Below are 139,569 nucleotides of genomic sequence, written 5' to 3'. Positions count from 1 at the left end.
TATTCATGAAATAAGACACACCAATTCCTCTCTTCTCTTGTCTTCTCTTATTTATTCAAAACAAAAATAAATTAACGAAAATCTTTTAACGTAACTAACAATTAGTGAATACATTTTATTTATCTTACACCTAAATTAGCGGAGAAATTCAATTACATAACATAAATGGCAAAATGTTATAGATATTTAAATAATAACAAAAACGGCATCATTATTTTACCAGTATGCTGGTCGTAAATCAAACATGAATCAAACATGCCTTTAATTGATTGGAGCATCCCTTTAAGATTGGAATAGTAAATATGTAGAATATGTAATATTTTATTTTCTGATTATCTATACTATTATTTATGAAGTGATTTAACTTATTTGTCATGATTTTCATGATTTTAGGTAATTTTGATTATTTGTCATGTTTTAATTAGATGTAACCTGAGTCATTAATTTATAAATAGTTTTATTAATATTTTTTAGCTGAGTCAATAATTTATTAATTTAAATAATACAACTATAAAATATGTAATTAGATATATAATTATTTTGATTTTGCTTATTTGTCATGTTTTTATTAGGTTTTAGCTTAATCATTAATTTATTATTAGTTTTTAGCAGAGTTCATTAATTTATTAATTTAAATGATATAACTATACACTTTGTAACTAGATATAAAATTATTTTAATTTTTTTATTTGTTATGTTCTCCATGATTTAAGTTAATTTTGCTAATTTATCATCTTTTATTAGTTTTTAACTGAGTCATTAATTTATTAATTTGAATAATACAACTATTTCAAGATTTGTAATTAGATACATTTTTTATAAAAATTGTAACTTTGACAAGTTATGATCAATTCTTATTATTCTATTTTAAAATCATATTTGTTACTGGATCATTTTAAATCATATTCGTTACTAGATGTGGAACATAATCTATCTTTTAATATAGTTTATAGCTTAATGATAGTATAGATAATGTGTAAGGGATATTTATCTTAGTCTAGGTCGTAATATAGTTATAGTAGTATGTAAATGCTAATACATAGAATTATGATGTCGACTTTATCTTATTATCCATTTTAATAATCTATTATTATAATTTGCTGACTCTATGCTACGATTGTATATATTCTCATTATACGTTTGATGAGAAATACACACAAAATTTACAATATTTTATTTTTAAATAATATGAAACACTTCAAACGTTCTCTTTTGGAAAAAGAAACATGTTTCACTTTTCTTATTGGAGACACTGAGTCGGCTAAATATTGTTATAAGATTAGAATAAAAGTGTTGATACTTTAGAATCATGAAAAAAAACAAAATTTGTTTCAACTGAATTGGTGTTGGTTGACATCGTAATTATTAATTTATTTCATTATTGATTCACATTAATTATACGGTTTGGTATTAGTCAATTATTTTTAAATTTATTTTTTTAGGGAACTAGAGACTCATGCTTCTATTGATAAATGTTCTTTTGGCGACTTGTCTTTTGGTAATTTCCGATCTATGTTATTTTATTCTGCATAATTTCACTTTCGATGATTAGACCATAAAATATAAAACGCCTCATCTCCTTTTTAAGATAAATTTCTATAGAACAACCAAAATCATACCTTGTGATTTTCAAAAGAGTAAAAAAAATAATTATTTCATGGAATTTAAAGAAATATTGGGACGTCAATATGAAAAAGAATGTTTAGTCGGTGAATTTTCTATATTTTGTTTTTATTGATGTATTCAATTTATGATATGTTTGTTCACAAGTTCTTCTTTCTAATATTTTGTGTTTTAGATATTATTGGCGAAGTTGTGAATATTGAACCTTTAAAATATATTATTGCAACAAAAAAATGTTTAACTAAGTTAGAATTAATTACTATTCGTGACACAATGTAAATTTTATTCAGAGTTTAATTTAATATTTTCTTGTTTTAATGACATGACGTTTATTTAAATTTTTAATATTTAGTGATACATTATGCACATTTTTGGTATGCAAACTAAGTATCATACTTCTTTAAACCAATCCTAAAAATTATAGTGATATGTATTATTGAGTTTTATTCAAATTCTCTGCATAGTTTTACATGGCCAAAAACTGTACTACTAAATCAAAGATTTGTTCCTTCATATTGAGTACGTTTACACTTAAGCAAAAAAATTTAAAACTAGACACTTTAATATTTTTTAAAAAAATTTGGGATTCAATTTTTAGATAAAAGAATCACGTATAAACAATAAGAAAAATATTTTCACACAGTAAGCAATTGAGTTTTGGTTAATAAAGACCAAAAACACACAAAAAAATATTTATATCTAATTAAATACACACAAAAAAATATTTATATCTAATTAAATACATTAGCATAAAATAAATATAATAGTAAAAAAATATTAAAAATATATATTAGAACGCACACCTAGTATAAGTGAAAACTGTAGAGATCCTAAGAAAACTAGAGGTTTAGTTGTTGCACCTATCTAAAATCTGAATAACTTTTAATATTAGGAATGAAAATACAAAGACTATACTCACTATTTTGGTATAAGTTTGTGATCAGGCAGTTAGTTCTCGCTGTAATCACCGAAACCTAATTAGGTTAAGTTCAAAATCATAAAAAATCATCTTGTCTCACAAATACCTTTTATATATATTCTCTTTACTTTTTTAAGAGAATATGGTGGCTACAGCTGTAATATAAAATGTCTTAACAATGAATCAATGATATATAAAAACTAAATATGTTATAGTTATAATACAAGTAATTAGAAGATGTCAAATGTCTGAACTTACAAGCCAAGTTGTAGTCCCACGCCACACTCTTATCTTTGAAATGTCTTTGACGTTTAATATTTTCTTTTATTCATAATTTTCTCAATTCCATCCTACATTTTAAATAACTAATCACTTAGTAGTATCATATAGTTATCACCGCAAATTCCCTATTTTATTTTTGTTAATTCCTGCGAGTCCGACTATCGAGAAGTGAGAACTGTTGCATGCAGTGACCACATGTTCTGTCTTTGACCAAATCTTAATTCTCTCTACTGATCTGTTGTATTTGTATGATTCACTAAAAAAATTTTAAAAACATCTTACTTAACCAAGATCGACTACGCAGATCTTCTGCCACTTTAAAATATTAAGATCTCACATAACTAATCAAGTGCGTCCCCACTTTTGTGGTTTCACCACTTACTGCGACGATTGCGGGATTGGTCCGTCCGACCCTTTTTTACCGAACAACCAAAACAGTTTTTTTTTCCTGGTTAAAGCCCCCAACTATGCCATCGATCGCCTAAATATCACATATCTTTTGTGGTTGCGACAATAATAATCACGCGCTTAAAGAATGCATATCCAATCTCGGATTCGTCTGGATAAACGTAATAGTACGTATAATTGATAAAATATCAAAAATACGTGTGACTCCATAAAAGGACGAAAACAACACGTATCGTTGCTACCTGCTACACCTAGAAGCACTCAAGCAGACACGAATCATGTTTTCCCATTTAATAAGTCTCGAACCTTCATTATATTTCACATGACACTTTCAACCTCTCAAACCATTTGTTTAGATATTTGTTTATTGCCTAAATAAATCTTCCGTTACTACATTTTTCATATGAATAGTAACAAGAATTTAATGGTAACAGAACAACCGTTACGATTTACTCCCTCTATTTTATTATAAGTGTCGTTTTAGGTTTCGGTACACGGATTAAAGAAACAATTAATTTTGTACATTTCCTATAAAAAAACACTATTACTTATAAAACTAACCATATTTCAACCAATAGAAAAATAAATTTTGCATAAAATTAATAAATTTTGCATTGAAAATCGAAAACGACACTTATTTTGTAACGAAATTTTTTTTCTAAAACGACACTTAATATGAAACGGAGGGAGTATTATTTATGGCTAGATTTGAGACGGTGAAATTTTATGATCATATTCATATGTTGTGCATCATTTTTCATATGCATAGTAACAAGATATTTGTTTATTGCCTAATTATGTTTTTATTTAAGAAAAAAATTATTGACCCCATTAAAATATAAAATTTAACCCCACAAAAAATACAATTCCACCAAAATAATCACAAAAAATTAAAAATTAAAGTTATAATTAGTAATTTTAATGGTTTATAAATTATGTTTTTGAAAAAAATAATTATAACCTCTATACAAAAATATTCTGGCTCTGCCACTGTAAACCAGCCACGCCGACCAAGGTCGTTCGCATGTTGAAAGAGACACAGGGACCCAACTCATGCTTTGACCCGCCTTGGACTTGTCTTAAAGCCAGCCGTTTCTTCTTACCGTGAATACATGATTCTTCTATCATCCACCCTTTCTCTTCAGCTGTTTTTTATTTATCTTTCACCACGTTCAAATTCTTTTTATCAAATAACAAATTAATGTTCTTTTGTTTTCTCTTCTAATTTCAGAAATTCATATATTGATTATATTATTTACAAACGAAAAAAAATACAGAATTGGTTTGTGAACAGAATTACAAAATTTTATAACACTAAAGGTTTAAAACGTTTGATTCTCTCTATATTTTTATACCTAAAAGAAAATGTAAAAAGTAATATATGTACATATGAAATACATTTTATTTCCCCTTTAAATTACAATATTTTGTTTCTAACACAAGTCACGAGTGTAGTTGAGAATGAAAAAAGCTTACAAGCTGAAATTAAACATCTTTTGTCAACAAGTGAAATTATCTCTTTCAAGAAAAAGGTAAAATTAAAATCTTTATAACCTAAAACTATCTGCATGTGAACGTGGTGAGATTTGGCGGCAAGACAACTGACTTTCCGCGAGAACCGGAATCATCAACGGCTGTTTGTTGTGTTACGTGATTCCCGAGTCCTATTGGCCTTACTTAATTGCCATATGTTTACATTTACCGTTGACAAATGGAAGTAAAAAATCTACAACCCTCACATGCCACGTAGGTTCCCGACATACCAACTAGCTCAAAGTGTTCCCTCTCTCAAGGTCTAGCGATTGTATTTTTTTCTCATTTGCTAATTCTGTGAAAAAAAAAATTAAAAGTCAAAAGTAAAAAAGAAAAAGAAGGAATGGTGGATAAGAACATCTTTATTCTAGGTCTCTTAGGTTTGATCTCTTAACGTAATATAAGATACGGTCTCTTAGCTTTTAACTAAAAATGTTAAGAGACGTCTCTTAAATAAGAGATATAAGAGCAACATTATCGCCGGAATAAAATTTTGCTCTCTTAGCATTTATTATTATTATTTTTAGACTAAGACAATGTTAAGATACAATCGAAAATGTGTAGATTATTAGTAGATACTTTTACTTTGTCTCTTAGTAAATAGATTATTTATTTTAATAAGTAATAACATATAAAATATCACTACAAAAAACATAAGTTTAACGACGTCGGTATTCCTCGTGAGTTCGTCGTAAAAGAGGCTTTACGAGGAATTAGCGAGCAAACACGTTTCGTTACTCGTTCGTCGTAACGCATATTTTCTCGCCAATTCGTCGTAACTTAGCGAGAAAAAGATTTCGTTGTAAAGACGAAGTACAACATTTCGTCGTAAAGACCACGTAAATATTCTACGTAAGGAGGTTGCTATATTTTCTCGTAAATACCTCGAAAGGTGTTCCTCGTAAACTACACGTAAATATCTCGAAAGTGTTTCCTCGTAAAGTACAGGTAAGTACCACGAAAGTATTTCCTCGTAAAATACTCGTTTATCTTTCCTCGTCATTTCTTCGTAAATGTTTCCTCGTAAAATACTCGTTTATTCTTCCTCGTCATTTCCTCGTAAATAGGTCGTAAATTAACTACGAATTTACTTTTTTTATTTTACAGAATTTAAAAATATAACTAAAAAAATAACTAAAATTATTTAATTTATTAATAAAATTAAATTTTTTAAAAAAAATCAATACCAAAATATTTTATATATATATAAGTTTTGAATTTATAATTCAATAAACCGAAAAAAGAACTAAGAGTCGTTCATCGCCCGGTAGAATTCATCACTCCTCCTCTCTACATCTGCCTCGGGATGTGTGTCGGATGCTGATTCTACTGGAATGGGATTTTGTCGTCGCCTGTTCCTCAACAAGGACTCCCATTCCGGATTTGTGGACGCTACAACGTCCAAGAAGCCCTCGAGTCCACCCACATGAGCTGTGAACGCAGATCGCGTCGAGTCCATCTTATTACGCAGCTGAACGGACTCTCTACGCAGCTGCTCGGACTCTCTACGCAGCGCAGTGACTTCATCTTCCCATGTCTGAGCATAAGACAATGTCGCACTCGGAACATCGTTGACGGAACCAATCCCCAACGTTCGTCTCTTTTTCTTAGGGACAATCTTAAAAGCAAAAAAAATAAATATTGTTAGTAAAAATTAAAAGTTAAATTAAATGAATAATAAAAAAAATTAAAATTTTAAAATATTTACCTCCTCGTAAATCTTATCCACTTCAAGTGTGGATAAGGTGCCGGGTAATCCGTCGGTGGACTGATGGGTCAGCTGGGTCTGGCGGTCGTCAACCTGAGCAACCAAGTCGTTGAAGATTTGCTCAGACTTGCAATCTAGAAATTGGCCCGCCTTATTCTTGTGGGTCCTCTCGTAAAGTTGCATACGAGACGGGAGTTGTCCCGTCTCTTTGGCCTAAAAATATTTAAGAAAGTTATAATATACATATATATATTAAAAATTGAATTAAATAAAATATTTAATTACCATTTCCAAACGGACACCGGCGTGGGGTTTTTGACCCGTAGAGTGAAGCATCGTCCCGTGGCCGTGCTCATCTACCGTGTTACGGGATGCAGAGCAAGACTGGGCGATTCTGATGGACTCAGGATCCCGCCAATAACGGATGAGGCCATCCCACACATTCGTGGTGAGCTCAGCTGGTTTGCCACTCTCATATCCCTTCACGATCCAGTCACCCTTCCAGTTGGAGACCGCGTCCAACAAGCGAACTTTCGCCTTTGCGTAAAACTGTTTCCTCACCCTCTCAGTGACCCCCATGGACCAATGATATTTTTGCTGTAAAAAAATTAAATTAATAATAAGTTTAAAAAATATATATATATAAGTCATGAAAAAATAAAAGTATATATAAATAATTAAAAATAACTTACAGCGTAAATTTTGAACCACGTCTTTCTAACGTAGATCAGCGTCTTTTTCCAGTTCGGATGTGGCATGGAGAAGTAACCTTTGATCGTGTCGGTTACATCTGATGCAAGACAATTGTCAACCCCAAACCTGAAAAAAAAAATTTAAAGTATAAATTATTTATTAATGTTATATAAAAATTGAAAAAGAATTGGAAAAAAAATTAATGTAACATACCACAAAGTTCCGTCCGGTCGGTCGGGGTCTATGAGTGGTAAACCTTTTCGGCCAAGCTGACGGAGAAGGTCCTCGACAATGTACTGCGAGTAAGGAGCACTCGGAGGCACCATCAAATTGGAATGAATCTCGGCGGGCATCGGAGGAGCCATCGGAGGAGGCACAGGAGGAGGTATCGTCGGAAGAGCCATCGGAGGAGGCACATGAGGTGCACTAGAAGAAGGCGACAGAGAGACTCTCTGAGAAGACTGAGTCTCGGGGACAGTCTCCGGACCCGAAGAACCGTGAGCTGAAGAATAACCGGGAGCTGAAGAAGATGGGTCTAAACGACTACCAGGCTCACCGAACATCTCTTTGTAATGGGGAGTAAGTCTGTTCTTTCGAACCGTCTGGAAATTTTTTTAAAAATTTTAAAATTAACATCATTAGTAATTAACAAATTCTATAAACCTACCTAAATTCCTACACAAACCACCTAATCAACACTAATTAACATAAAATCCGTAAACCTATCTAAATTCCTACACAAACCACCTAATCAACACTAATCAACACTAATTAGAGAGACTTACCATTGCTACGAAATAGAGAGGAAGTGGAGAGGAATTTGAGACGAAATAAAGAGTGAGCACTCGGGAGTATATATAAGAGATTACATGTCCTCGTAATTTCCTCGTAAAGTTACGAGGAATTACAAAGGCCCTCGTTTTACTATACGAGGAAATAGCGAGGCCCGCGTTTTACTATACGAGGAAATAGCGAGGCCCGCGTTTTCCGGTTACGAGGTCTTTACGACGATTTTGCCTTACGTGGAATTAACGAGTCCTTCCTTTACGAGGAATTAGCGAGGCCCGCTTTTCTATAAATTCCCACAAGTTTCCTTCTCAAATCACACACAAAATGACAAATCACACACTATCTCAAATCACACACTAATTACACACCAGTTTGCTTTTCAAATTAGAAAGATTTGAAAAAAAGAGAGGAGAAGAAGATATTGGAACACATGTGGGCTAGACTTACGTAGGTCTCGCCACATGTAATTCCCGTATCTTTCTTCTCTTATTTTTTTCTAGTTTTTATTGTACGAGGAATTAGCAAGGCCCGTATTTTCCGATTACGAGGTATTTACGACGATTTCTTCTTACGTGGAATTAACGAGCCCCACGTTCTTTATTTTCTATTTCGTCGTTATTTCCTCGTTAGCTTACGACGATTTCTGCTTACGTGGAATTAACGAGTCCCGCGTTCTTTATTTTTAGGATTCGTCATAAGTTTCTCGTTAGTTTACGAGGAAATAACGAGGATTATGTTTAAATCCCTAAAATTCGAAACCCCAAACCCCATCTTCCTTATCTTCTACTTCATATATTCCAAACCCCAAACCCATCTTCCCTTTAACCTCAATCTATTCTTTCCATTCCAAACCCCAAATTCTAAAACCACAATTCCTTAACTTATAATCTCAATATATCTTATTTCTAAAACAAACTCCCATTACCTTACAGATAATCAAATACATCAATCGGATACATCGACATTCTCGTCATCACCAGAAACATCATCATTTTCATTAAACTCGTCTTCAACAGCTTTGTCCGTGGCATCGTCGGTAATATCTTTGTACTCGTGATTATGCGGATCAATGAGAAGGATGTCATCAATTTCTTGTTCAGGTTCCTCGACTTCATTTATCTATTCTTCTTGCAATGGTGGTTATTCTCCACTGATGATTCGTCCTCGAGGAGTAACTTTGATCACGATTAACCAATTTATACCTGAATCTCTCATCCGAGGGTATGGAAGAAAGCTAACTTGGTCTGCTTGTGAAGCTAAGATGAAAGACTCGAATTTGTTGTACCTTCGTCCACCGTTGACATCAACTACACCGAATTTGTTAAACCGAACACCTCTGTTGACGACGGGGTCAAACCATTCACATTTGAAGAGGACGCATTTCAGCTTCAATATCCCAGAGAATTCGACTTCAATAATCTCCGTCAAGTTCCCGTAAAATCTGTTTTCCCTTTCACACATATTCCATAGTTACTGGTCGCCCGCTGTCTAACATACTCATATGTGTGAAAAGTATAGCCTCGTGTGAAATACATCTGTGATGTGGTGACCTTTACAAGTGGAGATTGAATTACTTTGTGTAACCACTTAGGATAATCTGCATCGTCGTCATAATTAACCTGCAAAAATAAAGAGAACGTTGAAATACAGATCATGTATGAAAAAGAGTTTGAGTTAATACATGATTCTTCAACCACTTAATAAAGTGTTAATCTTTCCTTTTGTCTACGTCACTTGTGGATATACCTGCAAATGTTTCTTCGACTTGAGAAACAAATAGGCTGTAAAATCACATTTTATATTAATTAATCTTTCGTAATTATATAATTTATACTTATATGTGTTTAGAAGTGTCCATATATGTTACCCTTCAAAATAACGCATCAATGAATCCTCACAATTGAGTAGAATATATGTGTGTGCACTATGAGCGTCTTGTTCACTCGACCACAAAACCTCTTTTGATTTCCCACTGAGTCGCCCAATCTGGGTAAAGATGTCTGGAACACCAGCAACTGCATATGTTGGCGCAACACCACTATTATCATATCTTCTTGGAGCTCTTCTCCGGGTACGTACTTTTGACGCAATGTAGTACGATGTGAAGTGAGAAACTTCTTTCGTCAAACTTCCAGCAATCATAGAACCTTCAACTTTGGCGAGGTTCTTTGCTTTTCCCTTCAAATATTTCATGGCTCGCTCATACTGATACATCCATCCGTAATGTACAGGTCCACGAAGCAATGCCTCATATGGGAGGTGGACAGCTAGATGCTCCATGACGTCAAAAATTCCCAGGGAAAATATTTTCTCCAAGTTGCACAATAAGATGGAAATGTTCTCCTGAAGTTGTTCCACAACTTCTTCTTTAAGAGTGCGTGTGATCAGATCCCTGAAAAAATTTATATTCCAAAAACAATTAAACACATTATTAGTCATATATTATTGCAAACTAAACCATTATAAAATTACTGCGCTATAATATACTACATGCAAGTGCTTCATGTACGTTTGTTGGAAGTAGCTCCGCAAATGCAAAGAGCAGTAGTCGTTGCATAAAGACATGACAATCATGACTCTTTATCCCGGAGAACTTTTGACCATTTTCAATACATCTAGAGAGATTTTAAACATACCCATCAGGGAATTTCACTTCTGATGCCACCCAGTTGAATAACACCGACTTTTTTTCTGAAGACAATCTGAATATCGGAACGGGAACTTGTCCATTGCTTTTTATATGTAACTCACTTCTTGAGAAAATATCCGGCGAGTCCAACCTTGATTTTATGTTGTCTTTTGTCTTTCCTAGGACATTCAATATTGTATTCATGATGTTCTCAAAGAAATTCTTCTCTATATGCATCACATCGAGGTTGTGGCGCAGAAGAAGATCCTTCCAATATGGCAACTCCCAAAATACACTCTTCTTGTGCCAGTTGTGATGAACACCTTAAGAATCAAACATATTACGAGGGACATGCCAATTACCACCACAACGAACTGTTTTGTTAGCTCCGTAGCAGTCGATTTGCGCTTCAATTTGTTCTTCAGTTAGATATGGAGGAGGAGTGTCTCTCACAACCCTTTTGTGCCTAAACAAATTCTTGTTTCTTCGGTACGGATGACCAATGGGAAGAAATCGACGGTGACAATCGAACCAACTTGTCTTCCTACCATTCTTCAGTTGAAACGCATATGTCGTTCCATTACAATATGGACAAGCTAATCTCCCATGCGTAGTCCATCCAGAAAACATCCTATAGGAAGGAAATTCACTTATGGTCCACAAAAGCATCGCTCGCATCTTAAAATTCGTCTTCGTTGAGCTGTCATACGTCCTCACCCCTGTTAACCACAAATCCTTCAACTCTTTTATCAGTGGTTGTAGGAAAACATCCAGAGACCTTTTTGGATGGTTCGGACCATGTATTAATATGGTCAAGAATAGCAACTCCCGTTGCATGCACATCTCCGGTGGCAGGTTGTATGGCGTAAGAAAGACTGGCCACAATGAATATTGTCTCCCTGACATTCCGAATGGATTAAATCCATCTGTGCATAATCCGAGATACACATTCTGGCTATTGCTAGTGAAATCCGGATGTACTTTGTTAAAATATTTTCAGGCTCTTGCATCTGATGGATGAGTCATCTCACCATCCGTCTGAGTATGCTCGGCATGCCATCTCATCTTTCCAGCAGTCTGCTCTGATTGGTACAATCTTTTCAATCCGTCTGTAATTGTCAGGTACCACATCTTTTGGTACGGTACCCTATTACGTCCCCGTTCTTGCGGCTTGAATCGTGGCTTCTTTCAGAATTGACATTCTTCTAACTTCTCATCATCTCCCCAGTAGATCATGCAATTGTCGATGCAAACATCTATCATCTCCGAAGGCAACCCAAGACTATAAACTAGTTCTGAATCTCATAATAAGAATCAGCAGACACATTATCTTCCAACAAATACTCTTTAAACAAGTCTACCCATTCATTCATGCAACTTTCAGGTAGATTGTGATCAGTTTTAATATTCATCATTCTAGCAGCCAAAGACAATTTAGAGAGACCTTCTCTACAACCATTGTAAAGTGGCTGATTCGCTGCGTTTAACATTTCATAAAACTTTTTTGCATCTATATTAGGTTATTCATCTTCATCATGAGCTACGAATGCATCAGCAACCATATCATGAACCCTATCATAATCTACCATCTCCTCCGGATGGTAACTATGTTCATTATGCAAATGATGATCAACCGGTTCTTCCTGGAAATTGTTATTACTACTACTAGCATCATTCTGATCATAATTATAACCTTCTCCATGTTGAAACCAAATATAGTAATTTGGCGTGAAACCTCTATTTATTAAATTCTTCCAAACATTTTCACGGTTTGCCAATTTCAAATTGTTGCATTTCCGACAAGGACATAACATCTTACCACTTTCTTGGGCGAGTGGTGTCGAATCTGCTTGATGCATAAATGTCTCCAGCCCCGCAAGGTATTCTTTCGTCACTATCCCGTTAGCATCTCTATGCATATACATCCACTTCCGCAACTCGAAAATATTCCCGGAGCCCGCCATTTTTTTTTCTTTCACGTTTTTTTTTGTGTGTTTAAAATGATGTTCAAACGTCCATATTTATAGGAAACTTTCGAATCTGGTAGTTGTAATTTTCCTAGGAATTTATGACGAGAATTAGTTAGGTGGCCGAAAAAAAAGTGTTACAACAACAAAGTTGATGGATTCAAAATTTTCTCGCTAAGTAGACGTAAATTATTTCCTCGTAAAGGACAAGCTAATTTTACGTGGAATTTACGAGGAAAGCGTATTTCCTTGAAAAGCCACGTCACTTTACACCGACTTTACGATAAAACGGTTTCGTCGTTACTTTACGAGGAAATAATATTGGTTTTATTTTTCCACGTATTTTCCTCGTAAACTCGACGTAATTTTATGAGGACTACTTTTCCTTAATTTTCCTCGCTAAGCTTGTGTTTTCTTGTAGTGGATGTGTTTAAAATAAAACATAGAACATTAAAATTGAAAACATAAGAAAATTACAAAGTTGCCAAAAAAAAAACTTACAATTAAAACTTTAAATTTTCTAAAAGAAAACATTCAAGACATAAATTAAAAACATGAAACATACAAACATCATAAATAAAAGCAAACAAACATTTTATTCAATTCATAAAAACTTAAACATTATATGTTATTTGGAAGATGTCTAAATTTAGTCCATATATTTTCAATCAAATCATTTTTTAATTGTTGATGGGCTTGTCTATCCCGAACTCTTGTTCGGCAATCAATTGTATAGCCGAGATTTGTAGCCATATCGACGGAATATGTAAGATCCACACCTTCTCCTTGTTAAAATTCTAAAACGTCATACTGAGTGTATGATTCTCGTTCATCTTCGACAATCATATTATGGAGTATGACACATGCTCTCATAATATTTGCTATTTTGTTGTTATCCCATAAATTAGATGGATTTTTAACAACGGCGAATCTAGCTTGCAGGACTCCAAAGGCACGCTCAACATCTTTTCGCACAGCTTCTTGGGTTTTAGCAAATAATGAATTTTTCGGACCATGTGGTAGTCGGATAAATTGAATATAAGTCGCCTATTTTGGATAAATACCATCCGTGAGATAGTAAGCCAAATGGTACTCCCTTCCATTGATATAAAAGTTGACTTGCGGAGCTATTCCGTTAATAATGTCATCAAAAACAGGTGATCGATCAAGAATATTAAGATCGTTCATAGTACCTGGAGCTCCAAAAAACGCATGTCATATCCAAAGGTCATATGAAGCTACCGCCTCTAGGGCTGGGTGGCGGGTCAAACCCGCCCCGCTGACCCGCCAACCCGCGGGTTACAAAGTTTTTTTTTGTCAAAAAATCCGACCCGCACAACCCGCGAACAAATAAATTTGTACCCGCACCCACCCCGCTTAATTTTACGGATAACCCGCGGGACCCGCGGGTTATATTTTTATTTTAAAAAATATTTATTTAATTTAAATTTTGTAAAATATAATATAAATAATATATTTATAATTAAAATTTTAAATATTTTAAAATATTTTGATTATTATTTTTTAAAATTCCCATATTTTCTTTACAAAATATACATTTTTACAAAAAAAAAGTATATATTTTTTTAAAAAATGTAAAGAGAAAAAAAATTGCGGGTTGGCGGGTACCTGCGTTTCAAAATCCACTAACCCGCACCCGCCCCGCATAAAATGCTCATAACCCGCACCCGCACCCGCGAATCGATTTTTCTAATTTGTTCGACCCGCACCCGCCCCGCGGCGGGTCAAACGGGCCAGGCCCCGCGGGTAAAAACTCATATTCCCAGGCCTAACCGCCTCCAACACAATTGATGGTTTTTCGGTTCCTCGTGAATATATTCCTTTCCAAGAGGTGGGGCAATTCTTCCAACCCCAATGCATACAGTCGATGCTTCCAACCATCCCTGGAAATCCACGTTGTTCTCTAATATGGAGTAGTCTTTCAAGATCCTCCGGTGTGGGACGTCTTAGGTATTCATCGCCAAACAAGTGGATTATTCCGGCGGTAAAATGGTGCAAACATTTTCGAGCTATTGTTTCACCAAGTCGTACATATTCGTCAATTGTATCAGCCCCACCACCATATGCCAATTGACAAATTGTTGCAGTACATTTTTGGAGCGGTGATAGACTAGACCGTCCGACTGCATCTTGTGTTGGTTGAAAATACTCAACTTCTATAGAGAGACGATGCACAATACGCATGAACAATGGCTTGTTCATTCGAAACCGTCGCCGGAATAAATTGTGAGGGTATGTTGGAGTTTCACTAAAATAATCATTCCAGAGTTTATTGTGGCCTTCTTCCCAGTTTCTCTCGATAAAAATACGTTTTTTTCGTTCTTTCGGTTCTGGAATAAGATCAGGGTTTTCAAAAAAATTCTTTAAATAGGGTTTCAAAATTAGCATCATCATCATCTTTGTGGTAATGATAATGGGAAGAAGATGCCATATAAAATGAAAAAAAAAGGAGAAAATGTTTTGGAAGTGAGTAGAAGAGGGATGATTTGTATATGTGTAATGAGAGAAGATGTGTCATACTTATAGGTTAAAGAAGTGTAGCTTGTAATATTTGTTGTATGAATCTCCCGTGATGCTTATTGTTTTAGAAGTATACATCTTGTGATACTAGCTTGTTTTCTTGTGGAAGATACAAACAATACCATGTGACCCTTGAGTACAAATCATATATGGACATCTGACAATGTGACGTGGTTTTAAATAGAAACATACCTAAGCTACATTGACCATTTTGAAATCATAGTTAGCCAGTATCCACTGGGTGGAATATATCGTATAAACAACCCGAAAATATATGAGCAAAAGATGATGCTGAACTTAGCTCTTGAATAACCCCTCGACGCTCATCATCGCTGCCTTTCAAGCGAGAAATATCGGTAAACTCCTCTCCTGTGCATAATTACTCATTTTGAATGTACTTGAACTCTCACATTTCTCATTCTCCATTGTTGAGTTTTGAATTCAATGTTGGGAAATGGTTTGATAATATGATATGGAAAGCTATAAATGAAAGTTCGAGTGACTCCTCTATATATATATGGTTTTGTAGCCGATAACATTACAAATCCCATTCATTACAACAGCCTTGATCAGCCACTAGATCATTACAGTCATTACACATTACAAATCCGATTCATTACAAAACAACAAGCTGATTTAGTTAAACATGAGCACCATACCTATTAAAACTAATACAATAACCATTACATCAACAACCAATTCAAAGCCATTTGTAAATCTTGATTTCTTCTTAGCTAACTCACACACTATCTTCTCTAGCTTAACCAGCTTCTGCTCAGTGTCATTTTGGAGATCCTTAACCTGGTTAAGTTGTGTCTCCTAGTCATTCAAAAAGGTTAGATAATCTACCTTTTCAGCCAACTAGAGATAGCATGTATCCATGGCTCTCATCTCCTCCATAACAGCCACATCCCACCATTTCCAAACATGGCACTCTCTATCATCAACATTCTCACATGTGTAGTATCTTCTGCCTGGATCATTTCTAGTGTAAGATGTTGCTAAAAGAGGTTGACCACCACAGTAGCATGTCTTCGGGATTCCAAACTCAACTTCAGGTTGAGGAGGGTATTGAACCAGCTCTGCATTATTGTAGATTATCTCAGCTTGGTCCTGACGAATAAGATCTTCTGTTTCGTTGTAGCCACTGTCCCATGTGTTCCAACCATACTCCTCTGATTCAGAAGGCTGGATAGCTATAATCTTGTCCCATGTGTTCCTTAACCTGAAAATAATTTACAAGGTGAATATTAGATAATTGATTCATTCATTATTATAAAGTAAATGCAGCATTAACATAAGTGATTCATTTATAAAGATAGTCATAGAACCAACTAGGAAGTACATTCATCATAAAGAAGATAATACATATGTCCTTAAAAAAGAAATTACAAACATAGTTATTATAAAGTAGAACATAGTTATAACATCATTCTCAGAAATACTCGGTCAGGAGCTTATTCTTGACAACTTCTTCAGCCTCACTTAGTGGTTCTTTTTTAGGAAGGAGAGTGTCTAGTATGGCCAGCTTTGACAGTTTCTCCTTCATCGCCAAATCCTCCTTCTTGATTTCCCAAATGCTCTTATACTCAGCAAGAGCCTTCCCTTGAGCATTATTCCTTCTTGATTTTGCAGCCTTGTTACCTTTAGGCTGGATCTCATGATCATCAACATTGGTGCTTGAAGATTGGGAACCTGTCTCACCAGTTTTTCTCTTTGAACTGTCAGTAGCTTTTGGAGTGTTAAGGTTAAGCCATTTCTGTTCATACCTCAACACACACCATGCATGCTCAAGGGTAAACTTCATGTTGTAATCAGAGTAGAAGATTTCATGAGCCACCTTTAGAACATCATTCTCATTCTGACCACTACTATTTTGTCTCTCTGCAGCTGCAAATGCGCCACATAACTTGTTAGTGAGATCATTGATTTTGTGCCACCTCTGCTTACAATGGATATGCTCTCTCATTTCACCACCCTCTGTAGCATGAGGACTTGCTGCATAATATTCTCCTACTCATTTCCAGAAGGTCCCTGACTTTTGTTCAGTTCCAACAATAGCATCCTTAGATGTGTTTAGCCAGACACCTCGTCATCAGCTGGGATCCATTTCCTTCTCTCCCTACGCTCCACTGGTGTGTCTTCAGGTAGAGTTGGAGCGTCAGATTGTTGTGAACTGAAAGGAGGGATATTTGATGCTCCAATGTTAACACTAGAAGGAAAACTCTCATAAGGAAAGTTTTCATGGAGAACACTTTCTTGTTGACTGTTAAGAAGGCCTACATAACTAGAAGACTGACTATATGGATTCAAGGAATCCATAGCAATAAGAACAGAGAAGGGATTATAGAAGAGAAAGCAGAATGGTTACTGGTTTTAGCAAAGAAGAGAGAAAGAAGATGATGGAGATTATATGATAGAATGAAGGATGGTTGGGGTTTAATAGGTCAAACTGTAACAAGTAATAAGTAACTATCATAATGACCTAACAACCATAAACTACCAAAGTCTAATCAGAAGTTATTACACATTGCACAACTAAAAAGCTATCAAGTATCGTTTACAAATTCATTAAATTAAAAGGGGATTTCGTTTCAAACAAACTTCTCAATCAGACTTGGCGATTAATTTTAGTAACTTTCCATTAAATTAAAAGAGGATTTGGTTACAAACAGACTACACTTCAATCAGACTTATCAATTCATTTTAGCAACTATCTAGCACAAATGCGTGAAAACGTATCTAACTAAGCATTAACCACTACAGTCAAATCAGAAGCAAGTAACCACTACCTATAATTGGAGCTAACATTAAAAACTATTGGAGCTCTATTGAATGTTAATGACCTTGTACTTTGGAGGAAATGGTTGTTCTTGTTGATTAAAGAGTTAAAGAGTTATCTCTAACAATGTCACGATAAACCATTAACTTGATTACAATGTATGCAGATAGCAAACCATTAGCCATCAGTTTCATCGAAGAAGGGACATTATTTTCATGGCAACTTCACCAGTTATGATCACAGACGACAAAGACGAGACAAGATTCTGAAAACCCTAAATCTACACTAATTTTCAATTTAATTTACTCAAACACCAAGCGTATAATCACAAACGGCAATCATATCATCACAACAAAAAGAAACCAAACCCAGATACGAAGGAGGTAGATCGACAATGACAACAAAATCCTCTAAATCTCAAAACGGAGGAGGAACACAAACCTTGTTTAGATTGAAATCGGCGGACAAGATTTGGATGAGACAACAGATCGGTGTGGAGTGAGCGCAATAAACAGACAACAGATTGGTGGGGATGAAATCGGCGGACAAGCTATGGCGAAAGGTTCCGCCGTCAATAGAGAAAAGGGAAAAGATGAAAGTGAAATCGAGACCACAACCACGACTTTCCCCTACACAATTTTTTCTGTCAATCGCATGCTGCCATGTGGCACTTAAGGACGATTGCGAAAACCTCTTAATTAAGCTTCGTCTCCATTGTTTTTCAGTGTTTTTGATTTAATTTTGGACTCATAATTACTAAGAAATGACCCTAAGACCCGCCGATAATCTTGCTTTAAGAGACGTCTCTTAGCTTTTTTTAGTTAAAAGCTAAGAGACTGTATCTTATATTACGCTAAGAGACCCAACCTAAGAGAACTGCAATAAACATGCTCTTAGTCGGGGTTCTTAACTCATGATTTGACACTTTTTTTTTTTTTACAATTTTTGGTTAAGAAAAGTCTCTTAGAGCATGATTATTGGGAGGTTCTTAGGGTGGGTTCTTAGCGGAATATAAGAACCCGTCTCTTAATTTTTAACTAAAAAGCTAATAACCGTCTCTTAAAACTCTTATTTAAGAGTCGGTTCTTAGCTTTTTTAGTTAAAAGTTAAGAGTCAGATTCTTATATTCCGCTAAGAACCCCACTTTAAGAACCTTCCAATAATAGCATGATTAACCCGGGTTCTTAATTTGGAGTTCTTAATTCATGATTTGACACTTTTTTGTTTTTTTTTTTTTTTTTTTTACATTTTTCGGCTAAGAACCGGTTCTTATATCTCTTATTTAAGAGACGGTTCTTAGTTTTTCTTAGCTAAGAACCGGTTCTTAGCCGAAGCTAAATACCCCATCCTAAGAGCTCAGATTAATCATGGTCTTATATCTCTTATTTAAGAGACGGTTTTTAGCTTTTCTTAGTTTTGTAAGAACCGTTCGGCTAAGAAATCCGAGTTTAGAGATTGGAGTTAATGATGGTCTAAGAATCCAGATGGGAGGACAGGAGACACAAAGGAGCTAATAGTAAGAGTGAAAATTCTAATGGTTTAGATTTTATTTCTCTATGGGAGCCTCTACGCACGAGAGGATTCCAATACAGAAGAACAGGTCAGCGTGTGTTTTATTTTTTCTTTAAGAGGCGGTCCTTACGCCTCGTTGATATTTTATTAATATTACCATTAATTTCTTATCCTAATAAATTCTAAAGACAGACTTGGAAGTAAACTCTGCCCCATCAGAGGAGAGAGGAAAAGAGACAGAGTGGTTTTAGAGAGAAAGAGCGACTCTGTAGAAACAAATGAATTGTTTTCGTCGCGCTTTGTTGTTATGATAGCTGTCTCTTAGCATCTGAAGAAGACGAATAAAGATTAAAAGGGTGTTTCTTGAAATATAGTTTTAAGGATTTATTCTCTGAAACAGGAAGCAACAAGAAGAAGAATCGAAGAACAAAAGATGGAGTTATCTGATTGCTCTAATGAATATGAGAAGCTTGTTGTACGGATGAACATGCCCAGGTCTTTATTTCTTACTACTTTTTTTCTTTTTTCTTATAAAAATCACTTTTTCTTCTTGATGTAAAAATATTATTATCTTCTATGAAGGAAAATCAAAGATCTTACTGTCAGATATTTAACTCTTTTTTTTGTAATCAAATCATTCGAAACTTTACTTCTCTTTTAAAGAGATTTTCTATTCCCTCTTTTACGTTCCTTTCTTCTGTAAATCAATTCAACAATTTCACTAAGCAAAAATTAATTAACGTATAATGTGTTTTCTGAAACAAATAAGGTTTTCATGAATTGATGGAAGAACAAAACAATCCAACTTGTATGGAAGTCCTTGTCATTTCATGGCTTTGCCGTATCCATTAGTATAATATACAGTAAAATAAAATCACAATTCACAAGTCAATGGCATTTTCAGTTTTATTTTTGTATTTTATTTTTATGTGTTTGGTTGTTTGATTCATACAAAAGAGTGAGGTTAAAGGGTCACTGTGTTTTTGGTCACTTGCAGGGTCGTGATTGACAATGGAGTTTGCCCTAATTCAACTGTCGTCAAGGTTTTTACTCTCACGCAACCTTCCTCTGTTTCTTCCTCTTCTCTTCCTAGCCATTAACTTAAAAAATTATTTATATTAATATTACTTGTTTTTTTTTCATTTTTTAAAAGATCGATAGTGCAAGAAGCCCAGGGATATTGCTAGAATCTGTACAGCTTCTCACCGATATGAATCTTTGGATAAGGAAAGCTTACATTTCCTCTGACGGAAAATGGAATATGGATGGTAATTTTCCCTAATCTTACGCGAATTATACTAATTAAGGTAGTAAATAAATTATTTGATTCGTTTTTTCTTCAGTTTTTCATGTGAGCGATCTGAACGGCAACAAATTAACCGACGAGAACCTATTCCGTTACATAGAAAAGGTAAATATAATTTACCATTAACTACCTCATTAATTTATTTTTAAATATTAAAAACTGAAGACATTCTTTTTAACATATTTTACAGTCGATCGAGACGTCTCATTACACTAAAAGCGAAAGTTACACCGGTTTAACCGCTCTAGAGCTAACCGGAACAGACAGAGTTGGTTTACTCTCAGAGGTTTTCGCGGTTTTAGCTGATCTTTCATGTGATGTTGTTGAGGCTAAGGCATGGACGCATAACGGGAGGATCGCGTTGATGATCTATGTTAAAGATCGTAACTCCGGTACTCCTCTAGACGGAGACCGTGTCCAACGTATAGAAGGGCAACTACGTAACTTACTAAGAGCAGACGATGGTTCCCAAAACGACACGTGGACATGCGTATCATATGGTGGAAATACCCATATGGAGAGGAGGTTGCATCAGAGGATGTTTATGGACCGTGACTACGAGAAGAAGTTTGACTACGAGACATCTCCGATCGTTTCGGTACAAAATCTTCCGAAACGTAGTTACTCTGTCGTGAATTTGCAGTGCAAAGATCGCATGAAGCTTTTGTTCGACGTTGTTTGCACGTTGACGGATATGGCCTACATTGTGTTCCATGCGGCGATTAGAACGGTTGGAGAAACAGCGTTTCTGGAATTTTATGTAAGACATAGTGATGGCAATCCGGTTAATTCGGAACCGGAGAGACAACGTTTGATCCAATGTTTACAAGCCGCAATTGAAAGAAGGACGGTTAAGGTATGACGTATGATATAGTATTGAACATTTTTTCATCCGGTTAAATGAATATAAAACCCATTTTTTGCTGATTTTTGTTTTTTAAAAAAAAATTTATGCAGGGTGTAAGATTGGAGTTATGCACGGCGGATAGACCAGGATTGTTAGCGGAAGTAACACGAATATTGAGGGAGAATGGATCAAACATTGCTAGAGCCGAGATATCGACTAAAGACGGTATAGCCAAGAATGTGTTCTATGTCACAGATGCAAATGGCAACCTTATTGATCCCGAGATAATCGAATCCATTAGAGAGAAGATTGGAATCAATGATCTAAGTGTTAAAGAAAAATTCCCGATTAGTTGCCGAGAGGAAGTTGAGAAGGAACAACAACAAGAACCGCAAAACCACCAAGGACAAAATGGAGGAGGGACGGTGTTGGTTTCACTTGGGAGCCTGGTGATGAGAAATCTATACCAATTGGGTTTGATCAAATCATATTTTTAGGAAAACTAAACCGGGTTACTAACCTGTCCATATATACCAATTCAATAGTGTTTGTTATTTACCCACGCGGTTGAATTGGTGTATTTGGAGCAGATAGTGAAACGGTATTGTATTTAGTTTGGGGTGGGTGGCAAGGCAAGTTTGGTATTGTTGTTGTACGTAATGAAGGTGGGAAGTTAGTTAAAAGTTTGGTGGTCGGTCTTCATGTTGGACCAATAGGTAGTAGAAGGATATTAGATTGTTAGGTCTTCGTACATTTATTCTTTTTATATGTACATATAATATATATAACCTATGGTTGTTAGATCATTAGCTTGTCAATATTAGTAAGTCAGTGTGTCATGTAAATAATAATTTAGTTATGGGGTTTGTTTTACGCAAGGAGACATACTGGTCCTACATGTGTGAATCTATCTGATTAATTTGTTTTGTTTTATGAATCTCGGTTTCATGTGATCTTAGCATGTTTGTAAAAGACTAATTATATTTCTTCAAGATGAAGATAAGCATTTGACCTATAAAACATTTACAAAAAATAACAATAATTATGGTTTAAGACCTATTGCCATCGTGCGTCTCCATGACGTAACGTATGTTTATGACAACTATGATGTTTACTCAGTATAAATTTCATTTTGTTGAAAAATAAATAACACACAACATACGGAAGTGGCATAATTTTGAACATATATATAAATATGTTTTTATTTCGTTTAGTTGAGTCATTTACTAAAGAACAAAAGCTTTTCTTTTGTTTTACAGAAAAGACATTATGCCACATACTGAGTAAGAAAAGTGTAAAGTTTAAACATTGTGTTTTCTTACTTACGCTGTTGATTATATACTAAAACAAGAATTAGTTTCAAAAATGGCACTAGAAATATTCTCTATAAAAATCAAGACAGAAAATATAGAAAATACATAAAAATAATATAATGAATCAAGAGAAATCATAAAAATAAAATAAATACGAGGATGTTTAAGGCATGAATGAAACTAAATTTTAATATGGGAATTAGTAATTTAAAAAAAAATGGTATTGATATTACTACTGAAAAAGAAGGCATCATATTCATATCTGAAAACTGAAGGAAGTTAAAATAAAGATTTGAAAACTGAAGAATCGCACTCATCCTCTGGATACCATATGAACTAGTTCATTAAAAGAACAAACAGTCGAATAAGAAGTTACGAGGGCTTCTCGTTATAAAACAATATAGGGCTTCTCCGGATCAAAATGATGAACTCGTGAAAGTAACTACATAGGACTTCTCAGTGATTAGAAATGCTAACACTTTATGTTGTTTTGTAGATGGTTCTTGGATATCTCCAAAGGAGAAAGCTGGAATTGGCTGGGCCATGTATAATGGTGAAGCAAAAATTATATATTGGAAGGCAAGGCAGCAATAGAACCAATCAACTCTCCATTAGAATCAGGGGCTGAGGCATTGAGACTGACAATGATCCAGATGAGGAAACTAGGATACCACTCAGTAACTTTCTATGGAGACTCATCTGAATTGTAGGATACTCTTTCGAGGAATCTAAGCCAAGGACGCAACAACATCTTAAAAGGATCTCAGTGCCCAACTTATATGGAAGGCATTGCAATTCTAGCAATAGGAGAGGAGTACAACTTCTATTTCCAAAAGAATAAAAGCTCTTGTAATGATAGCTGACAAATTAGCTAAAGAAGGTAAGATTAAAAACTCAACTTATGTAGTAACCCGGAAAACAATATGTAACTAGATCTCGATCCGCGCAACCGCGCGAGTTTTTATTTTATTTATTTTTATTTATTTTTATATAAACAATTTGTTTTTAATTCTAAATTGGTATATATTATAATATATAGGTGTCTATCAATTTTTAAAACATAATAAGTTTACGGTATATTTTTTTCATTGAATAGATTGTTTCAAACTTTCACATGTATTTGTATCTTCTTCTATATATTTTTTTTTGGATTATTATTTCATTATTAAAATCGTAACTATATATATAAAGTTTAGTAACATACTGTTTTATTGTCATATTCAAAGATAATGTAACATTTCACAAATTTAGAAAGTTTTTTAAAAATTAAATTTTTCCCTTCATAGATTTATATTATCGAGTAAATAATTAAATATTTAGTTTTTGTTTAATGTTTAAAATAAACTATATAGTTTAAAATTTGTTTTCATTGGTTTAAGGTAGTAAAGATTAATCATTGTTAGATCATATGATTTTTGTTATTTAAAAAAAAAACTTTATAATTTTAAAAGTTAACATCGACAAATATTTAAATAATTAACATATGGAGATATAGTATTACAAAATTAAATTATATCTATTTAATTTATACTATCTATAAATCCAATGGATCATCTATTGTTTAAATTCAATTATTAATCGCCCAATAAAAATTTCTGGTAGGCCCAAAATTTAAATGATAAGATTAGAGATTAAATGTAACATAACTTTTTATAAATAGGTCCATTAGGTCCATTTTTTTAAAATCACACATGAATTAAGGTCGTGACTTCTGTTTTAATATATAAGATGTATTTGTATCTTCTTCTATATATATATTTTCGGATTATTATTTCATTATTAAAATCGTAACTATATGTATAAAGATTAGTAAAATACTGTTTTATTGTCATATTCAAAGATATTGTAACATTTCACAAATTTAGAAAGTTTATAAAAAATTAAACTTTTTCCTTCATAGATTTATATTATCGAGTAAATAATTAAACATTTATTTTTTGATTAATGTTTAAAATAAACTATAAAGTTTAAAATTTGTTTTCATTGGTTTAAGGTAGTACATATTAATCATTGTTAGATAATCTGATTTTTGTTATTTAAAAAAAATCTTTATAATTTTAAAACTTAACATCAACAAATATTTAAATAATTAACATATGGAGGTATAATATTACAACATTAAATTGTATCGATTTAATTTATATTATCTATAAATCCAATGGATCATGAATCATCTATTGTTTAAATCCAAATATTGATAGCCCAATAAAAATTTCTGGTATGCCCAAAATTTAAATGATATTGATAAGATTAGAGATTTAGTGTAACATGACTTTTTAGAAATAGGTCCATTAGGTCCATTTTTTTAAAAAAAATCACACATGAATCAAAGTCGTGACTTCTGTTTTAATATATAAGATAGTTCTTCTATTTAATATATAAAAATTGACGATAAAAAACCACATAGGACTTCTCATTCTAAAAAGAAAACTATATAGGGCTCTCTGGATCAAACTAATTACATTAGGTCGTTTGCAATTGTTCATTGTTTTAAACTTTGAGTTATTAACACTTTAGGACAGTTTCTAACTTTTTATTACAAGATAGAACACTTCTCGCTACTAGGGTAGTTTTATCTACTTTTGCTAATGTACAAATTTTGATAATCCCATTATACCCTCAGTTTAATCGAACAGAAAATGACTTATTCTTTTGAGTCTCTGGCTCGACGATAAAACCAAAAGTAGTGACTGTAAATTTTTTTGGCCGCCGACGAGGTTCACCAATGTGGACATCTATATCATCTTTGGGTATAATCTCAGCCAAAGTCTCTTATGCCTAGTTTAAGCCCCATTAATTTTGCATGACAAGAGAACCACAGTCTCTTTAATCGCATCTTCCGCTTCTTCACCGATGTTGAATTCACTTTCTCCGGCGGTCCACAAGCTTTATCTTTCCGTTGGTTCACCATCCTCCGCTAGGCTAGAAAAGGCGACACTCACCACCTCGTTTCCCTCGCATCTACCTCACACGGCTCTCTCCTCATTGATCTCGAAGCATCCAAAAACCCATCTGATCAATAGACGCTTCCTCTTATCTCATTCTCGAGGAAGAACACGCCAGATCTGGGGCCAAGCGAGAAGCGACTCGTTCTCGCGACTCAGTCATCACACATGGGAGCTTATGAATAGCGTGGATGACGAATTCGAAAGCCCTAAACTTCGTAAGCTTATTATCTCCAGTCTAAATTCAAATCTTTGGGCTAAACCTGACCTGAATCGGATTGTGGATCGTCTAAGTGGGTCTGCATTGAAATTGGAAGAAGATTACGAATTCGTAAGAGTCGAACAAGAAGAAGAAGGTTGGGCCCCGTTCTCTTATAAAGCAAAGCAACCTCTTTGGAAGCATTTGTTTAAAGAATCTCTATTGTCTAGTTTAGATCCTAGGATTGTTTCATCTTACAAGAAAGCTTTGTCTTCTTAACAGTTAAGAAATCATGGCTTTCTTTGAGGAGTGTAAGGGAGGGAAAGAGGAGAGGAAGCTGGAAAGATTAACTCCAATGTTTAATTATGAAGAAGCAGACAAGTGTGTTTCAAAATAAAAGAAGAACCAGACAAGTAAAATGAAACATGGTGTTAGCAATGGAGTTTACGGTTCTACCTTAAGTCCTTGAAGATTTATGGTTTATTTTTCTATAGCCATGTAATGCATGCACCAAGGGATATAATGTAGCGACCATTTTATATTTTTGTGTTACATGACTTGCTCGCAATTTGGATATATCAAAACATGTACATCCGAAAAAAAATCAGCATGGATACCACTTTCCCTTGTCCACATGGACAACATTTACACTAACTTTTTAAGTAATACCAAGGTGTAAATAATTTTTTTTTCTTTTCACGGTAAGGCCAAACTGTAATTCATATGTGTACATTTGCAACAATGTTCATATGTACATCGTCCACGTGTACACATGAACATGGTATCCACTTGTACATCAACGCATTGTGTCCACATGTACACTAACCATTTTTCAGTTTACGCACTTATTTACATATCTATATTTACATACAATTTCGCACTTGTCATAAACGAAAAACAATATCATCATTACAATGCCCACACCTACATATGCTGCAAAATATCAATATGAAAACTAATATGATGTACAATAAAGTTATTATCCACGTGTACATCAGTTTTTCTCTCTGTACACATAGTTTCACAATATCCACATGTACATCCATTAATATGTACACATGTTCATTCTTTTCAGAATGTGTTCTTCTTTCTCACAAACCAGCTGGTGAAGAACATGCAAATTGTAGTATATCCTCAATAAGCTTCATGTTTAAATGTTAGAGATTACAATCTATCAATTTATATGGTGAAAGATAGATTTGCAAAAAAATATAAGTAACATTATCGCACAAAGACATATCCCACCTTCATGAACACAAACATTTTAGAAGGCATACATGACTAGAAAATAAGGAAAGAAGAAGGATCAAGTGTACAAGAGCTAAATGAAATTAAAAAAATAGAACATGTTCCACCAAAGAATATGCTCGACACCATCGCGAATCGAGTTACAGAGATTGAGGAGTGATTGAATCAGTTTCTGCCGAGTCAACTCGTTTCCAACACCGGCCACTGTCGGTGATTAAAAACATAACATTGAAAATATTCATTGTAAGGAACCACAGCTCATATCATTTTTAAGAAAAAAGCAGAACCATAGAAATCACCAGTAAATCATGTCACTCACTCTTACGACGTTTACTTCCCACAGGCGTAGGTCAACCTACTCAGGGAATCTGTTTCTGTTGTCATGTTGCTCAAATCTCAGATAGAGGATTCGAGTAAAGAGACGTCAAGATTAGCAGAGGAGGAGAACAAGCGATTACGGCAAGAAATTGAAGAGCGATTACGGCAAGAAATTGAAGAGTTAAGGAGAGAGAGAAAGAGGAAAGAAAAAGAGATGGAAACAGAGATGGAAACAGAGATGGTACGGCTTGACGAAAGGAAAGAGGAGGTAACAATTACTTTGATTAGGTTCTAAGGTTATTCTCGTCTTTTGCATAGAAAAAATGTGTTGGTAGCAATAAGTGTCTTAGACAGTTATTTTAAAGTAAGAAAGTGACCTACAATGTAATTGTTTCCCGACATATAGCTGATATCTATCAACAAAACAAAAATTAAATTAGTATCCTAAGATCGTGAAATAGTTGATATCACAATAAAAAATTATGAAATAGTTTAAAATTTTATATCTTTGTATCTAGCATATGATAATTATAAAATAAATAATTTGTGTTATCATATTTTTTTTACATCAAACTATTATTCTAATATTCAAATTTAAGATGGTTTAGAAAGCCGAACCAGAATAGAATAATCAACGTAATAAAGTTCCCTAGGGAATGATCGAGCAGTTATAACTAGAAAATCAAAAATTGTATTTTTTTTTTTGGTATAATCAAAAATTGTATTTTGCATCCCCAGAACATATAAAATCTCGAATGCTTAGAATCACTTTAAAGAATTTTTATTTTTCAGCTCTGTTGAGAAATTTAGCCATTGTGATCAGGTTTTTGTGATCAGGTTTTTTGAAAAAAAGTCAAATGTTGCAGCATATTCTCTTCTCGGCGTAGAAGGTTCCCTGTCCTTGATAGTTGATTTTCTCCGGATGCATCTGCGAAACTAATGTTCTCCGTACATATAGTTTGTGAATCAGTGTTATTTAATGGCCATAATGTTGTAGGAACAATTACATCCGATGAGAATCAAACTTGACATTTTTTTTCCGCGCGTCTGATTAGATCTTAAGAATTTCTGTACAACTTTTTTAAATAGTTTATCGTTTTTATCTTTCTAGAGATAATAGTTTATTGTGCACTTGCCTGCCACGCTTGTATTCACATGCCATATATATTGACATTTGCGTATCGTTAGGAAAACATTTTTTAACATGTGGTATAAAAATATCTTAACATTAACTTGTTCTTTTAATGATTTCAGAGTGCCTTAATATATATGGCTTCAACAATCAAATTAGAACACAGTCGAGACCAAACATTCACCTCTAAACTTTATAACATTACTACTACTGCTTATACTAAATTCATGGATGGTTCTTAATTCTTGAGTTTGTGGTGATCACACGTGTCACAGTCACTAATTCGGAATTTGTGGTGATGACACGTGTCACGGTCAATCAAAAGTCAATGTTTCATTAATTCTTGAGTTTAATGAATTTTATGTGTTTACTACTGTAATACCCCATCTTAAAAAAACAAAAAAAACAAAAAAAAAAACCGAATTTCGGTTTTATGGAATTTCTCGGGAAAACCGAAAGCTCGGAAAATTTTTATCCTCAAGGTTAAGGTTAGTCTGGATTCTATTAAAAATATTTAGCTCATCAGATCGGGTGCGGAAAAATATTCGGGATTGATCGTGGGACGAAAATTCACCAGAAGGGCCGAAATCGCCCAAATCGACCGAGAAGCTCAAGGTGGCTTGATCTAAGAGATCAGGACGTGGTGTCAACCATTTAACCTGCTCAGTATCAACACAAGAAGGAGGTGTAGACGTGCATGAAGCAATTCCATGCAGCTTGACACATAGAAGCACGAGGTGTCGCAATACCTGCGATCTGCGCATGCGAACCGACATGCAGAGGTCCGTGTGTCGCGATGCATGAACACCAGACATGCTGAAGGGCAAGTGGACGTGGAGGTCTCTTCTGGCATGGCTAGAGAGCATGCAACAGGGCATGTGGACTCCCATGTGTCGCCACGCATGCGACCGGAAGCATACAGGACGACACACAGGCGATCGGGTGGCTCATTCTTATTGGCCGGCAACTTCTATATATACCGGCATGGGACGGATTGGATATCCGGGCAATTTTAAGGTATCCGAATCCGGATCCTTATCCGGCGGATCCATAATTTTACTATCCTTATCCGGATCTGGGGTTCTCAGATATCCGAGTGTCGGATATCCTTGTAAAAATTGTAATATCCGGCGGATATCCGGATCTGGATTTGTATCCTTAATATAAATAAAAAATAATATTAATATATATAAAATATTAACAATAATTTAAAAATAAAAATATATATAATGTTTTTAATTATTTCTATGTATAATATTAAAAAATTACATAAAATTTATATATACTATTATAAAAATGAAAATATATTAAATAAAATTAATTTTTATATATAAGTATTACTATTTTTGAAATATTTATTAATAAAACTTACGGACCTCGGATAAAAGTCCCAGGCCTATACCCAGCTACCCTGGTTCATTTTTACTCATTCAGACACACCAAGGACACTCCAAAACGTGGCTTAGAGAGAGAGAGAGAGAGAAAGAAGTGAGGTGCTTTAGAAGTATAGACATTTTTCGAAGACCGATAAACTGCCGGAAAGTTCTGAAAGACTGTCCAGAAGAGAAAGAAGGTTCTTTCTGAGTTCTGATCAGTCCAGACCAATTCATTCAAGACATTGAGGTTGGGTTTTGGGATTTAACATCACGGTACCAAGACGAAGATTTGGAGGGGATAAAAGGGGTTTGGTCAACATCTGGAATCAAAGAGTCGAGCCACATCGCTTAATCACTGTGAGTCACGGTTAATTGTTTGTTAACGAATTTTTAATGCAGGTTCCTGACATCGGAGACGGCTTCCGAGCTAGGATAGCTGGACCGGTCTAGGTGTCAGTTTGTGGATCCGAGGCTTGAGACGATGTCTGGGCTAAGTGGATAGCAAGACTAGTCTAAGCACCCGGGTTATTGTGTGATTATTATATGTTGTTATGGTATGTACCTCGTGTTGGTACTGTTGTGTGAGAACCTCGTGGTGGTTCTAGTAGTAGTTTGCAGGTCATTGCTTCCTCAAATGGTACCACTAAACCGGTCGTGGTCCGGAAAGTGGTGGGCTCGGTTTAACTTGGCTTGATCACCAAGGCCGAGTGTCATACGTGGATGTGACAGCCCCCGGCGAGTCCGATAGAGGACTGGGGCATGGCGATTCCGATTGAGGACAATGACCGGGCGATTCCCGAGCCTCTACGCCTGTGTAGTGTAATAGTGAAGAGATTGCCGGTTTCCCTTATATGGAGGAAGAATGATTATGTTGGGCCCTAGGTGTGGTTGATTGATATGACACTCATAAAGAGTGTTTGATTTATTACGGTTTAATGATTTATTGCTTAAATCGGTCATGCTTTATGATCTTGAATATTGATTGTTGAACTACTCGTCTTGCTTGTGTTTGGGGTGGGATTTAGAATGACGGGTAGTTGTATATGCTAGATAGGGAACCCTGACTCACTGAGTGAAACTAGTTCACTCACCCCTCGCATCGTTTTGCAGGTGACCAGTAGAAAGGACCATAGCGCTCGCGGAACTGTAGGAGCTGGTGTAGATTGGACATCTTTTGCTAAATACTCGTTTTCAAGATATATGAATGTATGTTTTACTTTCGGCTGCGTTCATGGATCCTATGTATAATATTTTGGGCTTGTGAACTTCGTGTTTTATATATATGAAATAAAGTCTGTTTATAATCGTGACGTGTTGAATCTGATATTAGGTTAGTCCAACCTAACACAAATCTATGATTCGGTACGGGTTGCAAAGCCTCAGGCCGAAGATTAGAGGAAACGAGTTTTGAATGAATATTCTGGGTTACAGAATTATGTTTTGTGACTTGGAAAGTCTATTCTCAACCCATCGTAACACTTCCGGACTTGGCAGAGGAAGGTCGTTCGGGCATGTTCTTGTTTGATTGTTGCCCGACTGACTGGCCGATGTCTACAACGGTCCGGGGGTGTTACAGAGGTGGTATCAGAGCATGGTTTAGATCATGCGGTCAATCACGTACTTTTCGTGTTTTATCGAGTCAAATGTGTCACAAAAGATGTGTTAGGAAACCAGCAGAGTTCCGTTTTAATTAGTATTCTTAATAGAAAATTCCCTGTTCGTGGATTGCTGATGGCAAGAAGGGGAAGGAGTGAAGGAGGACAGGATTGGATGATGGGTACAGAAAGAGTCTCAAGAAGAAGAGGACTGGGATATGAATCCGAGGGAAGGGTGCAAACACTGGTGCACACCAACCAAGGATCCAGTGAAGAAAATGTAGGAAGAAAAAACAATCTGTTTGGACATGATCAAGAGATACCACCAGAAGAAAACTTTCCACCAAACCGTACTGTAAGGGGAAGACCAGAAACAGGTGATAGCGAGTCAAGTGTCCAAGGACCTATACCAGTGAGTCGGAACAACCCGATTGAACCAAAAGTTCATGATCAACCACAACAAGGAGTAGGAATGGAGCACACTCTGAAGATGCTTCATGACGTGATAGCGAGGTCACTGCAACAACCTCAGGTGCAACCTCAGCCACTTATGCCACCACAACCTACAGTGGCTACACCAATGTTACCGTTGATAACTGCCATGAAGAATATGAAGACACCACATTTTGAAGGCGGGACAGATTCATTTCAAGCCGACCAGTGGCTTCGAACTATGGAGAAAAACTTTGAGACCCTGACGTGTTCTGAAGAGTGTAAAAAGAAAATAGCAGTATATTACTTAGACAAAGACGCAGCAGAATGGTGGGAGAGTAGGGATCGCCAAGTGGGACATCTGGTCACCACTTGGGCAGCATTCAAACAAGAATTTGAACGCAAGTACTTCACTCCTGAATCCAAGCGAAGGCTTCAACGCCAGTTTGCAAACTTGGTACAAGAAGATAAGACGGTTAGAGAATATAAATCTGAATTTATGCGACTGCGATGACACGTGCTGCGAGGACAAGATTATGAGGAGACCATGATATCCAACTTTCTGTTTGGTCTAAAACCAGAGTTGGAAAATAAACTGGCAGTCGGGAACTACGAGAGTCTCACCGAGCTAGTAGAAAAGGCTGTGAATGTGGAGATCGGATTGGAAGCTGAGGAGGCGGCAAATAATAAATTCAAGCAGCATCAAGAAGGAAAATATGGTGGAAACCAAAGATCATTTAAGGGTAAAGATAAGGAAAAGGAATCGGGAGGGCCAAGTCGACGATCTCTGTTCACAGGAAAATGCTTTAACTGTGGCAAGACAGGCCATAAGTCAAGTGAATGCTTCGGGAAGAAACCTGGATCCTTTCAGTCAATCTCATACAATCCTACATGTTACACGTGTGGAAAAAAAGGACATATCTCTGCCCAGTGCAGTGTCAATCGTTCTATCCCAGCTACGCCAATCACTGTCCATCCTCCTCCAGCTCCACCTGCAATCGCACCTGCGCCAAAAAGGCAAGCTATAGGAGGTAGAGTTTACGCTTTAGAACTAGAGGATACTAAACCTCCAGGCCCATCTAAGGGTCCCATCACAGGTATTTGAGTTCTTTAACCTTACTATATTGATTTTGTGTTGTGTGATTTCTTGTGATGGATTGGTTAATTTCTATTGAATAAATTTTATGTTGTTGATATATATTGATGTTGTGGCAGGAACTTTACATGTTGCGGGGAGTCCCACACATGTATTGTTCCACTCGGGGGAACCACATAGCATTGTGGCCCCTGAGGTAGCTGTCGAGTTTGTGGGTTCATTTTTAATTGATAGGATGGATGTGGCTGTGATGACTCCCGGAGACCAAACCCTCCAAGCAAAAGAATGCCTCAGAAGAGTTCTGTTAGTCATTTGCGAGAAGATGTTTGTGGCAGATTTGTTGGTGTTGCCCTTAAAAGGATATGAAGTTATCTTGGGCATGGATTGGTTATCAGGCTATCGGGCACAATTAGATTGTGGAAAAGGTCGTATTTTGTTCAAGGAGAACGGGCAATGACAAATAGTGTTTTACGGGATCAGTCCAAGCAAGTCTGTGTCTTTAGTAGCTTCCTTGAGAGTGGAAGATTTGCTTAAGGATGGAGAAGCGTATCTGGTAACAATAACTGCTAGTGAAGGGCCCGCTAGCAATAGAGTTGAAATTACAGATATTGCGGTAGTACAAGAGTTCAAGGATGTGTTTGCAGCGTTGAAAGAGTTACCTCCATCTCGGAGTAACCCTTTCACAATTAACTTGGAACCTGAAGCGAAGCCGATAGCAAAGGCTCCCTACCGCATGGCACCTGCGGAGTTAGCAGAGTTGAAGAAACAGCTTCAAGATTTAATGGAGAAAGGTTTCATAAGACCTAGCTCTTCACCATGGGGAGCTCCAGTCTTATTTGTCAAGAAGAAGGATGGTAGCATGCGACTTTGCATTAATTATCGAGGAATCAACAATATCATCAAAGATAAGTATCATCTTCCGAGGATAGACGAGTTGTTGGATCAGCTGAGGGGAGAAAGTTGGTTTTCAAAGATCGACTTGGCGTCGGGTTACCATCAGATTCCAATTTCAGAAGGTGATGTCATGAAGACTTCATTTAGAACTCGTTATGAAGAATACGAGTTCGTAGTAATGCCTTTTGGCCTTACTAACGCACCGGCGGCCTTCATGAGATTGATGAATGAAGTCTTCCATGATTATCTCGACAAGTTCGTGATAATCTTCATCGATGACATTTTAATGTATTCCAAGACAGAGGTCGAGCACAAGGCACACTTGAAGCTAGTGTTGGAACAACTAAGAAAGCAGAAGCTGTATGCCAAGTTCAGCAAGTGTTCTTTCTGGAAAAGAGAGATCGGGTTCTTGGGGCACCGTGTGTCTGGAGAAGGAGTTTCCGTAGATTCAGAAAAGGTGAAAGCCATCGAGGAATGGCAAAGGCCATCAACGGTAACCGAGGTAAGAAGTTTCCTCGGGTTAGCCGGGTATTATCGAAAGTTCGTCAAGAACTTTTCTTCGATCGCTAAGCCCCTGACAAAGTTGATTGGAAAAGGAGTTTCGTTCATCTGGAAAAAAAAAACGGAGAAAGCATTTCAGAGACTGAAGAAAGCTTTGACCAAAACACCGGTATTGGCATTACCTGAAAAAGGTAAACCTTACATTGTGTACGCAGATGCTTCTAGGGTTGGGTTGGCTTGTGTGTTGATGCAGGAAGGCAAAGTAATTACTTATGCATCAAGGCAACTCAGAAAACATGAAGAGAACTACCCAACACACGATTTAGAAATGGCGGTAGTGGTGTTTGCGTTAAGGATTTGGCGATCTTACTTATATGGAGAAGTCGTGGAAGTATTCACAGATCATAAGAGTCTGAAGTACTTGTTCACACAGCCTGATTTGAACCTCTGACAAAGGCGATGGATGGAGTTTGTGGCGGTTTACGACCTGAAGATTCAATATCATCCAGGCAAAGCTAATGTAGTCGCAGATGCACTAAGTCGTAGAAAGTTGGCGTCCGATGTTGGAAAGGAATTGGAAGCGTTATCGAATGAACTTAAGTTGATGACTTTATGGGCAATTGAAGGAGAGCCAAGTGAGCCATTAGGCATGCATAGAGTACACTAGGCGGGTTTACTCGCACAGATTAGACATGAGCAACAACAGAGAATTATTGAGGAAGTCAAGAGTCATGAAGGTCCAAACCCAAGTGGCTATCATATGGCGCCAGATGGTACACTATTACTTAATGGGAGTATTTCAGTACCACAAGGAGAAGGGCTACGAGATGAGATTTTGAAGTCGGCGCATCATTCGTTACTCAGTATCCACCCCGGGAGTACAAAAATGTATCGAGATATCCGAAGGTATTATCATTGGCCAGGAATGAAGAAATCAGTGGCGCGATGGGTGGCTCAATGTCAAACTTGTCAACAAGTCAAAGTCGAGCATCAGATTCCAGGAAGGTTGTTACAAAGCTTACCAGTACCTCAGTGGAAATGGGATTCCATATCCTTGGATTTCATCACTGGGTTACCCCTGGCTTGAGGTAGATCAAATAACGCAATATGGGTGATTGTCGACAGACTGACGAAGGTGGCACACTAGTTACCTATGAAGGATACCGATAAGGTAGAAGTATTGGCAGAGATGTATGTGGACCAAATTGTGAGGTTGCATGGTGTGCCAACAGATATAGTCTCCGATCGAGATCCTAGATTTACCTCAAATTTTTGGAAAGCGTTACAAGAAGCAGTGGGAACTAAGTTATTTATAAGCACCGCGTATCATCCCGAGACGAATGGCCAAACCGAAAGAACCATTCGCACCATAGAGAATATGATGCGGATGTGTATATTGGATTGGACGGGAAGCTGGGAAAAGCATTTACCATTAGTCGAATTCTCCTACAACAACAGCTTTCATTCTAGCATAGGTATGGCACCATATGAGGCGCTTTATGGGAGGCCATGCAAAACACTTTTATGCTGGACCGAAGTTGGAGAAAGAAGAGAGTTTGGACCCGAAATTGTAGAAGAGACGATGAAAAAGTTAGAAATCATTCAAACCAATACGAAGAAAGCGCATGATAGACAAAAGAAGTACGCCGATCAATCAAGGCGAGAAGTGGTGTTTAGTATTGGTGATTGGGTTTATCTGAAAGTGTCAGCTCAGAAAGGAAAGGAGAGATTCGGGAAGGTCGAGAAGCTAGTTGTTAGATTCATTGGGCCTTACCAGATTGAAGAACGAATCGGAGATGTTGCTTACCGCCTCAACCTACCTGAAGAGATGCAAATACATCTGGTATTTGACGTATCAATGTTGCGGAAACATGTTCATGATCCCAACGCTATTGAGACAGAGCAAATCGAAAACCTGCAAACAAACTTCACTTATCCAGAGGGACCAATCCGAATAGGTGAACGTCGGATACGAAGATTGAAGAATCGAGAAATTTCTCAAGTCCAAGTATTCTGGGGTAAACGGAACCGTGTAGTTGTGACCTGGGAGGATGAATCAAGATTTAAAGCGTTGCATCCAGAGTTCTTCCACGAAGAAGTAGTGATGGAAGAAAGGGGATCACCGGATCCTTAGAGAATTCGGGGACGAATTCTAATAAGGGGAGGAGGATGTAATACCTCATCTTTAAAAAAAAAAAAAAAAAAACTAATTTCGGTTTTATGGAATTTCTCGGGGAAGCCGAAGGCTCGGAAAATTTTTATCCTCAAGGTTAAGGTTAGTCTGGAGTCTATTAAAAATATTAAGCTCATCAGAACGGCAGCGGAAAAATATTTGGGATTGATCGCGGGACGAAAATTCACCAGAAGGGCCGAAATCGCGCAAATCGACCGAGAAGCTCGAGGTGGCTTGATCTAAGGGATCAGGACGTGGTGTCAACCATTTAACCTGCTCAGTGTCAACACAAGAAGTAGGTTTAGACGTGCATGAGGCAGTTCCATGCAGCTTGACACATAGAAGCATGAGGTGTCGCAATACCTGCGTTCTGCGCATGCGAATCGACATGAAGAGGCCCGTGTGTCGCGATGCATGAACACCAGACATGCTGAAGGGCAAGTGGACGTGGAGGTGTCTTCTGGCATGGCTAGAGAGCATGAAACAGGGCTTGTGGACGCCCATGTGTCGCCACGCATGCGACCGGAAGCATGCAGGACAACACACGGGCGATCAGGTGGCTCATTCTTATTGGCCAGCAACTTCTATATATACCCAGCTACCCTAGTTCATTTTTACTCATTCAGACACACCAAGGACACTCCAAAAGGTGGCTTAGAGAGAGAGAGAGAGAGAGAGAGAGAGAGAGAGAGAGAGAGAGAGAGAGAGAGAGAGAGAAAAAAAAAGAAGTGAGGTGCTTTAGAAGTATAGACATTTTTCGAAGACCGATAAACTGACGAGAAGTTCCAAAAGACTGTCCAGAAGAGAAAGAAGGTTCTTTTTGAGTTCTGATCAGTCCAGACCAATTCATTCAAGACATTGAGGTTGGGTTTTGGGATTTAACATCATGGTACCAAGATTAAGATTTGGAGGGGATAAAAGGGGTTTGGTCAACATCCGGAATCAAAGAGTCGAGCCACATCGCTTAATCACTGTGAGTCACGGTTAATTGTTTGTTAACGAATTTTTAATGCAGGTTCCTGACATCGGAGACGGCTTCCGAGCTAGGATAGCTGGACCGGTCTAGGTGTCAGTTTGTGGATTTGAGACTTGAGACGATGTCTGGGCTAAGTGGATAGCAAGACTAGTCTAAGCACCCGGGTTATTGTGAATGTGTGATTATTATATGTTGTTATGGTATGTACCTCGTGTTGGTACTGTTGTGTGAGAACTTTGTGGTGGTTGTAGTAGTAGTTTGCATGTCATTGCTTCCTCAAATGGTACCACTAAACCGGTCGTGGTCCGGAAAGTGGTGGGCTCGGTTTAACTTGGCTTGATCACCAAGGCCGAGTGTCATACGTGGATGTGACAGCCCCCGGCGAGTCAGATAGAGGACCGGGGCACGGCGATTCCGATTGAGGATCGTGACCGGACGATTCCCGAGCGTCTACGCCTGTGTGGTGTAATAGTGAAGGGATTGCTGGTGTCCCTTATGTGGAGGAAGAATGATTATGTTGGGCCCTAGGAGTATATATATATATGGTTGATTGATATGGCACTCATAAAGAGTGTTTGATTTATTACGGTTTAATGATTTATTGCTTAAATCGGTCATGCTTTATGAACTTGAATATTGATTGTTGAACTACCCGTCTTGCTTGTGTTTGGGGTGGGGTTTAGAATGACGGGTAGTTGTATATGCTAGATAGGGAACTCTGGCTCACTGAGTGAAACTAGTTCACTCACTCCTCACATCCTTTTGCAGGTGGCCAGTAGAAATGACCATAGCGCTCGCGGAACTGTAGGAGCTGGTGTAGATTGGACATCTTTTGCTAAAGACTCGTTTTTAATCTGGCGCCGTTACGAAAATTAACTTGGTTCATCCATCTTCATTAACATTCACATTAATACCTACTCTCTAGTTCTCACATGATCTCATATTCAATGAATCCATTCACTCATTCATTTGTGTAAATCCTCCATTATAAATATGAAGGTTTTCTTCCAACAAAATCATCAGTTCATTTCTCTTGATAAGCAACACAAAAAGGTGATGAAAAAAGATTTGTTAAGCCCATGGTTGTACTTAAAGGATTATGACAGAAAAGCGTTAAGAAACAGAAAAAATGAGATGAGAAACAGGATAAACAGAGAATAAAAGAAAAAGGGGGAAACGATAGAAGAGGGGAGATAACTTTTTTTAGTGAACCTTTTTTTCAAAGATCTATTTATCTTTAGCTCATAATAATTTTCAACATCTTGGTGTTGATTTTTCATTATTGTGGCTCCCTAAAAGGTTGTTGGCCTTGATCTCAAGGATACAAAACTTAGTGCAGACACTTATGGATATAGAATCTTGTGTGAGTATGCATGATTATGATTTGTGAGTATATTTCAATTAAATCTTTTCCATACCGACTACTGGACTATGAATTCTATTTAACTTGGCTGCTTCTGTGTCTCCAAAATTGGCTGAGTTTTGATATATACATAGAATGCATTTTTCTTATTATATTTCTAAGATTAAGTCTGCATATATCACAATAAAATGAGGACGGTGGACGAATGAGCTGAGTGTGGAATACTAAACATGTTCTTACATGAAATTAAAGCGTTGTAGTTTTGTCCAAACACTAACTTATGCCTTATTTAGAACACTCACTTCCCATAACATATATACTCTGTTCTCGACAAATGACACCAGCTAGCCTAAAAAAAAAAATCACAGCGTTGACACATTTGAAAGAAAATTCGTCCAACCGCACCTTCTATTTCGGATAAAAACAACTATAACTAATACGATATGAAAAAAATAGTTTCAAATATATATATATATATATATATATATATATACATATATATATTTGAAAATAATGTTTCATTTGACATCAACCTAAAATAATATTTTAGCACATAATTAATAATATAATATCAAAGACATAAATTTTAAAAATATATAAATTTTAAAAATATTCCTAAGAAAAAATATAATCTAAGATTTTTGTATTAAAAATTAATTTACTTATTATCAAAATTATCATAATTACAGTAGAATAAACAAAGAAAATATGTAAAACTATTATGTATTCATGAACATTTTAATATTAAGATGATCGTGATCTATAAAAAGAATAACAAAACATACACAATAAAAGTTAATATCACCTTAAATTTTAAGTAAGCTAAACGCTTTGAAATACTCTTTGATATATTTATGTATTTTTGGTTACTAACACCCCCAGAGAGAGAGAGAGAGAGAGAGAGAGAGAGAGAGAGAGAGAGAGAGAGAGAGAGAGAGAGAGAGAGAGAGAGAGAGAGAGAGAGAGAGAGAGAGAGAGAGAGAGAGAGAGAGAGAGAGAGAGAGAGAGAGAGAGAGAGAGAGAGAGAGAGAGAGAGAGAGAGAGTAAAATTAGGCTAATAGTAAAGTAAAAATTAGTTTTTTGGTTAATTTTAAATTAAGAAAATAGTATATCTCATATACATCTCTTGTAAATGTAAACATAAAACACAAACCACAAATCATATAAACAATAATAATCTTGATTACAAGTAAAGTATATCCCACCCGTAGTCTTTATATATAAAAGAGAGTTATCTCTCTCCTGGTGAAGCCACCAGGTCACAAATTCGGTTCTTGTGAGCGTGACACGTGTCCGGCTTCTCAAAACGCAGAGCTTCATTTATTCTGAATGGATTATTTGGGCTTCTATAGTTTATAGTTGGGTTTCGTCTTTTTGTTTGGGCTTATAACTAAACAACCCAGCTGATTGTCTTTTACCTTTTCTTCACGAACGGCGAAACCAGGGTTCATCGTGTTATTCATTTGTTACTAGCTAAAGCTACAATGGTGTCCATTTGGGGATCCTTCAGAAACTTTCTTATTCGCGACAGACGGTGGTGAAAATTAGGGTTAGCCGTTATCTTCACAATGAGTGAGCTTGAGCAACAATGGCGATCTAGTTGAGTCAGACGCATCGTCGTTTCGTATTTGGTCCTTAACCCCAGACGTTACGACTCTCTTCTTTCATCAGCTTTAAGAGATGTCTTAACTCCACCGATGCAATCAAACACGACGTCTCATTCAATCATACTCATTCAGCTCCAAGGTCGTTTTCTTTACTTATATAAAAGGTAAGCCTTCTACCCTTGAACATCATCCTTACATTTTGTGATTCTCCAGAAAACAAAGAAAATCTCCAATTATAGCTAAATCACATGTTCTTCTTGGTTATTTGATGGCTGGTGATTGCTCTTCCATCGTCCAGGTGTGGATGCTCCAATTCTGGGAGGCCGGAAAAGCACAACGCGGTGACGAGTTAATGGGAGTTGATATGCTCCTCTTCGATGTGAAGGTTTGAACGTTTTTTATCTCATGCTCATAGTTTTATTTTTATTTTTCCGGCAACCACCATCATAAGAATTAAACTTTTATATATATATATTTAATCTTCATTGAACCTATTTTTGTTTTTTCATAACGTTTTTTTTTTTTTGATACAGATCTCTTTTCACATTCGTCAGTCAACCCTCATGCCAGCCACCGTGAACGTTCACCGGCTAGCCAATTTCAGGGATCGTCTCCAGGCTGCGGATTTGATATCACTCGGTGCAACCAGAACTTCAGGCTTTCAGACTCACTTATGACAATACTGTTCAGTGATTCAACCAATCTAGATGTGCTAACCGAACCATATTCACCCATTCCTGTAAAACGTTTCAGGTTCCGTGATTAGCCAACACCAACACCTCTTCCATGTACAACTTCTTAAAGACTGTTTATGACAGACTTATTATTGAAACAGATAATAAATTAAGATGTTCTTAATCTTTTAGGAACGTTATTGGTGAGCTCACTGCTGTGAAAAGTACAGTGAGTGACATTTCGTCTAGCGAGTTATGGGACTATTAAGATCGACAAGTAACTCTCTTCTACATATGAATCTATTCAATACTTTCATAAATTTTCTTACTTTTCTTTTGATACATTGACCGTTTTATGTTCTATCTTCCTTTTCATAGTAATATCTCTCACTTTGAGTCTGATTGACTCACAAGATGTCTCTTTTCACAAGAAACTTGAAGGATTCCTGGGGGATCCAAGGGTTGTTGTTACAAGTAGCATAAACCCAAAGATGGTCGGAAGTATATTTCTGTCTGGAATTAAATACACATAATGCATAGGATCAGTTATACTAATTTTAAACTTTAGTGCTTACATGTGAGGAGGCCTAATATTCTTGAAACACAGATTGAATATTTTTCTGCAGGACGTTTGTTCTTGAATGCCACCTCGGGAACAGATTTATTTTCCGACAAGGCAACTGATGCAGGGGAAATTCAATTTTAGGAGTAAGTGTTTGATGATTCATAAATTATTACATCCATAACAAACTCTCACGGAATGCTCTGTAACAGCACATGCTGGTTTCCAAAGCCATTGGGATCACCCCTGTTCCATCATTGCTGAGAGTCTATGCAAAGGTTGAACCTCTTACTATAGCTGAGCTCAATGAGTTCGTCATCATTTCGGAGCCTCAGGTTGTACAGTCAGTTTTTACTGTTTAAAGTTTATCTTCTGTATGTGGTTCTGAAAGGTTCAAAATATAAGATTGAATTTGTCTGCACTGGAATGGTGACTGATATCAAACTGGAGAAAGGCTGGTGTTACGTCTCTTGCTCAAGGTGCACAAAGAAGCTCCAACGAACGGTGTCATCCTTGCGTGACCTGCAGTAACACCACGCATCAAACCATTGCAGGAACATCTCTAAGTGGTCGCCATCAAGAAACCTTAGGCATCAAAGTCTTCAAAGGTGGTCAAGAAGCCACGTAAGGAATAAGTGAAGATAAAGGGTTGTGATGCGGAAGGAGTACTTGCTGTTTCAATAATGATTGTGTTAACGTGGGTTTTCTTTTAAACTATGTACCTCTTATGGAGTTTGGTATGTTTTAAAAAAAATCTAAAACTATAATAAAAATGCCTTTTTGGACTTTATCATCATTTTCTCACGACTTATTATATTTAACCGTTTATGATTACCTGCTTAGCACATATTATCTTACTCCTTTTTTGAAACAGGTTTTTTAAAACACTCACATATTGTCTTTACTCAAATTAAAAGTTTTCCAGCTGAATTATAATAACAGTTAGACTTGATGCGAATGTCATTACTACATACATGTAGATTACAGTTATGATAAGATATAAGCGTTTGCAAATTTAACCTTTCTCCATCAACAGATGTACATATGTGTACGACTACAACTATATAGTTTGTTATTCTTTCATAGTGGTCTCGACCAAATACTATTCGTTCTCTGAGTATACACGAGCTACTTCTTTTGTCCCCAAACGAATGTTCGAACCTCCAATGTGTTAAATATAGTATTAGACCATGATTATCGGCGGTGGAAGGAAGGTTCTTGCGCGTGGACCCTATCACCTTTTTGCAAAAACTGTGCTTCAATGTCGCCAAATAAGAAACGTTTCGTAGGAGTTTGTTATACTGTTTGCGGGTCTTACAGACACGTGGCCGTCCGCGATCGGTTCATTTAAAAAAAAATTTTTAAAAGATCAGAAAACAAAAAAAAAGAAAAAAAAATTAAGAACCCCAAAAACGTTTTTACCGATAATCATGCTGTTAGAGCTTCGTCCATTAAGGATCAAATAGAAACCCAGTAACGGTTACAGTGGATAGTCCCAGTACATAATCCAATAGCCTCCATAGATTTTTTCCTTTTAAAATATTCTAACACAATAATATGCATAGTTTATTAATTACAATAGGAAAAAATATTTGATTACTACGTATTGGCATCAATAGTTAATTAACATGAACACCCAACAACATCCAAAATAATAATAACCTAATCACACTAAGATTCAGCACAACGTCGATCACACATGACTTCCCTTGCGTAGATCTCAAGTTTGTGACACTTAACTACTTCTTGCGGTTATTTAGGGTAAAATATCAAATAATTAAGATGATTTAGATAAAAATTTAGATATTTAAGATTATTTTAGGAATTTCGGAAAATACCATCCGTATACTTTTGGATACTTTCGGATAGTTTGGATACTTTATAATAATTTAGTTATCTTCAGATATTTTCGGATACTTTTAATAGATTTTAAATTAAAAATATATATTTAGTTATGCTATATCTATATAATAATTAATATTATTTATATATTGGGGTACCCATTCGGTTCTCGGTTTGGTTCCGGTTCGGTTCGGTTATTTCGGATATAGAAATATAGGAACAGTTCGGGTATAAAAGAGTTTCGGCACGGTTCTGGTTTTGGATATTTCGGTTCGGTTATTCGGTTCCAGTTTTTTTTGCTCAGACCTAACTAAAACGATTAACTATCTCATTAAAACCAATCCATTACAGACATAGCGGTCCATGTTTTTCACTTACCCTATTGCTTCCCTATATTTTTAAACGACATCTATAAAACTCATAGGACATTTTAACATAGAAACAATAACATAGAAGAGTGGATTCACGGAGTTCTTGATTTTTTTTATTCCTCGGTTTGAAAATGTATCGTTTGGTTCATTAGTTAAGATAGCAATATCATTTCATAGGAACATGTATTACATTGGTTGTTATGTTTCCGGTCTGGTTTCCCAGACAAGCTCAAGTTTAAATAATACATAGTTGTTTGATGAAAAAGAAAGAATGAATATACTCTAAGATATGATTAAGAAAACAACCAAAAGCAGAGCTAAATCTGGTAAGGGCGAGCCGAGCAATAGAAACCATAGTTGTCGTGCCATAAACGCTGACTCAGACTATGATCTCGACGTGGATGATGACAACATGTCAGGTACCAACAGCTTCTCGACGAATGCAATATTTTTTTAAGAAAACAACAAAAACACCGGTTATTTATGACTTCTAGCAAAATTGTTCCACATAATACCGAATATTTTTTTAAAAAAAAGTTCAATTAGCTAATCATATGAACCAAAGACAGTAATTGATATCTTAAGAAGTAAAAAATTACATCACATGGCACACATAGCTCTGGATCGTATTATAAGACATCATATTAATACTAAGTAACAAAACACTAATATCATATGCATAAACAACTGTATTTTTTTTGGTCAAACCATAAACATCCGTATATTTAAAATTACAAATTCTGTAAAATAAAATACAAATGTTCATAGCACAAATATAAGACATCTCGCGCGTAGCGCGGACTGACCCTAGTTATCATATACATGTGTGTTTAGATCAGCACATAAACTGATAAACTATAATTTTTTTTGGTAAGATGTTAAATAATAACCTATAATTTTTTACAAAGAAAATGATACACTATGTATATAAATTATTCATTGTTCTGAAAACAAATTGCTTATAATTGAAGATATCATTAGTTAGTTTGGTTGATATCGCTGTGAGGTGTGAGCTAAACCTGTGAAAAAAAATTAAAACGAAAGACACATAAAGCAAACTATTATTGTTGACCAAGAAAACGATACGGTATACATATGCATTTTTATAAGAAAGATGTTCATAATTCAAGGTGCATTAATTAGTTTGGTAGATATCATATCGAGCTAAACCTGTGAAAAACTTTTACGAGAATAAAAAGGGATATAACCAGACACTATTGATATATAACATCCATTGCGCCTAAACACAAGAAAACATACAAAATACTGGTTAACTAGATCAAGATCCGCGTCTTGCGCGGAATAAACATTATAAATATAAATTATTTTATGTATTATATGTTCTTACATTTATAAAATAATAAATATATATTGAATAATTAAAAGTCAGTAACTATTAGATATATAATTAAATTGGTGCGAAAGTATAAATCAATTTTATTAATCCAAACAATTTTTTAAAAAAATTTGATAGGATATATAATTAAATTTAAATGATATTAACATAAATAGTATATCTATTAAACGATGTTTTCTACTCATATGTTTTTTTTGATCATGTGTATCTTTAATAGCAAAAATTTTAAATTACTGATAACAAAAAATTTATTGTGGGATTAATAATTTTAGTAATTGATAATTTAAAAAACATTATCAATGTTAGTTCAAAATTTTTATCAAAAAAAAATTATTCAAAGTAAATTTTGAAACTAAAATATTTATTTATTCAATATGGTTTATAGTTTAATTTAGAATGATATATATACATAGATATTTTAAATATTAAAGATTAGTTAAATTAGACTTTTACTTATATGATTTTGTAATCATTTGTATTTTGTCATAACAAAAATTTTAAACCATGGATTGCAAAATTTGAATGTGAGACTTTTAACAGTTTTAGTAATTTATAGTCATTTTTTAAAATTCAAAATATAACATATACAGAAAAATCTAAATTTTTATAATATGGTTATTGTGTTTTTTTAAATTATTTTAATAGTTTAAAATTAAACAAATTTGATAGAAGATACATTATTTTTTTATCAGATCTTTATTATTCAAAATCATTAATTATCATATATACTTTATCCACATTAGGCAATTCCGTAATCTTTATTTAAGGAAATAATAAATGACATTAATAATGAATTTATGGTTAGTTTAATAAAAATCTTATTATATAATTAGATGAACCATCCTATTTCTCTAATAATTCTAAAAATCATCCTAGTGATGACACGTGGTTACAAAAAAAGTTGTAATGTTTCACGAATAATATATAGGGGATACGAACACGTTTTTGGTTTTCTGATTAATTAGCACCGTTGTCACAGCCGAGGGAGATGAGCAAGTTCTTCGCTACCAAAGTCGGTTATTTATTTGCTCGTACTTAGGGACGGATCTAGAACTGTATTTAATTGGGGACATAAAAATTTTCACTATATTTTATAATTAGACGGGGTACTGTCATTTGATTAATCTTAATTGCTTAAGAAAAAAAAAGAATGAGACGGGGGCACGTGACCCCGTACGTCTCTTACTACGTCCCCCGGCTGTCGTACCCACCTGATGTCATAACATGCGGCTTATTCTTTTGTTAACTAAACGAAGATTAGACTACGGTGGACAGAAAAAAAAAAAGACTACGGTGGTAAGCGGCTTTTTATATATAAAAGTGGTGATTAGAAAATTTTCCGGAAGATGTTAACCACACCTTTTTATAGTTATAAACTTCATCTTGTAATATAAAGTTATCCCATGGGTTAATCCGGGACTTGATTTTACTTATTAGTTACATTTTATAAACAAATATTCTATCCATTTCATTTTAATTGTCGTTTTAGATTTATACACATAAATTAAAATATATATTTAATTTTGTATATTTTCAAAATAAAAACATCATTACTTATACACTTAACAATATTTTAAATCAATAGAAAAATAAATTGAAGAATACTATTAATAAATTTTGCATTAAAATTAAAAAAACAGTTATTTTGAAACGAAAATTTTACTCTACAACAACAATTAAACTGAAACGAAAGAAATAATACAAATACATATATATCGAAATTGATCAAATATTTCTGGAAAAATATTTTAATGCTTGTTACTAAAATAAAATATTATATCTTATATATTGCTATGATTTATTGTATTTTTTAATAATAAATGTTTAATTAAAAAAATATTTTATGAAAGAAACATAAAATGGTTAGGGTTAATTGTTAATTTTCTTAAGTTAGCATAGAATTAAACGACAGTATTTATGTAACTTTTGTCTTACACTATTTATGAGAAAGAAAAACAACAACACTTATCTGCAGCCCACCTTTGTCTTTTTATAATAACTAGATTTTTTAACCGCGCTACGCGCGGATAAGATATTATATGTATTTCTCAATTCTAAAAAAATATAATGTATAATACTGTATTACATTATTTAAAGAATATAAAATAAGACTACATAACATAAATATATTTTTAAAATTTTCTTTGTGGAAATTATTATGGTGTTTGATTGTTGTACTTGATTCACATATTTGCATAGTTATTTGTGATAGATGAATAACTATATTTTTATTATCAGTAAATAATATATATTTATTATATAATATAAGAAAAATAAAATTATATTCTTTTAAAACAAACTTGTCTGATGTAGGGACTCGGTTATAGACATATCATATTCAAATGAGACATTTTACAGTTATCAATCTTCTTAACAGTCAAGAAACAAATCTGAATATCAAAACAATATCTCATACGATCTCTTTGTGGAATAACTGCTCTGAAGAAATTGAATTTAGGCATCAAAAAGAACTGAAAATGGATGTGCATATGTGTTATCTAAGTCAGTTTTACAAAGTACTATTCATAATTCATATATCATTTATGTCCATCCTATTTTTTGTCCATATTTTCTTAAACATCTTGAAATAACTAATGCTAATTAATAATAAACTTTTGGCTGGCAAAAAAAGAGTCAAAATTGTCTAATTATTGCTTAATTTGTCTAACTGATATATATGTATTTCTCAATTCTAAAAAAATAATGTATAATATTGTATTACATTATTTAAAGAATATAAAATAAGACTACATAACATAAATATATTTTTTAAATTTTCTTTGTGGAAATCATTCTGTTGTTTGATTGTAGTACTTGATTCACATATTTGCATTGATATTTGTGATAGATGAATAATTATATTTTTATTATCAGTAAATAATATATATTTATTATATAATATAAGAAAAATAAAATTATTTACTTTTTAAACAAAGTTGTCTCATGTTGAAGATTCGGTTATAGACATATAATATTCGAAGGAGACATTTTTACAGTTATCAATCTTCTTAACATTCAAGAAACAAATATGAATATCAAAACAATATCTCATACGATCTCTTTGTGGAATAACTGCTCTGAAGAAATTGAATTTAGGCATCAAAAAGGATTGGAAATGATGTGCAGATATGTTATCTAAGTCAGCTTTACAAAGTACTACTATTCATAGTTCATATATCATTTAAGTCCATCATTTCTTAAACATCTTGAAATAACTGATGCTAATTAATAATACATTTTTGGCTGGCAAAAAAAATTAAATTTGTCTAATTATCGTTTAAATATTTTATTAATATTGTCTAAGAAGCTTTCAATTGATATCATAGTTTAATTTTTATTAGTTTTTTTTGTTAATTTTAGGATTTTTTGTATTTAAGATTTTTTTCCATATTAAGCTTATATTTCTTTCACATAATATATATATATATATATATATATATATATATATATATATATATATATATATATATATATATATATATATGTCATAAAAATTACCATCAAATCAGTTTTACTTTTTTATTATTTTATTTTTAATGAAAATACACTTTTAAATAATTTAATTTAAAATAAAATTATATATTAATTTGTTGTATTCTAACAATTTGATTGATTTAATTAATTTGCTTTGGTGGATAACTTAAAAAGTTTTCATATGAATCGGGGAAAGCAAGCTTATGTTGTTATATTATATTTATTTGTGTATATAGAATCTTGTGTATATAGAATCGGGGAAAGCAAGCTTATGTAAAAGTCTTAACTTTGTCACGAAAACAAAAATCTATGCTTTTTCATATTTTTCAATGTTCTCACACTTTCAAAGAATATATTAGCTTAGTCACTTTCTTATTTTTTTTACAAAACAAAATATCGAAGTCTTGAAAGTTGAATCCATATTATTGTAAATGTACATAAGAGTTTGTGATGACATATTTAGTGATTCTTGTATATGTGTTCAAGAAAGTTTCAATGGCTTAGCGGTATGTGCTCTATATTTATGTCATACTAACCCGGGTTCGATCCTGTCCTTTGCATGTTTTTTTCATTTTTTACGAAAAATAAATGAGATGACGTGGCAACTTCGAGCTCTCTGATTGGATGATTATATATGCTGATGTGGACACTCTAAGAGGGGTTTATATCTCCCTTTTAGTATAGTATAGATTTTAAATATGCGAAATTCAAATAATTAAACATCACCCACTTTCAGTTTTTCTACTTATTCTATTTATTGTTTATGAGTTCCTTTTGGTTTATTAATATTTCTCCCATTGGATTCCAGCTAAAAACACGAATCTCTGTATGTGCCACAAAATATTGCTTTCTCCAAGTTAAAAATATAAATTTATTGTGAGGTGTACAATAACGCTCTATTACATACATTTCCTTTTCACGATTTTTTTTAATTTTCCTGATTATTTAATTTATTCAGTATTAAAATTATAAACAGACAAAGAAAAAGTTAGGAAGGAATGAACTCAAAACCCCCTGTTCAAAAATACGGGCATTTAACCGATTGCCGCTTAGATGCTCATCGTTAGAGTTCCAAGGCAAATAAGCTAGAATCAGATTACTTAATCGGATCCCATTTACTCGACCTCATAAATATTTTCATTTTAAATCTTGATATTTCCAAATTCATAATCAAATATTTTCATTTTTTTTCTTTCTAAACCACACAACATAAATAAATCTAATTTTCTCCACTTTCCTCTCAAACACTTCCTAATTTAATTCTTATAATTTTCAGTCTTTATTTTTTTATAAATAACAGGAAAATATTTTTCTGGATGAATTTCTTCATCTTTGAATTTTTATCTTCCTTTTAAAAAATAAAATTCTTGTTTTTTTTTTGAAAATAAAATATATTCTTGTCCTTACTTGGGTATTTGCTTATTTAATTTGTCGAAGGATGCTTTGGATTTAGAAAATTAATCTTCTTATATCCCAAAATTTATATAAAGTTTGTCAATTACAAGAAAGAAAAAAAAATAGTATTCGTTCTTATGGTAGTGAGATCCAACGCGCCGTCGGACTTCCATATAGCTCCAAAGTCAGAAACTTCAAATCCACCTCCAACCTCCGTCGCTTCTTCACTTCAACCGCCTCAAAACTCCTTTGCTCCGACCGGGCCGCCGCCGGCAACAGAAGGTTTTTGCACCGGACAAATGAAGAAGAAACGTGGACGCCCTAGGAAGTACGGACACGACGGAGCGGCGGTGACGTTATCGCCGAATCCAATATCTTCAGCCGCACCAACGAGTTCTCACGTCATCGACTTCTCGGCAGCTGGGAAACGTGGCAGAGTGAAACCAGCAACTGAAAGCTCCTTTGTCAGGACAAAGTACCAAGTCGAGAACTTAGGTAACACAAAACTCAAGATTAATCTTCTTTTTTTTTGTCTTAAATTGTATTGCTGGATCTGAGTTCTCGTGACTTCAAAGTTCAAAAGATAATTTTTTGGGATCTTTCTAGTTTAAGCTAAAACATGCAAAGAAAAGCTTCTATCTTAAGTGGGACCGCTTTAACTTAGCACAACCTTTCTGTCCGTACACACATGGCCATCTACGTATACACATACATACCAATCACCACATATTACATCATGTATTTGTTGTGGTTTTGAAGGTGAATGGGCTCCTTCCTCTGCCGGCGCTAATTTCACGCCGCATATAATTACGGTCAACACAGGCGAGGTCAGGAGAATATGTTTATATTTTTTATATATAAGTTTGTATTTTATGAAATTGACTAAGTGATGATGGTTAACTTAGGACGTAACGAAGAGGATAATATCGTTTTCTCAACAAGGGTCTCTCGCTATTTGCGTTCTCTGTGCTAACGGTGTCGTTTCAAGTGTTACAATTCGTCAGCCTGATTCATGTGGTGGTACATTGACATACGAGGTACGGTTTCAGCCTCAGAGAATGGGTGAACTAGACCAAACCGAAGAGACGACCAACACAAGTTTATGTAATAAACCGATTAGTTTTATCATATTAACACCACATAAATGAAAACGAAACCAAACGTGTCTAAACCGTAATCAGATTGCGTATATATAGTGGTCTCTTTTCGTTAATCTTTTGTGTGTTTTTCATTCAAGGGTCGATATGAGATACTATCACTGATTCACTGTCGGGATCATTCATGCCAATCGACTCGGACAGGACACGGAGCAGAACAGGTGGAATGACAGTGTCATTAGCTAGTCCTGATGGACGTGTAGTAGGAGGTGGAGTCGCTGGCTCGCTGGTTGCAGCCACTCCTATCCAGCTGGTCGTAGGAAGTTTCACAGCTGAAACTAACCAGCAACATCAGAATCCAAGGAATCAAAACCACAGCTTCACGCCGTCTCCAATACCAACCATTCGTCCCACGTCATCTTCTCTTCAGATGGACACCACCTCTAGCTTCTAATCCACAACACAAGCCCTCTCATGACTTTAACTTGACCTCTTCCTTACGAAGCAGTCATGGATCCTCTCTGTATTTCGGTTTAGGCTTTATGTTGGTTTTGTAACTTAGGATTGTTTTTCCAACTTTTTTTATTCGGTTTCTTGAATGTAGTAATAGAAGTTGAATCAATGATTTGAACCTTCAACCCAGCTACACCCAAGTGTCTTACGCAGTTTCTTCTCTTCCATCTTCGCTCTTACGTTTCTCGCATCGTCCCATCTACCAACAGAAGTATAGATATTAGCAAGATGCGAAAGATAACCAGAAGGATCACTCTCCAGCTCAACGCAGTATCTACACGCTATCTCCCCAAACTCAACGCTCTTGTGTAACCCGCTAGCTAAAAGCAAGGCTCCCCAAACTCCAGCGTTTGGCTTCATCGGCATCCCGTTGATCACCTCATAAGCCTCCTCTAGCCTCCCTGCTCGTCCCAACATATCCACCATTATCCCATAATGATCAGCAGAAGGCTCCACGTTGTATTTTTTCATTAAGTCGAAGCATTGGTAGCCGTCTTGAACAAGACCTGAATGGCTACACGCTGATAATAGTCCCGTGAATGTAACTTGATTTGGAAGTATATTCTTTTCGATCATCTCTTGAAACAAACGGTTTGCTTCTGCGGCTAAACCGTTTATCCCGCACCCCGTGATCATTGCTGAGTAAGAAACTGTATCCTTTTTGTTTAGACCGTTGAAGAGTTTGAACGCCTTGTCAAACTCTCCACCTTTCATGTAAAGATCAATCAGAGAGGTGCTCAAAAGATCATCCATTTGGATTCCGTGTTCGGTTATATACGACTCAACCCGTGTACCAAAGCTTGTATCACCCAGCTGCGAGCTAGCCGAGACGACGCTCGAGAGCGTGATCTCATCTGGCTGAAGACCAACACCAGAGTTAGCTTCAAGCATCTGAGAGAACAGCTTCAGAGCGTCGTTCGGGTTACCGTTCTGAGCATAACAAGCTATCATCGCATCGTAAACTAGTTTGTCCTTCTTGAACATCTGTCTGAAAAGCTCCTCAGCAGACTCAACGTCGCCGGATTTTGTGTACCCTGAGATCATTGTGATCCAAGAGACGCTACTCTTATCCGGCATTGCGTCGAAGCTGGTTCTCGCTAGCTTCGTTTCACCGCAGTTCACGTAACCGCCGATCAAAATATTCCAAGAAGCAGAGCTTTTCAAAGGCATTGCAAGAAACAAAGAGCGCGCGTCGCTCATGTCGCCTCTTTTAGCATAGCTGGAGATGATAAGATTCCATGAGACAACGTCCTTCTCTGGAATATCGTCGAACACTCTGCGAGCTTCCTCTAGATCCCCGCTCTCTAGATACCCGTGTAAAAGCGAGTTCCAAGAAACCGTGTTCTTCTCGCCAATCTCATCAAAAGCCTTCTTTGCCATGTCGATGTAACCCAGTCTTGAATACAAACCCACCAGACCTGTCTGAACATACACGCATCCGCATAACCCGCTCTTGACAGCCTGAGCATGAACAGAGTTACCATCAACCACGCTCTCTATCTTCCCGCAAGCTCTCAGCACTGAGGTTATGGCGTGTGAGCTTGGAGGAACCCCGGAGTTGTTCATCTCGATGTACGAGGTTACAGCTTCTTTGAACTTCCTGTGCTGGCTCAAGAACCTAACGAGGCAACCCCAGGAGAAAGTAGAAACCTTTGAGCTCTGAAACCCCTTGAGGATGATTCGTTTGACATAGTTTACGATGGTCCGAGAGAAGTCGTTTGTGAAGTGTAGCGTTTGGTGGATTAAGATGGGTTCGAGATGGTTGTGGCGGTTCAAGACTAACTGAGCATGGACTTGCTTGGTCTGTTCGAGGACTAAGCTTTTGTGAAGGAGGAATCTCAGCTTAGAATCCATTAACAGAGAAACCGCTCTACCAAAGACCTTACAGCTTCAGCTACCTAAAGATCGAATCGAATTTTTAAAAAATTTAGATTCCAAGTCTAAACCTTTTGCGATCGCATCTCGGTTTATCGTACCTCATTGGACACAAAACGTTCGAAAATGAATAGACGAAAGCTTACGATTTGGAAATGAAACCACACAAGGAAGATCGAAGAAGCTTTACTTGAGAGAGCTATGCTGCTGATCGGAGACTTAGGGTGGATGCGTCGGCGATTTCTCTGTTGTATAAACCTGTTTGGGTTTTTTGCTGTAATTTGCACAAGAAGGTGCTTTCTTTTTTTCTTTTTTTGAGCAAACAAGATGCTTTCTAATACTCTGACTTAGACAGAGAGGCTTCTGTTCTCTTTTTTATTTTTTTTCTGTTTGCAACTCCAGTGGCTAATTTTCTTTGGCTTTCAAGAAAACATTTCAAAACATTCCATCCATAGAAGAAATTTTTAAATTATTTTCTCATAGCATAGAGAAAAAACTAAAACATTAAGATTACATAAATGAAACGCTCATCAAAACCTTTTGCTTCATATGTTTTCTGTGTGTTTGTGTCTCTTGTTTGGACTTAGTTTCCAGAGATTTCTCGTCTTTATATTAGTTTTATTTACCAACCATAGTCATAATGTTCACTGGTTCCATCCGATAATGTAACCAATCTTCTTAATAAAATCAGATGAAAGAAAGAAAGAAAATCTCCTTCGTATGATAATATTTCATCAAAGAGCGGCAGCAAAAGCATAGTCTAGTAATACATCAGCTCGCTCACTGGTTGTAGCCACAACGTCAAAGAGTAGCAGTTGCACTATGTACTGCTTATTTTATTGTTCTCTAGATAGTATAGAGTTTGAGTTACAAACCAATACCGGTTAGTTACAAATACATATGTAACAATCTATAAAAATATAGTACAGCCTTTTTATAAGCAATAAACTGCCCTTATTCTTTGAGATTGGAGCAACACAAACTAAATATTATGTGCCACGCTCAGAAGTAAGTTTAGTATGGTTAAATCTCACTGCGTACATACCAATATGTTCCATAACTTTCTCGTTCTCCTCAAGATTTTCCCAATAAACTGAGCTATACAGGATTCAATCAAGTTAGACGACGGAATAAGACTCGTTCTCACCGGTGAGATCCCGGCGAAAGAAACTCCGGTTTCATGATCTCTCTTTCTAAGGTAGAAGCTTCTACTTCCTATTTCTCCGATTATTTCTCTTTTATCCAAACCTGAAAATTTACATCAAACTATGTATATTTTATTATTTTTAGAAAACTATGTATATTTTATTATTTTCAGAAAAATGGAAACTAAAGTTTTGGATAGTGTTGTGTAATTGTGTTCCACAAGTTGTGTTTAGCTTACACTGGATACTGAAATGAGACTGATGCAATTCAAAGGCAGCACCTTGATTGAGTTTTGGAGTCCTTCCTTCTTTGCGATAATTCTCCAAGACGAGTTTGATGGTTTCTTCGACGTTGCAACTCAATTTAACCATTGTTCTTACAGGTCCAGGACTTCCTTCTACCGCTACGTTGATTACTACTTTTCTTGTTTCTCTTTTATTACCCTAAATTATGGCCAAAAGAGTACATTCAAGTGTTACAAAAAAGAAAAGAGTACATTCAAGGGTTAAATCGTAATATTTGAAACTATCATGCTGAAATCACAAAATCTTAAACCTTGTGGACTATATATAGAATTGTTTTACATAAATGACATCATGAGTTTGACTTGAAAATTAGTAAAACAGAAATAAAATTACAGCACGCGAAACAGAGTCTCTGACCTCTTGATTGGTCGGAAATGGAGACGACGGCGAAGAGAAGCCCAATAACGACGGAGAAGAAGCCATAACCTCAGAGCGAATCCTTGGCAAGTAGACGATCGGGTCTGATTCTCCCGTCGGTAAACCGCTCATCACTGGCGATGGTTGCCGCATGCAGTTACCGTCTCCGTCACGGCGACGATTGAGATTCGACTCTGAGAAACTTCGCTCGAAAACCTGATTAGTATATTTCGAACCATGCTGGTCAGAAACGTATCTGGACGCCGTCCGTTTCGTCCGGAGGCTTCGACCTCCGTTGCCGACCGGAGTTGGAACTCTTCTCCGGTGAATAGAATTTGACATTGTGATGAACTGAGATGAGTTTGCTTGAGGAGAAGGAAGAATAATGAAACTGAGAGGCTTTGGTAGGTTGCTTGGCAAAGAAGCGAAGTGAGGGATGATTCTCTCTGCTTTACTCTTCTTTTATTTATTTGTCGTCTATAATGTTTTCCTCCAATAGATAGTTTTACATAGAAGTAAGTGACTTTTAGCATTTTAAATTCCAGCCGACCAAAAAAATTGCGATTAAAGGGGTTTAGTGTAATTCGGACGTGGTTCATTTACTATGATATTTCTTGTTACACTTTATAAAAATGATACTCTATCCGTTCTCCAAAAAAAAAATTTCTAGAGTATTTACTCGGCATATTAAGAATATAACCAATATTTACAATTGAATTTATTATTTATTTTACTATACATTTTCTAATAAATATCAACCAATAGTATTCAACCAATTCAAATATTTTCAATTAATGTTTCTTAAAAGTATACAGTTTTTCAACATTAACTACTAAAATTATCTTAAAATTTTAGAAAATCTATCATTTTGGAACAAAAAAAATAAATCTAGAAAATCTTACTTTCAGAAACAGAAGAAGTATATTTTTCAGAATAGTTATTTATTATTTTTTCTATCGACATTATAATATTATATGATAGCTTATCATGATTCTTACGTATTATTTTATTAAATTAATGTGGAAATGCTTATATAATGGTTGTATTGTATTCAAGAAAAATGTAGCAAAACTATGACTAAAAGATAATAGTAGAATTTATGAAGCCCAAAACATTTAAATTATCTCTTGGCTCAGTACCTTTCCAGGGTTTGAGGGTTTGTTAGGGGCAAAGAATGTAACGGCAAGTCTCTTACTTCTTCATGCGGAGATGGAGGCATTAATTTGGGCAATGGAATGTATGAAAAACTTAAGACAGTTCCGAGTCACGTTTGCAACGGATTGTTCTCAACTGGTGAAGATGGTTTGGAACCAGAGGAATGTCCAGTATTTGGAAGTTACCTGGAGGACATTAAGCTTTTGAAAAGAAGCTTCACCAACTCAAAAATCGTTCATGTTCATAGGACGGAAAATATAATGGCGGATCGCTTGGCACGCAGTGCTCGGATACAACCGTCGTTCGTCGTACACATGAATGCAGAGTTACTACTTCGGTTTACAGAGTCTACATAAGTCCGTAAATGCTTTTGCCGTAAAAAAAAAAATCTTTAATAAAAGGCGTTAAAAAGTAGTACTACAGTTTTGTCACTGCGTCGTTTTGAAGATTACTTCGGAGTTCGGAGTCTCTTACCTTTTCACAATCCCAAAGTGTTTATACAGGAAACAAAACTCTTGAATTTGTAAATATGACACGTTAGTCAATAAAACGAGAAACCGAAACAAATTTCGTGAAACTAAACCCTAAAAACCAAAGGTGATAAATATATTTTTTTTTGCAGTGAAGTGATAAATATGCATATACAGAGAGACTCAATTCTCATGTATTTTTATGAAAGTACTACTGATTAACGGATATAATACTAAACTCATACACTAAAATTAATAAGAATGTTTTTATTCAAAAAAAAAAAAAATTAATAAGATTGTTTAGACCAAAAAAAAATAAAATGAAATAGATTTGATTAATGTCAAGAATAACATTAGTCTTGTATGGCTAATATTTGTCCGAGGTTTGCTTTCAACTTTCTCATTGTTTTAAAAACTTTTACGCGTGTTATCAATGGTGTCGTCGACTCTTAAGCCTGATAAAGAGGCGCGTTTGGGTCACATCTCTTACTCCAAACGCACTCACGTTCACGCGTAGCGCACTTGTTTTTTTTTTTTCAGTTTCCACCTTGTTACAAATCACAGCAACGTTTCTGTTACATTTAAATATACGTTAATTTCATGGCTTTGTTGTGACTTTAGAATTTTAAATGTAACGTCACGTTTGGTGATGTAATACAATTTATAATTATATTAACGATTTATATCATTGAATAACTGACTCTGTTTATTTCAAAGTTTTGTTATGCACATAATATTTTACTATTGTCATAAGAAATACATAGGTCCATGTCCAGAAAAGTTAAGTAGTCGATGTCAATACCATATCCGTGAATTGGTTAAAAATAATGAATTAATGGTTTTGAGTAAGCATAAAGTAGAGTTTCTTTATAGTGTATATAGAATAAATTGTATGAAAGAATTAGAGAAAGACAATCTAACAAAAATTATACACAATAAATTTATGAAAGAATTAGAGAAAGACAATCTAACAAAAACAAGAAGTAGGTTAGCAAAAAAAAAAAAAAAAAAAAAACAAGAAGAGGCTGTTTGGTGTCCTCTACTTTTAGGCATGTCAACTTTAAACACTATTATTCTTGAATTATACGACCCCCGTGACCATAAGAAAACTTTAGACGATGAACAAAAAACACGTCCTAAGAAAAAGGGAAATTAAGTGAATAAAATATCACTATTAAGCTGCAAATGGTTGTATTATTAGATAAAAGTATCACAAAAATGGATTTATGTAAAAAATATTGAGGTCCAAGTTAGCTAGAAACAAACAAGAAGATATGTAAAAATTCTCTGTTAGATAAGAAAATGCTAAACTTAAAGCTCTTTTCCCCTCTAACTTTTTAGTTTTCACTTAATCACGTTCATATATACTTCGTTCATAGATCATATCTATACTATTAATATTAAAGCATAATCTTTCTTAAGATTATGCCCCTGAATTTTCCAATTAATTACAAAATTTTCCATTAACTTTTTCGGTGACTTTTCCAATAATAAACATGATTTTGTCGGTCTAAACAATAAACTAGATTTGTAAGGGCAGTGGACTTGCCTATTAAGGTAAAATAATATATATGTTTGCTTTGCTTTCTGGTTGAATTGGTTTTTGCTACCCAACTTGATCATTTTTGCATGTGATTTTAAAATCAAGTAATAGTGCGTCTCATTTTAATTCTTTTTAGCAAATTAAAATATTTGAAAATATAAAATATCAACATTATAATTTTTTCGTAATATAAACATTACAGATTATATTTTTAATAAAAACTATAACATTTTTTCTGAATATAGTAACTTTATGTTATTAAAATTATTTGTTATTCTTTGCTATATTATTTATACCTTAAATAAATAGATATGTAAATAAAATAATTGTCTAAATATTTCTCCCATTTTATTATATTGGTGATTCACAATATGAAGATTTTTTTTATTTTACCTCAATTATATGAAATGATTTAAAACAGAAATGTAACGAGAATCGAAAAATTCAAAATTTTTATATATCCATACCACACAAAATATCAATATATTCAATCATTTTAATCAAAACTCAACTTCATATATACCCAAAATTGTTCATATATTTCTAAATTAGTTAACAAACAGTTATATCAATAAATTTGTCAATAAATATATTTTCGCGCTTTGGGAGATCAAAATGTAGTTGTTTGGTTAAGAGTTAAACTGATGACTTCATCGTTCTTGGGCTAAATCAACGACTCACTATTACTATGTACTTAAAATAGGTCGAGTTTTAGAATGGGCTTTAGTAGGGTATCTCCTTTCATGTATATTGCATTAATTAGGCCTTTCTGTTTCGAAGTCGAGACAAATACGACAATGTCCACAGATCAAATAATCAACACTTAACTAATTTTGTTTAAACCTAATTTATAAAGCAATTATTTCGGTCATTTGGAGTTTTGGACCTTTTCCAAGAGGAAAGAATAATCTGACAGTTCTCTTCATTATATTTCTTTTAGTTAAGCTTTGCCTAAACAATATATATACACTAAAAGCTAGTGCTCTAACAGAAAAACGTTGCTGGCACAGACGACTAACCAAAAGTGTAACGGCCTTGGCCCGATGAACCTTATCAAATGCTTTACCCCAAACATTTTCGTTCAAAAACTCTTATTAAAACTCAAATTGTCTTACATAAAACCAAACTCAACAAAACTGAAATGTCGAATAAAAACTTAAGAAGAAATGGTTGAAAGAAAGGAGTCATAAATGAAAGACTCGAGAAAACACTTGCACCATACGAACATCTACTCCCGCTCCCTCTCGGCCCTACCTGTAAAAAGAGGGGTGAGTACATAATACTCAGTGAGGGTAGGTTCTAGGAACCCACGAGCTCAACTCAGGAAGAGCAAACAATCACAAGTCATGAGCTATTAAGGTCTATTACACAGAAACCCATACTACCCGACATGAACTAAAGACCCTACAATGCACATCCTTTTCATCTTTTCGTCCTTTTCATCAGTGGGTAGCCCCAACTAGGCTTCTACCCCATATTCTTGTGGATTGGCCACATCTCCTATGGGTGCTTCCATATTCTTGTGGATTGGCCACATCTCCTATGGATACCTAGCGTGGACTACTACCCCACATACTTTCCTTAGACTCTCTATATGATCCCTTATTCGTACTTATTCTTACATCTTTCACTTATCATTCACAACACGTCTCAACACCTTATCATCATATTCTTGACCACCCTAACATGCCTACGTTCTTATCACTTCAACACGTACTATCGTCTAGACAAGATCAATCACATATCACATCACACATACACACAATATCTAGAACTGATTAACAAAGGACTAAGTCCCATTGGTTACTCAACATGAGGCAAGTTCACAGCCAAGTCCTCACCTTAGCTTTTTGCAGAAGTAGATCTGGATCTAGGTTTGGGGAACAGTCACTTCTCGAGATCTGATTTGAGAATCGGATTCACACAAGAGAGAGATGGGTTTAGAATCTGTCATTTTCCAATGACTTAGAGCTAGAGATCTTAGTTTTACCTTTAGGGTTCAGATCTCAGTTGCTTGCACGAAACTGAATCAAGGAGGCGGCGGCTAGGAGCTCGGTTGCGGCGGCTAGGGCTTCGCGGGCGGCTGGCGGCTGGCTTCGCCGGAGATGGAGCGGCGGCGGCTTGAGGCGGAGGCGGCGGCAGGGTTCTGCTCAGGCAGGGCTTCGCTTGCTGTCTCTCTTGTGGCTGAACCCTAGGGAAACTTCTCTTTTATAAGCAATGGGAGGGGTTATGTCTAGGGTTTCTTCTCCTTGGGCCTCCTGCACTTGAGTTTCCTTTTGGGCCGGGCCCGGGATGTTACAATTCTCCCCCACTAGAAAAGGATTTGTCCCCGAATTCTGGACCTCCTCCTGGTCCCGTTCCGCGTTTCCAAAAATCCCGGGGTAGTTAACCTTCAAATGCGACTCATGTTCCCACACATCCTCGTGGATTCCATCCCTCTCCCAACGTACGAGAACCATCTTTTCCTTTCGTCCCCGGTTATTTACTTCCTTTTCCTCCACAATCTTTATGGGTTTGCTAACCAAGGTCAAGTTACGTTGCGCATCCGTAGGCGGGTGCGGCAAGATCAGCTCAGGCTCCCTTACAACCTTCGTAGCACGGAGATGTGAAACACGTCATGGAAATCTGATAGTTCCGGCGGTAGGACCAGCCGATACGCGACTGCACCAATCCTCTCCTTTATCACGTATGGGCCCATGTATCTGGGTCTCAACTTTTTCAACTTTCGGTTTGGGTCATTCCCTCGAGAGGTTCTCATTTTCAAGTACACCTCATCCCCTACTGCAAACTCTAGTTTCTTCCGGTGTTTGTCGGCGTAACTCTTCTGGCGATCGTGTGCTGTTTTCAATCTGTCTCTGAGGAGTTCTACTTGCTTGATCGTTTCTCCAACTAGTTCGGGGGTCATATCTCGTTCCTCCCCCACTTCGGTCCAACATAAGGGGGTCCTACAGGGTCGCCCATACAATGCTTCATACGGGGACATTTCAATGCTCGCATGGTAGCTGTTGTTATATGAGAACTCCACCAATGGTAGATATTCGCTCCATTTACCTCCCCATTCCAAAACACTCGCCCTCAACATATCTTCAAGTGTTTGGATGGTCCTCTCGGATTGTCCATCCGTCTGTGGGTGATACGCGGTGCTAAGGCGAACCTTGGTTCCCAACGCTCTTTGAAACGCCTGCCAGAAAGTTGAGGTAAACTTCGGGTCCCGGTCGGATACTATGCTTACCGGTACCCCATGCAACTTCACTATGGTGTTCAGGTACTCTCGAGCTAAGTCCTCAGTCTTATCGGTGGTTCGTATAGGTAGGAAATGAGCCGTCTTTGTCAGGCGGTCTACTATCACCCATATAGCGTCCTTGTTTCTCGTGGTCCGTGGTAGCCCCGTGACGAAATCCATTGTCACCATATCCCATTTCCATTGTGGTAAGGGTAACTCCTGCAGCAGTCCTCCTGGAACTCCGCGCTCCGCCTTAACCAGCTGACAGGTCTGACACCGGGCTATCCACAAGGCGACATCTCTCTTCATTCCTTCCCAGTGATAGTACCGCTTCAGATCTTGGTACATTTTTGTCCGTCCCGGGTGAATTGCGAACCGTGATTGATGAGCCTGTGCCAGTAATTCGTCCCTCAAGTTCCCTCCCTGTGGTACGCACACTCGGCCTTTAAACAGGATAGTACCATTCCCAGCCGTACGGTACCCGCTCACCTCCTTGTCGACCATCCCTTGGAGTGTGGAGTCCGTTTCCTGGGCCTTACTGATTCGACTCAGTAGGTCAGCTTGTTCCACAACCTCTAACCCGGCGCCCTCCTCGTTCACGGTCGTCGCACAGAGGTGTAGTTTCGTTAAGGCCGTGGCGAGTTCCTGAGTTTCCTTTGCTCCGGAGATGTCTGATTTCCTTCGGCTTAAGGCATCTGCCACCAGGTTTGCCTTCCCGGGGTGGTAATCGATGACCAGGTCGTAATCTGCTAGCAGTTCCATCCACCTGCGCTGCCGTAGGTTCAAGTCTCCTTGAGTGAACACATATTTCAAACTCTGGTGGTCCGTGAAAATTTGCACCTTTTCTCCGTATAGATACGATCTCCAGATTTTTAATGCGAATACCACTGCTGCTAACTCTAAATCATGTGTCGGGTAATTAGACTCGTGTTTCCGCAGTTGTCTGGACGCGTAGGCGATCACTCTTCCTTCCTGCATGAGTACGCACCCCACTCCGACCCCGGAGGCGTCGGTGTAGACCACAAATGGCACCCCCGGTCTAGGTAGGACTAGTACTGGGGCTCTAGTCAGCATGTCCTTTAGTTGTTTGAATCCCTCCTCGCACGCCTCTGTCCATTCGAACCTAACCTCCTTGCCCGTAAGGCGGGTGAGTGGCCTGGCTATTGTGGCGAACCCTAAAACGTACTTACGGTAGTATCCTGCCAACCCGAGGAAACTTCGTACTTCTGTTGCGTTACTTGGTGTTGGCCATTTTGTGATCGCGGTGATCTTCTCGGGGTCCACCGCTATCCCTGCTTCGGAGATCACATGTCCTAGGAACCCAATCTTACGTTGCCAGAAACTACACTTGCTAAGCTTAGCATATAACCCCTGCTCCCTTAACTTGTCCAGCACGATACTCAAATGGCGTCTGTGGTCCTCCCGGCTCTTGGAGTAAATTAAGATATCGTCGATGAAAACAATCACACACTGGTCCAGATAATCTCTGAAAATGTCATTCATTAGCCCCATGAAAGCTGCCGGCGCGTTCGTCAGCCCAAAGGGCATTACTACGAATTCGTAGTGTCCGTACCGGGTACGAAAAGCTGTCTTCCTAATATCTCCTTCGTGAATAGGGATTTGGTGATAACCTGAAGCAAGGTCGATCTTTGAGAACCAGGTGGCTCCCTCCAGCTGATCCATAAGTTCGTCTATACGGGGTAGGGGTACTTATTTTTAACGGTCACCTTGTTCAATCCCCGGTAGTCGATGCACAGTCGAAGGCTCCCATCCTTCTTCTTTACAAAGAGTACCGGCGCCCCCCAAGGCGAGCTACTCGGACGTATGAATCCCTTTTCCACTAGTTCTTCCAGTTGTTTCTTCAGTTCGGCCATCTCTGCAGGCGCCAAACGGTAGGGGGCCCTGGAAACCGGTGCGGTTCCGGGTTCTAGCTCAATCGTAAAAGCATTATTTCGTTGAGGTGGGGGTCCGCGTAATGGTTCAAACACATCTGCATACTCTGCTGCTACATGGATATTTCCCAGATCTGGCGTTTCGGTCTCACCCACCATTTCAATAGTGGCTAAAAAGGCTTCTCCTCCTTTCCGGATTGCTTCTTCAGCATGGGCCATCGACACCACAGTTATTCCGGTCCTAGTTCTCATTCCTCTGTACACGATTTGCCTCCCATCAAGCGGAATCCTAACGCATGCTTTGGCACACTCGACCACGGCTCTGTGTTGTGCTAGCCAATCCATTCCCAAGATCACCTCGTAACGCCCCAGTTCTAACTCCAGCAGGTCTCCGGGTAAATTCACTCCTGCGAGGATCACCGGTACTTCTTCATATCTTCCCCTCGTGGCCATTTTCTCTGTTCCTGCCGTCTCGACTCCCGTCACCATGGGGTTGAAGTTCCCCTTAAAGTCCCACTCACGCGTAAGTCTAGGGCTTACAAAACTGTGAGTTGCCCCGGTGTCGAAGAGAGTGAACGCTGTCACTCCTCCGACCGCGACAGACCCTACACAACACTAACGCTAAGCTACACGACTACTAACAGTTCTTTTCATATAACATAATCGTAGCGTTAAATCAAAACATACCCGCGATTGGTTCGGCTCCTTCGCGACCCTCGACGGCGTACGCTCTTGGCCCTGCGGCTTGCCCTCTCTGCTGTTGGGGTTGCGCCCCTTCCGCGTTTCCTCTTTGGAGTGTTGGGCACTCCCACGCCTGATGTCCCTCCTGGCCGCAGCGGTGACAGCGCCTGCGTTGGGCCTGTCTCTCCTTCGGGCAATCCCTCGCCATATGGCCGCGCTCGCCGCAGGCGAAGCATGCTCCTGCTCTGCACTCCCCCGCATGGAATCGTCCACACCTTTCACATGCGGGCCTTAACGGGGCAGGCTCAGCCGCGGGTAGTGCATCCCGGGGCCGTTTGGCACCCCGGTTCTGGGAGTTTTGGTTCTGTTTTCGTTCTTCCTCGAGCCCTGATTCCTGTTCTGCGGCTTTCTCAATCAGCTCATGGACATCACGATATTCCCTCACGTTGCAGCTATTCCTCAGTTCCATTCTCATGCCTTTGAGGAAACGGCGGATTAAGTCGTGATCACTCAGGTAGTGACCCGCAAATCTCCGAAGTCGGTTGAACTCGTCTCCGTAGTCTCGTACATTCCTTGACCCCTGACGGATGTCCTGAAACTTGCTTTCCATCGCGTCCATGGCTTCTAAGGGGGAGTACTTCCCATTGAATGCTTCCAGGAAATCATCCCAGGTCAGTCGTATCCCGTGTGACCTTTCGACCACTTCGTCCCACCACACTAGTGCGTCGTCCTTAAGATAGTGAGCAGCCAGGTCCCTACGGAACTCCGGTGGGCACCTTGCAGAAGCGAAGTTCCTCTCGAGTTGACGTCTCCAGTTATCCGCGACAATTGCGTCGGCCTTTCCATTGAAAAACTCCGTCTGCATACTCTTCATGTGTCTCAGCATGTCCCAGTAGTTGGGGCCTGGGGCGTGCACCACTGCAGGCGCTGCCGGGGGTGGTGGCGGTGGTGGCGGTGGTGGCGGATTCTGGGCCGCCCCAGGTGGTATGGGGTTGTCCCCCGCCTCTGCGGCGGCTTCACCATTGGGAAATTGACCCCCATAGGCGTCACGATATCTTTGCAGTTTTGCCAGGAGCGCTACATTCACCACGTTCGGCATTTCCACTGGGTTCCCATTCTCGGGTGCGCCCTCTCTTCGGCTTTCTGCCTCGCTGGAGGCTTGAGACGCAGACCTGGTGACCCGTCGTGTCGCTCTCGGGATGGCCGCAGCTGGCCTTGCAACTCTGGCATTCTTGGGAGGCATTCTGTTGACAAGTGAAGGAGTATTAGCTACGGTTCTACTCGTATTCTATTGTCCACCGAGTGAGCTAGGAGTTCCGTCCGAGTGGTGCATTTTTTTTTTTTTTTTTTTTTAAACTCCTTTTTGAAACACTTAGAAAAACGTTCGGAAGAAGTCCTTTTGAAACCCTTTTTTTTTTTTTTTTTTTTTTTTACTACTTCTACCCGACCCTGCCCTTCCCACCCGGGACAGCACCGGGTGGGTTTAACCTGGCTCTGATACCAATTGTAACAGCCTTGGCCCGATGAACCTTATCAAATGCTTTACCCCAAATTTTTTCGTTCAAAAACTCTTATTAAAACTCAAATTGTCTTACATAAAACCAAACTCAACAAAACTGAAATGTCGAATAAAAACTTAAGAAGAAATGGTTGAAAGAAAGGAGTCATAAATGAAAGACTCGAGAAAACACTTGCACCATACGAACATCTACTCCCGCTCCCTCTCGGCCCTACCTGTAAAAAGAGGGGTGAGTACATAATACTCAGTGAGGGTAGGTTCTAGGAACCCACGAGCTCAACTCAGGAAGAGCAAACAATCACAAGTCATGAGCTATTAAGGTCTATTACACAGAAACCCATACTACCCGACATGAACTAAAGACCCTACAATGCACATCCTTTTCATCTTTTCGTTCTTTTCATCAGTGGGTAGCCCCAACTAGGCTTCTACCCCATATTCTTGTGGATTGGCCACATCTCCTATGGGTGCTTCCATATTCTTGTGGATTGGCCACATCTCCTATGGATACCTAGCGTGGACTACTACCCCACATACTTTCCTTAGACTCTCTATATGATCCCTTATTCGTACTTATTCTTACATCTTTCACTTATCATTCACAACACGTCTCAACACCTTATCATCATATTCTTGACCACCCTAACATGCCTACGTTCTTATCACTTCAACACGTACTATCGTCTAGACAAGATCAATCACATATCACATCACACATACACACAATATCTAGAACTGATTAACAAAGGACTAAGTCCCATTGGTTACTCAACATGAGGCAAGTTCACAACCAAGTCCTCACCTTAGCTTTTTGCAGAAGTAGATCTGGATCTAGGTTTGGGGAACAGTCACTTCTCGAGATCTGATTTGAGAATCGGATTCACACAAGAGAGAGATGGGTTTAGAATCTGTCATTTTCCAATGACTTAGAGCTAGAGATCTTAGTTTTACCTTTAGGGTTCAGATCTCAGTTGCTTGCACGAAACTGAATCAAGGAGGCGGCGGCTAGGAGCTCGGTTGCGGCGGCTAGGGCTTCGCGGGCGGCTGGCGGCTGGCTTCGCCGGAGATGGAGCGGCGGCGGCTTGAGGCGGAGGCGGCGGCAGGGTTCTGCTCAGGCAGGGCTTCGCTTGCTGTCTCTCTTGTGGCTGAACCCTAGGGAAACTTCTCTTTTTATAAGCAATGAGAGGGGTTATGTCTAGGGTTTCTTCTCCTTGGGCCTCCTGCACTTGAGTTTCCTTTTGGGCCGGGCCCGGGATGTTACAAAAAGGCCTGGAGTTGATATTGTGGATTCAAGTCCAATTTCTAATCAATGTTCGTGATCATGCATATCATGGGATAAGATCATTTACGTTTAGTTAGACAGTAATCATGGATCATATATGTGATCAATTGCATATAAATTAATAGGCCTAATGTAAGAAGGGACACTGCACAAAAGTAAAAGAAAATCTTGATTGTAAATTGTGTGCAATATACATTTAAACTCCTCAGGGGCCAACTTAAGAACAAGTACATATAATGGATAGTGTCCATGTCAGTGCTGCAGTGCATGATGTGTACATCTTTAACAAACTACTGTTTTTGTATTATATGAAAAATTCTGAAAGTAACTTTTTGCTAGCAATAATATTGTGGAGACAAACAGTTTTTTTGGTCAGGAGAATTGATTTTGTATAGCACAAAATGCACACCTTAGTGAACATTGAACTACTGTATATTGAAAGCATATGATATATGACTAAATGAGATTGTAGAGAATGTTCTAACTTCTAACTTGTTCAACGCATGCAATAGCCTTTATTATAAAATATGGTGTCATTAGATCGATTCCTTACATCATGGTGATTTTTGCCTTGGGTCAAAAAACAAAAAAAAAGTTGGTGATTTTGGTTTAATCCGGTTCAACAGAAACATAGTAGTAGTGCATGTCACGTGACATCACACTTGGTTGGTGAACTGCTACGCCACGTCATCACCACGAATATTCGCCAAGTCAGTATATAACAAAAATATAAAAAATATAACAGACAAAATCCAGCTAACAACGACACTCTCTTTCTCATTGCTCACTACTCTCTTCTCTCTGGATCTCCCACGTCGACGACGACCATCTCTCGCCTTCTCCGTCACCGGAAACAATGATCCCTTACGCAACGATCGAAGATGCCTCTCTGGCGTTAGGCCGAAACCTCACGACCCTCGAGTCTCTCTGGTTCGATTACTCCGCCGCGAAGTCAGATTACTACCTATACTGCCACAACATCCTCTTCCTCTTCCTCATCTTCTCCCTCGTCCCCCTCCCTCTCGTCTTCGTCGAATTGGCGCGATCCGCCTCGGGATGGTTCGATCGGTACAAGATTCAGCCCAAGGTCAAGAACTCCTTCTCCGACATGTTCCGCTGCTACAGAGACGTGATGAAGATGTTCATCCTCGTCGTCGGCCCTTTGCAGCTCGTCTCTTATCCTTCAATCCAGGTAATAATAAAGTTTCGATCTTTGGCTTGTGGGTGTTGGAGATTTTGTCTGATGAATCTGTAATTGGGAACAGATGATTGAGATTCGGAGTGGGTTGCCGTTACCGTCGTTTGGGGAGATTGCGGCGCAGTTAGTGGTGTACTTCTTGGTGGAGGACTATACGAACTACTGGGTTCATAGATTCTTTCATTCCAAGTGGGGTTACGAGAAGATTCATCATATACATCATGAGTACACTGCTCCTATTGGGTACGCTGCTCCTTATGCGCACTGGGCTGAGGTTTTGCTTCTTGGGGTTCCGACGTTTCTTGGACCTGCTATTGCTCCTGGACACATGATTACCTTCTGGTTGTGGATTGCTTTGCGCCAGATTGAAGCCATTGAGACTCACAGCGGGTAAGGAAAATGGTTAATGGTAGATCCATTGTTTTTACTTTGGATTGCATCATAACAAGTTTTGAATTTTTTTTACTAAAGTTATATGCTTTCCTTTGTTAGTATGTCTATGAAAGTTTTACTTTATAATGGGCTCCGTGGGATCTTTCAATAGTGGTTTACCTTTTTTTGTGGGGATAAGGTAAAGCACTAGCCTTTTTCTGATACTTTCTAGACCCTTTTAGATTTTGAGGATTGTTTTAGCCTTTTTGGTGAGCATTTTCTATTGGTTGAGCATGAAAATATCTTTCAAATGATAAGGTGATGTCTTGGTGAGCAACTTAGAACTATCTAAAAGCAAACAAGCAGGTGTGCAATATGAGGTTGACTTGTTTTTGATTTTGTTTTGCAGATATGATTTTCCATGGACACTGACGAAATTCATTCCATTCTATGGTGGAGCTGAGTATCATGATTACCATCATTACGTTGGAGGACAAAGCCAAAGCAACTTTGCTTCAGTTTTCACTTACTGTGATTACATCTATGGAACTGACAAAGTGAGTTTTTTGAAACTTTTTAGTTCCTTTCTGGTTTAGTAGTTCTGGATGAAATCATTGACAATATGTTAATACTTTTCTTACTTTTCATCAGGGTTACCGATTCCAAAAGAAGCTTCTTCAGCAGGTAAAACAAATACTCCCACAATTAGCAGTATATCTCTTGTCAGAACCAAAGTTATAGCTATACAATTGTGAACAAAAACATCATATTGATGATATGTTTCTTGAATACTTTACTTGCATAGACTCCATTACTTAGTGGTTATATCTTTATGAGTTGTAGATCAAGCAGGAGTCCAAGAAGAGCAACATGCAGAATGGAGGAGATAAGTTAGATTAGTAAAACCTAAAGCTCCTCAGGGAGGTTTGAGTTTACTTATCATAAGATAAGTTATAAGCAATCTGCTAATCTAATCAAGTCAAGACTCACAAAAGACAGAGTAGTTTAGTTTTCTTCTCTGTCCTGTGTTACATGGACATGGTTGTGCATCTTCAAAATGTGTTCGCTTTTCTCGATCAGAATTGTTCCTTTTTTTTGTGCGAGATTCTGACTCTTTTAGTTGAAGGCATTTATGATTTTGTATGGTAAGAGTTACATATCGAAACTTAGTTTGCAAGCAAACTTGTCAATCCCCCTTTTGTTTGTTTAAAATCTAAAGATTTAAGAAATCAATGATATATAGTCATAAGTACCAAACAAGCCCGTCTAGCTCAGTTGGTAGAGCGCAAGGCTCTTAACCTTGTGGTCGTGGGTTCGAACCCCACGGTGGGCGAATACTTTTTAAATTTATTTTGGAGTAAATGTAGGATATTATTTGGGAGTAAATGTTAGGATATAAAGTCGTTTTAGATGGACATTTAAGCCAAGCTTTGTACAAACATCTAAATATGTTGAGCCCCACGGTGTGGGCGAATAATTTTTTAATTTATAAGGTCTTTGACAATCTCTCTAGATATTTTTTAATTTCCGGCGCTGCCGCGTCCTCTAGCGCGGTTGCCGGAGCCCCTCCTTTGTCTTTTCTCTCTCTTTGTCTTCTTCTCTTCCAGTTCATCTCTGTGTTCTCTGGTTCTTCTCTGTGGCGGAGGTGGAAATCTCCCTGAAGTTCTCCGGTTCAGATCTGGAGCTTCCATGGTGAAATCGGTGGGCTTGAGGACGGCTCGCTCCTCATCGTGTCGGCTCCTCGTTGTCCTCTCTATCTCCTGTAGGTACTTTTGTGGCTGTGTAGCCGAGATGGAGTTGCTTGGTTCTGGTGGCGTGGGTAAGGTTCAAGTTTGGCTTCCGGCTTTTTAGCTTGTCAAGTGGGTACTACGTCGGAGGAGGTGTGCCCAGCTGGTCCCCTTGCTCTATATGGGCTTGGCAGTTAAACGGGTGTACACGGTCTCGAGAAGATGGGTTGGAGGCAGCAATCTTCAGCTTCCTTCTCTGAACGACGGCATCGTCAGTTGTGGACCCTCCTCATGCTGCCGGTTTGGTGTTTGTTGGATGAGCTAGACGGTCCGGGTTTGATTCTTTGTGCAGGTTGCAACTTGTGAGTTTGCTTGAAGCTGTAGGAAACCGTGTGTTTCAAGGTTTGAGGGCGCCTTTCTGTCCGGTAGCTCGCGACAACTGGTTATTCACTCTGTTATGTCTGCTCCTTAGGTTCCTTCTGTTAGTTTCAATTTCAGCATTCTCTGCTACTAGTTAATCTCAGTGATATCTGTAAAAAAATTTAAAAAACTTGGTATAAAATCTTAACATTTTACCAAAAAAAAAAAAAAAATAATAATTTATCTTGGAGTAAATATGTAGGATATAAAGTCGTTTTAGATGGACATTTAAACCAGCTTTGTACAAATATCTAAGTACCAGATGATAATTCGCGCATGCAATGAATGAGTTATTATATTAGTGTATATTAAATGATTTTAATATTTTACAGCGCTACAATCTTTATCGACAGTTAGTAACAAATACAAATGTTGGTCTCTTAAATGTATCATTGTTGTCGAATAATTAACGTATTACAGTTTATTTTAATTATTTTTAAAAGTTCATATGCACAAAAGAAAATTAAGTCTTGCGACTGACACAAATCACCAAAATCAGATACACAACATCGATTATAAAATGACAAAAGAGAATTAAGTTTTCTTCTCTCGATTTGTTTACTGTTGACTCTCCATAATTAATTTCATTTTCTAAGTCCATAAAATTGTGCTTTCGTTCTCGTTTCTGTTTCGCTGATATGAGTTTTTTTTTTAACTTTTTCTATGAATTCGGTGAATTACATAAGTGTCAATTTAAAAAAATGGACATCTGTAAAATTGGTTCCACTCCATATACATAGTTAAAAATCAAAATTTTGAAAAAATTCACCGGCAAACTCTATTCGCAGGTTAGTATTCAAATCTAATATATCAAGCTGTTATAGAATGTAAGTGTAGACTCGAAATATAAATGCATGTCTAGTATATATTCATCATTTCAGTCTAAAAATCATCTAATTGTAAAACAATAAAACAAATTACTTGTTTTATTAACCTATACATTTGAGGTTTAGTTTAAGAATATACCGATAAAAATATGTATAATATTTTATCATTCTTGTATATATTACTATGTATAAACTAAGAACTGTTTGATTTATTAAATGATAAACCAGAAAATTATAATAAATAGCTCAAATCTCACATTATTACAATTATAATAGCTAGATATGATATTAAAAAGATAAAAATATTAGACGAATGATCAAATCTCTCATTCTTCGAACAAACTCAAAAAGAGGTGATTGAAATCTTGTCATGATATTTCATTAAAAGATTTTAAGAATAAAAATAAAAATAAAAACTAAAATATTTACTCTAAATGAAATAATATATATAGTGCTTCTAATATTAAAAATCACTTCAATTTGAAAAAATGTATTTATGGGATTGTCAGGATCAAATAACGTATTAGAAATCACATATTTAAAAATAATTTGTATACATAAAAGTATATACAGTAGAGTAAGCACATAAATCAAAATCAATATTTTTTGTTTATCTACAATCATGTTTTTGCTAAATAAATCAAAACAATCTTTTTTTTTTTACTTTATGTGGTATATAATTAAACTTTAGTGATATTGACATATATATATAGTATATATTTTAATGTAAATATTGGTTATTGACACTTCCTATTCATATGATTTTATTAACATTTGTATATTTGCTGTAACAAAAATTTAAACTTTTAATCACAAAACTTTTAAAATGAGATTTATCAATAAAAAGTTCAAAATTAAAATATACTAAGATCTCAATTTTCAATGCAAATTTTAAAATTAAAATATTTATATAGTATATAATTTAATTTAAACGTTATTAATATATATATATATAAATATGAATATCTTTAATGAGACTTCTTATTCATACGATTTATGATTATTTGTATTTTTTTTGAACAAAAAAAGTTAAACCATTGATCACAAAATTTTCAGTGTGGAACTTTTACAATTTTTTTTTTGTAATTTATAGTCGTTTTACAAAATTTAAAATATAACATATAAGAAACAAATTAAATTTTTTTATTAAATGGTTATATGATTGTTTAATTTATTTTAGTAATATAAATTTAAACAAAAAAGAAAGAGGATACAAAAATTGTTACCAAATATGTATTATTTATAATCATTAATTGTCATATATATGTTAATCATATTAGGATATTCCGTAGCTTTTATTTAAGAAAACAATTGAAGATATTCTTTTGTACACTACTAATCAATTTGATAATTAGTTTAGTAAAATGTATAATATATATTTAAGAATCATCCTATTGATGACATGTGGCTACGGAAATATATTGTAATGCTCCATAATTAATATATAGGGAATATGCATGTATGTTTCCAATTAACTCCATTCTAAATTATATAATTCTACAGACTGTATGTTTCAACGTTTCCTTCTTTTTTCATCATCATCATCTACATATGTTGTAACATGTCCTTAACCACTTTGTGTGCTTTACGTTGAGATTGATGATGGCATCATGGGGGTCGAAGATCTCAAGATCTTAGTTCATTGGTGGCTTAAAGAAGCACACTTTTTTGTCATCTTTTAGATTAAGATTAGATTTGCATCAGTTCTTACACAAAGCCGAAAAAGATACAACACCTTTCCGGAGCCATAAGCCGATGTGGTACAAGTTATCACCCGGAAACAAAGGAAACTAAACTTGACTCCACAACTTAATGAAAACAAGGGAGAGAAAGAAAGCCTAACAAACATACTAGAGTACAACTATATACTTCAAGAAAGACGGAGCTGAACGGAACCAAAAGCAGAATTGATCAAGAAAGCAAACAAGGCCACTTCTTTAACACAAGAAACCATGAGAGAAAAAACCTTCAACCCGACAGCCAACGCTGACACATACACGTTTGGCAATTGACTACTCCAAGACCGACACAATTGAGCAAAAACTCCAAAGCCCCTCACCAAAAATTCCGGAGAACCCATAGGTTGCAAACCAAGTGACATCACAACTTCCCCGCTTCAAAGCTTCACCAAATGAAATCAAAATAGAGCGCCAAGGTTGAATGACAAAACCTTACCAGAAACCACACACATCAAAAACCGGATGCCACAAAGAAGAATTGACAGCCCCAAGACCACATTAGATAGAATCCAAACCATGGCTCGAGACACTTCTCCATCTAAACAAATTGCCAAACCTAACAGACTCCAGAATGCCACAGACCTCTTAAGCCCCTTTTCTTCAACACATCAACCGCGGAACATAGATTGAGATAGATACGAGCTCGAAAATCATCGCTGTATCGCTTAAAAATCGCCTAACCAGAATATTCGATTGAAGAATTACACACCCACATCAGGCCGATATAGAGAAGCAATCCAAGCTAACCAAAAAGTGATTACAAAACTCAATCTCTATCAAAGATTCTCAGTTCATCAAAAAACCTCAAACAACCACACACTAATGATAAAACTTCACCAAACTCAACATCTGGAGGGAAGTTAAAAAAGGGAGATGTTCAGGAAAAAACGAGAACCCAAAAATTTTCCGCGCCGGAATCCTACCATCATTCTCCACAGCCACTGCACAGAAATATTCGGGACCTCAGCCTACTGACTCTCCAACCCAGCTCGAGCAAGCATGGAACCTAAACAAACCCAATCAGAACCTCTCACTAAAACCATATATGTACCTTTCACCAACCAAGACGTCGAGAGGAGATGGAGATATTAGAGACTAAAGATATACACAGAGCAATATGGTCCCGACGGTGGCGCAAATCGCCGAGTAAATTTTTTTTGGTGAGAGAAATAATTTTTTTTTTACTATTTGATAGCTTTCACTTCACGCTATTATTTAAACTATTTGAATAGATGATTTTTCCGTGCTCATGCACATGTATAAATCTTTATAAAATTAATATATTATAATTAATTGATATTTTACTTTTGGTTTTAAATCAATTTATAATATGTATAGTTTATATTAATAATATTATATTATTTTAATTAGACATATGATTTGGATGTGTTATATCTAGTTGGTTTGGTTTTTTGGGTCAACAATCAATCTGTTTATCACTTGGGTATATTGGATTTCATTTATTTCTCCGAATTCAACTATAATATTTTATTCTGAATATAGTTAATTTTGATTAAATTCTTATTTGCATTTAGATTGGTTATTTTCTTTGATATGTAAATATATTTTAGTAAGATTATGTATTACATCATATATATTGTGTTTAGATTTAAATAAAAATAAACTACAATGTTTGATTCAAAATTATATAAATGAATATAATGATAATATTCTGAAGTCTCATGCACATATAAAATCATATTGTAACAATTATTTAATATTTTATTTTTATTTATTAATAGGTTTTGAGTCATCCTATAATTTATATGTATAAAAATAAATAGATTTACTGTAGTTAGATCTTTGATTTTGGATATAAGTTGGATTAGTCGAGTCACTCATGTTGTACTCACGTATAATTTTATATATTGAGTTACAAATATTCTTTCAAATTCAAACTCAAGTATAATTATTTTTTATTCTAATTTAGTCAAATCAAATTAGTTTTATTTCTCGGTTAAATGTGCATGTATTTTCATAATATTTATCAAAATTATCTATTGATTTTTTTAAAAATTATTAGGAAATAAAGAGATGATCATTAGGAAATTACATACATAAGTATAACTGATAATGTTTTGTAAGATCATAAACGAATATCAATATTTACAATTATATATTTTATAAATTCTAAATAATTGTATGCCTTAGATTTATTGAAAGTTAAACTGAATTTTTTTTTTTGTCAACTGAAAATTATTTGAAATAATCTTAAAATAAGAATTCAGATTTGTTTGGGTATTTTGATTATGTGTATATTAAGTTTCACAAACATAAAAAAACATAAAATTAAAAGAAAGTAAATATTAAGAAAAATATATTTTTTCAATAATGATAAAATGGAATATATATATATATATATATATACCCTCATTAGTAATATATGCAATTTAAAAAGATTGTGTAATTATTTGATCAAAATATTCTTGTAATTAAAAATTATTTTTAGGTTCCTTTTTTAATATCTCTTAATAATCAGCACTAAAATTGTGATTGTTTTTGTGAAATCAGATTATTTATATGTGTTCTTACTGTAATTGTAAGATATAACCGTCAACTAAAGATTATGAAAAAATATTTAAATAATAATAATTATAAACTATTTTTAGTCAATTAAACATATATCGGTTTATGTTCTTTAATTATTTTATGTAATAATCTAAGAAACTAGATAGATATAAAGAATATTTTTCTATTACTTTGAAAATATATTTATTTTTGTAATATCATGATTATTTTCGTGAACTTTTTTTTCATAAGGTCACATTATATAAAATATATTCTTTTTTATCTAAGAAAAAGTTTAGATATAAAGAAATTATTTTTATCACTTTGAAAGTGTATTTTTATTATGTAAAAATATATTTTAAACGGAATATTGCTATTTTGTTAACTTTCCTTTTCAATGAAATTATATTTTTTATACATATATTTTCGTTTTCAAATTCATTTTTAAACTTTATGAATGTTTCCTTTTTATATATGTTTTGGAAAAATTAAAAAGGAAACTAAATGAAAAATTAATAATAGTATTTAAATTTAATATTTTAATTCATTAAGGATACCTTTGTAAATAACCGTCATAAGAATTTACGTGAACACCACGCATAAGAAACTGAATTTTCAAATAATATTATAGAGATTTGTATTGGAAGAGTAATTTTTGATTAACAACTTTGACGATTATTTAGGCAAGTATTTAATATGACAAAAAATTTATCCTATAAATTTTCATAACAATTATTATAGTTCTTAGCTACTTTCGTCATAAACTAATATCATACCACCATATCACAAGTTTTCAAAGTGACCACAAAAGCTAGAGCCGACTAATATAAGAACCAGAACCGTCTATTCGCAATGGAGCGATCAAACATTGTTTAAGATATTAAACAATTCATTTATATATTTAAATAATAAACATTGGCGAGTTTAGATCCGGTTTCACCACGACTCATGGTTGGCATATGACAAGATTGCGATCTCCAAAATTCAAATGGTAAAAAGGTATTTGGTTTCTGAAGCAACATCTAATACCTTGGTAACATGCGAAATAACCATGGAATAATTGTGCAGTTATAATAGTAACAAAAACCTATAGATACATGCGTATATGTAGAGATTTTCGTTACTATTAACATCGGTGCGGTGCAGTTCGTCACCATTAGGAGTCTAATCTCACATGGATTGTGGTTCATAAAAGACTATTGACAGGAGATCAGATCGTCAAGTGGAATCCACATACTGTGTCTATTTGCTAGCTTTGTAACTCTGTCACATAAACAAGTGATTATTTGTTTTTTGAGTTCTCCTACTCAGAAGAAGTATGGCGCAGGAGTATAGGAAATCTTGCTGGTACATGATGTTCAACTCAGTGGGATATATTGGTGCAACATCTAGTGACTGGTGTACTGGAGAAAACCTTTATATTCCTGGTTCGATACTGTTTTGAAGCTGTGGTGTATGTTATTTGGCATGAACAAATTGCTCGTTGAGTTGGAGAGCCTCCAAACTCCTCGTCTCGACTATCTTGACAAATTCAAATTGATTCGGAATAGGATATCTTCTATACAAAGGAAAGAAGGAAGCAAGCCAGCATGAAAAGGTCATGGCAATATGGTTTACGAATAGATGATCTCTATTTTTTAATGCTTTTTTAAACAAATTTCAGCTTCTGATTTCTTGTTCAAAGAATGGCCGCATTGATTGTACAAAGATTTTTTGAATTGAATAAATTTTTAAAAAATTCAAAAATATAAAAAAGAACATATGAAAGTTTTCCTTTTCAAAAAAAAAAAATATATGAAAGTTTTCAACTTTCTTTGGATAAGTGTCGTACTTATGATAACTAAAAAATGTTTGGTGCTTGTAATGTTTCATTTTTAGTACTGATCACCTTGTTTAGACACGAGTTTGTGTAAATGGGTTAGTTTTTGTATTGTGTACTACTCATGAGTTTCTGATCATCCTAATTACAAGTAGTAAGTTGGTTGTAGTGTCTCAGAATCTTTTGGTCACCGTACGTGTAGGCGTGTAGCAAACATGAGAACATGTGATAAAGTTTTCAACTTTTTCTAGTGGAGTATCTTGAATCTGTTTTCATTTATTGTTCGTTTATTATCTTGTGTAGCAGTGGTGGGGGCTGGTGGAAGAAATCATCTGTATTGCCCCTCGGTCTATTTTTTAAAGCTAGGAACTCCTTGTTATATTATTAATTTTGTTTTGATTTATTTTTAATTCAGAAAATAACTAAAGTACGTAAATGTTTTTAACTCTAATAATATACCAAAACAGATTCTTCCTTCTCTCTTCCTCCGACTTTTATTTTTCAGATTCTTCTTTCTCTCTTCCTCACTTTTATTTTTCTCTCTGGAAAGCAGTGTTTCACTTTCTTTCTCCGTAACTTTCCTCTCTTCTTTCTCTATTTCTCTGCCACAAACCACCGCGATTCAACCTGAAAAAAAGGTAGAGAAGACGACGGAAACTAAAATGGAAGCTTTGCTTGAGATTTTTAGATCTATGATTTTTCGAATTAGGGTTCTTAAGGCGGCAACGAAACAAAAACAATGTTTATGAAGAATCTGGGTTTTCTTTGATTTAGGGTTCTTTTTGTTTTTCTTCGATTTTGTATTTTTCTAGATATTTAAGTCTGTTTCTTATTCTATGGAAGTTATGGATCTATAATTTTTGTATTTTGTTGTGCGTTTCTTTGATTTTATCTGTGGATCTGGATTCAGTAGAACTCGTATAATTTGGTAGAATTGTATCGATACAACTAATTATAACTTATTCAGTAGAATTCAGTACAACTACGTAAGTACTACTAGTAAAACTCGGTACAACTATATAAGTATTACTAATATCACAACTAAATAAGTATTACTAGTATAACTCAGTACAACTACATAAGTGAACTCAGTACAACAACATAAGTATAACTAATAAAAATTAGTATAACTAGTAATACCAGTATAATTAGTTGGACCAGTATAACATAATTGAACCAGTTGTACGTCGAAAAACTAAAAATTTAAAATTTTGAAATTTTGAAACTTTGAAATTTTAGAATTTCGAAATTTTGAATATTTTCATTTTTTTTTTAAAAATAATTAATTTCGTAAATGAATAAGGGTAAAATCGGATTTTCATATTTTCATTAAAAAATGAAGGGTATTGAGATTAGTGAGGGATATAGTAGATTTTTTTTTGTCATATAAGGGCATATGAGATGATGGCTCGGCTGGTGGCTGTGAAATGAGGAATAAAGTGGCAATTGTTTATTGTGTATCAGGTGCAATGTTTCTTGTAATATACAATTGAATACGGTTTGACAATCATTTTATGAACATGTTTGGTTTGATCTCACATCTTGTTTGTAATGGTTCTGTGTTTGTATTTTTTGATGTAGTTAAGCATGATCTCCCCTACTCATTTGTTGGGTAGAGAATGATTAAAGACGCTTTTGTTTATATGAATTCAAGAATTGAGTTTTAGAGTATAAATAAAGATCGATGTACTTCATGTTTTTAAAATATTTAAGAATGGGAAAGCTTATCTTTGGAAAGTTTTGACTGAAGTTCTTGGTAGGATTTGTTTGACTACTGATTTTTGGAGAGCAATCGCTGCGGAGAGTTAATTTATATCAATAATTCATTGTGTTGATGCAAACTGGAATCTAAAAGTGAATATGATGTTATTTTATGATTTTTCTCCACCTCATTATGATATTACTACTGTTATGAAGGTGATGGAGCTATTGAAAAAAATGGGATTAGATAAGAAAGTGCTTATTGTAACTGTAGACAATGCTTTTTGAAATGACAATATGTAAGGTGTTTAAGAAACTTAGCAAATATTTGGTGTGTAATGGTGAGTTCTTACATGTAAGATGTTTATTACACATTATGAACGTGATTGTTAAGATGGACTGACTGTGATTAGTGATGCTTTAGAAAAAAATCAAGGACAATGCGGAATTTGTAAAGACTTCAGAGTCTAGAGAACAAATGTTTCAAGCATGTGTCAAAACTGATGGGATCCATACAAAAGCTGGTCTTGTTTGGATGTGGCAAAGAGGTGGAATTCAACCTTTTTGATGTTGTCTAGAGTTCTTCAGTTTAGATATGTATTGTGTAATCAGGGTCGGGCATGAATAGAGGCTGATCAAGCATTAGCTTTAGGTCCGTTCAAATTAAAAATAATTTAGGGGCCAATTTCAATAAAGATCAGTTGGTTCTGATGGGAAACTTGGTTGATAGTGTGTTCAAGGTGAAGAGTTCAAACCCACAATTCTGTATATTACAACACTCTTTTTTTATAAAATAGTTTATAGGGCCAAAACAATTACTTGGTTCTAACCTTATATATGTCAGGCACGACCCTGTATGTAATCTCTCTGACGTAGAACCAAGTTACAAGTGATTTCTTTCAGATTTGGAATGGTCAAGAGGATCGCTTATATGTGAGTTTCTGCGTCCATTTAATGAAATAACTAATCTGATTTCAGGCTCATCATATCATACTGCGAACTTGTATTTCATGCAAGTCTGGAAAATAAAAATCTGGTTGTCAGCTCATGCGACTTTAGATGATGACACAATATGTAAAACGGTGGAAACCATGAAGATGAAATTGGACAAGTATTGGAAACATCACAGTGATTTATTTACTATTACTGCGGTTTTAGATCCAAGGTTGAAGTTCACATTCTTATAATATTTTTATAACCATTTAGATCAGTCAACAAGCAAGTCTAAAATGGATCACATGAATAAGAAGATGGAAAAGCTGTTTGGAGTTTATAAGAAAAATTCTAAAAGCACTGCTACAAGCACTTTAGAAACCACATTGGAGAATCGTATACCAGCTGGATATAGTGTAAATACTTAATCTATAAACACTGGTTTTGGTATTTGGTATGTTCTTAATCATTGTTTTTATGCTTATAATGCATGGGTTTTATGCATTTTTTCGCATAAAATCAGATTTAGATGTATACTTGGATGAACTGGTCTTGGATATGTTGCTTTTCAAAGTTTAAATGTCTTGAAATATTGGAAAGACAACGCAACCCGATTTAAAGAACTGTCTCGTACGACGTATAATGTGATTTGTATTTCCATAACAACAATGTCTTCTGAGGCATCATTCAACTTAGGAACTTATGTACTTAGCAAGTATAGGGGCCGACTTTTTCCATCAAATGTACAATCTCTCATTTGTGTAGGAAATTGGCTGTGTGGGTATGAAGTGATGAGTAAATTTAATGATTTTTATACTGATATGTTTGCTGTGTGTTTCTTATTTGTGCAAGAAACTCGATTTGGTATAATGATTTGCTTGATGGTATGCTGCGTAGCCCATCCATTTGACATCTCTATGTATGTTTAGTATTCATTATTAATTTAGAAAGTTGATATGTTAATTTTATTATGTTTATTTTTATTAGTTATCGTTTTATTATAAATATTGAGAGAACTATACATTTTCTTCACTGATTGCTATACAAAAAAAAAATTACTTATATCTTTGTCACAACGTAAAAATAAAATAACTAATTATTTTTAGATAATAAAATTGTTTTTAATTTTGAATATAATATTTATAAAGTTTGAGATGCTCCTTATAAGAGCAAGGCCCGAAACATAGAAGAAGAAAAACTCATATAAAATATCAATTATTAGCAGTGTCGATCAAATATTTTTGAATGTGCAAGAAAATTTTAACATGTCTTTTATGTTTTTTTTATCTTATATCATAGATATATAATATAATTCATATCAGAACTTAATAAAGCTATTCAATTCCACTAATGATTGATGAAGATCATTTTTGAAGTTAATTTTATAGTAATATTATTCAATGTTATCATAAATATTCGAATATAGTAATATAATTCTACTATAATAATTTTAATGGATGATTTTACATTTAAAATCAATTTTTATTTAACAACAAATTTACTCAATATATTAATTAAATAAAAATTACAAAAAAATTTTTAGTTGTCTATACAAATATTATGCTTATAAAATTAACAAAATATGATATAAAAATAAATATCAATAATATTAAAACAATTTTTTTTTAAAAGATTTATCTTTAGTTTACAAAGAATAATACAATTTTTGCCATCAGATTTTGCCTAAAAAAACTTTAACTCAATAAAAAATTCCAAAATAATGACCAACCAATTTATTCCTTAGTCGTAAAATCTTAAACGATTTATTCACCAATTAAACAAGGGTTTTTTTTTTCAAATATGACTCAAAAAAAGTCAAACACAAAACTAACCCATGATTTTTTTGGAATTTTTATTTGTCCTGTTCACCCCAGAAGTTCAGATTATTCACGAAAATACCATTATTATTTATTTTTATTTTTTGAAAATAATTGTTTTACTCTATCATCCTCATCTTCATCAAGTATTTACAATATTGTCATTGTCATCAATACACCAACTCACCATGAACAACCAATTTGAAGCTCTTAATGCACTAAAGTTTCGATTTTTACTGTTCATATCTCATTATTTATGCACACAAACTACATCTCTTTCATTTTTTCTCTATATTTATTAAAAAAAAAAACTAAGATTTTGATTCTAAACTTTGTAAGGTTCAAACTATGATTCTTGGTCATTAACAAGTGTGTCAGTTTCCTGGTGAAGTTCTGTGTAATAGGAAAATCTAACCAAGTTATCTCACTGGTTGAAAGTACGAAATTGATTTTTTTCCAGATTTGTTCGTCGCAAGACTTTCGTGTAAATCTTCTGATCGTAGAATACTTATACGAAAGTCTTCTGGTCAATAAAGATGTTAGTTTTGCAATTGACTTTATTTGTGTATTTAGAGACGACTTCTATGGAAGTCTTCCAACTTTTCTTTGTTAACAAATTTTTTTCGAAAATACCAGAGAAGACTTCCTGGTAAGTCGTCTAGGATACACAAGTTAGTTTTGCAATTGACCGGATTGTTTCAGAAGTTTGACTTTCTCTAGATGACTTACACATAAGTCTTCTGCTGGAAGGCTTTCCTGTAACTCTTCCGAACTCTCAGTGGAAGTCTTCTCACTGTTGGTGAAAGTCGTCTCGGTTACTTTTGCAATTGAAAAATAAAACTTAAATATTTAATTTCAATTTTATGACTTCCATGTAAATCTTCTGGAAGACGACTTACACGGAAGTCTTTCAGAATTTTATTCCGAGAAACTAGTCAAACCTTGGTTATCACAGAAGACTTCTGTGTAAGTCTTTTGTCTGAAGAATTACATGGAAGTCTTTTAATTAAAATTAAATATTTAATTTTTATTTTTCAGTTGCAAAAGTAACCTGAGACGACTTACATCACAGTCGTCTAGGTAAATGTAATATTTAAATTTTATTTTTCTGGTGGAAGACTTCCATATAAGGTTTCTAGAAAAAGTCAAATTTCTAACACAATTCGGTCAATTGCAAAACTAACTTGTTTATCATAGAAGACTTATTTTCGAGATTTTTTTTAGAAACAAAAGTAAACCGATATTTACAAAGGAAGACTTCCAAAGAAGTCTACTCTTGTAAATTTTCAATTGCAAAAATGACCTAAATGGAAGACTTTCTGAATTTATACCCTAAACTTAAATAACTAACTAAATAGAAAAAGAACACTTCACTGAATTTAAAATAAACTTTGTAAGTGTTTAATATACACAAACTAAACACATAGGTCAAATTTAAATTTTCCAAAAAAAAATGTTAAAGCTTTCAAAATCTAACCTTAAAAATACAAACAATACTATAACATATGTTACCAAACCCTAATCTGTGTTGAAAACTTTTCAATTTTACTATATCTTAATTTATATCATTTTCAAATGTTTATAATTACATGATTTCAATTTTTCCTATCAAAATATTTTTAATAAAATTTATAAATTACTTTTAAAATCTACAATATGAAGTCTTCTCCCAGAAGACTTAAAAAATTCCCTGAAAACTTTCAAGGATTATATTCTTAAAAGTACATTCTACTTTTGTTTGGTCTTAAGGGGCTACTTATAATTTTACTAGTCTTTTAGATTAGTTTTGCATTTGATTCAAGTTGGAGTATATTTCTATGTTTAAAAGATCATATTTGACAATTTTCCCATTAAACAAATGGCTAACAATTCACAAACTAGAAATTAGGATTACATGTGCATATAAGACAATATTCATTGTTTAGCAAATGAAAAATGCACTCTACACTCTTGTACTTAAGAAGAACATTTGTTACTCGTATATATTTCGTACTTATGTTTTGACTAATTACATTATAAAGGCCAAATTTATATCTACTCAAATTATAGTCATTTTTTCTTATTAATATATGCTTTTTAAAAATTGAAAACATATTTAATATAATAAAAGCTTTAATCTTTCATGTCTAATAAATAGCTATAGTAGACATAGTGTATACTGACATATTATTTTTGTATATGTATTATATTAAAGTATATGTACACGGATGTTACATATTATTTTTATTTGAATCATATTTTTCTCCTATATAACTAGCTGAATTAGTAGAAATATAAGAAAAATTAATCTGCAAATTAGATAATATACTTACATATATTCATTCAGATATATTTCAATTTCTATTAAACTTGGACACAATTAATATACAAATTAAAATCATTAAAAATAAAATAATTAAAAATATACTCTTACATATTAGTTCTAAGATTTCATTTCAATAAAAGAATTTTAAAAAATATTTTTTTAAATATATAAATATATTTTATCATAAAATTTTTTTGAGTAAATTCATGATTTCGAAAAGTACAAAACGGATTGAACCAACATATTAAAATTTTTAGAAATTTGTTAAAGAGACTGTAAAAACATTATCTTATTTTTATTTAAATTATTAAAATAAAATCAATACAAATTTTTTTAAATAAACAAGTTTATAATGCGGGTTTGAATAATTCAAATTTTCTAAATTTTAGTCCACCTAAAAAATAATCATAACATATAGTACATATCATTTTATGATTATATAAAAACTTAAATATATATAAATTATAGTTTTGTATTTTTGTAACGTAATAATATTTATTATAACAGTTAATTCCGCGTTTGAAAGTGCATCTCAAAATCTAGTACACTTTTAAACCATCTCTAATGTATTCTCCTATTTTCTTTTAAAATAGAAGAACTTTAAAATATTTTTTTCTAGCCAATATATTAATATATTTTACCCTTAAAAGAATATTCTTTAATATATTCTATTTTTATATTACAACTAGTACCTTTTATTTATGAAAGTTGAAATTAACCCTATTACTTATAAGTTTTGCAATATTTTCATAAAATTATGATATAGTTTAAACTAAAGTTTCTCTGGAACACTATTAAACAAATATAAGTGTTACTTTATTTATATAGAAAACTGTATTCTTTTTAAAAAAAAATTATTTTTGGATATAATTATATATAGACTATTTTGTAAATAAAAAGTATGACTTTATATGGATAAATGTTAGTATTTTCTCTTATTGATAGATGAAAATAGCAATCTATAGTTACAAAATAAATAATAATTTATATATTTTAGAAAAAAACATCGAGATGAGTTGGAGTACATTTTCTTTTTCTATAATATTTTGATATGAAAATACAATGAGTTAAAGATTCTCTTAGATCAGTTTTTTTTATTAATCTGAGAATATTTCAGATATATGAAAAGACCGTCTAATTTCAAAAAGAGCTAAAGATCCTTTTAAATTAGATGTCTTAATCGATCAGTTGAGTTGGTGGTTCCTGTGGGCCAATCGGCCGACAATATTTTGTCAGCCAAAAAACATGTGGATTGTAAAAGGAACGATTATAGCAGAAATATGGTGTACGTCATTGATGGGCGCAACTTTGGAAGGGGAGGCTCAATCATAACGTGATAGTTGTATAATACAATAAAGTTATTAAATTTTACGGGGCACAACCACCAAGTAGCGTAGATCAACAACACCTTCCGTGTGTAGATTGGCGATGAAAGTGTATTATTCTGGAGGACGTGGTTGGTTTTCGTGTTTGTGGTGGACACTTGTTTACTTACATGAAAGTTTAACATCTGTATAAAAATAAGAAAGTTATACACATGACATGCAAATGTAGAAAAGTGAAAGTTGTGGAATAGCCTAAATCACAGTTTAGAAAAATTAAGTAAATATTTTGAACTCAAAACTCTAAACCAAACATAAACCCTACTAAAATAACCATAAACCCTACACAGTTAAGAATAAATACGGTATCTTAATAACATGTCATGACAATAAGTAAACAAGAAAGCATATCGTTGAAGTATATAACTTTATCCCCAAAATCTTAAAAATAAAATCCTTTAGTTTAAACCCTAATCCTAACGTGTAAACAGTACACAAAGATAAGATTTTATTGGTTAGGATTTGCTTGCGCGCTGGTACTTCTTCAAGATTTTCGAATACGGAAGCTCTACTTCATTTCCCCTTAAAAGGTTGAGAAAAATAGTTGAATGCACCCCTGAAATAATAATAAAAAACAAAAACAAAAGGCGACCATACTTGTTTGTGTTCTACTAAAAACAGAAAGAGGATGACCACATTTGGCGGACTTCTCAAAGCCAAAAAGTAAGATTTTAATTTTGGGAAAATGGAAACGATATAGGTCACTATCGTTTGATTCTGCTTAGATAATGAGTCCAATGAAAGAATATACTAGAATATTCTTATGATATTTTGTAAATACCCTGTAATCTAAGATCTTAATTACCTGTAACTAAATCTCATTTATATGTAAGTGTATCAACGATGAATAAGATAAGCAAATCTTACGACATCTTTTATGGTATCAGAGCTCAGCTCTTAATTTCTTTTTCTCTTTTATCGTCTTCTATCGGTCTCTTCTACAACACGTCTCTATGGCGACCGTTGAGAAAACATTCAGAGTGACGAACATAAAAACCCACATACCAATGGTACTAGACTTAGATGTTTTCAATTATGATGCTTGGAGAGAGCTCTTCCTCACTCATTGCCTCGTGTTCGATGTTCTCGGACACGTTGATGGCACTACTCTACCAACTGACGATGACGATCTCCCATGGAAGAAGCGCGACGGTTTGGTAAAGCTCTGGATCTATGGTACTCTCGCACCACTCCTGTTCAAATCGTCATTCAAAACTGGCGGGGCGGCAAAAGATGTATGGCTTCGCATAGAAAACCAGTTCCGCAACAGCAAAGAATCTCATGCCATACAGCTTGACAACGATCTCCGCACAAAGGAAATTCGTGATAAAACAATCCAGGAGTACACACAGAGTCTCAAATTCATTGCTGATCTACTGGAAAATGTCGACGCACCAGTAAGCGACAAAACTCTCGTCATGTACATGCTCAATGGCTTGGACGAGAAGTTTGATCACATCATCAACATAATCAAGCATCAAAAACCATTCCCGACGTTTGAAGAAGCTCACAACATGCTAGAGCTAGAGGAAACAAGACTAAAGAAGCCTTTAAAAGGCGGCGCAGCGAGTCACAACGACACTCCATCCTTGTCTACTGCTCTTGTCGCAACGACAAAAGAATCAAATCAACAGACAATTACCATGGACAATTGAAGAACAACCGCGGTAACAGGAGAGGCAATCGCGGAAGTGGGAGATACAACAACTTCAACCAATGTCCGCACTACGCAAACTGGAACATGCCACCCTAGTTCTAGAACGGTGGTTACAACAATTGGCAGCAAAGACCGCCCCAATGGTTCCCATATCCCACTGGAGGACCACCTTAGCGTCCTTTCAATCCGCGTGGACAACAACAGCAACAACATGAGGCGCATTACGTGGACAACAACTATCAGTCAACTCGAGACTTCGCAGAGGCGTTCAATACCCTGACCTTATCTGAGCCAAATTGGTACATGGATTCCGGAGCTACCTCGCACTTGGCTTCTTCCACAGGTAACCTCTATTCTGTTACTAAATTGAACACCGGGAACTCAGTTGTTGTTGGTAATGGATCATCAATTCCGATCCATTCATCTGGTAACTCGCTCATACCTTCTAAAACTCGTCCTCTAAAGCTTACAAATGTTCTTGTTGAACTTGACATTGTAAAGAATCTCATTTCTGTTTGTCAATTCACAAAAGACAATTGGTGTTCTGTTGAATTTGACCCATTTGGTTTCTCTGTGAAGGATCTTCAGTCTCGGAAAACCATACTCCGTAGTGACAGCTCAGACGACCTCTATTATGTGCCATTGAGTCCCAAACCACATCATTCTGTCTCGCCATGTGGTGTTCGTCAACTCCTTGTTTATTTCTTGGCTACTCCCTAAGACACAAAGGCTATCGCTGTTTGGACTTAAAGACAAACTGCATCATTCTGTCTCGCCATGTGGTGTTTGATGAGTCTACCTTCCTAGCAGCACAAACACAGTCTAGCAGTTGCTCCACCTATACTTTCTTGGAACGCTCAGACCATCCTTCGCCAATTTTTCAATCAATCCTTCTAAATCCATCTCCCGCTCCTGCCGTGGACAACACGGTTGTTCCAGACGCTCCAACTCAAACACAAACCTCATCCGCTTCAGCTACTCTGACGCCTGCTCCTCCAACTACTGTCATTCCATAACCTACACGAATGACAACAAGGGGACAAGCATGTATCGTCAAACCCAAAAAGCATTTCAATCTTTATACTTCCTCTGTTTCCATAATTCCTACTACACACCAAAAAGCTTTGCTTGATCCTAACTTGAATCCTTCAATGCTTGAGGAGTACGATGCTCAAATTAGAAATAAGACTTGGAGGTTGGTTCCTAGGCCTCATAATGTAAATGTTATTAACTCTATGTGGCTGTATAAGCACAAATATGATGCAGATGGACAACATAGAAGGCACAAGTCTCGTTTGGTGGCAAATGGGAAAACATAAGAAGAAGGCATAAACTATGACGAAACCTTCAGTCCACTTGTTAAACCAGCAACAATCAGATCAGTACTAGACATAGCACTTAATCGCGGCAGGAACATAAGGCAATTGGACGTCAAAAACGGTTTCTTGCACGACACCATCACAGAAGACATTTACATGCATCAACCACCGGGATTTGTTAGCAAAGAGTTCCCACACTATGTCTGCAATCTGAAGAAGGCTTTGTACGGCCTTAAGCAGGCCCCTCGCGCGTGGAATGCTCGCTTTAGCCAGTCCTTGTTACGTCTTGGATTTGTCACAACAAAGTCTGATGCCTCGTTATTTGTCTACAACCGCAATGGAGAACTCGTTTACCTTCTCTTGTATGTCGACAATATCATCTCGACAGGTTCAAACGCTAAGCTACTTGACCACATCACAACCAGTCTACAAAAAAAATTTCAATGTCAAACATGGGTCGACTGTGATATTTCTTGGGCATCAAGGTAGATTACAACAACCAAAGACTCTTTCTCTCCCAGAAGCAGTACGCAGCCGGCATCATAGCCCGCGCATGAATGACATCTTGTAAACCTCTTTCTACACCAGCTGATGTACATGCCAAGCTCGCCGCTGATACAAGTGATCGTATTACAGACCCAACACGATATCGCAGTCTCGCAGACGCTTTACAGTATCTCACCTTCACCAGACCAGACATAGCATATGCGGTACAACAAGTTTGTCTCTTTATGCATGATCCTCGAGAAGCTCACCTAACAGTCCTTAAGAGAATCATTCACTATGTACAAGGTACACAGGATCATGGCCTGCAGATGTACAAGTCGAAACAAAGATCCCTCACTGCTTACTCTGACGCTGACTGGGCTGGATGTCCGGACACACAAAGATCAACACCAGGGGAGAACCTCATCTCGTGGTCGTCGAAACGACAGCCTACAGTCTCACGCTCCAGCGCAGAAGCAAAGTATCGAGGCGTGGCTAATGCAGTAGCTGAATCATGCTTGCTCCGAAACCTACTTCTCGAACTTCATCATCCACTCTCGCGCGCCACTCTGATTTTCTGCGACAACATAAGCTCTGTCTACTTGTCGTCCAATCCGGTAAAACATCAACGCACCGAACACGTCGAATTGGACATTCATTTCGTTAGAGAGAATGTGGCAATCGGTGAGGTGAAAGTACTACACGTCCCTTCAGCATTCCAATACGCTGATATCTTCACTAAGGGACTTCCTTCATCGTTGTTCGTCTCATTCTGTAACAGTTTAACCGTCAAACGTTTAGACGCTTCAACTGAGGGAGGGTGAAAGAATATACTCAGATATTCTTATGATATTATGTAAATACCCTGTAATCTAGGAATATCTTAATTACCTGTAACTAACTCTCCTTTATATGTAAGTGTATCAACGATAATATAAGCAAGTACATCTTTCATCCAAAACCCTCGTTTAGTTTCATACTTACTCTACTTCGAACTCTTTTTCTGCTATCCTTATATATATACTTCGGTTATGGTCCTCTAGAAAAAAAATCCATGCTGTAATATTAAATGTATTTTTACTGTGGTGACTGATCGGATCAACGATAAATAATTTTTTTTTTTATATCTGTCTATATATATACTTCACAAAGTATATACATACAAGTGATAAAACAGACAAGTCCAGACTAACTCTCAAAGTATGATCCCTTACCCAACCGTCCAAGACGCGTCCGTAGCTTTAGGACGGAACCTGACTTTGTTCGAGACGGTTTGGTTCGATTACTCAGCTACCAAATCTGATTTCCATGTCTATTGCCACACCATTTTAGTACTCTTTCTCGTCTTTTCTCTCGCTCCTCTCCCTTTTGTGTTTGTTGAATTGACTGGCTGGTTCGAGCGGTTCAAGATTCAGCCGAAGGTGAAGTATTCGTTGTCTGATATGTTTCTGTGTTATAAAGAGGTTATGAAGCTGTTCCTTCGTGTAGTCGGCACGTTGCAATTCGTTACTTATCCTTCCATCCAGGTTACTTATTGATTTTTTTTTAATATATATTTTTTGTGAACGTGTTATTAACTTTGTAAGCGTTTAATTTGAGTCTTTTTTTTAGAAAAATTTAAAAGAGAAATCCAATATTTTATATAGAAAAAAAAATATTTTCCTATTTAAAGTGTTTGTATTGCAACATATTTTGTGTTAGAGTTATTTAAATTTGCAAATTGAACATTTAAACGCAAAAACCTTGTGATCTTGAAATGTACTAGAAACATATCTGTGTGTTAATTACAGATGGCTGGGATTCGAAGTGGATTGCCATTACCATCGTTAATGGAGATAGTAGCACAATTAGTGGTTTACTTCTTGATAGAAGATTACACTAACTACTGGATCCATAGATGGTTGCATTGCAAATGGGGTTATGAGAAGATACATCGAGTCCATCACGAGTACACATCTCCAATCGGATATGCATCGCCGTATGCACACTGGGCCGAGGTCCTGCTTCTTGGGATCCCGACGTTTCTTGGACCGGCGATTGCACCTGGCCACATTATGACCTTTTGGTTATGGATAAGCTTACGTCAAATGGAGGCCATAGAAACTCACAGCGGGTAAACTGAACATCCAAATCATAGTTCTGTTTTGCGTTTACATTACTTTCCTAATAAATCATAATAACGGTTTAATAATCGTGTTACCATTTGAAATTGTTGTATTTGTTTTCAGATATGATCTTCCATGGACTCTGACAAAAATGGTTCCATTCTACGGTGGAGCTGAGTATCATGATTATCATCACTACGTTGGAGGAAAAAGTCAGAGCAACTTTGCTTCAGTTTTTACTTATTGCGACTATATCTATGGAACTGACAAAGTGAGTACGAATCAAATTTCACGTAAAGGAAACTCTTGTTCCTTCGTTTATTCGAACTATAAATCTTTGATGACAATGACAAATTTTGTTTATTATAAATTTTTCTATCACTAGGGCTATCGAGTCCATAAGAAGCTTCTTCAGCAGGTTTAATATTCTTCTCAAACTCAGATTCTACTCTTTGTTTCTTATATAGCCTCATATATATATGGTCTTTTATCAATATTTTGTTTGTTTGATGATACATGGTAGATTAAGGAGGAAGCTGATCAGAAGGGAGGAAGGAAATATGATTAGTAATGAAGCCCTTTTGTCAAAAGAAATTGGTTAGTAATAAATCCGAAGAGGGTTGAAAGTTTCAACCTATCGATAAGTTTAAATGAATTGTATATGATCACATATATATAGCCCATATAGGTTTAAGGGGATTGTGTTGGTGTTATTTATTTTCCACAATTAATATATGTGTTGGTGTTATCTATCTATAAATAGGTCTATCCGTATGAGATTATGCGAGGCTTCACTACTTCTCATGAAGAGAGACTTGTGTCTGTCTCTATTTGGGGGTAACAAATCAGTAATATAAAACGAGTAAATTTCTTATTTTTTTTTTTTATAAAATAAAATAAAATAATTCGGATTGGTTATGGCTTTTGGGTGATTCAGGAGACCCGGTTTAGTTTAACCAATGCGTGTAATGAAATTACTTTACTTTCTTTTAGTCCCCACAAGCCTATTTGTCTGCCCATAAAAAAACCAAAGTAAAGAGAGATTAGGACTTTAGAGCATGATTATCCCTAGAAACCCATAAGTTTTTTTAAGTACACTTTAATGAATATTTAACTATTAAATTTTAGCTAAGGATCTTGGTTAAGAATCACATAATTTTTGTGCTACAATGGTAGTTTCTTAATTTGGGTTTCTTAAAAAAAAAATTAACTTTTTATGAGATCCTAGTGTTGGACCTATCAAATGAATTCAAAGCAAAACTTCTCGGTCAGCAAGAGTTTATCATGTAATTTGGTTCATATTTATGACAGCAAGAGAAACCAAAAGAACGAGGTTTTTACATGATATGATCACTTACACATGCAGTCATCATATTCATATTACATATGCTTCTGAAAGGCAGTAAAAAGAGAGGTAAGACCTGACCATACTCAGATAAAAACCGGTAAAGGTGAAACACAGAACATTTTAAACATAACAAGAACTACATTAACTCCATTAATTCCATTACAGAACATTCTTCTTAAACAACTAAAACATGACAAAGAACAACAACAACACAAACCTAAACCACTAAAACAGAACATGAAAATATGAATAAACAAACTTACTGGTTGTCCTTGATAAACTTTCTCTGCAGCCTCACTTGCAGCATTGGATTTCAAAATGGCATAAGCACTAGATTCAACCTCATAGCCTGAAGCACGCCATTTCGGTAAGCCTCCATCAAGAACCCAAACACTTTCATGCCCAAAGACTCTAAACATCCTGTTTTGATAAAAACAAGTGTTCATTGATTTGATAACACCTCAAAAAAAAGTATTTAGCAAAGGCAAAAAGCTTAGGGACATTAGATCTGTAACCCACCACCAAACACGAGCTGCGCTAAAGATGCCCTTTCCATCATACACAACCACTCCATCTTTGTTCTCGATTCCAAGAGCAGAACAAGCAGCAGCAAAAGCTTCCTCAGACGGTAGCATGTGTGGTAATTGTCACATGTGATTCAAATAATTTACAAAAAAGTATTGGGGGTTGGTTCATGGTTGTGCATTCATAAGACACATAGAAGCTCAAAACCAGAAGCAATACAAAATGGGAAAGTTCTAAAGAGAAAAAGACACTAACAATCAATTTAAGTTCACAACATTTCTTATAAGATTTCACTCGGACATAAATCATAATGGTGATGGTCAACAAGTTAGAAATAAAAGTTTCATAGCGCTCATCCAGATCAAAAGTTTATTTATCTAATTATCTACAAAATGTACATAGTCCTCACCTGATACTCTTGGATTGTATTTCTTTGCTCATGTGGCATGTACCATGAGGCATCCAACACCTGACCAGACAAAGAAGCATCTTACAATAAGAGTAAGAATCATTGGAGACGACAAAGTCTTGAAGAATTGTGAAAATTACAATCATAGTAATCCATTACAGCAAAAAAAAAAGTTGTTTACCTTTATATCAGCCTCTCTAAGATTATAGTGGAGCCAATCAACAGAAACATCCACGAGATCTCGATCAGTCGATCTCCTTCAGCGGTTACTTCGCCGCCGAAGCTCCGGGAAGAATGGCGGCGATTTACTCGGCGGCGGTTATGGCTAGGAACAGGAAGAAGCCTGGAATCACTCACGTATTCTTGCACGACGTTAACCAGAACCGGAGAGTTGAGAAGACTTTCGACGAAGAAGACGAGGAAAAACAAAAGAGAGAAAAAAAAAAGAAAAAAAAAAAGAAGAAAAAAAGAAAAAAAAATTCTTGTGCGCTTTCCCGCTGACACGTGGTGGAAAAACTCACTCAAAACCGGTCTAAAAAAACCTTAGTTAAAGATGGTAAGCGCATCTTTATTGTGTTTTGATTTAATTAAATGTGTTATTTTGTTTAAAAATCCACTAAGGACCCAGGGATAAACATGGTCTTAGTGTAAGAGAGAAAGGAATCCAGAGAAAACTATCCTCGGTTTTTCCAGCTCGATTCTCTACTCAAATTTCTCAATCTTTCGAGTTAGAAATCCCCTCGTCGAGAGCAATGGCGTGGAACGTGTTCAAGTACTGCACAGCACTTCGCGCGTTGGGCTCGATCATGATCCTAGTCGTAATCGGGATCATCGGATTCACATACTACGCCCTCGTCGTCGCGAATTACGGACCTTCTCTGTTCCTCGGTGGTTTCGATTCACTACTTGCTCTTCTCGTCTTAGCGCTCTTTCACTTTCTGGTATTATTAACTCCCATCGCTTCGAGATCAAAAATTGAATCTTTTGTAACCCTAGCTTGTTGATTTACAAATACAAATCGAAATTGAATTAGGAAACGAATAAGATAGTGAAGTTATTGATGGGTACGAGTATAAGCAATAAAGTAGTCACCTTTATTGTATCTTGTTATAGATTTATTTACATTTTAGAACTCAGAGACTTCTTAAGCGATAGAAAGAAGAAGTGAAGGAGTGCCTTTGTGATGATTATTTACTGGTTTTGTTACTGTGCAGCTTATAATGTTATTGTGGAGTTATTTCTCTGTTGTTGTGACGGACCCTGGTGGTGTTCCACCGGGATGGAGACCGGAGCTAGACATAGAGAAAAGCGACGGAAACCAAGAGTACTCATCACTTACGGTTGGAGATTCCTCCTCTCATATTGTAAGATACTGCCGGAAGTGCAATCAATATAAACCCCCTCGTTCTCACCATTGTTCTGTCTGTAAGTCTCTTTGACCTGTGACTCTCTTTTTAATTCGAATCCAGATAGTGTATTTAGTTGGTGAGCAAAAGGTTTCATCTTGTGGTTTTAGGTGGAAGATGCATTCTAAAGATGGACCATCACTGTGTTTGGGTTGTTAATTGTGTTGGGGCAAAGAACTACAAGTCTTTTCTCCTTTTCTTGGTATGTCAAAAGGAACTTACATTAACTCTTCTGCTAATGACATTGTGTGTTGGCCTAATGCTATGTCAAAAAATGCAGTTTTACACATTTCTTGAGACAACGGTGGTTGCAATATCACTGTTTCCTGTTTTCCTCGTATTCTTTACCGATGGAGACAGTGATGTCACCGTTTCACCAGGAAGCCTAGCAGCCACTTTTGTTGCATTTGGTGAGTTCAAAGACACACACACATATGTATATCTCAATATCTTTATTTTTTTGTGTGTGTTTTCTTGTCTATTTCATAATCTTACCTTTCTTGCTTTTCCAGTATTGAACATAACATTTGCGCTAAGTGTCCTAGGCTTCCTAATCATGCACATAATGTTGGTCATCCGTAACACCACAACTATTGAGGTAAAAACAAACTCTCACTTTTGGGTTTGCTGTTAACTGAACTCAAAAAGGTTAATGGCAATAAACTTACTGACTAAAGTAATGGTGTTTGATCTCAGGCGTATGAGAAACATACAGCTCCTAACTCTCCTTATAACCTTGGTCGTAAGCAAAACTTTGAACAGGTTTTTATCTTCATCTCACATGCTTTTATGGTAGATTCTTTGAAGTTAGTAGAAGAAGTTTCCCGTTACTAATCTTAGACATAAACACAATCAAAGCTTCTTTTTTTAAAAGTAAGTTTGTTTGTTTTGCTGGATCAGGTTTTTGGAAAGGATAAACTGTATTGGTTCGTGCCATTGTACACAGAAGACGATATGTAGAGGATGCCAGCACTTCGAGGGTTAGACTTCACGAGCAGGTCCGAGGAGTCTGAGCCGCTTCAGTCTCTATGACGCTAAGCTTCAAACTTTTGGAAATGGGTTTCTGCTTTGTGTATGTATCATTGATATGTCTTTGTGTATTAAAGATCAGTGCTTCTTTTATGGAATTTGATTCTTTGTGTAAAAAAAATACTCGAACTTTTTGCACTCCGTACATAATTGGGATTCATGCTCATTTTAAAACGATTTCTAGTCTATTTCATCAAATTATTTTTCTTGTTGTGCAAACAATTATTCTCAAAGTAATGATGTTTAAAGGTTTTGCGTACTGATTAAGATACCACTAATGTTTATTCTATTTATCTCCATTTACATAAGAACATCAATAACTACATAACTCAACCAATAAAAATTATATTGTTTGATACTAAATACCAAATAATATTATATATATTTTACATACAAACACCACTTAATCGAAAACAATAAATATTCTTAAATTATTTTGGATACGCATTTTGGTTTAAATTTGGATTTGGTTTGTTTGGTTCTAAATTTTTTTTTGAGTAATTGCATTCTACACACAAGGATTATAGGGAAATTAGATGAATACACATACAACATTTTCTTAGTTTAAGTCATTAATGTTTATGACCATTTTACCCCTATTCCATATATGAGTCTAACCTTTTTTTTGGCATAGATTCTAACCTTAATATTTCTACTTTTACGAAAAAAAAAAATATACGGGGTCTCCTCTCATTCTTTCTCTTCTCCCCCTTCTCTCTATCTTTCAACCTCCGATCTGTGTTTGGCAGTCCGAGAGATGTATATGTTTGAGGATGCTTTCTTTTAATCTTGTTGTCTTCTCGATGGATCTGCTGCATGTGGCTCCGAATCATATGATCATCGGTGTAGATCTACTTACCCAAGCCCTGCGACATAGAATCCGACTACTTCCGTATCCAGACGCATTAGCTACGGCTCCGTCACCAAGCTCGAGGGTATTCAGGTGAAGCGGCTTTTTATTTGGGTGGATGTCGATGAGATCAAGGTCGATCTACCTTCCACGGATTCAATCTACTTCAAGGTTGGGTTTATCAACAAGAAGCTTGGTATTGACCAGTTCAAGACTGTACATTCATGCGGTGTGTCTGGGTCGTGTGGAAGTTCTTGGAAGAGTTTTTTTCCAGGTAAAGATGATTTCTTTGACCTAATTAGATCTTGCGTTTCTGGGTTTTTGAAATTTATCTCAAAGTTGGCAACTTTATTGAGTTTTGATCGATGATCTAATTTAAATTTCCTGACTTTTTTTGGTGATAACGAATCAATTGCCGCCATGGTTGGTACAATCTAAAATACAGATAAGTTTCTTTCCGATGTATTTCTCTATTTTTGCCTCTATAAAGGAATATTCTCAAAAGATTCTATTTTAATTTTACAAAAGATACATTTTGTTTAACTTTTAAAATATTTTCATAAACTTATGAATTTTTTTTTAACTAAAGTTTTGTTAAAAGGCTATTATGTAAATAAAAAATGTTATTATACTCTTACAAAATCTGTATTTATCTATAAATATAATTATTTTGATTATAAACTATAAAACTTTGAAAGTTAAAGGACTATTTTGAAAATAAAAAAAATATGAGTCTATAATCTATAATAGAGGAATGTTAGAGGAAAAAATAGCAATCTCTCTATTTTAGAGGTGAAAATAGAGATGAGAAAAAATACTTTTACCTCTATTATAGTGTATAGAGGGGGGGGGTTGGAGATGCTCTTATGGGCATGGGCTTTGTTTAGGGTTCTAGAGGATGTCTTGTAATGTGGATTAAGAACAAAGCAAATATGCTTTCTTTACCTAAGAAAAGCTTTGCGTAGGGTGATGAACCGGTGGGAATCTGAGTGACTCGGTACCACAAACCGTGTGCACTTCAGAGAATCATAAACACTCTTGAAGTTGATGAAGTAGAGGCTCTGCGTGTGTCTCCATTTGGGAAGTTCGTCGATACTGCAGAGTTGCCAACATTTTCCAGAAGATTTGTGAGATATATCATTTCACGGCAGTTCTTTTTTTAAGGTCGCCAAAAAGCATGAAGTTTGGGAGATATATCTGTTCAAATTTATGTTTGCTCGTGTTTGCTCACTTCAGAATAGGAAGCTTGTCTTATAAGATTCCACAACTGGAGTTTGGTTCATAATTTCATTAATCATGAAATCTATGATAAGTCAAGCTATATACTTCTTTATTCACACAAATTATATTATCCCTGCTCTAAAATGAATTAATCATGTAATTTGTTACATGTAATTAAGCTTGTCTTATAAACGACTAGATCCAGCGGAGCTATTTGTTATCCATGAACTAAAAATGTATTAATATTGCTTTGAAATCTAAAGAATTTAGAGTTTATATGCCAGGTTAAAGTTGCTGCTCGGTGGTTAAAATCACCCGTGTCTTTGTAGCTACACTGCTAATCTATGCGTTTGAAATGTATGAAACGACCGGTCAACATTTTTAATTAAATTTGTTGAATGTCAGGATCAATATTTATGTACTTCCTTTCACTCACGTGCTCATTTTTGTGTAGTCGTCACTGTATCTATTCTATTAAAATAGTAGTGTGATCCATTGATAAAAGTATAGTTCAACTATTATTTCTTTTATCTTTATCGTTATTTAGAATATTATTTATTATGCTTTAAGCCATTAGACCTATATTTAAATTACCAATTGAAAATCTAAATATTTTGTAACTTCCCTTTTAAGTTTCAACATTCCGGACTCCTCTTATACGGTTATCAGATGTATTTGAACGTGTAAAAATAAATTATTAATATATGCTTCACTAACATATAATAGTAGACAGTTACAAGTTACAACTAAATTCTAATGCTAAGTTTTACGACACTCTTCGTCGTCAGAGAAGGCCACTGTAAGTTTGAGAGACCCATGGTATAATGTTTTTGTTTTGAAATTGGGACCATGGTATTTATCATCCACGGAATATTACGGCAAATTCTTCTATTTATGATATTTACTTCATTGGTTCATGTTTTTGGTTTTATAATTAACCTACCAAATATTTAATGTAACCATTATCTGTACTTTTTTTTTTAACAACAAACGACCAATATTTCAAGTTTAGATCAATATATATGATTTAATTGAATTTAAACTATTCGTTTAATTTAACATGGCCACAATTAAAATTATTATCTATTTTTAATAAAAAATATCTAAAGTTAGTTAATATTTATAATATCTCACTTTTATAGTGTACCAGATAATTATTTATGTTTTCACAATTGTAGTTTTCACGGGTTAATAGATCAAATATACAAAACATTTATTAAATATAAACCAAGTTAAACTAATAAATTAATTTTATTTTATTAAAAAATATCAAAACAAATTTCAAGTAAATAGACTAAAAATGGATTGATCCGCTTTAGTAAATATTGATAAATGTTATGTCCAATTATTTATTCCATTTATTTAATGAGCCACTTATTATTCTCTTTACATAACTGTATTTAATTTTATTTAAACAATAACAAATACATTTGGGTGGTTATCAACAAGTAAATTTTTTTTAACCCTACGTATATAACTCTATGTTTTTCAGTTAATATACATTTACCACTATGTTAGGATAACCCTACTATAAGCCCGAGGAATGCCTTTCGTTCATTCTTATTCTTACTTACCATAAATGTATATAAATTAAATTTCTTTAACATATAAGAAAAAATTACAGAAAAATGTTACATATTTACAGAAACATAAAAACCAAAAATTACAAACCAACAGTATACTCACGGGTCAAGATCTAGAATAAACAAATATGATTACAAACAACGGCTATACAGGCATATAATTACAAAGAACCGAACGTATGCCGGATCAACTTTTGAATTGATATTATTTTATAAAATAGATTTTGATTAAGATTTATACACAAATATAATTACAAAGAAAAACACAAATATAATTACAAAGAAAAACAAAAATATGAAAGTTAAATTTAAAAAATAAAAAATAAAACACAAATATAAAAATTAAATTTCTAAAAGGATGTAAAACAAAAAATATACCCAACTTTTTTAAGGGCGGATGAGGATCTAGTTCCTTCTTAAAGTTGCCATGTCCAATAAGAAGTTTAACCATACTTGTTTACATGTTGTTGATTTAATATATAAACAGTTACATAAAAGTTTAACCATCCAAAAACCTCCCACATCTTAGCCAAACTTTAAGATAACTGTTTCCAAAATACAAAGACAATGATAACATAGATCTGAAGCTGATATAATATCATAATACAAACCACACGAGCATTTGATCGAGTGAAACCAATCAACACAACCTTCGGTGTTACCCAAGTGATTACTTCTAATTGAACTATACCATGGTTATATACGACCAGCGTAGCTGGTTATACCTGGCTAATATATTCAGGTCAACAAATGTTTTGATCATATCTGCCTAAGACAAATGTTTTGATCATATCTTCCTTAGACATAGCCAACTTAGTAATTGGCCGGCTATATTTCAGTTTACATAGTCAAATAGGAAAGTATCCCATAACAAAAAATTTATTATAGTTGAACATAAATTCTATTATCGGAGTTAGCCGGGTTGTAACTATATCCGCCAGTTTTTTTGTTAACCTGAAAATAAAACAATAGAGTAATTATATTGTAACTATATTTGGCTAATATATTCATTATACATTTTCTCATATGTGTTTAACTTATATTCGGCTAATATTGTACTTATATCTAGCAGACTCTTCTATATCCGGCTAATATGTTTAGTATATAATCCAGCCGCTGCCGGAGATCCCTTTCAAGACCCACCTCTTTCAAGACCCACCGTTGTCCTCGAACGGGAGATCCTAGCAGTTCAAGCACCACCAAGCCCTCCACACCATAACGACTCACCGCCTTCCCCTTCACCATCGGTCGAAACACTCAGAACTCCAAGAGGTCGCTAGCGACTGAGCAGTCAAGAGGAAGCTTAGAACCGGATCTCGTCCTCTAAAGTTCAAGACATGCATGACCACCGCCGCAAAACTACCATCTGGACAAACTAGAAACGCCTACAGCAAGCAAGCACCGCCACATTAGGCCAGCGAAAGACCCTAAAACTCAAAGATGAAGCTCTGGCCATGAACAAGAAAGAAAGAAAACGAAGGAATCCTCACGAAACCAGTACCGGCAAGAGCACCGGCGACCGGAGGGGCCAAGATCTGATCGGAAAAAGGGGCTGCTTCTAGAGAAAGGTTGGAAAGAAAAGGGGGAGGAAGAAGAGAAGTAGGGTAAATATTTTACCAGAAAAAATGAAAAATCTTTACTTTTCTTAACAAAATCTAGACAAAATCTTAATTTCTTCGGGAATATAGTATAGGGTTACTATGGTAATCTTACCCCCCACAGAAAACAATGTTTTGTGTATTTATCTAATTTGTCAATCTTTTATGGTTTTTGAACAAATTAACTCAAACTTTTAACCAAAGTCAACCAAAATTAATTTGGTTTGGTCTATGTTCGGTCTGAATTCGGCTTAATTTGTATTTGGTTCATCTTGATTTGTATTCGGTTCGGTTTATGTTTGGTTCATTTAAATTGAACTGGATTTTAGTTTTGTTATAGTTTGATTGAAAAATATATAATTTGAAACACAAAAACAATCATCAATTAATCACTAAGTCATTAACTTTTTCATATTTAAACACAAAAAACATCAAAATAGAAGATACAATCAATAATTTAAAATTATTATCTTCAAACACCTAGTTTAACAATTATATATAGTTTTTAGATTTTGATGATAATGTAAGAAAATAATAAATTTTTATTTTATAATTAGTTGTGTTTTATATTTATTTACTAGTAAAATATATGTCAGATTGTTTACTATCTTAGATCTTAATATTATTAGTATATTTTACCTAACTAAATAAATATTTTGATTTTTGATTCTGTTAAGTTTTTAACGAACCAAACCGAACAGCTTGAATTTATGAAGACATTAACCTAATAGTTGGGACATATAATTTTGGTTGGTTTGAGTCGGCTTGAATTCGGTCGACCCCTAGTTAGTATGTAGACATGTCAATTAGGGCTGAAGTCCGCGGCCCGAGCCTGTCCGACCCTAAAAGTTACTGGGTTTGGACTTAGTTTTATAAGCCCCAAAAAAATTGGGCCTTTCGGGCTAAGTCTATTTGGGTTTTGGATATTTTGGGTCTAAGCCCGTTTGGACTAGGGCCGGCCTGAAAACCCAAAACTTTATATTTTAGTTTAAATATTATCATTCTTGCAATCAAAACCATTATTAGTATTGATATATTATTTTAATATTTTTGATTCAAACACTAATAAACAAATATGAAAGTTGTTAATGCACCTTATTGTTTGATCATTACAAATGTCACATTTTAAATTTTGCAAATGACCCTTCTTCTTTTATAACATGTTTTTTTCAGCGTACAAAGTCTGAAATGTTTGACCATGTTTATCATAAATTTTGTTCTTATATATTTAGTTTAAATTTATATTTGACTATTTAAATTTTATTAAATTTAGTTAGTTTATAATATGTTTTTAATGTATACGAAAAAATAAAACATTTTCGATCAAGAAGAAAAGTTTAAACTCACTTTATATTTTAAAATAAAAAGTTGAAACTGATTTTTTAATGAAAATTCACATGTATTAAAACGATAAAAGTGACAATAACTAATTATTTTTCAAAAAGCCCGAAAAGCCCCTACAACACTATAAGGACCGGACCAGACTTTAAATTTTAGACCTAAAATATTTTCGGATCAGACCGGGCCGGGCTCAAATATTTACGGGCTTAACAGGTTTGGACCCCTATTAGACTCTAGTAATTAAGTAGCATTTAGATGCAATATGGCAAAGTTACATTTCCTACAACTATTTTGTAATAAAAAAATATCCAAAAACTTACAATTGTCAACAAAACAATATATAGAACTCATACGTATAATAGATTGCATAATCTTATCTAATTGCGCCATTTTTAGAAGAAAATCTTAGAGAGCAAATTGTGTGCGTAACGTGTAACCATCAGCCAATCATATTGCAACTTTTGTGAAAATTATCTCAAGTAGATTCCGTCCTCTCGGTGAAAACTGCATAAAGGGTTGAATAAAGTCTCACACTTGCAACACACATCTCGAGAGGATTCTTCTCTCTCTCTTCTGCTGATCGTTTGTTGTTCAAAGGTATGAATTTATCTTTCTCCTTGAGTTAGCACCGGTACTCTGCTGTTTCGTTTGCACTACAAGAAAACAGCGATATTCTGACGGACATTCCGACGGAAAATGAAATCCTCGGAATATACCGATGAATTTCCGAGGAAATTCCGAGGAAACACAAAATTGGGGTTCCTCGGAATTTCCTCGGAATATACCGACGGAATTCCGAGGAAACCTCAGTCCGTCGGAATATTCCGAGGAAATTCCGAGGAACAATGTGTTCCTCGGAAAAAACCGATGAATTCCGAGGAAATATTATAGCCGTTGGAGAGCCGTTGGGGGATTTTACAAAATTCCGAGGAAATTCCGACGAACTAGCCTTTTCCGTCGGAATTCCGTCGGAATTCCGTCGGAATTTCCTCGGTATGTCGGCATGATTTAATCTATATAAACAAGCACTCCTCTTCCTCTTCATTCACTCCATATCTTCATCCTCCCTCTTACTCTATTTACACACGAATTTGATTCATAAAAAATATGTCTTCTTCAAATTATTTTCGTTCTTGGATCGATCGACCTCATTTGGATCCGAACACGAGATTGCTTACGGAAGAATACCAACGAGGTATAACCGAATTCATGGGGTTAGTTCACCGACAACCGGAAGCAAAAACAGGTAAGTTAAGATGTCCTTGCTCTAATTGTAAAAATAGAAAGGTTATTAAAGAGTGGGATGTTTGGACTCATCTATATTTGAGTGGGTTTACACGAAGTTACAAAATTTGGTATCATCATGGGGAAACTGATTATGAACATGGTAGTACTAGCGAACCTCAGCCAGCGGTTAGATTAGAAGAACCAATTAGAACGGATGTAGATTATGGTGTAGGTACTGAGCAGATGGTAAATGATCATTTTAGAGGGGAAGATTTACCCAATGCAGAAGCTAGGAGATTTTATGATATGTTGGATGCTGGAAAGCAACCATTGTACGAAGGTTGCAGAGATGGTCATTCAGCTTTATCATCTGCTACAAGATTGATGGGCATTAAAACAGATTATAATTTGGCTGAAGACTGTGTGGATGCGATTGCTGATTTTGTAAAAGGTATTCTACCCGAGGATAATGTAGCTCCTGGTTCATACTACGAGGTTCAGAAACTCGTAGCTGGTCTTGGTTTATCGTATCAGGTAATAGATGTATGCAGCGACAACTGCATGATTTATTGGAGGGCGGATGAACAGCGGGTTACATGCAAATTTTGTGGAAAGCCTCGTTATAAAGATACGAGTGGAAGAGTTCCAGTGCCATATAAAAGGATGTGGTATTTACCTTTGACGGAAAGGTTGCAGAGGTTGTATCTGTCTGAACGCACAGCGCAACCAATGAGATGGCATGCGGAGCACTCAACAGATGGTGAGATCAGACATCCTTCAGATGCAAAAGCGTGGAAGCATTTCCAATCAAAGTATCCCGACTTTGCGTATGAGAGAAGAAATGTCTACCTTGGATTATGTACTGATGGTTTTAGTCCGTTTGGCAAGAGTGGAAGACAATATTCTCTATGGCCCGTCATTCTTACACCATACAACCTCCCCCCAAACTTGTGCTTGCGACGAGAGTTTTTGTTTCTCTCGATTCTCGTTCCCGGACCAGAGCATCCTAAGAGATCACTTGATGTGTTTCTTCAGCCACTAATATATGAGTTGCAACAACTATGGGCTCAAGGTGCTGAAACATACGATGTTTCGTGTAAAGAAAACTTTCAAATGCGGGCAGTACTAATGTGGACAATAAGTGATTTTCCAGCATATGGTATGTTGTCTGGATGGACAACGCATGGAAGGCTATCATGTCCATATTGTCAAGATAACACTGATGCTTTCCAACTAAAACACGGAAGGAAAACGTGTTGGTTTGACTGTCACAGGAGATTCCTACCACCTGATCATCCATATCGTAGGAGTAGGAATTTGTTTACGAAGAACAAGAGGGTGTTTGACAGTCCACCTCCGGAAATTTGTGGGAAAGATTTGAAGATACAACTAAGAGATTTTGGTGCAGAAAGGACGCCAGAAGTCGGTGGACATGAGCGTTTTCCGGTAGATGCTGTTGGAGAACTACATAACTGGCACAAAAAAAGTATTTTCTGGGATCTGCCATACTGGGAGGATCATCTGCTAAGGCATAATTTAGATGTCATGCATATTGAGAAGAACTTTTTTGACAATCTCATGAACACGATCCTTAATGTTCAAGGTAAAACAAAGGATAATTTGAAGTCAAGACTGGATTTAGTCGATATATGTGCTCGTTCAGAACTTCATGTTGATGAAAATGGTAGGGCTCCTTTTCCCATATACCGACTTGATGCAGCGGGAAAAAAATGCGTTCTTTGATTGGATTTCAAACGATGTGGAATTTCCAGACGGTTACGCATCAAATTTGCGTAACTGTATCGACAGAAAGGAAGGAAAGTTTACTGGCTTGAAAAGCCACGATTGCCATGTAATGATGCAGCGCCTCCTTCCGTTCGCCTTCAAGGAACTATTACCACGAAATGTTCATGAAGCAATTGCAGGGATAAGTGGTTTCTTCCGCGATTTATGCACGAGATCAGTGACTCTTGAAGGTATTGAAAATTTGAAGACTAACATAGCCGTGATTCAGTGCAACCTTGAGAAGATATTTCCTCCCTCATTTTTTGATGTTATGGAGCATCTTGTTATTCACCTGGCAAGAGAATTGGAACTTGGTGGTCCTGTGCAGTATAGATGGATGTATCTGTATGAGCGGTATATGTTCCATTTGAAGAAGATGGTGAAAAATTTAAGTAGGGTGGAAGGTTCTATAGTCGCACAGATGATCAATGAAGAAACTTCAAACTTTGCCGAGTACTACTTTCCAGCAGAAGTTCAGACCAAAAACAGAAGACCTGCTCGGCATGATGATAGAGGCGAACGGGCAGCATATCATGTTACGGTTCCAGACATTTTCACAGATGTTGGACGACTTAGCGGAAAACCAAAGGACCGTCGACTTACTGAGCAGGAGCGCAGTCATTTGCAAACATATTTGCTCACCAACTGCGAAGACGTTCTTCAATATGAGAGGTAAATAAATGAGCTTACAAATTTTTATTTTAACAAGTTGAAATTTAAATCTTAATTAATTACATTATTGTCATCATATACAGGATTTTCATGGCAGAAAAGCGGTTCGAGTATAGATACGCCACAGAGGACGAACTAGAAGAAATGAAGCAGAGAGAATTTAGTGGATGGATGTTTACTTATGTGAGTGCTTTAAACAATTTAAAATATATTTTATCACATATTTATACTAATTCACATTTATTGATATAATATATATATATGTGCTATTAATAGGTGTCTGCTGGTTTGGCCAGAGGTGAAACATTTGACGATTGGATACGTGAGATGGTCGTTGGACCAAACTTTGTTGTGAAGTCATATCCGAGATTTTGTACTCGAGGATATGCATTCACAACTCAGAAGAGGAGACGTTCGAGTACGACTTATGATGCTGGCGTTTGTTCTGCATCAGGAGATGATGTATACTACGGACACATACATGAGATTTTGGAAATTAAGTATTTGGGCATGGTTGGATTGCGCTGTACTGTTTTCTATTGTGATTGGCACGACAACACCCCAGATCGAGGTGTGAGAACAGATGCATTTGGTGTTACATCAGTAAATTCGAGGCGAAAGCTGCAATATTATGATCCTTTCATTCTTGCTTCTCAGGCCGATCAGGTAATTAAATGTTAATTATTCAGAATGATTCATCATCATGTGTATTAATTTATAATTTTTCTAAATGTTACAGGTTTGTTATATCAAGTACCCCCGGGTAAGGAACAGAGATGATCCATGGGTTACTGTTACAAGACTCAACCCGAGAGGCCGAGTTCAGGGAAGTTCTGAGCTGGAAGACCCACTACAACCAAGCACATCCGGCAACTTAAGTGCAGCAGAAGATTTAGCTGGAGTTGGCCTTGTAGTCGATTTAACCGACTTTGGAGAGGAAGCCGTCGTTCACGTAGAGGATGAACCAGTGATTGGAGAGTTTCACGAAGATCCAGATTCAGATTCATCTGGTGATGATGACTCGGAAACAGACTACCATTGAACTTATTTATTTTTATTTTTAAAGAAATACCGAGGAAATTCCGAGGAACACTTGATATAACCTCTTTCCTCGGATAATAGTTATTTGGTTTATCTAGCAAGGCAAAGCTGAATACGAATTAAAAACTACTCAGAACACAACCAAATAAAACGAAGAAACCATGTAAAAGAAATACGAACTCATAATTAAGAAACCCAAAAAAAAACTCAGTTCAAAATTAACAGAAAATAAGACCATAAAACGTTAGAATAGAAAATAAAATAAAATAGCCGGTGATAGCTCCTACTCCTCGTCTCCTGCTCCAGATGTTCCTGCATCGTTGGGTCTCTTGGACCTCTTTCTTACCCTGTGTGTACCACTCGAACCCGAACCAGAGGTGGATGGAGAGTTGTCCCGATGAACTACATCATCCTTTTGGCAACGACACGGCCTGATACGTGAAATGGCAGCCCAGATCTTGTGTAGCATGTCGTTGTTTGTCTTTATGCTCTGATCTCTCCAATGTTGTTGCTGGCGCGAAGTGGCGTTCGGTGGAAGCTCTTGCAGCTTGTACTGGCTGGAGTCTGATGGAGTAGCTGATGGGGTTGTGAATCATCTGGAATGGCTTGTGCAGCCTCATCTTCTCCTTCTTCATCAACCACGCCCTTGCCTTTGGTCTGATATTTTGGCGTGAAGAAGGATGGCTTGTCTACTAGTGCGGTAGCAGGGGGTAGGAACTCAACTGCAGCCTCTGAAAGTAGAGAAGTGAGACCGATCTGAGGTAGGTGGCAGTAGAGTGTTTTCTTCGCTCGGTCCTGGAATACGTAGACGTAAGGACCATCCCGATGGATCCTCGAGTGGGGACCAGCTATGAACTCCTTACTTACTAGAGAAATGACATCCAGGTAGTTCCAAGCAATGTTGTTCGATCTGTCCAGTGCTACCTCCTGGTTCTTGCAGTCTACACCCACATGTCTAAGGATCCGAGTAATCACTGCACCAAATCCACATGCATTGCTCTTTTTTTTGGTTACTTTCCCCTTGTATCCTGCTAAGTTTGCGGCCAGCACCGCTCCCATGTTGAAGGCAGTAGCAGGTGGGAATGTAGAGTTTCCAAATGCCGGTAGCAAATGCCTCACACCTTGGTACAGGAGGCACAACTCCCATTGCGTGACTGATGCGGCTGTGGTTGTCCCGTATAGCAATGAGCCAATGAGGCGTGTGGCATATCTCAGTACTGGGCTCCGGATAAGTGACTCCTTTGCCTGAGAAGATCTATAAACCCCTGTGCCAATCGTTTCCCAGAAGTTCAACAGCTCTGAAGTCCAATAAAGACCAGATGTCCTCTCCCCTGCACTCAATCCAAATAGTCTGCAGAGGTCTGTGAAAGATACCTCATAGTATACTTTCTGCACTACGAATGCCAGAAAACCTTCCTGATGGCTATCATCGGGACGGGTGACGTATGCGGATGCTATGAACTGGCGTACCAACTCCGGATAAGTGGGTTCGTTGAGGTTGCATAGTTGGCCTAGACCCATGTTCTGGAACAGTCCTTCAATGTCTGCTTGGATTTCCAATATTGTCATCGTCTCAGGACATGCTAGTTGTGTAGCCGGAACGGCTACCTTCTTCATGTTGTTGTAGTGGGTGGTATCAGACTTATCCCACTTATTTGGCCTTTGCTTCTCTCGCTGAGACGAACCCTCTTCTTGTGTGTTCTTCTTTGCTGACATTTTCGTGCGCTTCATTCTCTACAAAATAGAATCATTGCTCTCAACATGGTTATAATCAATTAAGAACTCAAAGCAACATGAAAATGAAAAGCGAAATCGAGTTGTGATAAAAAAAAAACCAAATTGAAAAAAATTCTCAATCCCTAAATCATCTCAAATCCTGTTCCAAACTCGTTGATCACAGACAATTGTGTTCTATTCCATGTTTAAACATCTGTTTCATACATATTTGATCAAGGAATCAACACGGAAATAAGAAATTCACAAAACCCAAAAAATTGCTCAAGAACAGGATTTCAGAATGTGGAGATTCGCGGAGTATACCTGTCTTAGGGTGAAGACGAGTGTAGGAATCAGGTAGGGCTCGAAAAATCAAGTGGAATGGAGCCCAAAATTGTTCAAATCGGATGATTATAGAGAGAGAAAGGGGGGGCGAATTATAGGGGAAATCGGAGGGGATGAGAGTTCTAAGGTTTAGATCCAGAAAAGGTCGGGTTTTGCCTTATAATTCTGTTTTCCGAACACACATCGATCGATGCGTTTTTGTTCTATAACGCATCGATCGATCACAATCTTACGGCCCGGTCCATCTTTGTAATCGATCGATTTGTTTTTGTTCAGAAACGCATAGATCGATGCGTTTTAAAAAAAACATACAAGATTTTCCGAGGACATTCCGAGGAAAAATTGAGATTCTCGATCGATCGATGGGATACTCTCATCGATCGATCACAATCTTACGGCCCGGTCCATCTTTGTAATCGATCGATTTGTTTTTGTTCAAAAACGCATCGATCGATGCGTTTTTAAAAAAACATACAAGATTTTCCGTGGACATTCCGAGGAACAATTCAGATTCTCGATCGATCGATGGGATACTCTCATCGATCGATCACAATCTTACGGCCCGGTCCATCTTTGTAATCGATCGATTTGTTTTTGTTCAAAAACGCATCGATCGATGCGTTTTTAAAAAAACATACAAGATTTACCGAGGACATTCCGAGGAACAATTGAGATTCTCGATCGATCGATGGGATACTCTCATCGATCGATCACAATCTTACGGCCCGGTCCATCTTTGTAATCGATCGATTTGTTTTTGTTCAAAAACGCATCGATCGATGCGTTTATTTAAAAAAAATTACGTTTTGAAACCCTAAACACTAGTTCCTCGGAATTTACTCGGAATATTCCGAGGATATTCCGAGGAAGAAGAGGGTTTCCTCGGAGTTACCTCGGAATAATCCGAGGAAATTCGGAGGAAATAGGGTTTTTAAACTGAAAACAACGTTTTGCCGTTTGAATAACACCTATACTTTCAATTTACTATCCGTCGGAATTTCCTCGGAATATTTTCATTTTACCGGGCAAATATTTCGCGAAAATTGAAATTAGAATTCCGACGGAATTCCGACGGATAATATCCGTCGGACCCTAGGTTTTATAACCACGAGCCACTTCTTCTTCCCCATTTCTTTCTTTTTCCTCTGCGCGACTCCTCTCTTTTTTCTCCGGCGATTTCCCCCTGAAATCCGACGATATCTCCGGCGATCTCTCCCTTTTCTTACACAAATCATGTAAGGACCCTATCCCACTCTCTTAGGTTCTATTTGTTAGGTTTTTGTGTAGTTTTGATAGATTTTTGTTAAGGTGATTGGTTAGGATTGTGATTTGGTTGTATAATAGATTGCCTTTAGGGTCTTCGTTAATACCGATCGTTATGAACTAGATTACATTCTTGAGTTGCTCATGTGTAGGGCTCTTGAGTTACTGTTTAATAAAGGTTTTGCTCTTATGGTTGATCCTGTTGTGTTTTAGTTGGATTCTTTTTTTATTACTCTTGACGTTGCTAAGATTCTGCTAATGCTGTTTGAGAGTTATGGGTTCACTGTTGTTCTCCCTCGAATTTTGATGAGTTGCATTTTCCAGTTTTATTTGAAGATATGTGATCTTGTGTTCAAAGATGCAATTTCATTGTTTGCATCTGAGCTTTCTCATATGAATTTTATTTATTTGTGTTTAAGTGTAGTAACCAGGGGAAGATGGAGGGAGATGGCGGAGATCCTTTCAACGTTGATTCTCCTTTCGGTGGATCTGGTGGCCCGAACACTGGTCCCCCGAGTCAGATGTCTAATGTTTTTGGAGGAGACTCTTTTGATGGTTTTGGTGCCCCTAACAATGAACCTCCGAGTGAGATGTCTAATGTTTTAGGAGGAGACTCTTTTGGTGGATCTAATGGTGATCCATTTGGTGGCTCTTTTGGTGGATCTAATGGTGATCCGTTTGCTGACCCTTTGTTCACCCATCCTTTTGGTGGTAACATGTTTCAGCCCAGCCTGTTTGGTCCTCCTACCATGGACCCTTTTGCAGGAGTGCGTCCTCCTCCATTAGGGTTTATCGAGAATCATCATCACCAGACACCACAACCGAGACTACCAGGTGGACCAGTTATTGAAGAGATCAATGTTTTAGATGCTGAGGAAGAAGGAGAAGCATATCAAGAGAAGAGAGTAATCCTAGGGAAACGTGGCAGGTCAAGCAGTGAAGTGGAAACTGAAGAGGCTATAGCTGAAGGTATAACCCTTAATTTTTCCATTTTTTATCTTCTGCCGTAGTCTCCAAGGAAGGAGATTGTTTTGTTTTTTTTGTAATTTGACTTGTGTGTTTATGATTCTGTAGAGAGAAGGATCACACACATGCAAAACATGAATGCAAATGCTATGGTGGACAATGGACAATGGCAACAACAAACTCAAGGTTATAGTTCTTATTTTATTTTGAGAACTACTCAAGGTTATATAGTTTCCAAGGGATGAGGTTATTTTGTTTTCTTTGTAACTTGACTTGTGTGTTTATGTTTTTGTAGAGAGAAGGATCAGACACAGGGAAAACATGAATGAATATGCTATGGTGGACAATGAACAATGGCAGCCACAAACTCAAGGTTATTGTTTCTATGGGAGGATATTGTTTTGTTTTTATGTAACTTGAATCTTAGCAACGTCAAGAGTAATAAAAAAAGAATCCAACTAAAACACAACAGGATCAACCATAAGAGCAAAACCTTTATTAAACAGTAACTCAAGAGCCCTACACATGAGCAACTCAAGAATGTAATCTAGTTCATAACGATCGGTATTAACGAAGACCCTAAAGGCAATCTATTATACAACCAAATCACAATCCTAACCAATCACCCTAACAAAAATCTATCAAAACTACACAAAAACCTAACAAATAGAACCTAAGAGAGTAGGATAGGGTCCTTACATGATTTATGTAAGAGAAGGGGGAGATCGCCGGAGATATCGTCGGATTTCAGGGGGAAATCGCCGGAGAGAAGAGAGGAGTCGCGCAGAGGAAGAAGAGAGAAATGTGGAAGAAGAAGGGGCTCGTGGTTATAAAACCTAGGGTCCGACGGACATTATCCGTCGGAATTCTAATTTCAATTTTCGCGAAATATTTGCCCGGTAAAATGAAAATATTCCGAGGAAATACCGAGGAACTAGTGTTTGGGGTTTCAAAACATCAATTTTTTTTGTCGTATTTCATTTCTTATACAATTGTAATGCATACCATTGAGGATTCTTTGTGTAGATGAGCATAAACCATGAAATAACAAATTTCAAAACTAATTGAAAGTATTCCCTTTACCGTTCTTTAAAAGGTATAAGTGTTTCTCTTATGTTGTGGGATTTCGTTCATACAATCGGAAAAGTGTTAATTATACGGTAAGGAACAAATATTTGACTTCATAATGAACGTAAGACACTTAATAAGGGTTATATAGGTGTTATTCAAACCGTAAAACGTTGTTTTCGGTTTAAAAACCCTATTTCCTCGGAATTTCCTTGGATTATTCCGAGGGAACTCCGAGGAAACCCTCTTCTTCCTCGGAATTTCCTCGGAATATTCCGAGGAAATTCCGAGGAACTAGTGTTTGGGGTTTCAATACGTCAATTTTTTTTTTATAAACGGATCGATCGATGTATATATATCTAAAAACGCATCGATCGATCACTAAGATGGACCGGACCGTAAGAATGTGATCGATCGATGAGATTATCCCATCGATCGATCGAGAATCTCAAGTGTTCCTCGGAATGTCCTCGGAAAATCTTGTAAGTTTTTTTATAAACGGATCGATCGATGGATATATGTCCAAAAACGCATCGATCGATCACTAAGATGGACCAAAGCGTAAGAATGTGATCGATCGATGAGATTATCCCATCGATCGATCGAGAATCTCAAATGTTCCTCAGAATATCCTCGGAAAATCTTGTAAGTTTTTTTTATAAACGGATCGATCGATGGATATATGTCCAAAAACGGATCGATCGATCACTAAGATGGACCAAAGCGTAAGAATGTGATCGATCGATCCGTATTTGTTCAAAAACGCATCGATCGATGCATGTGCGGGAAACAGAATTATAAGGTAAAACCCGACCTTTTTTGGATCTAAACCTCAGAACTCTCATCCCCTCCGATTTCCCCTATAATTCGCCCCCCCTTTTTCTCTCTATAATCATCCGATTTGAACAATTTTGGGCTCTATTCCCCTTGATTTTTCGAGCTCTACCTGATTCCTACACTCGTTTTCACCCTAAGACAGGTATACTCCACGAATCTCCACATTCTGAAATCGTGTTCTTGAGCAATTTTTTGGGTTTTGTGAATTTCTTATTTCCGTGTTGATTCCTTGATCAAATATGCATGAAACAGATATTTAAACATGGAATAGAACACAATTGTCTGTGATTAACGAGTTTGGAACAGGATTTGAGATGATTTAGGGATTGAGAATTTTTTTCAATTTGGTTTTTTTTAATCACAACTCGATTTCGCCTTTCATTTTCATGTTGCTTTGAGTTCTTAATTGATTATAACCATGTTGAGAGCAATGATTCTATTTTGTAGAGAATGAAGCGCACGAAAATATCAACAAAGAAGAACACACAAGAAGAGGGTTCGTCTCAGCGAGAGAAGCAAAGGCCAAAGAAGTGGGATAAGTCTGATACCACCCACTACAACAACATGAAGAAGGTAGCCGTTCCGGCTACACAACTAGCATGTCCTGAGACGATGACAATATTGGGAATCAAAGCAGACATTGAAGGGCTGTTCCAGAACATGGGTCTAGGCCAACTATGCAACCTCAACGAACCCACTTATCCGGAGTTGGTACGCCAGTTCATAGCATCCGCATACGTCAGCCGTCCTGATGATAGCCATCAGGAAGGTTTTCTGGCATTCATAGTGCAGAAAGTATACTATGAAGTATCTTTCACAAACCTCTGCGGACTATTTGGATTGAGTGCAGGGGAGAGGACATCTGGTCTTTATTGGACTTCAGAGCTGTTGAACTTCTGGGAAACGATTGGCACAGGGGTTTATAGATCTTCTCAGGCAAAGGAGTCACTTATCCGGAGCCCAGTACTGAGATATGCCACACGCCTCATTGGCTCATTGCTATACGGGACAACCACAGCCGCATCAGTCACGCAATGGGAGTTGTGCCTCCTGTACCAAGGTGTGAGGCATTTGCTACCGGCATTTGGAAACTCTACATTCCCACCTGCTACTGCCTTCAACATGGGAGCGGTGCTGGCCGCAAACTTAGCAGGATACAAGGGGAAAGTAACCAAATACAAGAGCAATTCATGTGGATTTGGTGCAGTGATTACTCGGATCCTTGGACATGTGGGTGTAGACTGCGAGAACCAGCAGGTAGCACTGGACAGATCGAACAACATTGCTTGGAACTACCTGGATGTCATTTCTCTTGTAAGTAAGGAGTTCATAGCTGGTCCCCACTCGAGGATCGATCGGGATGGTCCTTACGTCTACGTATTCCAGGACCGAGCGAAGAAAACACTCTACTGCCACCTGCCTCAGATCGGCCTGACTGCTCTACTTTCAGAGGCTGCAGTTGAGTTCCTACCCCCTACTACCGCACTAGTAGACAAGTCATCCTTCTTCACGCCAAAATATCAGACCAAAGGCAAGGCCGTGGTTGATGAAGAAGGAGAAGTTGCACAAGCCATTCCAGATGATTCACAACCCCATCAGCTACTCCCATCAGACTCCAGCCAGTACAAGCTGCAAGAGCTTCCACCGAACGCCACTTCGCGCCAACAACAACATTGGAGAGATCAGAGCATAAAGACAAACAACGACATGCTACACAAGATCTGGGCTGCCATTTCACGTATCAGGCCGTGTCGTTGCCAAAAGGATGATGTAGTTCATCGGGACAACTCTCCATCCAGCTCTGGTTCGGGTTCGAGTGGTACACACAGGGTAAGAAAGAGGTCCAAGAGACCCAACGATGCAGGAACATCTGGAGCAGGAGACGAGGAGTAGGAGCTATCACCGGCCAGTATTGCCATTTGATTTCCGACCGCGCTATTTTATTTTCTTTTCTATTCTAACGTTTTATGGTCTTATTTTCTGTTAATTTTGAACTTAGTTTTTTTCTTTCTTAATTATGAGTTCGTATTTCTTTTACATGGTTTCTTCGTTTTATTTGGTTGTGTTTTGAGTAGTTTTTAATTCGTATTCAGCTTTGCCTTGCTAGATAAACCAAATAACTAATATCCGAGGAAAGAGGTTATATCAAGTGTTCCTCGGAATTTTCTCGGTATTTCTTAAAAAAAAAATAAAAAAAAATCCATGGTAGTCTGTTTCCGAGTCATCATCACCAGATAAATCTGAATCTGGATCTTGGTGAAACTCTCTGATCACTGGTTCATCCTCTACGTGAACGACGGCTTCCTCTCCAAAGTCGGTTAAATCGACAACAAGGCCAACTCCAGCTAAATCTTCTGCTGCACTTAAGTTGCCGGATCCAGCAATCGACAACAAGGCCAACTCCAGCTCAGAACTTCCCTGAACTCGGCCTCTCGGGTTGAGTCTTGTAACAATAACCCATGGTTCATCTCTGTTCCTTACCCGGGGGTACTTGATATAACAAACCTGTAACATTTAGAAAAATTATAAATTAATACACATTATGATGAATCATTCTGAATAATTAACATTTATTTACCTGATCGGCCTGAAAAGCAAGAATGAAAGGATCATAATATTGCAGCTTTCGCCTCGAATTTACTGATGTAACACCAAATGCATCTGTTCTCACACCTCGATCTGGAGTGTTGTCGTGCCAATCACAATAGAAAACAGTACAGCGCAATCCAACCATGCCCAAATACTTGATTTCCAAAATCTCATGTATGTGTCGTAGTATACATCATCTCCTGATGCAGAACAAACGCCAGCATCATAAGTCGTACTCGAACGTCTCCTCTTCTGAGTTGTGAATGCATATCCTCGAGTACAAAATCTCGGATATGACTTCACAACAAAGTTTGGTCCAACGACCATCTCACGTATCCAATCGTCAAATGTTTCACCTCTGGCCAAACCAGCAGACACCTATTAATAATATACATATATATTATATCAATAAATGTGAATTAGTATAAATATGTGATAAAATATATTTTAATTTGTTTAAAGCACTCACATAAGTAAACATCCATCCAGTAAATTCTCTCTGCTTCATTTCTTCTAGTTCGTCCTCTGTGGCGTATCTATACTCGAACCGCTTTTCTGCCATGAAAATCCTGTATATGATGACAATAATGTAATTAATTAAGATTTAAATTTCAACTTGTTAAAATAAAAATTTGTAAGCTCATTTATTTACCTCTCATATTGTAGAACGTCTTCGCAGTTGGTGAGCAAATATGTTTGCAAATGATTGCGCTCCTGCTCAGTAAGTCGACGGTCCTTTGGTTTTCCGCTAAGTCGTCCAACGTCTGTGAAAATGTCTGGAACCGTAACATGATATGTTGCCCGTTCGCCTCTATCATCATGCCGAGCAGGTCTTCTGTTTTTGGTCTGAACTTCTGCTGGAAAGTAGTACTCGGCAAAGTTTGAAGTTTCTTCATTGATCATCTGTGCGACTATAGAACCTTCCACCCTACTTAAATTTTTAACCATCTTCTTCAAATGGAACATATACCGCTCATACAGATATACATCCATCTATACTGCACAGGACCACCAAGTTCCAATTCTCTTCCCAGGTGAATAACAAGATGCTCCATAACATAAAAAAATGAGGGAGGAAATATCTTCTCAAGGTTGCACTGAATCACGGCTATGTTAGTCTTCAAATTTTCAATACCTTCAACAGTCACTGATCTCGTGCATAAATCGCGGAAAAAACCACTTATCCCTGCAATTGCTTCATGAACATTTCGTGGTAATAGTTCCTTGAAGACGAACGGAAGGAGGCGCTGCATCATTACATGGCAATCGTGGCTTTTCAAGCCAGTAAACTTTTCTTCCTTTCTGTCGATACAGTTACGCAAATTTGATGCGTAACCGTCTGGAAATTCCACATCGTTTTAAATCCAATCAAAGAACGCATCTTTTCCGCTGCATCAAGTCGGTATATGGGAAAAGGAGCCCTACCATTCTCATCAACATGAAGTTCTGAACGAGCACATATATCGACTAAATCCAGTCTTGACTTCAAATTATCCTTTGTTTTACCTTGAACATTAAGGATCGTGTTCATGAGATTGTCAAAAAAGTTCTTCTCAATATGCATGACATCTAAATTATGCCTTAGCAGATGATCCTCCCAGTATGGCAGATCCCAGAAAATACTTTTTTTTTGCCAGTTATGTAGTTCTCCAACAGCATCTACCGGAAAACGCTCATGTCCACCGACGTCTGGCGTCCTTTCTGCACCAAAATCTCTTAGTTGTATCTTCAAATCTTTCCCACAAATTTCCGGAGGTGGACTGTCAAACACCCTCTTGTTCTTCGTAAACAAATTCCTACTCCTACGATATGGATGATCAGGTGGTAGGAATCTCCTGTGACAGTCAAACCAACACGTTTTCCTTCCGTGTTTTAGTTGGAAAGCATCAGTGTTATCTTGACAATATGGACATGATAGCCTTCCATGCGTTGTCCATCCAGACAACATACCATATGCTGGAAAATCACTTATTGTCCACATTAGTACTGCCCGCATTTGAAAGTTTTCTTTACACGAAACATCGTATGTTTCAGCACCTTGAGCTCATAGTTGTTGCAACTCATATATTAGTGGCTGAAGAAACACATCAAGTGATCTCTTAGGATGCTCTGGTCCGGGAACGAGAATCGAGAGAAACAAAAACTCTCGTCGCAAGCACAAGTTTGGGGGTAGGTTGTATGGTGTAAGAATGACGGGCCATAGAGAATACTGTCTTCCACTCTTGCCAAACGGACTGAAACCATCAGTACATAATCCAAGATAGACATTTCTTCTCTCATACGCAAAGTCGGGATACTTTGATTGGAAATGCTTCCACGCTTTTGTATCTGAAGGATGTCTGATCTCACCATCTGTTGAGTGCTCCACATGCCATCTCATTGGTTGCGCTGTGCGTTCAGACAGATACAACCTCTGCAACCTTTCCGTCAAAGGTAAATACCACATCCTTTTATATGGCACTGGAACTCTTCCACTCGTATCTTTATAACGAGGCTTTCCACAAAATTTGCATGTAACCCGCTGTTCATCCGCCCTCCAATAAATCATGCAGTTGTCGCTGCATACATCTATTACCTGATACGATAAACCAAGACCAGCTACGAGTTTTTGAACCTCGTAGTATGAACCAGGAGCTACATTATCCTCGGGTAGAATACTTTTTACAAAATCAGCAATCGCATCCACACAGTCTTCAGCCAAATTATAATCTGTTTTAATGCCCATCAATCTTGTAGCAGATGATAAAGCTGAATGACCATCTCTGCAACCTTCGTACAATGGTTGCTTTCCAGCATCCAACATATCATAAAATCTCCTAGCTTCTGCATTGGGTAAATCTTCCTCTCTAAAATGATCATTTACCATTTGCTCAGTACCTACACCATAATCTACATCCGTTCTAATTGGTTCTTCTAATCTAACCGCTGGCTGAGGTTCGTTAGTACTACTATGTTCATAATCAGTTTCTCCATGATGATACCAAATTTTGTAACTTCGTGTAAACCCACTCAAATATAGATGAGTCCAAACATCCCACTCTTTAATAACCTTTCTATTTTTACAATTAGAGCAAGGACATCTTAACATACCTGTTTTTTCTTCCGGTTGTCGGTGAACTAACCCCATGAATTCGGTTATACCTCGTTGGTATTCTTCCGTAAGCAATCTCGTGTTCGGATCCAAATGAGGTCGATCGATCCAAGAACGAAAATAATTTGAAGAAGACATATTTTTTATGAATCAAATTCGTGTGTAAATAGAGTAAGAGGGAGGATGAAGATATGGAGTGAATGAAGAGGAAGAGGAGTGCTTGTATTTATAGTTTAAATCCTGCCGACAGACCGAGGAAATTCCGACGGAAAAGGCTAGTTCGTCGGAATTTCCTCGGAATTTTGTAAAATCCCCCAACGGTTCTCCAACGGCTATAATATTTCCTCGGAACTCATCGGTTTTTTCCGAGGAACCCATTTTTCCTCGGAATTTCCTCGGAATATTCCGACGGATTAATATTTCCTCGGAATTTCGTCGGTATATTCCGAGGAAATTCCGAGGAAACCCAATTTTGTGTTTCCTCGGAATTTTCTCGGAAATTCCTCGGGATATTCCGAGGATTTCATTTTCCGTCGGAATGTCCGTCAGAATACCGTTGTTTTCTTGTAGTGAGAGTTCCTAGGTAAACGTTCAAAACTCATTATAAACAGATTCTACCTCGTGTAGTCGTCAGAGTAATGTCTAGATTTCACCTTCCGGGTGTTGTAGAATACATAATAAAATTAGAAGCTGCATTCAGCAGAAAAATTAAATAGCTATCTATACAATTAATAGAATTCACATTCTCCCTATTAATTTTAAGTAAAAGTAGATTGTTCGTTCTAAAAAAAGTAGACGAATTTGTTTTATCTAGAATTCACTTTCTACTAACACATTTTCCGTAAAGATGAATTCAACTGTTAGTATAACATAATTTTAAAATTTAATTTATCAAAATTTTCAACCAAAAAAAATACTTCATCCGTTCCTTAAAGTTACATATTCTAGAGAAAAAAATTGTTTAAAAAATTCTATTTTTTATTTTTTCAATGCATGTTTTATTAACTAATTACAAACTTCAGAAAACTTAATTGCACTAATTGATGTTTTATTGGCTTAAAGTTATTGGAAAAAAATAAACACAAAAAATTATGCAAATTTAATGTATTTTATTAAAATGTGTGAAAAATATAGAATATGGATCTTTTAGGAACAGTGGAAGTATGAGTTTATGTATATGGGTATTTTATCAATTGTTTCATTTTTTACAATTTTTTTATTCATAAAACTATTTATTTCATTAACATTTAAAATTAGAAAAGATAAAAAGGAGAAAAAGTGGAAAAAAAAAATTATACCAAAAGGACAATCATGCTGAATTTTTGTTCTGTTTTGGTAATTTTTTTTTTATTAGACCAAAAGAAGTGATAAGATTCGTAACATTTCACTAAAAGTTATCTCATCAAAAACAAATGTTATTGAGTAGACATATCAACTTCTCATAATCGATAAAAATTGAGTACACACAATCGCTTAGCAGCAGCAACGTTCTTATCTCCACGTACCATATCTTCCTTCTCTCGCCACACCGCATGAACCTCGTCCGTGCGAAACCGCTGCGTAAAGGTAGAGTCTTCTAACGGCGTTTCAATACCGTTAACAAACTCAAGAAGACCCGTGTACGCAATCATCGCTCCGTTATCAATGCAGTAACGATCATCCGTAGCAAAAAGCCTACCGTCACGTTCAGAACACATAGTCCTCATCATGTCCTGCAAACGCTCGTTACACCCGACACCACCAACTATCAAAACGTCTTTCTTGTCGTAATGAGCCATCGCTCGTTCCGTGATCTCAACCAACATCGCAAATAACGTCTCCGGCAACACCAACAAATCATAAACCAAAGTATCTCTCATTTTATGATAAAAAATGATAAGAGAGACTTACTTGAAGGGAGTAGCACACATCTGCAGGTGTGCACTCGTTGTTCTTGAGCTTCTCCTCTGCAGTAGTTTCGATATAACTCAATATCCCACTGAATGACACATCCATTCCTTTAACAGCATACGGGAGATCAATAAAGTTATTTCCTGTTAAGGTTCTAGAAGTCTAGAACTGATATGTCCGTACGAGAGTATATTGGAGAGAATATTGTTGTTAGAATAGTTAGAAGTAAGGACTGAGGAGATTTGTATTTATCTTGTGTCCATGAGTTGTGTATATAACCTTGTAATATGTGAATAACAAGTAATCTTCTCATAGTTTCTCTTGTCTTTCATGGTATATGAGCCACACAAGGCTTGAAAAAGGATTAATTGGCACTGGTGCCTATAATCGACACTGTAATTAGAGCTTTACACCTGATATGACATTAATAATTTCTTTCCGAAAATAACCCTGTCTCTGCATTGACAATCCCATAGATTGCTGTGTCAGTTTCTTCTGTGCATGTCAGAGTAACACTTCTCGAGACAAGCTAGTGCTTAGAAATGAAGTGAGGTAATGCTGTGACTATATCTTTTTCTCTATTGTTTCGAATTTTAAAACCGTAAGTGTGGAGACAGACCTCGTGATGTGTGAAAAGGCCACCGCATAACATCCATCTTTCCATTGGAATCCCCTCCTCTTGTTCCACTTTATATAAAACCAACTTAACATCTATTAGCTTCGAAAGATCTAATTGATACATCAATTATTAATAATTTACGATAACGATTGTTACATGCTATATGTATTGTTTTACTCATTAACTTAAATTTTAGTAACTAACCTATCTGTTACATGATACATCAATTATTTTCTGTTTCAGCTAATACATATATTAACAGCTAATACATATTTTAAATGATACATCAAATTATTAACAATCTACAATAATGATTGTTACATGCTACATGTGTTGTTTTACTCGTTAACTTAAATTTTAGTAACTAACTTATCCGATACATGAAAAATTATGTATTATTAATTAATACTGAATTATAAAGACTATATCGCCTAACTTGGTTATCAAATAAATATCTTAAGATACTACAGTGTTAACTTTTATGATATGTATCATATTTTTATGAATATATGGTAGTATATCATACCAAAAATAAACACATGCGTACTAACTGTGAATCAAAGTCATATGAAAGTTCCTAGCCTTCATCATCAATAAAATTACTATCATGATATTCGCTGGTATTATCAAGTTCTGGTGTTAAATTATCTTTGAATTTCGTTGGAATATCAAAAAATTGGCATCTAAATTTTATATATCTTGATTGAAAAATGATAAATCAACAAATATATTCAAAGAAAGAGAAATAAATGAAGAGAAAGGAAAGAAAGAAATGATGAGAAAGGAACGTAGAGACTCAGAAAAGAAAGAAGATGAGATTAAGAAGAAAAAGAAGTGAGAGAGAATGTAAGGAAGAATGACAGGGAAGAGAAATTTGTCGGAATGAATTGAAGAGAGAAAGAAACTGTAAAAAGGGTGTAAAGGTCAAACCGGAACCAAATTGTAAAAAAAAATTTCTTTGTGTCAACTCATGGGCAAGTGGCTAATATGGACCTGAATTTAGGGTATTTGGCTGATTCTCCCCTTGAAAAATTTGTTTGGTTCGTAGACAAGAAGAAATATGGATGACAGTAAAGAACTAGTGGGTTGAAGATGAGAATATATACTTTCATCGCATAGAGTCGACAAATTATTAATACATTATTAAGATGGATATAAGATAAAGTCGGCATCATATTTCTTTGTACTAGCATTTACATACTATTATAACTATAATACGACATAGACCAAGATAAATATCACTTACACATTATATATACTATCATTAAACTATAAGCTATGATAAAAGATAGATTATAATTAACCTAATCATAACATGATAAATAAACAAATTAACTAAAATCATGACAAATAATCAAATTAACTAAAATCATGGAGAATGTGACAAATAAGCAAAATCAAAATAATTATATATCTAGTTACAAATTTTATAGTTACATCATTTAAATTAATAAATTATTGACTCAACTAAAAACTATCAATAAATTAATGACTCAGATTAAATCTAATTAAAACATGACAAATAATAAAAAAATACCTAAAATCATAGAAAGCAAGACAAATAAGAAAAATCACTTCCTAAATAATAATATAGATTTAGTCAATGAAAATTATATTATTTAATACTAACGGAACCACTAAATAATATTATATTTTTTACATAGAAACATCACTTAATCTAGAACACAAGTATTCTAAAAGTTAAACAGATAGAGTAGTATTTTGGGGTATGTATTTTGGTTTAAATTCGGATTTGGTTTAGATTTGTTTTGGTTGTTTGGTTCTAAACTTTTTTAACCAAAATTAATTTGGTGTGGTTTGTGTTCAATTTGAATTCGGTTTGGTTTGAGTTTGGTTTATCTCGATTTTAATTCGCTTTAGTTTGTGTTTGGTTCAGTTCAGTCGGGCTGGTTGTTTAATTTTGTTCTAGTTCAGTTGAAATATATAATTTATCATACACAAAAACCAATCATTGTTGTGAAACTAGAAAATAGAAACTGTATATTCTTATTATCATAAACATAAAGTGTTCCCTTTATATACATAGGGAATTACATGAGAGAAAATGAAAGATTACAAATATGTAAAGTGTACAAATCATAAACCAATAAGGAAAAGGAAACTAGAGTTTCTCTGTCTCTCTAGCCGCCGTCTCTCTCTCTCTCTCTCTCTCTCTCTCTCTCTAATATGGGCTGGTTATGGACATCCATAATATGATTTATAACACTCCCCTTTGGATGTCATAACCATACAGAGTTTGTAATACGCTTTGGATGTTGCCTCATTAAAACCTTACCAGGAAAACCCAGTGGGACAAAACCATGGTGAAGGAAAAAGAGTACAACACGTACTACTCCCCATGTTCTGAACATCACTGAAGGTCTTTCAACCTACGCATCTCAATCTGATGCGTGAGCTTCCTGAACGTGCAGGTCGGAAGTGATTTGGTGAACATGTCTGGTGAGTTGTCGCTGGAACGCACTTGGACTACTTAGACCTCGCCGACTTTCTGTAGCTCGTGCGTGAAGAAGAACTTAGGTAGTATGTGCTTCGTCAGGTCCCCTTTGATGTAGCCATCCTTAAGCTGAGCAATGCAAGTTGCATTGTCTTCATACATCACGGTTGGTGCGTCCATTCCTTCGGTCATCCCACAATCGACTCGGATATGGTTGGTCATGGACCTTAACCATACACATTCGCGGCTGGCCTCATGAATGGCCAAGATTTCCGAATGATTTGATGAGGTGGCCGCGATCGTCTGCTTCATGGAACGCCATGATATGGTCGTTCCACCATGTGTAAACACATAGCCTATCTGTGATCGAGCATTGTGTGGATCCGAAAGATAACCTACATCAGCAAAACCAACTAAACCTTCTTTGTTTTGGTTAGTATAAAATAGACCCAAGTCTTTCGTTCCTTGCAGGTAACGAAGAACATGTTTAATCCCGTTCCAGTGCCTTTGGGTTGGACAAGAACTAAATCTAGACAATAGATTCACGGCAAAACATATATTTGGTCGTGTGTGACTAGCCAGATACATCAAAGCTCCTATGGCACTAAGATATGGCACTTCGGGACCTAGGACATCTTCATCATCCATCTTAGGACGGAACGGATCAGTGTCCATGCCGAGGGACCTCACGACCATGGGGTTCAACAACGGGTGAGACTCGGCCATATTAAATCTCTTGACTACCTTTTCTGTATATGCCATTTGATGCACAAGGATTCCATCTTTAATGTACTCAAGCTGTAATCCCAAACAGAATTTCGTTTTTCCTAGATCTTTCATCTCGAATTCTTTCTTAAGATATTCAACTGTTTGATTAATCTCTCCAGAGGTTCCTAGAATATTCAGATCATCAACATACACTGCTATGATCACAAATCCTTTATTGTCAAATTTCTTTATAAAAATACATGGACTGATCGGGTCATTCTTATAGCCCTCTTTAACTAGGTACTCACTTAGTCTATTGTACCACATTCGACCTGATTGTTTCAATCCATAAAGTGATTTGTTCAACTTTATACAATGTTGTTCTCGAGAACTCGATTTGTTTTTAAATTCAATACCCTTTGGTACTTTCATATATATCTCATTATCCAGTGGACCATATAAGTATGCAGTTACTACATCTATTAACCGCAAGTCTAAGTTTTCTCTTATAGCCAGACTTATCAGGAATCTAAAAGTAGTAGCATCCACCACAGGGGAAAATGTTTCCTCGTAATCGATTCCTGGTCTCTGTGAGAATCCTTGTGCAACAAGTCGTACTTTATATCTCACTACTTCACCATGTTCATTTCTTTTCCTCACAAAGACCCATTTGTATCCAACTGGTTTAACATCATATGGTGTTCGGATTATAGGACCGAAAACACCTCTTTGCTTTAAAGAATTTAACTCCATGTTTATCTGATCGTTAAGTGCACTCATAAATAGACGTGGGTTCATGATCCTCGTTTAAATCCATAAGTTCAAGTGCTACCTTGTATGCAAATATATCATCAATATCGACATTCTTTCTGTTCCATTGTATCCCAGACAAGACATAATTTATTGAGATCTCATTATTATCAGGACCATCTGTACCATGAAGCTTGGCGTCCCAAGCATCAGTTCTTGGTACACCAGGACCATCGGCCATGTCTAAAACCTTATGGTCGGACGCGGCCACATCTCGGGTAGGATCGGCCGCGGCCATGTCTGGGGTTCCAACCTCGGATTCAGCACCTTTCTTTGTTTTCCGAGGGTTCTTATCTTTGGAACCTATTTGTCTACCACGTTTCAAACGTTGTCTAGACTCTGTAGCAACTTGATTGTGTCCCTCTTGAACATCAATTCTAATTGGTGCATTAGCAGCTGGTATATATGACTTTGTCACTCTTTTCGGGTCAACAAAGGAATCTGGCAATTGATTAGCTAGCTTTTGTAAATGTATTATCTTTTGTACTTCTAAATCACATTCTTGAGTCCGAGGATCTTGCCAAGATAAGGATGTTTAATTCCATGTAATTTCTTTTACCAGATTATTATTATCTCCCCTAATGTTGGATGTTCGGATTCATCGAAATGACAATCCGCATACCTGGCCTTAAATAAATCACCCGTAGTTGGCTCAAGGTACTTAATAATCGTGGGAGAATCATATCCAACATATATCCCCATCCTCCTTTGAGGTCCCATCTTTGTTCTCTGTGGTGGAGCAATTGGAACATAAACGGCACAACCAAATGTCTTAAGATGGGATATGTCTGGCTCATGACCCGTAAGCAATTGTGATGGGGAATATTTATGTTCACTAGATTGTCTGATGCATATGAGTTCAGCCGGGTGTAGCACGGCGTGTCCCCAAGCAGAAACCGGAAGTCTCGACCTCATAAAATGGTCGAGCTATTAGCTGTATGCGTTTTATAAATGATTCGGCTAAGCCGTTCTGTGTATGTACATGTGCCACAGAGTGTTCCACAGTTACCCCCATGGACATATAGTAATCATTAAACGCTTGGAACGTGAATTCACCAGCATTATCAAGACGTATATTCTTTAAAGGAAAATCTAGAAAATGAGCTCGTAATCGAATTATCTGAGCCAGCAACCTCGCAAACGCCAAGTTGCGGGTCGACAGGAGACAGACATGCGACCATCTCGGGGACGCATCAATGATAACCTTGAAATATCTAAACGTCCCACAAGGTGGGTGTATTGGTCCACAGATGTCTCCTTGTATTCTTTCTAAAAAGTTTATCGTTTCCTTAGTCACTTTAACTGGTGATGGCCTAACGATGAGTTTTCCTTGTGAACATGCTACACACGTTAGGTTCTTAGGAACAACTCGTTTCTCTTTCAATATATGGCCATTAGTGTTTAGTATCAATTTTTGCATCATGGACGAACCGGGATGGCCAAGCCGGTCGTGCCAAAGAATGAAATTTTCGATGGCCTCTTTGTTAAAAGTGGCATTGGCCTCAATCATACTGAGTTTAGTATGGTAAAGACCAGTAGAGATTGCAGATATAGATTCTAAGACTTTCTTATTGCCTTGGGCGATTTCAATGATTTGAAGGAACTCTTTGTTTCCTTCGCCCTTAGTCTCAATATGGAAGCCATTCATTCTAATGTCTTTAAAACTCAATAGGCTTCTCTTAGAGCTGGGTGAATACAATGCATCAGATATCTCTAGATGCGTACCCTTAGGCAACAGGATATTAGCCTGGCCGTGGCCCTCTATGAGACTAGCTATACCCGTAATTGTGGAGATGTTGGCGTTTTTAAGGGTTAAGTTTATGAAGTATCTTTTGTCTCTTAAGATCGTGTGGCTTGACCCACTGTCCACTACGAATACATCCTTGTTTTTGTTCATTTCTAAAACAAGATTCATAGGATGATACTTAGAGACTTCATATATAAAAATCATTCATTTATTAAGTTTAATAAAACAGGTTCAAAGAAATGACAACATAGAAAAACACCAAAGCAAAGAACACAAAAGTTTAGAACACAAATATCGAAATCAACTTCAATCTTTTAGACAATCTGAAGTTTCATAATCCATAAGATCGTCTTGGTCATGATTAAAATCATCTTCACCATCTTGATAAGTCATGTGAGCTTCAGGATTCTTCCCTTTCAAACTCTCTTGATAGAGGTCAACTAGATGTTTGGGAGTCCTACATGTCTTATCCCAATGATTGCCCATACCACATCTATGGCATACTAATTTGGTCGAGTGTTGCGGTTTGAATGAGGTTCCACGGCCTCGACCATGTCCTCGGCCAAACGAGTGTCCTTGGACTCGGTCTCGACCATGATCTTGACCATACTGATTTCCTCGTCCGCGGCCAAAAGAATTTCGACCACGGCCACTTCCATGCCATTTTCCACGACCACGGCCGTGTTGGCCATTTCCTTGGACGTGGTTAGCTTCTTTCTTGGCTTCTGTGGCCGCGTGTGCTTCAGGTGGTGGGGCTGATCCAGGAGGTCTCATTTCACTGTGTCTCATCAACAATTCATTGTTTTGCTCAGCGAGCAATAGACAAGAAATCAGATTAGCATAAGTCGTGAAGCCCTTCTCACGGTACTGTTGTTGTAACAATACATTGCTTGTGTGGAATGTGGAAAAAGTTTTCTCAAGCATATCCTTATCCGTTATATCCTCACCACAGAGTTTCAATTTCGAAACAATCTTAACTAGGGCTGAGTTATACTCGTCCACGGACTTATAGTCCTGGATCCTAAGATTCCTCCAATCATACATAGCCTTTGGTAAGATCAACGTTCTCTGGTGATCATATCTTGTTTTCAATTCTGTCCAAAGGTCTAATGGATTATCAATGGTCATATACTGATCTTTGAGACTCTCAGTTAGATGATGGCGAATGATCAAGATGAATCTGTATCTATTTTTCTCACTAGCATCATTGTCCTCGGTGATACACTCACCGAGCCCCTTGGATTTCAGGATGATCTTAGCATCAAGTGCCCATTGCAAGTAATTATCTCCAGAGAGATTTAGGGCAGCAAAATCCAAGTTGTTGATTTTCGACATCTGAAATCATATGTTTTATAATTTAGATCTTTAAAGATTATAATGTTCTTAGTGTTCTTATGATTATACAAGAAAATCAGGTATGCAATGCGAATTGGTCACACGACCAAACGGATATGATGCATTCAGTTCATACGAGTATGATGCAAGATAAGCCGCACGGCCCAGACAAGGTATGAACAATCTTATCAAAATGGTTTCTATATGATCAAGCAATCAGGCAATGGATCAAGGTGTTAATTACTATCAACTTAACGAATCATATTCAATGCGAGTAGGGTTTTAAGCATATGAACAAAGCCGGTCAGGTTAAGTCTTAAACAGGATGAGAACAATTAACCTAGGCGATTCCTTAATCTCAAAACATTCAACCGATTCATCAATTCAATCAATCAAATTCAAGTATGGGTTTAACAATCCTAGCAAACGATTTCTATGTGATCATATTCAATCAACCAAAACAATCAATTTCGATTTCAAAGATTAATTAGGGTTTGGATCGATTTTATGCATAACATGCATTATGCATGCATGCGGCTAGGGATTTTATGTATTAGGGTTTCGATTTTGATCATTAGATCATTGGGTTTAGGAAATCGATTTTGATCATTAGATCATTAAGGTTTCGATTCAAAAACATTAAGGTTTCGAATTAGGGTTTATGGTTTCGATTTCAACACATTAAGATTTCGATTTGCTTATTAGTTTAGACTAGGGTTTAAGGTTTTATGGTTTCAATTCATATCAAGCAATCAAAATTCGATTTTGGGTTCAATGATTGATCATTAGGGTTTCGAGTTACCTTAACCTCAAATGTGTTGAATGGACCACCAATGAGAAGAGACGCGAGCTGGACGTTGCTGATCGGGAACGCGAACTAGCTAGAACGAGCTGAGACGCCGTCTGTTGGATCGGGAACGCGAGCTGTCCTTCGGGAACGCGAGCTGGCTGAGAACGTCTATCGGACAAGAGAAGGCCGCGAGCTGTTCTTGCTTAGATCAGGACGCAAACATGTTGAAGCTAATATCCGGAACGTTAGCTGTCCAAGCTGAGATCGCCGTGAGCTGGAACTGATCGGGACACGAAGAAGCTTGGATCGGGAAGGTTCGTGATCGGGATTAGGGTTCTTCGGATAGGGTTTTAGGGTTTATCGATTTTGGATTTTAGCTTAGGGTTCTTAGAGTAATCGTGCTGATAACGTGTTGTGAAACTGGAAAATAGAAACTGTATATTCTTATTATCATAAACATAAAGTGTTCCCTTTATATATATAGGGAATTAAATGAGAGAAAATGAAAGACTACAAATATGGAAAATGTACAAATCATAAACCAATAAGGAAAAGGAAACTAGGGTTTCTCTCTCTCTAGCCGCCAGCTCTCTCTCTCTAGCCGCCGGCTCTCTCTCTCTCTAGTATTGGCTAGTTATGGACATCCATAATATGATTTATAACAATCATCAATTAATAAGTCATTAACTTCTTCGTTTAAATGACTTCTTCATATTTAAACGTAAAATCATCAAAATAGAAGATATAATCAATAATTTTAAAGTATTATTTTCAAACACCTATTTTAATGATTATATATAGTTTTTAGATTTTGATGATATAGTGTAAGAAAATAATGATCTTTTATTTTATTGTTAGTTGTGATTTTATATTTATTTACAAGTAAAATATATGTCAGATGGTTAACTATCTTAGATCTTAATATCATTAGTATATTTAGTTTACCAAGAATAAATACTTTGATTTTTTGTTCTGTTAAGTTTTTAACGAACCAAACCAAACTGTTTGAATTTGTGAAGACATTAACCTGGTAGCTGGGACATATAATTTTTGGTTGGTTTGAGTCGGTTTGAATCTGGTTGGTTCGGTTCGGTTTAATTTTTTATCCACTCCTAGTTAGTACGTAACTAAATCTTTCTAAGTACTTAAGTAGTATTTAGATGCAATATGGCAAAATTACATTTCCTACAACTATTTGTAATTAAAAAAATATCCAAAACTGACAACTGTCAACAACAAAAAAATAGAAATCATAAATATAATAGATTTTGTCATTATTTACCAATTAGAATATATTGGATGTTTATTTCATGTTTAGTTGTACGAATTATACTAGTTGTACCAGCCGAATATGGATGAGATAAAAAAATTGTGTGACTATAAGTGGTTGAAATTAAAGAAAGAAAATGAGAGAGAAAGAGAGAAGTGTGAAATCGTGTGGTTAAGATTAAATATAGATGAAATGATCCAATGATTCATTTTATCCGTTTATTTAGGCTAATATTGTAATTTGCGATCCCTAAGTCCATGTAGAATAATTTTGGATGTAGAAGATTTTTTTTTGGCCATTTGGTCCATGTCAGAGTTTTGTCCCAAATCGTACGTATAATAGATTGCATAATCTTATCTAATTACGCCATTTTTAGAAGAAAATCTTGGAGAGAAAATTGTGCGTGTAACGTTTAACCATCAGCCAATCATATTGCAACTTTTGTGAAAATTATCTCGAGCAGATTCCTTCGTTGCCCTCTCGGTGAAAACTGCATAAAGGGTTGAATAAAGTCTCATACTCGCAACAACATCTCGAGAGGTTTCTTCTCTCTCTTCTGCTGATCGTTTTTGGTTCAGAGGTATGACTTTAGATCTTTCTCCGAGTTAGCACCGGGTTCTGCTGTTTGGTTTGGTTTGCCTTTAGGGTTTTCGTTAATACCGATCTTTATGAACTAGATTACGTTCTTGAGTTGCTCATGGGTAGGGCTCTTGAGTTACTTTAATAAAGTCTTGCTCTTATGATTGATCCTGTTGTGTTTTAGTTGGATTGTTTTCTTAGACTCTTGACGTTGCTAAGATTCTGCTAATGTTGCTTGAGAGTTATGGGTTTATTATGTTTCCTACTGGTGTTGTCTCTCTAGAATTTCCAGTTTTCTTTGAAGATATGTGATCTTGTGTTCAAAGATGCAATTTCATTGTTTGCATTTGAGCTTTCTCATATGAGTTTAAGTGTAGTGACCAGGGAAGATGCAAGGAGGTGGTGGAGATCCTTTCAACTTTAATTGTCCTTCTGATGGCTTTGGAGGCTCTTCTGGTGGCCCGAACAATGGTCCCCCGAGTCTGATGTCTAGTTTTGGAGGAGACTCTTTTGATGGTTTTGGTGCCCCTAACAATGAACATCCGAGTCATATGTCCAATGTTTTAGGAGGAGACTCTGCTGATAGTTTTGGTGGATCTAACAACGGTCCACCGAGTCAGATGTCTAATGTTTTAGGAGGAGTCTCTGTTGATGGTTTTGGTGGCTCTTTTGGTGGATCTAATGGTGATCCTCCGAGTCTGATGTCTAGTTTTTTCGGAGGAAGAGATCCGTTTGATGACCCTTTCTTCACCGAGCCTTTTGGTGGTAGCATGTTTCATCCCAGCTTGTTTGGTCCTCCTACCGTGGACCCTTTTGCTGGAGTGCTTCCTCCTCCATTAGGGTTTATCGAGAATCATCATCACCAGACACCACAACCGAGACTACCAGGTGGACCAGTTATTGAAGAGATCAATGTTTTAGATGCTGAGGAAGAAGGAGAAGCATATCAAGAGAAGAGCGTAATCCTAGGGAAACGTGGCAGGTCAAGCAGTGAGGTGGAAACTGAAGAGGCTATAGCTGAAGGTGATAACCCTTAATTTTTCCAAATTTTTTTCTTCTTCTGTAGTCTCCAAGGAAGGAGATTGTTTTGGTTTCTTTGTAACTTGACGTGTGCGTTTATGATTCTGTAGAGAGAAGGATCACACACATGCAAAACATGAATGCAAATGCTATGGTGGACAATGGACAATGGCAACAACAAACTCAAGGTTATAGTTCTTATTTTATTTTGAGAACTACTCAAGGTTATAGTTTCCAAGGGATGAGGTTATTTTGTTTTCTTTGTAACCTGACTTGTGTGTTTATGTTTTCGCAGAGAGAAGGATCACACACATGCAAAACATGAATGCAAATGCTATGGTGAACAGTGGACAATGGCAGCCACAGACTCAAGGTTATAGTTTCCAGAGCTCGACTGTTACTTACGGTGGTAATGACGGAAACTACTACACTTCGTCCACGAACAGAAGGACAGGAAGTGATGGGGTGAGTTGTAACAGTTTTAACATATTTGTCCGTGTGTATAGAGTTTTAGTTTATGCTTAACTACTAAATCTTGGTTTTATTGTGTAACAGTTAACTCTGGAAGAAAGCAAAGAAGCTAATACTGCAACTCGCGAAGCAGCGCACAGGATTTCAAGAGGCTTCCATAACAAGGTAGGTTACACTTTATACACACATACCTTATAAGCACCATAAAAATATTTTTTTCCTTTGTTGTTGGATCAGTTAAATTGTATAAGTGATGTTTTCATCCTTGCAGGGCCACACGGTTGAGCGTACGCGCAACTCGGATGGTCGGATTGGTACAAACCAGATTTTGCACAATCTGAACGAAGGTAAGTAACACTTTCCTCGTTATGCTTCAGAAAGATTCTATTGTGTAGATGACAGAACCTCGAATTTATAAACGTTTCTTCCTCTTACTGTCACAGAAGAAGGAATGCAACGGATTTAAGCAGGCTGGGTTTCTAAAGGCTTCAAGTTAATGTAACCAAAAGACTATTATATACTTTACTTTGGTTGCATGGTTACTGTAACCTCTGTATGATGACATGATTTGAAGGGTTTATGATTTATGGTTTATGGTTTATGCATGTTTGGCTACATCAACTTGTTCTTAACTGCTTGTGCTCAAGTGATTTAGATCAAGCCTCCAGGGTTTTCTTCGATCATTGACCATTATAATTCCTAATTAGAGTTCCTAGGTAAACGTTCAAAACTCATTATAAAAGAGATTCTACCTCATGTAGTCGTCAGAGTAATGTCTAGATTTCACCTTCCGGGTATTGTAGAATACATAATAAAATTAGAAGCTGTAGTTTACAGAATGTATTCTACAGAAAAATAGTTATCTTTACAATTAGTAGAATTTACATTCCCCCTATTTAGAATTTTAAGTAAAAGTAGATTGTTCTTTCTAAAAAAATAGACGAAATTGTTTTATCTAGAATTCACTTTCTACTAACACATTTTCCGTAGAAGATGAATTTTACTTTTAGTATAATGTAATTTTAAAATTTAATTTATCAAAATTTTCAACCGAAAAAAATATGAGTTTATGTATATGGGTATTTTATCAATTGTTTCCATTTTTACAATTTTTTTGATTCATAAATCTATTTATTTTATTAAATTTTAGAATTGGAAATTTTTAAAAGAGAGAAAAAGTGAAGAAATTTTATTTTACACCAAAAGAACGAGTTATTCTTAGGTTTACCCCAATGTTTTTAAACCCGGACCGAACCGACGGTCGGACCGGGTTGAACCGTGAACCCAAAATAATCCAGGTTGGATTAATGTTAAAACCCAACTATAATTGAACCAGTTTAAAAACCTATAGAACCGTCAAAAACCCGGGAACCGGCGACCCAATGAACCGGCCAAACTCTGGTTCGTATATAAGCCAAAATTTTGTTAATGAAACAATTAATTTTTCTTCTTTTTAAAGTAAAAATAAGATTTATTAAAGATTAATAAAGTATCGTCTCTCGTGTTTTTCTTTTTCCGTCTCTGCAACTCATAAATTATAAGATTCACAAAGTTTAATATTCACGTTAAAATATTTTTTTTTGTCTACTTCTCACTTTGTTTTAATTTTATTTCATGATCACTTGTTTTGAAGATTTAAATAATTGAAACATTTACGTTTGTGACATTTGTATTTCAAAATATAACTTTTACCTAATGTGTATATAATTATTTTTAACAAGGTGATGAAGATTTAGAGTAAGAAGATTTACTAATAAAGTTTAAATGTACTTTTCATATTGATTTTATATTTTAATTGTTATTTTTAAGTTTTTCTACACATAATGGCTATTTAAACATTTTAATTGATATGATCTATTTTTTAAGAATATGCATATTATTTATATTTTATATAATATAGTTAAATTTATTTTAATCTAAGTAAACCCGATCGAACCCGGTTCAGACCCAGTCGAACCACAATGATCCATGACCCAAAAAATTTCTGATTCGCTAGCCGGTCCGGTTTTAAAAACACTGGTTCACCAACCAATTGAATTTCATTATTTCAAATTTGATATCTTTTAAAAAAGAAAACAAAATATTTGCAAGTTATATTATGTTTTTTAAATAAAAAGATAAAAATAAAAATAAAAAATAATAGTAATTACAAAAGAAAATACTTTTTAACCAGCAAAACACTAAACCCTAAATTCTAATCCCTACACCCTAAATTCTAAACCCTAAACCCTTGGGTAAACCCTAAATTCTTGGATAAATCATAAGCTTTAGATCAAAAATACTAAACGCTAAAACCCTAAACCCTAAATCATAAACCCTAAACTCTAAACCTTTGAGTGTTTTAGTGTTTAGTGTTTTTATTTAGAGTTTAAGATTTATCCCAGGGTTTAGGGTTTAAGGATTAGAATTTAGAGTTTAGTGTTTTGCTGATTAAAAAGTATTTTTTGTAATTACTACTATTTTTTTTTTATTTTTACCTTTTTATTTTAAAAAGATAATATAACTTGACAATATTTTGTTTCTTTTATAAAAGATACCGAATATGAAATAACACAATCCTATTGGTTGGTGAACCTAGAGGTTCATTTTAGGGGTGAATCCAAGAATAAGTCCAAAAGAACAATCATGCTTAATTTTTGTCATGTTTCGGCAATTTTTTCTTTTTTTTTATTAGACCAAAATAAATGATAAGATTCGTAACATTTCACTAAAAGTTATCTCATCAAAAACAAATGTTATCGAGTAGACATATCCACTTCTCATAATCGATAAAAATTGAGTACACACAATCACTTAGCAGCAGCAACGTTCTTATCTCCACGTACCAACTCTTCCTTCTCTCGCCACACCGCCTGAACCTCGTCCGTGCGAAACCGCTGCGTAGAGGTAGTGTCTTCTAACGGCGTTTTAATACCGTTTACAAACTCAAGAAGACCCGTGTATGCAATCATCGCTCCATTATCAATAAAGTAACGATCATCCGTTGCAAAAAGCGTCCCGTCACGTTCAGAGCACATAGTCCTCATCATGTCCTGCAACCGCTCGTTACACCCGACACCACCAACTATCAAAACGTCTTTCTTGTCGCGATGAGCCATCGCTCGTGTCTCAACCAACATCGCAAAGAACGTCTCCGGCAACACCAACAAATCATAAACCAAATTGTCTCTCATTTTATGATAAAAAATGATAAGAGAAATTTACTTGAAGGGAGTAGCACAAATCTGCAGGTGTGCACTCGTTGTTCTTGAGCTTCTCCTCTGCAGTAGTTTTGATATAACTCAATATCCCACTGAATGACACATCCATTCCTTTAACAGCATACGGGAGATCAATAAAGTTGTTTCCTTTCTTCGCAAGCTAGTAAAGGTATGATGAGAATATATACTATCATGCAGAGAGTCGGCAAATTATTAATACACTATTAAGATAGATATTTAGATAAAGTCGGCATCATATTTCTTTGTACTAGCATTTACATATATACTACTATAACTATAATACGACATAGACCAAGATAAATATCACTTACACATTATATATACTACCATTAAACTATAAGCTATTATAAGAGATAGATTATAAGTAATCTAATCATAAATGTCAAATAAGCAAATTAACTAAAATTATGACAAATAATCAAATTAATTAAAATCATGGAGAACATGACAAATAAGCAAAATCAAAATAATTATATATATCTAGTTACAAATTTTATAGTTACATCATTTGAATTAATAAATTATTGACTCAACTAAAAACTATCAATAAATTAATGACTCAAATTAAACCTAATTAAAATATAACAAATAAGCAAAATTACCTAAAATCATAGAAAGCGTGACAAATATGAAAAATCACTTCATAAATAATCATATAGATTTAGTGAATGAAAATTATATTGTTTAATACTAACGGAAACACTAAATAATATTTATTTTTTACAGAGAAACATCACTTAATCTAAAACAAAAATATTCTAAAAGTTAAACAGAAAGAATAGTATTTTGGGGTAGGTATTTTGGTTTAAATTCGGATTTGGTTTAGATTTGGTTTGGTTGTTTGGTTCTAAATTTTTTAGCTGAAATTATTTTGGTGTGGATTGTGTTCAATTTGAATTCGGCTTGGTTTGTGTTTGGTTTATCTCGATTTTAATTCGCGTTGGTTTGTGTTTGGTTCAGTTCAGTCGAGTTAGTTGTTGTATTTTGTTCTGGTTCGGTTGAAAAATATAATTTATCATACACAAAAACCAATCATCAATTAATAAGTCATTAACTTCTTCATATTTAAATGCAAAATCATCAAAAATAGAAGATATAATCAATAATGTTAAAGTATTATTTTCAAACACCTATTTTAACGATTTTATATAGTTTTTAGATTTTGATTATATAGTGTAAGAAAATAATGATCTTTTATTTTATTGTTAGTTGTGTTTTTATATTTATTTACAAGTAAAACATATGTAAGATGGTTAACTATCTTAGATCTTAATATTATTAGTATATTTAGTTTACCTAGCTGAATAAATAATTTGATTTTTTATTCTGTTAAGTTTTTAACGAACCAAACCGAACTGTTTGAATTTGTGAAGACATTAACCTAGTAGCTGGGACATATAATTTTTGGTTGGTTTGAGTCGGTTGAATTCGGTTGGTTCGGTTCGGTTTAATTTTTTATCCACCCCTAGTTAGTATGTAGCTAAATCCTTCTAAAAACTTAAGTAGCATTTAGATGCAATATAAAAAAGTTACATTTCCTACAACTATTTTGTAATAAAAAAATATCCAAAACTGACAATTGTCAACAAAAATATATATAGAAATCATAGGATCAAATGCTAGTATAGACCATTTGGGGTAAAACAAAAATCTCAATTAAGCCCATCCATTTTTTATTTATTTTACATTTAAATTTAAATAGAAATCAAAGTAAAATAATTAAAAAATCTAAAGACTTAAATATATTTACTAACCTATGCCATTATTATTCTACCCAAGATCCGACCCGGATTCAGACACGAAACCCGACCCAATCTTCTTCTTCTTCCCTTTTTCTTCTCCATTAATAGTTATATCACCATAAAATAAAATCAAAAAAATTCTTCAACCATCCACTAATTTTATCTTTCTTATCTCAAATCGATCAATCCATAGTCATATTTAATCAGTTATATATTATCCAGAATCAAATTTCATCTTTAACATATGAGATTCAAGATAAAGAAGAACGCAGAGTATTTCTAGTACAACTAGTATAACTCAAACTAGTACAACTCAAACTAGTACAACTTGTATAACTAGAATTAGTACAATTAGTACAACTAAAATGAGTATAACTACTATAAATAGAATGAGTATCCCTTAAACATTATTTGAGAAGCGATTTTCTTATATGTCATTATCATATTCATTCTCACCAAAAAAAAGATGACATAGTTTTGAGAAATTATGACATGGCATCACTTAACTATGAGATGTATAATTTCTTTTATTTATTGTTTTCAACATATGAAGATGCAAGAAAAGAGAATGATGTAGAACCAATAAGACATATTGGTCTAATCTCCCCCGTCTGCATGTGTCAAACGATGTAATCATATTCCATTTGACAAAAATGAACTTTATTGAAGGAATATGATCGAATACAATGATAAAGTGAGGTCAATAGACAAGGGGAATAAAACTAATATCGATTGCAAGGTTAAAAGAATGAGAGAGCTTGAGCTTGAGGTCCAAGTGTGTGGTGTAAGTCTCTAGGTTTTCATGTGTCATGTTCTCTGTCTTCCTCCTTCTTCTTATAGCTGCATTCTCGCAGATCGCCTCAACTGCTTTGAGATCGTCGGGATCTCGGATTGACTGCTTCCAGCTCGTCGTTGCCTATCTAATGGGCCGGTTTGAAATCGAGTTTGCTTTCTCTCTATGATTAATTCCAGCCCAACAAGTGATCGACCAAAATCAAGCCCAACAGATATTGATGCATTTACAAGTTGTACTTGTTATACTAATTGTACTATTTTAAGAAAAAGAAAAAATCATATTCATCTTTTTGCTCTCAAGGCCAAAAAGCTAGATGCGTAGCCAGAAAATTCTTCAACTATTGCTCTAACATATTTTAGAATCATCAGTTTTGTAAAAAATATGATGTATGTTTTTCCAAAATAATGTGGCTAGCCAAATAAGAGAAACCTTAACTATAAGTTATATTATG

General features: G+C 35.9%; 11 protein-coding genes, 5 long non-coding RNA genes, 1 other non-coding gene and 1 pseudogene across 28 annotated transcripts; 11 read left to right on the top strand and 7 right to left on the bottom strand.

Annotated features, from left to right (window-relative positions):
* The first annotated feature begins 19,556 nt into the window (after positions 1 to 19,556).
* Positions 19,557 to 22,494, top strand: LOC106375738 (ACT domain-containing protein ACR7-like). Its single transcript, XM_013815727.3, has 6 exons — positions 19,557 to 19,881; positions 20,384 to 20,429; positions 20,540 to 20,654; positions 20,730 to 20,797; positions 20,883 to 21,548; positions 21,650 to 22,494. The coding sequence occupies exons 1-6, from the start codon at positions 19,820 to 19,822 to the stop codon at positions 22,034 to 22,036; spliced, it is 1,344 nt and encodes a 447-aa protein (XP_013671181.2). The 5' UTR covers positions 19,557 to 19,819; the 3' UTR covers positions 22,037 to 22,494.
* A 4,623-nt stretch (positions 22,495 to 27,117) lies between these two features.
* On the bottom strand, positions 27,118 to 30,659 carry LOC125580689. The gene is made up of 2 exons (XR_007318424.1): positions 27,564 to 30,659; positions 27,118 to 27,448 (listed from the first exon to the last, which is right to left on the bottom strand). It is a non-coding gene; the product is annotated as an uncharacterized LOC125580689 (long non-coding RNA).
* Positions 30,660 to 40,424: 9,765 nt separating this feature from the next.
* Positions 40,425 to 42,739, top strand: LOC106375737. Of its 4 annotated transcripts, XR_002655083.2 has the most exons (7): positions 40,445 to 40,871; positions 41,006 to 41,092; positions 41,241 to 41,495; positions 41,574 to 41,658; positions 41,760 to 42,089; positions 42,156 to 42,221; positions 42,335 to 42,739. It is a non-coding gene; the product is annotated as an uncharacterized LOC106375737 (long non-coding RNA). The 4 variants fall into 4 exon arrangements; XR_002655087.2 differs by having other exon boundaries at positions 40,425 to 40,871; positions 41,241 to 41,460; positions 41,574 to 42,089; XR_002655085.2 differs by having other exon boundaries at positions 40,430 to 40,871; positions 41,262 to 41,495; positions 41,574 to 42,089.
* A 7,320-nt stretch (positions 42,740 to 50,059) lies between these two features.
* LOC106375736 lies at positions 50,060 to 52,125 on the top strand (annotated as a pseudogene).
* LOC106375735 (pentatricopeptide repeat-containing protein At4g22760) lies at positions 51,465 to 57,694 on the bottom strand. Of its 6 annotated transcripts, none has more exons than XM_013815726.3 (4): positions 55,676 to 56,365; positions 55,252 to 55,456; positions 54,902 to 55,115; positions 51,465 to 53,862 (listed from the first exon to the last, which is right to left on the bottom strand). In XM_013815726.3, exons 1-4 carry the CDS (start codon positions 56,015 to 56,017, stop codon positions 52,098 to 52,100), a joined length of 2,526 nt encoding a protein of 841 aa, XP_013671180.1. In that variant the 5' UTR covers positions 56,018 to 56,365; the 3' UTR covers positions 51,465 to 52,097. The 6 variants fall into 6 exon arrangements, with proteins under 6 accessions (XP_013671180.1, XP_013671177.1, XP_013671176.1 ...); XM_022694684.2 differs by lacking the exon at positions 51,465 to 53,862 and adding an exon at positions 56,815 to 57,694 and having other exon boundaries at positions 54,674 to 55,115; positions 55,676 to 56,152; XM_022694685.2 differs by lacking the exon at positions 51,465 to 53,862 and having other exon boundaries at positions 54,674 to 55,133; positions 55,676 to 56,354.
* A 6,847-nt stretch (positions 57,695 to 64,541) lies between these two features.
* Positions 64,542 to 67,640, bottom strand: LOC106376553. Its single transcript, XM_048745643.1, has 2 exons — positions 67,110 to 67,640; positions 64,542 to 67,020 (listed from the first exon to the last, which is right to left on the bottom strand). Exon 2 carries the CDS (start codon positions 65,880 to 65,882, stop codon positions 64,635 to 64,637), a length of 1,248 nt encoding a protein of 415 aa, XP_048601600.1. The 5' UTR covers positions 65,883 to 67,020; positions 67,110 to 67,640; the 3' UTR covers positions 64,542 to 64,634.
* A 538-nt stretch (positions 67,641 to 68,178) lies between these two features.
* On the top strand, positions 68,179 to 70,153 carry LOC106375734 (methylsterol monooxygenase 1-2-like). Its single transcript, XM_013815721.3, has 5 exons — positions 68,179 to 68,632; positions 68,706 to 69,028; positions 69,420 to 69,567; positions 69,662 to 69,694; positions 69,854 to 70,153. The coding sequence occupies exons 1-5, from the start codon at positions 68,297 to 68,299 to the stop codon at positions 69,908 to 69,910; spliced, it is 897 nt and encodes a 298-aa protein (XP_013671175.1). The 5' UTR covers positions 68,179 to 68,296; the 3' UTR covers positions 69,911 to 70,153.
* Positions 70,154 to 70,270: 117 nt separating this feature from the next.
* On the top strand, positions 70,271 to 70,343 carry TRNAK-CUU. Its single transcript has one exon. It is a non-coding gene; the product is annotated as a tRNA-Lys (tRNA).
* A 3,287-nt stretch (positions 70,344 to 73,630) lies between these two features.
* LOC111202213 lies at positions 73,631 to 76,576 on the bottom strand. The gene is made up of 2 exons (XR_002655079.2): positions 74,775 to 76,576; positions 73,631 to 74,664 (listed from the first exon to the last, which is right to left on the bottom strand). It is a non-coding gene; the product is annotated as an uncharacterized LOC111202213 (long non-coding RNA).
* A 9-nt stretch (positions 76,577 to 76,585) lies between these two features.
* On the top strand, positions 76,586 to 82,512 carry LOC125580688. Its single transcript, XR_007318423.1, has 2 exons — positions 76,586 to 78,688; positions 80,176 to 82,512. It is a non-coding gene; the product is annotated as an uncharacterized LOC125580688 (long non-coding RNA).
* Positions 82,513 to 87,195: 4,683 nt separating this feature from the next.
* On the top strand, positions 87,196 to 87,843 carry LOC106373536. The gene has a single exon (XM_013813696.1). The coding sequence runs from the start codon at positions 87,196 to 87,198 to the stop codon at positions 87,841 to 87,843; it is 648 nt and encodes a 215-aa protein (XP_013669150.1).
* Positions 87,844 to 90,682: 2,839 nt separating this feature from the next.
* LOC106375731 (methylsterol monooxygenase 1-3-like) lies at positions 90,683 to 93,100 on the top strand. Of its 2 annotated transcripts, XM_048745642.1 has the most exons (6): positions 90,683 to 91,176; positions 91,441 to 91,763; positions 91,879 to 92,026; positions 92,141 to 92,173; positions 92,279 to 92,352; positions 92,519 to 93,100. In XM_048745642.1, the coding sequence occupies exons 1-5, from the start codon at positions 90,853 to 90,855 to the stop codon at positions 92,321 to 92,323; spliced, it is 873 nt and encodes a 290-aa protein (XP_048601599.1). In that variant the 5' UTR covers positions 90,683 to 90,852; the 3' UTR covers positions 92,324 to 92,352; positions 92,519 to 93,100. The 2 variants fall into 2 exon arrangements, with proteins under 2 accessions (XP_048601599.1, XP_022550404.1); XM_022694683.2 differs by lacking the exon at positions 92,519 to 93,100 and having other exon boundaries at positions 90,685 to 91,176; positions 92,279 to 92,509.
* Positions 93,101 to 93,221: 121 nt separating this feature from the next.
* Positions 93,222 to 94,522, bottom strand: LOC106375733. Its single transcript, XR_001275332.3, has 3 exons — positions 94,219 to 94,522; positions 93,623 to 94,097; positions 93,222 to 93,523 (listed from the first exon to the last, which is right to left on the bottom strand). It is a non-coding gene; the product is annotated as an uncharacterized LOC106375733 (long non-coding RNA).
* Positions 94,523 to 94,606: 84 nt separating this feature from the next.
* On the top strand, positions 94,607 to 96,649 carry LOC106375732 (probable protein S-acyltransferase 13). The gene is made up of 7 exons (XM_013815720.3): positions 94,607 to 94,978; positions 95,252 to 95,462; positions 95,554 to 95,645; positions 95,724 to 95,853; positions 95,956 to 96,041; positions 96,140 to 96,205; positions 96,344 to 96,649. Exons 1-7 carry the CDS (start codon positions 94,790 to 94,792, stop codon positions 96,401 to 96,403), a joined length of 834 nt encoding a protein of 277 aa, XP_013671174.1. The 5' UTR covers positions 94,607 to 94,789; the 3' UTR covers positions 96,404 to 96,649.
* Positions 96,650 to 111,122: 14,473 nt separating this feature from the next.
* Positions 111,123 to 112,692, top strand: LOC106375128. Its single transcript, XM_022693934.2, has 3 exons — positions 111,123 to 112,083; positions 112,189 to 112,266; positions 112,376 to 112,692. The coding sequence occupies exons 1-3, from the start codon at positions 111,552 to 111,554 to the stop codon at positions 112,498 to 112,500; spliced, it is 735 nt and encodes a 244-aa protein (XP_022549655.1). The 5' UTR covers positions 111,123 to 111,551; the 3' UTR covers positions 112,501 to 112,692.
* Positions 112,693 to 121,104: 8,412 nt separating this feature from the next.
* On the bottom strand, positions 121,105 to 126,385 carry LOC106373535 (tRNA N6-adenosine threonylcarbamoyltransferase-like). Its single transcript, XM_022713222.2, has 3 exons — positions 126,274 to 126,385; positions 121,556 to 121,662; positions 121,105 to 121,482 (listed from the first exon to the last, which is right to left on the bottom strand). Exons 1-3 carry the CDS (start codon positions 126,383 to 126,385, stop codon positions 121,105 to 121,107), a joined length of 597 nt encoding a protein of 198 aa, XP_022568943.2.
* A 4,818-nt stretch (positions 126,386 to 131,203) lies between these two features.
* On the top strand, positions 131,204 to 133,964 carry LOC106376543. Of its 3 annotated transcripts, none has more exons than XM_048745641.1 (7): positions 131,231 to 131,869; positions 132,253 to 132,891; positions 132,999 to 133,076; positions 133,184 to 133,353; positions 133,444 to 133,524; positions 133,631 to 133,706; positions 133,803 to 133,964. In XM_048745641.1, exons 2-7 carry the CDS (start codon positions 132,258 to 132,260, stop codon positions 133,823 to 133,825), a joined length of 1,062 nt encoding a protein of 353 aa, XP_048601598.1. In that variant the 5' UTR covers positions 131,231 to 131,869; positions 132,253 to 132,257; the 3' UTR covers positions 133,826 to 133,964. The 3 variants fall into 3 exon arrangements, with proteins under 3 accessions (XP_013672093.2, XP_048601598.1, XP_013672091.2); XM_013816637.3 differs by having other exon boundaries at positions 132,246 to 132,891; XM_013816639.3 differs by lacking the exon at positions 132,999 to 133,076 and having other exon boundaries at positions 131,204 to 131,869; positions 132,246 to 132,891.
* A 2,031-nt stretch (positions 133,965 to 135,995) lies between these two features.
* Positions 135,996 to 136,849, bottom strand: LOC106373534 (probable tRNA N6-adenosine threonylcarbamoyltransferase). The gene is made up of 2 exons (XM_013813693.3): positions 136,564 to 136,849; positions 135,996 to 136,490 (listed from the first exon to the last, which is right to left on the bottom strand). The coding sequence occupies exons 1-2, from the start codon at positions 136,666 to 136,668 to the stop codon at positions 136,149 to 136,151; spliced, it is 447 nt and encodes a 148-aa protein (XP_013669147.1). The 5' UTR covers positions 136,669 to 136,849; the 3' UTR covers positions 135,996 to 136,148.
* Between the last annotated feature and the right edge of the window lie 2,720 nt (positions 136,850 to 139,569).

This window comes from Brassica napus, chromosome C1 (genome assembly GCF_020379485.1).
Source record: "Brassica napus cultivar Da-Ae chromosome C1, Da-Ae, whole genome shotgun sequence".
NCBI lineage: Eukaryota > Viridiplantae > Streptophyta > Magnoliopsida > Brassicales > Brassicaceae > Brassica > Brassica napus.
This window is presented reverse-complemented; position numbering and strand designations above follow the sequence as displayed.

What these genes read in the sequence shown, in the direction of transcription:
- LOC106375128 (XM_022693934.2), top strand. Translation starts at nt 111,552, where the DNA reads ATGGAGGGAGATGGCGGAGATCCTTTCAACGTTGATTCTCCTTTCGGT. An exon ending in TGAAGAGGCTATAGCTGAAG is followed by an intron (nt 112,084 to 112,188) that starts GTATAACCCTTA and finishes ATGATTCTGTAG; the next exon opens with AGAGAAGGATCACACACATG. An exon ending in ATGGCAACAACAAACTCAAG is followed by an intron (nt 112,267 to 112,375) that starts GTTATAGTTCTT and finishes ATGTTTTTGTAG; the next exon opens with AGAGAAGGATCAGACACAGG.
- LOC106375731 (XM_048745642.1), top strand. Translation starts at nt 90,853, where the DNA reads ATGATCCCTTACCCAACCGTCCAAGACGCGTCCGTAGCTTTAGGACGG. An exon ending in TTACTTATCCTTCCATCCAG is followed by an intron (nt 91,177 to 91,440) that starts GTTACTTATTGA and finishes TGTTAATTACAG; the next exon opens with ATGGCTGGGATTCGAAGTGG. An exon ending in ATAAGAAGCTTCTTCAGCAG is followed by an intron (nt 92,174 to 92,278) that starts GTTTAATATTCT and finishes GATACATGGTAG; the next exon opens with ATTAAGGAGGAAGCTGATCA.
- LOC106373535 (XM_022713222.2), bottom strand. Translation starts at nt 126,385, where the DNA reads ATGGCCGCGGCCGATCCTACCCGAGATGTGGCCGCGTCCGACCATAAG. An exon ending in TTGGGACGCCAAGCTTCATG is followed by an intron (nt 121,663 to 126,273) that starts GTACAGATGGTC and finishes ATGCTGTTAAAG; the next exon opens with GAATGGATGTGTCATTCAGT. An exon ending in ATGTGTGCTACTCCCTTCAA is followed by an intron (nt 121,483 to 121,555) that starts GTAAGTCTCTCT and finishes GTGTTGCCGGAG; the next exon opens with ACGTTATTTGCGATGTTGGT.
- LOC106375734 (XM_013815721.3), top strand. Translation starts at nt 68,297, where the DNA reads ATGATCCCTTACGCAACGATCGAAGATGCCTCTCTGGCGTTAGGCCGA. An exon ending in ACATCTATGGAACTGACAAA is followed by an intron (nt 69,568 to 69,661) that starts GTGAGTTTTTTG and finishes ACTTTTCATCAG; the next exon opens with GGTTACCGATTCCAAAAGAA. An exon ending in AAAAGAAGCTTCTTCAGCAG is followed by an intron (nt 69,695 to 69,853) that starts GTAAAACAAATA and finishes TATGAGTTGTAG; the next exon opens with ATCAAGCAGGAGTCCAAGAA.
- LOC106375732 (XM_013815720.3), top strand. Translation starts at nt 94,790, where the DNA reads ATGGCGTGGAACGTGTTCAAGTACTGCACAGCACTTCGCGCGTTGGGC. An exon ending in TAGCGCTCTTTCACTTTCTG is followed by an intron (nt 94,979 to 95,251) that starts GTATTATTAACT and finishes GTTACTGTGCAG; the next exon opens with CTTATAATGTTATTGTGGAG. An exon ending in GTAACACCACAACTATTGAG is followed by an intron (nt 96,042 to 96,139) that starts GTAAAAACAAAC and finishes GTTTGATCTCAG; the next exon opens with GCGTATGAGAAACATACAGC.
- LOC106373536 (XM_013813696.1), top strand. Translation starts at nt 87,196, where the DNA reads ATGGTACTAGACTTAGATGTTTTCAATTATGATGCTTGGAGAGAGCTC.
- LOC106375735 (XM_013815726.3), bottom strand. Translation starts at nt 56,017, where the DNA reads ATGTCAAATTCTATTCACCGGAGAAGAGTTCCAACTCCGGTCGGCAAC. An exon ending in CATTTCCGACCAATCAAGAG is followed by an intron (nt 55,457 to 55,675) that starts GTCAGAGACTCT and finishes GCCATAATTTAG; the next exon opens with GGTAATAAAAGAGAAACAAG. An exon ending in GTCTCATTTCAGTATCCAGT is followed by an intron (nt 55,116 to 55,251) that starts GTAAGCTAAACA and finishes GTAAATTTTCAG; the next exon opens with GTTTGGATAAAAGAGAAATA.
- LOC106376553 (XM_048745643.1), bottom strand. Translation starts at nt 65,882, where the DNA reads ATGCCTCCCAAGAATGCCAGAGTTGCAAGGCCAGCTGCGGCCATCCCG.
- LOC106373534 (XM_013813693.3), bottom strand. Translation starts at nt 136,668, where the DNA reads ATGGATGTGTCATTCAGTGGGATATTGAGTTATATCAAAACTACTGCA. An exon ending in ATTTGTGCTACTCCCTTCAA is followed by an intron (nt 136,491 to 136,563) that starts GTAAATTTCTCT and finishes GTGTTGCCGGAG; the next exon opens with ACGTTCTTTGCGATGTTGGT.
- LOC106376543 (XM_048745641.1), top strand. Translation starts at nt 132,258, where the DNA reads ATGCAAGGAGGTGGTGGAGATCCTTTCAACTTTAATTGTCCTTCTGAT. An exon ending in TGAAGAGGCTATAGCTGAAG is followed by an intron (nt 132,892 to 132,998) that starts GTGATAACCCTT and finishes ATGATTCTGTAG; the next exon opens with AGAGAAGGATCACACACATG. An exon ending in GAAGGACAGGAAGTGATGGG is followed by an intron (nt 133,354 to 133,443) that starts GTGAGTTGTAAC and finishes ATTGTGTAACAG; the next exon opens with TTAACTCTGGAAGAAAGCAA.
- LOC106375738 (XM_013815727.3), top strand. Translation starts at nt 19,820, where the DNA reads ATGGAGTTATCTGATTGCTCTAATGAATATGAGAAGCTTGTTGTACGG. An exon ending in CTAATTCAACTGTCGTCAAG is followed by an intron (nt 20,430 to 20,539) that starts GTTTTTACTCTC and finishes ATTTTTTAAAAG; the next exon opens with ATCGATAGTGCAAGAAGCCC. An exon ending in TTGAAAGAAGGACGGTTAAG is followed by an intron (nt 21,549 to 21,649) that starts GTATGACGTATG and finishes AAATTTATGCAG; the next exon opens with GGTGTAAGATTGGAGTTATG.